Source organism: Gobio gobio (genome assembly GCF_949357685.1).
Source record: "Gobio gobio genome assembly, chromosome: 16".
NCBI lineage: Eukaryota > Metazoa > Chordata > Actinopteri > Cypriniformes > Gobionidae > Gobio > Gobio gobio.
In genome coordinates, this window is record NC_137109.1 from 30,178,077 (window position 1) to 30,322,255 (window position 144,179).

General features: G+C 39.3%; 1 protein-coding gene across 5 annotated transcripts; it reads right to left on the reverse strand.

Moving 5' to 3' along the window:
• Nucleotides 1-5,835: 5,835 nt before the first annotated feature.
• On the reverse strand, nt 5,836-81,472 carry atp11c (ATPase phospholipid transporting 11C (ATP11C blood group)). 5 transcript variants are annotated; one of them, XM_079839176.1, is made up of 31 exons: nt 80,933-81,472; nt 42,643-42,762; nt 36,688-36,777; nt 28,436-28,516; nt 27,672-27,779; nt 26,216-26,344; nt 25,808-25,896; nt 24,975-25,025; nt 24,545-24,609; nt 24,372-24,453; nt 23,850-24,000; nt 23,367-23,564; nt 22,825-22,986; nt 21,670-21,854; nt 21,507-21,578; nt 21,254-21,327; nt 20,950-21,053; nt 20,573-20,754; nt 20,218-20,484; nt 19,223-19,400; nt 19,016-19,118; nt 18,270-18,415; nt 18,117-18,176; nt 17,535-17,662; nt 17,317-17,452; nt 16,803-16,868; nt 16,602-16,705; nt 15,016-15,172; nt 10,929-11,037; nt 9,566-9,597; nt 5,837-8,175 (listed from the first exon to the last, which is right to left on the reverse strand). In XM_079839176.1, exons 1-29 carry the CDS (start codon nt 80,957-80,959, stop codon nt 10,933-10,935), a joined length of 3,420 nt encoding a protein of 1,139 aa, XP_079695302.1. In that variant the 5' UTR covers nt 80,960-81,472; the 3' UTR covers nt 5,837-8,175; nt 9,566-9,597; nt 10,929-10,932. The 5 variants fall into 5 exon arrangements, with proteins under 5 accessions (XP_079695304.1, XP_079695302.1, XP_079695305.1 ...); XM_079839178.1 differs by lacking the exon at nt 10,929-11,037 and having other exon boundaries at nt 5,836-8,175; XM_079839179.1 differs by lacking the exons at nt 9,566-9,597; nt 10,929-11,037.
• Between the last annotated feature and the right edge of the window lie 62,707 nt (nt 81,473-144,179).

The following is a 144,179-nucleotide window of genomic DNA, read 5'->3' on the forward strand; positions in this document are numbered from 1 at the left end:
TTAGACTCCGCCCCCTGCTGATCTCCACCCTCCTCATTGGTCGGTTTTCCCTCATAGGCAGTGGCTTCCTCACTGCTGTAAAGGACCTCTGCATGCTGTATTACACCCATTCTCAGCCTTACAAGCACACACACAAACAGGCAGGCTGTTCTGAATATCACTATTGACAGCAAAACTATTTTTTCTTCTAAGAATAAGGAGTTTCATTGTTCAGAATACAGAAAAGTATGACGTGTGGGAAAATTGCGCAAAGACAAACAGCTACGTGAATAAGAGGCATTGTTGTCAAAGAACACACTATTTATGCTTCTACAACCACATCTTATGTCCATGAGAGACTGCTGGTTTGAAATAGCGTATGACATTACAATATTTATATCTCACATCCTCTGCAATTGCTGGAGAGTAGGAGAGATAACATCTGAAGACAAATAAAGGACAATACCACAAAAATAGCATGGACAATAACTTTATCAAGATTTTACTTAAGTTATCATTATTAATAAAGTTCTTATCATTCAGTATTATAAAGTTATATCATTGTTAAAGTTTTTTATTATGAACTTCAACTTTTATTCAAGTATTTTTTTAGGATTTTAGGTAGAAATGTTTAAATATATAAAGTTAGTTGTGAAGTTCACAACAAAAAAAGTAACCCTATTATTATAATTTATTAAGATATACTTTATATTTATATAAAAAAACAAAAACAAAAAAACATCACATCAGGTCCTGTAATTGGATACCGTTTATTTTATTTAAAAACGCTTTTCTCCAAGACACGTTGGCCATAATTATTGGCACACCTAGGCCTGGTTTCACAAACAGGGCTTAGATTAAGCCAGGATTAGGCCTTAGTTAATTTAGGGCATTTAAGTAGCTTTTTTTGCCTTAAAAAAACATTACTGGTGTGCATTATGAGATAAACAATGGCACAGACATATTTTAAGATATATCCGTGCAAGTTGCTTTCAGTTAAAACAGCTCAAAAATGCATTTTAGTCTGGGACTAGCTTAAAGGATTAGTTCACCCAAAAATGAAAATAATGTAATTTATTACTCACCCTCATGCCGTTCCACACCCGTAAGACCTTCGTTCATCTTCGGAACACAAATGAAGATATGTTTGTTGAAATCCAAAGGCTCAGTGAGGCAAGAAAATTTTTGGTGTGCCAAAAAATAAAAAAATAACGACTTATATAGTGATAACCGATTTCAAAACAATGCTTCATGAAGCTTCGGAGCGTATCGAATCAGCGAGTTGAATCAGTGGTTCGGAGTGCCAAAGTCACATGATTTCAGCAGTTTTGCGGTTTGACACGCTCCGAAGCTTCTTGAAGCATTGTTTTGAAATCGGTTATCACGACATAAGTCGTTATTTGGTTTTTTTTGGCGCACCAAAAATATTCTTGTTGCTTTATAATATTAATATTGAACCACTGTACTCACATGGACTGCTTTAAATATGTTTTTAGTATACATTAATGGATCTTGAGAGTGGAAATTGCTTTGCTCTCTATGGAGGCCTCACTGAGCCTTCGGATTTCAACAAACATATCTTAATTTGTGTTCCGAAGATGAACGAAGGTCTTACGGGTGTGGAACGGCATAAGGGTGAGTAATAAATTACAGAATTTTCCTTTTTGGGTGAACTAACCCTTTAAGCCTCGTCTGTGAAACCTTCAAATATCTCTGAAGTATATTCCCTTTCATATTTTAAAAAATGTGCATTAGGGTGACTAGGAACATGACATTGTCCAGCTATGACTTCTTGTTCCACAGGAGGATAAATATGAGGAGAAGCAAAGGCCAAATTCCCTTAATCATTCATCACAAGGAGTAAAACCAAAGAATATAGTTCTGATGTGCACAATTTCACAAAATAGAAAGCTTTAAGAAAGGCTTTAAGAAAATAGCTAAAACATTGAAAACTACTATTTTCACCATCAGGGCAATCAACTAAAGATGTTAAAGATGTTATGAATCTGCCTGGAAGAGGACATGTGTCAATATCGTCCTAATGCATGGCGAGGAGGAGAGTTTGAGTGGACAAAGACTCTCCAAAGATCACAGATGGAGAATTGCAGAGATTAGTTGAGTCTTGGGGTCAGAAAGACCCCCTCCCCCCAAAAAACATACATCACCACATGTTGTTTGGGAGGTCTTCAAGAAAAATCCTCATTGCTTATCTGTAAGGTGGAAAATAATCAAAGATATTTGAAATAGAACAAAATCATCTGCTTTGCTGTTACAGCCATCGTCGTGATCAAGATATTGAAATAGACTCAACCCCCTCCCCCTTAACGCCATCAGAAGGGCCAGTTTGAGTTAGAAAGACAAAAGAATGACTGGCCGGCTGGCCAAAAGGTTTTCGCACCTTTGATACAATGGGGGAAGTTTTGTCTGATTGGTTACTTTCGTCTCACGGTTTGGTCTGATTGGTCAGTTTTACAAGAGTTAGATTTGAATTTGGTGACATCAGGGAAGAGGATAAAAGAGGATTTCATCTGTAGCTCGCTCTCTTTTGATTCTCTGCTTTCTCTGGAGAGAGCTATTCTTTAGCTCTCTCTCTTTTTCTCTCTCTCTCTCTCTCTCTCTCTCTCACAGGTAACATTCTAGGCAGAGGCTAACGGTTTCTGTTTACATTTATTTGAAACTATTTTAAGTGTAACCATAACTAGAATTTGTGTTTCCTTTTAGAAGAGATTTATGTCTATTATGTAATTGACATTTTACATTTACTTGATTGTTAATAAATTGTTACATTTTTGATCCTTTCTGAATTAATCTGTAATTATTAACTATCTCCAATGTGGAACGGTATAATTACAACAAAGGGTTAAAACGGAACGATTAAATGTATGATTAACTATCAAATATAGATGACCAAACAACCGGTTGGCATTCTCTAAATGTGACAAATATGATAAATGGAGTCAGATTAAGAATATTATAATCAAATCCATTCTTCCAGCTGAGACACTGAACGCGTGCGGCCTTCACAGCGGTTCGCTACCGATCCTTGGAGCGAATTCATGCGGTCTTACATATCCAAAAACCAACTCCAGCATATTCAGTTGTCAGACACAACTGGAATTTAAAAAGGGACCTGGTTCTATGGTCAGATGAAAAAAATAAGAAGAAAAAAACCCACCAGGTGGATTTGGTGCAAACAGGGATAAAAAAAAAGTACCCCATGCCCATGGTTAAATACTGCTGGATCATTTCTGTTGCGGGCCTATTTTTTTGCTGGAGGTCCTGGACATCTTGCTCAGATACATGGTATCATGGATTCTAACAACAGATTTAAAAAAATCTAAACCGGAGCGCTTCTGCTAGAAATCTCATAATGGACCATGATTGGATCTTCCATCAGGACAATGATCCAAAACAAACATCAAAATCAACAAAAAAAAATATGTCACTGACAAAGGTGTAAAAAGTACTCAAAAATGTTACTCAAGTGAAAGTAAAAGTATCTGGCCAGAATCATACTTGAGTAAAAGTAAAATAGTACCACATTAAAATTGTACTTGAGTATTAAAAAAGTAAAAGTAGCGTAAAAGTAACAACAAAAATGAAAACTAGAGATTCTTCTTTAAGCTTTTAATCTCTAAAAACATGAAGTGAATGAACCACATACAAGGTTTTATCCTGCTTTAGAACTGTTTGAATTTAATGGTATTTAATTATCAAACTATAAGACTACTACCTAATGCCAGTATGCAACATAATACTCAAAGTTGTTAACTTAAAGGGATAGTTCACCCAAAAATGGAAATTTGATGTTTATCTGCTTATCTCCAGGGCATCCAAGATGTAGGTGTCTTTGTTTCTTCAATAGAACACAAATGAAGATTTTAAACTCCAACAGTTGCCGTCTGTCAGTCGTATAATGCATGTGAATGGAAACATAATCTATGAGAGTAAAAAAACATGCACAGACAAATCCATATCCATTCCGGTAAGTGAGCTCAATGTACACAATCTGGCGTAGAGATACGTGCGAGAGATCACTTCGGGCACTCTTTCTGATCATTTGCCAGCAGCCAGATCACCCTTTTGCCCAAGACTGGTTTCCCACTGAAGCAAAGCAGGGCTGAGCATGGTCAGTAGACCTCCTGGAAAAACCAGGTGTCTGCTGGTAGATGTGTTAGTGAGGCCAGCAGGGGGCGCTCACCCTGGGGTCTGTATGGGTCCTAACACCCCATAGGGGACACTATACTGTCAAAGAGCACCGTCCTTCAGATGAGACGTTAAACCGAGGTCCTGACTCTCTGTGGTCTTAAAAAAAATCCTAGGCTGTCCTTCGGAAAAAGAGTATGGGTGTAAACCCGGCATCCTGGCCAAATTGGCCTCTGTCCTTTATGGCCTCCTAATCATCCCCATATACTGATTGGCTTCATCACTCCGTCTCCTCGCCACCATAAGCTGGTGTGTGGTGGGCGTTCTGGCACAATACGGCTGCCGTCGCATCATCCAGGTGGTGCTGCACATTGGTGGTGGTTGAGGAGATTTCCCCCTTCTATATGTAAAGTGATTTGAGTACCCAAAAAAGCGCTATATAAATATAACAAATTATTATTATTATTATTATTATGTACATTGACCACACTTACCGGAAGTGATGGCGCTGAACGGGTGTCGGATTTAGATCGTTTTTGAGGTAAAAATATTATATAAATACTGTTCAGTTTCTCGCACAAACCGATCGTTTCATGTCTTAGGACATCAATGTGTTGTCACAAGCTGCGGAGTTTAATATGGATTTGTCTGTGCAGGTTTTTTTTACTCTCATAGATGATGCTAGTAGTCATGTACCATTCACATGCATTATATGACTGATAAACTTCAACGGTTGGAGTTAAAAATCTTAATTTGTGTTCTTCTGAAGAAACAAAGACACCTACATGTAAGCAGATAAACATCACATTTTCATTTTTGGGTGAACTATCCCTTTAAGCAGAAGCTGATTTTCAAAATTGTGAGTGTCAAGCGTCTTTTGGGGCTGAAAAGCTATCTTGCAGTGCTGAATACTTAAGTACAGTAATCAAGTAAAATTACTCAAGTACTTTACAACTCTGGTCACTGAGCACAAAATGAAGCTTCTGCCACGGCCGTCCCAGTCCACTGACCTGAACCCTATATAAAAGAGTGGGGCGAACTGAAGAGAAGAAGCACCGACATGGAGCTGGGAATCTGAAGGATCTGGAGAGATTATGGAGGAGTGGTCTATGATCTCTGGTCAGGTGCTCTCCAAACTCACCAGGCATTAAAGGAGAAGGCTCAAGAGCTGTTATCTTGGGAAAAGGAGGTTGCAAAAAGTATTTAATAAAAAGATGGCAATAATTATGGCCAATGTGTCTTGGAGAAAAGCATTTATTTCATAATGTGATTTACCCCCCACTTTAAATTCTTTTACATCAATGAAATGTTAGATTTTTGAGATTTTTTTAATGAAAAAATCAAAAGGATAGATATTTTTACAGCCATCTTTGATCATTTTTGACACGCAACGTGATAATTATACAAGCATGGGGGGTTGGAGAACAAGAACAACAATTGAACTCAACATTTAAGAGACAAAAAGGTAAAGCGTCAGACAAATATATTCTTTCAAAACAGCTTTTATTAAAGAAAAGTTTGAAACAGACTGGTCTTGAGAGGTACATTCAGATCAGCTGGAGCCTGAGGGACATGATGGAGGGAGCAGGGCTGACCGAATTAGTGCCTGATTCATTTCACAGCAACACATCTCAGCCCTGCCTCACACTCCACAATCAGGCTGCCTTTCTCTGCTTTTTTTTTTTTTTTTTTTTTACATTTTCTTTTTCTTACAAAAAGTGGCTCAAAAAGTTTCATTAAAAATACAATCAAATAATTTCATATATTTTTATATGTATTCAGGCAACATGAGAATCCAAGAATTATCATAAGCTTTGAAAATAGCATCTCTGAAGTAATTTAAAGGTCTGTTTGGAAATTTCAAACATTGCAGGCAAGTTCCATTTACCCCTCTTAAACTGAGCTGAGCAAACACATAAATGTCTTCATCTTGGTGAGTGTGTATGTGCTCACCAGGGTTCAGTCCAGTGGTGGCATTAGTGGTCACACATGCACAGAGAGAAAAAAAGAAGGGGTCACGCTGGATTAATGTTCACACTGAAACATCACCCCAACCGCCCTTACCTGTCTTGTTCTAAAGCGAATGTAAATAGAGCTCTGATATATTTTCTCTGAAAAAGCTGATTCATGATGTAATCAGAAATGAAAAGAAGGCCTGGTGGTTACGCAGGGCTGTGATACAGCTTTATTAAGCCTGGCCCAAGATTGGGAGCTGAGCTTAAGATGCTTAGCATCATGGCACAGTCAGAGGTCTAACACACACCACTTTCCCTTGGATAATCCACACCCACACACACACACACACACACACACACACACAAACACACATACTTGAAGATAGTTGAAGCTGGAATGGGGGCATTTTTATATTACATTTTTTTTAAAGAGAAATATAATCAAGAAAGACAGTGGATCTTTTAACACCCATTTTGGGCTACAAGCAGAAAGAAGAACGGAATAGATCGTTCATATTAAAGGGACACAAGGATCTTTTGGACCTATTGGACTGATCTCTGATCAGAGAAAGTGCCCAGAACTGCTGGTCTACAGGTTCTGCTCAGGCTTACAGGATACAGAAACCCAATCTGTTTAACAGCGGATTGCACAGGCAAAAAATAATAATAATAATAATAATAATCAGAAATGGCACAAGCTGATAATGATTAATTTAAGAAGAGAAGGAAATTCCTCTGACAAAAATATAACATTTGCGAGTATAATTACAAGATACAATAAATATGTCAAAAAGAATCACATAGTCAAGAACAAAATAATTCTAATCTAAAAGGTGATTTAAATCATGGCACGTAGAAATGGAATGTATTCAGAAGTGAAAAAAGTAGAATGAAGATCCATTCCCTCCTAACCACTAGAGGGCAAACATAGGTTTCAATAGGCATTAGACCTACAGCTCATATTCCACTGACCTAAGCTCCACCCCTTTAAAGTGATTCGTTCAGTTACCTCAAAAAAAGTGAAATGCGTGCATGTGGACGTGAAAGTGCGTTTTGGAGCACTGGCCTGATATATAGAGCTGACACATTGCTCAACAGTGAAGCTCACTCCGAAATAGGAAATTAACTTTGCATTGAGGATTAAATCTTAGCATGTGCCGTTACCATGGATAATTCACCTTCAAGGAAAAACTGAAGAGAGACGGTCTCCTGCTTCTTTTTTTTGGCATCAAGCAACAATTTCCACACTTTTTCACTAGTACATTTCTTACATTTATAATCCAACTGTAAACTGATCCCCATTTCAACAAAGAGTAACATTGAAAACTGTGACAGTACGTTATCAGAAAATCTGCAAGTAATTTTCAATTTCTCACACACACACACGTACATGTACAGAGTTGTTGGGTAATCCCAGAACTCCATGTGGTCGAACAAACAGCAAGTTGTTGAAAGGCAGCTTTTATACCCATAGGGTCAGGGCCCTCAGTGCAGCATCTTAGAGAGAGCTCACATTTAGGGATCTCGAACAGCTACATATCACAAAACTCTAAACTACGATTTGGGATTGTGATCACACCCGCTAACCGATCACAAAAGGGGCCAACTGTCTGCCAACAAAGTAAAGTAAACCAGAGAGCATGTTGACGGTGGAAAGTGGTATTTATAGGACTCTTTGGGGTGGGCATCATGCAAGAGAACCAATAAGGAAGGAACCGGGTGGAGCAGGGATGTAGTTACATTCTGCAGCAAGTGAGCGCTACGGACAACTTATCCAGCGACATTTATCCCGGCAGGGTTGAATATGAGAGTATGGGAGCAGGGCAGGGCAGAAAATGTAGTGAAAACGTAGTTCCAGTGGAATCTTCTGGGATGAGAGGCTTTGAGAGAAGAGAAAGAGGACTGCTGGATCAAGGCCTGGTCTGAGCAATTTAAGGTGGTTCCATTGTCATGTTTAATTTAAACAGGCAGGAGGAAGGGCAGTGACCCCGGAAGATGCAAGGGTCCCACATCAGTAGTCTTAACCCATCGCAGTCCATGCCCATCAGTAGCGCTCCTTTAGATGTTTATAGGAGAGGGGTGTGACAGCAGCCATCTGTGGTGTACAAAAATAAAAAAAATTCACCACACACAACTGTTTAGCACACATGTAAAAACGTATTTAACAGGTGACGAGGATATATTTGATTAAAGTCTGAATAGCAACAATGTGTTGATCTCTTATTTGATTGATTCATCAAATATAACCAAAGCAAACACATAAACCCAGACAATTCTAATAATGTACACAATACCAACGTTAAATCAAATCAAACTGATCTGCACCAAAAAACCATCCTAATCACAGGAGGATCTGGTTGTCAGGAATGATTTTCTCATATTAATAGTCCAAATAAAACACGGATGTGAATCCTGGTTTATGGAATGTCCTGGGTTTAAAACAAGTACTCTAGATGCTGTCAATTACCACATACGTTAAAACAGGCAATTCACCGCTGGCAAAATTGGCTTGGCTGTCTATGCGGTAGAAAAGCAAAACATTTTCTGAAATCGGTGCTTCATGACTAAAGAAAATAGAGAAAAAGGGCTGTGGCGTTCCCTTTAGCCAAATCACTATTGATTTTGCATTTACAAATGCATTAGAGATAGGGCTACACGATTAATAGAAATTAAACTGCACGCGATTATTTTATAAATCGCAAATGCTGCTCCATATTAAAGCCAGAGGGTGCTCTCTCAAATATGCCTCGCATAAGTACGATAATGCACATCATTCCAGGAATTCCCTATGGGCATCATACGATTGCTGTATCTGAATAAACAGAAGATTGAAAACGATTTTGATTGATTTAAAATGACTAATAAACACACGACTATGATAAAATATGGTTTATCTGAGTTCTTCAAGCTTTCTCAGATATTTTCATGATAATAAAGTATATTTTTATTTCAAGGCTAATCAACATAGCCTTTAACCCAGTATAGAATACTATGAAGAATACTATGAATACTATGAAGTACTAAGTTGTGTAGCTTATTCTGCGTAAGAAGAATCATCTCACAGAAGGATGCTCAACTGTTGTTATAAAGTGAGTTTGGAGTAAAAAAAAAAAAATTGTCTTTTGTTGGACAAGAGGTTCATATATGCTTATGTTTTGACGCATTACTTTTTCAAATGCATGTTATAAGTGACTCAAACTTGCGGTGCTTTCAGATGGAGCAGTATTTATAATCGCACTAATCCAAGTGTGATTTCGGGTTAATTGCGATTAATCATGCAGCCCTAATTAGCAACTACCAATGGAAGTCTATAATTTAACATTCATATCTTCTCCTATCAAGTGGACAAAATTGTTCAATGAATTGGCCAATGACGCATTACTGGCGTAATTCCTTTGGATGGGTTTGTCGGTAAACACAGATGCTATCCAAGATCAAATTGTTTTGAACCCAGAACATTCCTTAGATCATATTGACCACTTTACCTGTCTGTGTAAGTTGAGGATTCCTGTGACAGCTGAGAAGAACAGAAGAGCAAGTTTAATGCTGGTGAGCACTTCCTACCTACAGCCTCACCAATAACTTATTACAACCATCACAAATTGACCCCAAAAGCGTCAGGCACAGGCAAACATGCAAAACACCCATATCAGCATGCAAAATGCAAAGCATTAATGCGGGGGGACAGGTCACTGGAACCAAAATGATGCCCTACAAAGGTTAGACAGCCAACTTCAATAGTCACAAAAGAAAATCGAAATAAAAAGATTCCAAATTACAAACTAACACACCACACAAAATACCCAACACAGCAAAAGACACAAGACCAACATGACACTGTGGTTTCATTTCAATGTATTAAATTATTACACAAAACAACCACACTCATGTTGTCATTCACACACATATAAATGGGATTAACCAGAACAACACTACAGATAACAGGTTTAGTCAGTTAATAAGGACCCAATCACAGGTTACTTGAGGAGCACATGCAAGGAATAACAAGGGGCGGAGCTTCCCCTGGCAGGCTGAAAGGATCATTTAATATTCATTCATCGTTTCATTAATTTTTTTTCCTTCGGCTTGTTTTTGTGATTCCTTACAGCCAACAGTACTGCACTGTGGTTATTTTAAAGTTAATTAGGTATATAAAAATACCTAAAATACCAGGTCAAATGACCTGTAACTCTTGATCCTTTTTTATATAAAGTGCAATAGCAGAATTCTCGAAAGTAAAAATTCCATTAAAAATTTCCATAGAGAAAATATTATGATAACTTGTTTCATTGCAAAATGGTAAAGTAAGACACTATACACAGTCCTGAAGCAGAGTTAGCAAAGTAATGCAATCTATCTACCTAGCTTTTTAATACTAGTTGGTATTGGATTTGTGTCGCATAAAAGACAGTAGTGATTTTTATTATAAGAAAACATTGTGTCTTTCACATTTTTAAATACTTTTTGCTTCAAATTAAATGATGTAATTGGTTTGGTTCAAGAAATTTTAAATCTCTAAAGGTGCAGAATTATTAAATCTCTATGGAGAAAATCAATGGGATAATGCAAGACAAAAAGTGGGCAGTCACTGTTGAGCTGTAGAGTGTTCTTTTTCTTAAATACGTCAAAGACTAAATGTCTTTTCAGCCAACCGATGTGAGTTCATCCTGAGGCTGATGTAGGGAGAATTTCCACAGCAGAATTCAGAGGAAATTAAAAGCATCCCACAGAGGGGGCCTGACTGAACCCAAGGGGAGGAACTGCACCGACTACAAGGCAAATCCCTTGTGGATGACTAGGGTCAGGCACTCAATTGGGGCTCAGATTGGAAAGTCTGGGGTCTTGTACCTGTTCACTTGACAGAATTGGACTCGTCTGAAAAGGTTCTCATGAGCAGGGGTCTGGCTGAAGACTGAGAGGAATGGCTGCCCCCAACATTCGACTGACCCGGCTTTTTCTGAAAGGGGGTGGTGAAAGACACTTAAACACGATGGATCAGACACACACACACACCCACTAAAATTCGCAACTGCTGTACAGTTAATCCTCCTTTAAAAAACACGGGAAAGGACGTTTATAATAATGAGATTTCATATTTGAGGACACAATAACGTGTTTAGAGATTCCATACAGATTAACTTTCATAATGGCCCTTTTTCTAACATAATCTTTCTCTCAGTTGTACTAGATTTTGAATATAACCCACACAAAAGTCAGCCAACACTCAAACAAACTCTCAATATAAACCAACAAAGACCAGGTTGGGTTCCGATTCCACTTACAGATTCCAGTTCCGTAATGATTCAGGAAACAATTTTTACTACATTTAAAGTAGTGCCAAATAATTGATCCTAACTACACTACTGTTTAAGATTTTGTTTTTCAAAGAAATGAACATGTCATAAAAGATTTGCATTTAAAATAAATGATGTTCATTTGAACTTTGTATTCAAAAGAATCCTGAAAAAAAATTATATCACAGTTTCCACCAAAATATTAGGCTGTGAAAGTCTTTTCAACATTAATAATAATAAATGTTTCTTGAGTAGTAAATATTAGAATGATTTCTGAAGCATCATGTGACTGAAGACTGGAGCCAAAAGGAATATATTACTAACAGTTATTTTATTTTAAATTGTAATATTTTTATTAACAATATTTAGTATTAATGTTTTGACTGTATTTTTCAATAAATGCAGCCTTTGTATGCATAAAAAAAACATAAAAAAATTCTTACAGACCCCAAACTTTTGAATGGGAGTGTATATTAAACCATACATTATATTTAATTCAATATTTGGGTAACATTCTAATTGGAACTCAGAGAGGCAATATAGACCAATGAGACTCATTTGAGCACCACTCTGACGAATTTAAGAACCAGTGTCGTGCAAGACCCTATCGCCCTTGGACCCCAAAGTCATTCTATTATACTGTATTTAGCTCCTAATTTGAAAAAAGAATGAATAAACGCATTATGGTGTATATATGCTTAATCATAAAAATACTCTAACTACTGTATTGCCTTTTAAATTGCATGTCACATTATATATACATATCACATTCTTAATTTAAAAATGCTCTTTTTTTGTCTTTTATTTTTGCGATCCCTAACACTAACAAGACAAACACTCTCACACACATACACACAAAAGCTCACTCTGAACCAACCAGCACAAATGCACCAATAAAGTCACAGTGGTTTGGGTGGGGAGTGGTGTAGACTGGGCCGAGCATGCATGCAGGATACCCTGTATGTTTGTGTGCTGCATTCTCCTGGCTGGACATGCAGAGACAGCAGGCACCAGGAACAGGCAGCAGAAGGAATCCCCACCATACCCTGCAGCCCTTACAGATACCAACTGAGGACCACCCACCATCACCACAGCTCAGCTTTTGGGGACAATTCTTGCGCAACGCCTCAAGACAAACACCCACTCAAAAAAAAAAAGCCACTGAATGTTTGACTGACAATCCAAACCCAGAACCCATAACAAACAAATTTGAGCTAGCAAAGAACACTGCCTCACAAAGAGGGAGCAGAGACAAACGGGTGGAGAGACAGCAGGCAGGACACTGAAGATACAGACAGGCAACCCAAAGGAGGAGGGACAGTGAGACAAAAAGCAGAAGAGGAGCAGGCAGAGAGACCTCAGTCACTCCAGGAAAAGCTGTGAGTGCTAGCAGTCTGCGACAGCATGAAGATAGTGGATGTCCCAGAGGAAGGAAGACGTCGTTTCATCTACGGCACAGCACATAGGTGGGCAAGAGACCAAAGAGGACAGGAAAATTAAAAGATCAAGGGTAAGAAAGGGTGGGAATAAAGTTATGGGGGTAGAGATAGAGAAACAAGATAAATGTGGTAGAAATGCCATTAAATATTCAAGAGAAAAGCTCCAGTAACTAGAACCCTGACTTTGTGCTGTTTGATTCAGCAGAAAGTTTACCAGTTTTCCACTCTCCTGGTGGAAATTGGTTGCCACATAAATCACATAAGACATGTATGGTCTGCAGAATAGATTATTAAACTATCAGGAATATTAATAAATGTTTAAAAACTCAAACTACCATTCAAAAGTCTGGGGATGATACATTTCTTTTTATGTTTTCGAAAGTGTCTTATGCTCAGCAAGGCATTTATTTGATCAAAAATACAGTAGAAACAGTAATGTTAAATGTTATTGCAATTTCAAATAATTGTTTTTATTTTAATATATTTTATGAAGCTGAATATTATATAATGAATATTATAAGCTGAATTTTCAGCATCACTACTCCAGTCTTCAGTGTCATATGATCTTTCAGAAATCATTCAAAACATTTGTTATTATTATCAATATTGAAAACAGGTGTGCTGCTTAATATGTTTGTGTAAAACAGTGAAACGTTTTTTTCAGGATTATTTGATGAAAAGAAAGTTCGAAAGAACAGCTTTTATTGAAAATAGAAATCTTTTGTAACATTATAAATGTCATTACTGTCACTTTTGATCAATTTATATTAACTTTTAACTATTAACCCAAATTTTTGAATGGTAGTGTAGATTCTGAATTAATGAGCTGCAATTTTATCTGTAGTAAAATGCAAATAAACACATCTGAGACGGCATGTTCTATATTAATGATCATAGAAATAGCACAACTGATGTGACTAAGTTCAGCAGAGCTTGACTTTAAGCAAATGAGCAGTGATGCTAGCTTAAAGTCTGTACTGAAAATACTTTTTACAGCAAGCTGCTGTCAATATTAATAATTTTTTTAAGCAGTTTTTTATTAGTGTGTAGCATAACTGTATTTTTTTTCTTTCTAGGACCTGTAATACAAATTAGCTTGTGATATAACATCTACACACAATGTATCGTTTTACAATTTACATTGGTCAATGAAGACTATGTTTCTCATCTAATGGAGTTCATTAGGCTATAATTATATAACCATTATTAAAGTTGAAAATTGAATAAACGACATCATCATTACGTCAAGTACTTAAGACGAGACCATACATTCAATTTTCATCCCATTGGCTGTTTTAATTGACGTGGCATTCTTGGAAGGGAAGCGACACCTACCTGTGAGGAAGCAGGGGGCAGATTAGCGCCGTATGCTCATCTCTGGCCTGAAAGGCTGCTTAACTGGTGTCACAAACATTAGCGACTGCCTACAGCGTGTGCTCACCACTTCTTTTAAATAATTCAAATGATTGGAGGGGTCTAATTATTGTTTATTGGTTCTAACTGTGATACGTTAGCTGGTTGGGTAGCCACTGACAGCAGTACAGAGTGATGGGAGTATTTATGCTTTACTAATGGAATAGAAGTAATTTAAATAAGAGTGATAGTAACAATTAGACTGATTGACTTCCTGTCCGTTTGACCAAACTCAACAATCCAAACTGTTCAAAGCCTTGAAACAAGGCAAGACTTCTGTTAGGAAAAATGTCAATGGTGTAATTCATGACAGTCGGGGAAGTAAGGAAAAGAGACACTGGAGAAGTGGCAGAGTTTAAGAATAAAAAATGTAAGGTCCTAAAGGATAAAATAAGGTACAGATACACCAAAGGCAGGGGATTACTGCTGTGTTCAAAGAAAAATGTTACTCTGTGTCCTAACCAGGTGTGACAGGATAAAGTAACAAATGATAAAAAAAAGCATCTCTCTACAGTACAATGTAAATCAGTTTATGTGCTAACCAGCCATGACCACATGACCAAGCAACAGTGCATTTTGCCTGCCTAAACTGTTCCTAAAATCCTGCTCAACATAACTGTGAATTGAATATCAAATATCTTCTAACTGGCCCTGACTGCGGCATTTCTTGTCTGGTTAGGACACAGTGTAAGATGAAAGAACAACAGAAGAGTAGGTAAAACAGGGAGAATAGGATGGATATAGTAGAATTGAAAAATCGAGGAGAAAATATGGGAGAGAGAAGTATACCTGTCGTGAATGGGGGCCTCTGGGCTTGCGGAGGACCACCAAAAGGATCTCTGGCAGCAAACTGAGAAGAATGAGGATGATGATAACCAGCCAGGCAGACACTGAACTCAGCATGTTAGCAAACACAAAGTACAAACGCTGCTGCTTCAAAAACGGCCTAGAAAATAAGGGAGAGAGAGGAAAAAAACTTAACTTAAAGATAGGTTCACTCAGGCATTTAAACATAGGGTTAATTTATTTAATTTATCTTTACTGCTATTTTTTTATTTGTTTCTTTCTATAATCAGAGCTGTACAGTGGAGCCCCAGAACGAAAATCCCTAGTGGACTGCATGTTAATCTGTATTCTGAATTATCAGTAAAGAAATACACTCTTTAATGATACAAAAATTAGTTATTGTTATTTATTATATTGTCCGTTAAAACCATTTAAAACGAAGAATGGTTTGTTTAAATCAGACAAAAAAACACCTGTTTGAAGTCGATAGAGTCAACAAAGTTAATTTTGAGAAAATTCGAGTTAAAGTTTTCTGGTTCCAATACAAAATCACCTAGCAACCATACCTTAAAATCCCTGGTAATAACACAAGAATTGGTACACATCAAGTCAAAAAACAAATATTCTGTAAATATAATATACTTTTTTCCCCTAACCATTAATGAAACGGAAAACCTATATATTAAGACTTTTTGTACCTCAAAAATGAACGTTTGGTTATCTGTTGTTGAAAAACCACTGATGTGAAACATAAAACATCTAAGACATACACTGCCTGGCCAAAAAAATTGACAGTCAATGATTGGATTATTATTTCAGTGATTTTTATGTTTCTAGCATGTTATGTTTGGCAACAGTTCTTCCAACCCTAATTGATGGAGTGTGTAGCCTTTCATATCTTAAACAACCATGTAGCAAGACACAGCATGGCCATATTCCAGGATAACAATGTCAAGATTGATCTGTGAAAGAATGGTTAAGAGGAAGCATGAAGGATAATTTTCACAAATGAATTGGCACCTCTGAGTCCAGACCTTAAATTCATTGAAAGTGTTTGGAATGTTCTGGAGGAGACTTTACAGAGTGCTGGACTCTTGCAGTGTCAACACAAGATCTTGACCAAACATTAATGCACCTCTTGATGAAAATAAATGCTGTGATGTTTTATATCCACTTATTAGTTCCAAATTTTCACTTGTTTTGCCTGTAGCTCAAAATTGTCCCATGCGCATTCCGACTCCTTTTGCCAGCACAGGTCACATTTAATAATCAAACTAGGATGGAATGTTGAAGTTATTTGCATCCTTTTAAACTACAAATATAATATCAGCCTAAAACATGAAAAATGTAATATCTTTAAGCTATAGAAATTTCCTGTGTGCTTTTGTACAGTTTGAGAACTATAAAATTGCTTTTATTATTATTGTAGTACTAAAGTATGTTTGTGCAATATTAACATGTTAACTTTAAAAATAGAGATTAATAGTAAATACATATTTTAATAGACACCCATATCAACATTTTAAATTCTTATTTATGGAATATTTCAGTTTATTATAAATGATTTAACGACTTTAACGTTTCCTCACCATATGATGCCTCCCCAGAAGAAACTGAAGAAAACATAGAAGGCCAATGAGCCCCAGATCACAAAATGGTTGATCCACGTCCAGTGGTGTGTGTCTAAAGCCAGCTGGGAGAGGGAAAACAGTCAGTCGCTGACAAATGAAGATCTGAGATACATTTTTTTATATTTTAGAAGTTTGAGACAAACTAATCAAGCCACCAACCTTCAATGTCACAGTGAAAACAAGGACTGTAAAGACAATTGTTCCATAAGACCAGTTTCCGAAAACCTGTAAAAGGAAGGAGTAAATCAAATGCAGTTTCCACTTTTTAATTCAGACAGTTTTTAAAGTCACCATGAAATCAAAATGTACAATACTTTTTTGTGAAATATTGCAGTATTTATTATAAATGATTTATCTGTGAACATAATTTTATTTTAATTCAGGTGCCCTCGTAACCTTTAATCAAAATAACTTCTCCCCTCTTGTAACATTTCATCTCTGATGAGGTGTTTACTGGCACAAGGGCGGGACAACCTGTCACTTACATGACATCACAGCAATAGCAAACCACAATAATCCAACAAGCCAATCAATTCCCGATAGACAAAATCAAGTCCCACCCAAGTTTTATTTGTAAGAGAAGCCATTCACCCGGATATATATCACAATATGGAAGAAAAGACTATTGGAACTTCCATTTAATGCCGACTTTAAAAAGCAAAACAGCTCTAACCTGCCCGTTATCCTGCAGTGCTGGATTGCTGAACAGGAAACGGACACCAAAGAAGAACAGGAGTCCCTGAAAAATTCCTAATACGGTCCAGTAGAGGAAGGGTCGCCAGCGTAACGTGGCATTTTTGGCTATTTCTCTGCAAGAAGGATAAAAACAGTACATTAGCACCAGCATGGTACAAATTAAATAAGTAGAAGAGTTGCAGTGCAGACTGGTACCTGTAGAGGGTGGCATTGTCCAGCAGAATCTCAATGGATATGTGCTGTTCCAGCAGGCTGTAGGCCAGAATGGGCATGGAGGTGAAGCAGATGTTGTACATCGTCAGATAGGCTGCGTCGTACAGGGGCTGGGAAGGGGAGCGAGGGAAAGGACGGGGCACCGGGGAGGTTAATACCACGTTAAGGACATCACACATATGCACACAAACTGACGGTGTGGTCACATGCAATGGTCGCTATATATATACACATACACACACACATGCTGGAAAATGTGATGTCGAAATCCTTTAGACCAATTACAGGAAATCACAGCTGAGATTTTTGAGCGATTAAGTTAACAACAAAGCGATTTCTATTATTTTTTAATTTTATTTTTTTATTGATGGCAGTGACAGGACACTACTAGAGGAGAAAGAAGGAAAGAAATGGGACACAACTGATAGATAGATAGATATATATATATCAGTTCAAAGAAGGGCAGAGAGAATTGCAGAGGAAAGATGCAAAGTAAAGAGCAAAGGCAGAGGAGAAGGACCTGCTGCGACGTTGTCTTCTAACGGGCCCTTTATTTGCACATACCTGCTGAGAGTATCCACAGAAAAACTGGTAAAGGAACTGAGGTAATATGAAGCAAAGATTCTAAGGGAGAGAAGAAAAAAGTATTAAAAGAGTCACTAAAATAACTCCCTTTATATTTACAGACTGAAACGGGCCACTGGATGCCAGACGTACCTTATAAAAGAAGTACTGGACAAGATGAGCAATGCGCACATAGTAGAGATGCCCGTGAGCCAGCAGAAGCTTCTTTAAGTGCTTGAGTTTAGGGATGGCATAATCACTGTTCCTCACAGCTTGACGACCCTCCTTACCTTTAATACCTGAACACACAATAGTAACAACACCATCACATTCCATCACAGAAAAAAAAAGCTGTTCACTTTAATCATGTACACTACCATTCAAAAGATTAGAGTCAGTAAGATTTTTAATTTTTTTGGAAGAAGTCTCATACTAATTAAGGCTGCATTTATTTGATTAAAAATACAGTAACACAGTATTTCAATTTAAAATAGTTTTCTACTTGAATATATTTTAAAATGTAATTTATTCCTGAATTTTCAGCAGCCTTTACTCCAGTCTTCAGTGTCACATGATTCTTCAGAAATCATTATAATATGCTGATTTAGAGCTCAAGAAACATGTCCTATTATTTTCTCAGTTGTGCTGCTTTATATTTTTGTGGAAATCGTGATACATTTTTTAGTTCAAAATTATCTTTATAAGATAATATAAAGTTATAAATTAGTTATAAATTATTATGACATACAAATCTTTTGTAACATAATAAATGTCTCTTTTGATCAATGTGTCTTGCTGAACAAAAGTATTCTTTCAAAGTATTTAAAAAAAAAATAAAACCTTACTGAGCCCAAACGTTTTAACAGTAGTTTACATGTGGACACATGATAAGTTCTCACCAATGCCCACGTGTGCCTCGAGAATCATGCTAACATCATTGGCCCCATCGCCAATGGAGAGGGTGATTGGGGAACCTTTGGAGCACTTCACCATCTTCACTATCTAAAGTGAGTAAAAGAGAACTTTAGCCAAATAATTCATAAAGTATAAGTGCATTTTATTATAGGCACCAAAGAGATGGCAAAGTGGCAGCCTGCAGGTGTGACCTGAGCTTTCTGCAGGGGGGCCATGCGGCAGCAGAGCACGGCAGTGCTATTCTGGCAGATCTGCAGAAAGAGGCTCCTGTACAGGCTGGCATCTGTATCACGGGGTGGGTTCATCAACAACGACAGTGTAGCACCATCTATGATGAAGCCGTACTCCTGATTTGCTGTAGACCAACTCCTGTAGTACAAAAATGTCACTAAATTAGAGGTCATTAAATATACTTCACATTTCCACTATGGTTGCACCCACATTGAAATTCAATAAGCGAATACAATAAGCCTACATTTATTTTTATGTTATGACTGATAGCTGATAAATGGCAGATCCTAAAACTCTTTTGGCCTAAAGTTTTTTGACAAGTGCTCTAAGGGCCTGAAGTTTAAATAAAATCAACTCGAATGAATGGAGAGGTGGTGAGCCTTCCATTGTAGTGACAAAAGTTTGCAGTCTTCGGACGTTCAAAGCAACTGTAATGATGGGGGAGAAACTTATGGTGACTGTTGCAGGTTACCTGGAACTGTATGACTTGTCCATTTATTTTTTACGTTTCTGCTAATATGACAGTTTACCTAACAGCAAACCAACACCTAACCCATCCTTGATTAGACTGACAGGACAGCTGAATCGGTGGTTGCCTAGCAACATAAAAAAACCCGCAGCGCACTGCTCTTTTTTAAATTAAAAAAAGTAAACCAAAAAAAGGCAGTGCGTTTTTCAGGTTTAAAAACCTGAAGGCCTTAGTTCAATACCATATTTGTTATTACATTTAAAAAAAAAATTAATTAACAAATGAGCATTAGGTGACATGTAGGTCAAAAACATAAAATGTAAAATTAGGGGAAAGGAGTATACACAATAAAACATTCAATATTTGACAGATATTAACTGATTTTAATATTGATAAAATAAAATAACTATGTGGTACTATTATATTGTCAATTCCTAAACAGTATCAAACTTCACTAAAAAGCCAGTAAGAGGTCAAGGGTCTGACCTGGTGACCCCTGCTTTGATAGGTGGGGCGTCTAGCACTGCTCTTCTATGGTAGTCCCGTAACAACTCAAGAAGTTTGTCCTCGCGCTTTAACCTTGCATCTTCCAGTGTCCGCACAGTCAGTTCCAGTAGCTCCGTACCCCGCTGGAACAGACGACAGGCATAGCAGGTGGACTTGGCCGTCTCCATTTTGTCCCCCGTCAGCACCCAAACCTTTATCCCTGCTCCCTGCAAGGCCTCCATGGTCTCCGCTGCCTCTTCCTGAAGTCTGGAACACAAGATGTTAAGATGTTAAGCTATCCTGGGCTTCTCTTAGAGACATCAACGTGGCATAAATAGCAATTTGGGTAACCAACCGGTCCTCCACAGCGGTCGCTCCAATCAAACTCATGCTCGTCTCCACTTGGTTATACATGGCCATGAGTTTCTCCTCCCTGTCCTGAAGAGCCAGTCTAGCCTCTTTCAGTCCAGCGTCTGCCATGGCATACTCCTCAGCACTCAACTGCTTATAGGCCACACACAGTGTACGGTAACCCTCCTGGTGAGAAAAAACAATTAGGCCAGAATTTACTGACTTTTTTAATATTTAAAGTCTCTACAGGACATCTATTTCAAGAGAGATTAAATGAATGAGGTTTATGCTTTATTCCAGTATAATAGACAAAATGGTCATAACATCCTTGGAAATGAAAAACGCTGCAATACATTAACATTCTGTAATCTATTGTAGTACCGTTGCATTTCGCTCAACATGCAACCGAATTCTGTCCACCTCTTCTGGTTTGACTCTTGGGAAGATGGAGGAATCGGCTCCCTTACAGAAAAGCAGCGTCTCCCCTAAATAAACAGTAGAAGACAGGTGAGAGACATTCAGAGTTACAGATTAAAATCATCTGCAAAACTCACAACCACAATGCTAAATAAGTTCTGTGTTTGAGTAAGAAATAAAAAAGATTCTGAGAAAATAAGTCAGAATAGTGATAGATACAAGCAATAGAAAAAGCCTTAGCAAGCATCACTAATGATCTCTAGCTCACCTGATTTGGTCTGCACAATGACGCTCATTCTCCGTCGGACTGGGTCAAAGTTTAGGACATGGAGCAATTTATACCTGAAAAGTTAGATAAATAATTTGTAGAAATCCACAAAACTACTAATAATACATAGCCACACAAACATTCCATACAGCCAATTATATATCCCACCAGGTTTATAAACATCCAGGGGTGTAGTACTAAAGAAGGATATTAGCAATAATATTGTGATGAGGCGTCAATGATCATAACTTACTCCTCAACATCATTTTGCCTGTTCCTTATCTTCATGTTCTTACTCTCCAAACCAAGAAAGGTGAAGCCATATCTAAACAGATTAAAATTCGTGTCAGTAAGTGCCAGTGTTTCCACCATTATCAGACACAAGAAGAAATAAGAAACGCATATCATGGTCCCACCTCATGGCTCCTTCGACCAGCGCGATCTCATCAGGAGAAGATGCGATGAAGCATCTTTCCTCCTCTGGCTGGGAAAACATTCCATCAATACCATCAACTTGGTCCCTCAGAGTTTCCGCTCCATCCTCCTTGACCTGCACCGTGTGGCACAGACACAGGGCCCGCAGAAACAACTCCTCTTTCTCCTAACAAACAGAAATGAAAAGGGGGAAAAAATAATACATGCTGCTTAAGAACATGCATATTTGGGCATATTAGTGCCTGTTTACAAAAGTAAAAAAAAAAAAAAACGTCTCCTATTCACCAAGGTTGATCCTAAGTTTTTGAACCATATAATGACATTATAATAATATATTGAAATATAGTGAACTTATAACTATCTTCACATAATCTTTTGTAATAAATGACACATTTACCTGTGCCCTTCAATATATCAGGGCTAAAAAAAAAATTCTATTGGCCCAGTTAGTTCAGATTTTAACTTGCCCTGTCAAAATGCACAAAATGTTATTGTTTTTGACCCACATATCCTAGTAAATTAAATATAGATGAATCCTTATTAATGCTACAAAGGCAATTTAGTCAAGATAAATGGGTCTCATTTACTAATAATTGCGTACACTATTCGTATTTATTTACTATACACACAATTGAACTTCTCACAAAGACTCTACACCTAATTCGCAACACGTGCTTGCGCACATGAATAATGTAAGGTAATGTAGTGTAATATAATATATACTTTTTAAATCAAGGTAGTTCAATTGGTAGAGAACAGTTAAATTTCACTAGTATTGTTACTGAATGCTAAAATTTTGGTATTGTAACAACCCTAGTATACATATCATGTGCACTACACACTGACAAGGGCGCTCAGAATAAGGAAATGCTCTCAAAAGACCATGCTTTAATGGTGCATATTAGTGTATTATAAAAAAGGAGCTAATACACATAACTTAAGTCCTTTAAAGCCTGCCAACACAAACATTAGACGTTTACTGCTTTTGTGTTTACATCTCAGCCTCAGAGGATTTATAATTCAAAAGGTCTGCAGACAGTTTACATATTGAGGGGAACACATCCAACAACACAATCCGTAAATGTAAAATCAATCCCAACTGAGGTCCTTTGGGTCTCAGAATGAGTGTAACTCACCAGTCCAGCCTTCTGCTGCAGTTTATTCACAGGCCCGTCCGTCACAGTGAAGCCGTCCACCTCGTCTCTGGGTCTGTACTGGAAGCCGTCTATACAGCACTCGATGAACTCCATGTTGTTCTGGGTCAGTGTGCCCGTCTTGTCTGTGAAAACATACTCCACCTGCAGGGTTCAGACAAAGGTTGACCTTACCAACTATAAACCCAGGCAATAAAGCACTCCTTCCCAAATTAACAGAGTCCAACGATAAGGACGGACAATTAATTTGTGACAAAACCAGTCTGCTTGCATAAATCAGTTAAATGAAGCATGGCCTGTAATTTAGAGTAATCATCTGCATTACCAGCCAAGGGTGATCTATGACCTCATTGCCCATGGAAGGAAGCCTGGGACAGCTCAGATTATGTTCATGTCATGATTTACTTTCATTTGACCGTTCAGACTAAAACACATTTCCCCCCAAAAAATATGAATAACATCTGAACATATGAATGATTGGAGTAAAAAACTCAGATTTGAGCCAAAGTAATCCTGTGTCTAACCTGGCCAAGTTCCTCATTGAGGTCTGAAGTGTTGACGAGCGCGCCCTCTTGGATCTCCGGGTCAAAGAAGTCTTTATCCCAAGTGATAAAGAAAGAGCCCAGGAATTTCTGCATCTCCACAGTGACGTACATGGACACGGGGATTATGAAGTTGAAAAGGACCATGAAGGAGAGGAAGTCTGTAAACATCTTCAAATACTGAAATAAAGACAGAAAACCTGCATTCAGTCTCTTCAGAGCCCCTTGGACACAATATCATGGCTGGAACAGCAAAGAAACATGAAGGTTAAACAAAGCTAATCCTTAATTATGATTTATTAAGTATGATCTGTGTAAGAGCTGACCACAGCCACCAGAGACCAGATTAGCTTTTAATTTATATTAATTGCATTAAGAATGACTGATGATACAGAGGGAGTTGCTCTAATTGATTCATGCAATCGAGTTCAAATCAGTCAGATGAGAAGTCCACAGACTGCTCACCATATTAGTGTCTTTCTCCTTCTGCGTTTTCTGGTTATACCAGGGCTCATCCTGACCTTCTTTGCTCTGCCACACGTACTTTAGTGTAGTACACACCACAGCTTTACTGATGAGGATACATAGATACACCAACAGAAAGGCATTGATGGATCTGAAAAAAAGAAGAAGAGGAAAACACTTATCATATGTCCTTAATCATGTAACCAAAATAAGATGCTAAGAAAAAAATATTATTTTACTATTTATTTTATTTGTTATTATGTATAGGTGCTGTCAATATTATTATTATTATTATTGGGGATGCATACATATATGAACTCAGGAAAACATGATTTATTAAATTAAATTCTGACTCATACCTTGATTCACTCGATTTGAAAATGATCCAATAATTTTTAACTAATTGTACAACTAATGTTTAAGATTGGAGACACTATTTTCACACAAACCAAAAACGGACACCGATCTATTTTAGGATTTGCAATCAATATCGGTTCGTTGAATACTGCTCTCGTCACTCACTTTTCAACAGCTGATCGTTTCTGAGATTTGCCCTGGTAGTTGAGCGCCATCTTCGTCTCCATGCCTGTGTATACTGCGACACCTTTAAAAGGAAAGGCAATAAAGAGTGATTTGGGTGAATATAATTCCTCAACATCAAAACATTCCTCCAATTAAAAGGTGCCAGGACCTACCATTAATCTTCTTGGTGTTTTTCAACGTAGCACCTTTTAGGAGAAGGTTCTCTGGGCCCAAAGATCTAAATTAAACCATAAAAACAAACAATTGTCAATAAAGACACATTCTGGCATTCAATCCCACGTTAAAGTGGCTCCTAATGAGCAGCATTGCTGAAAGTATGTAGGCTGGTTTGGACTGGCCCGCTCTCGTGAAGGACACGGCGTAGAGACACATAAAAACATTTCAAACGGACCAGTGACAAATGGAAGAGCGTGCAGGGCTTGAAAATCTGCCAGGCCGGCTTTACTTTAATGCTGCTATGGCGTTACGGGTCGATGGAATAATGATCAGAGGCTAATGCAAAGGGAAAAGACAGAGCTGGAGTGACTAGGAGGCACAGTGGAATTTAGTGGGCCCATGGGATCGGACCAAAGACGGTCTCACCTTACTGCTGGCTCCTGCTCCGCCTTGTAAATGTGCATTCGGCCCACAAACCTGCAAAAGAGCAAACAAGCTCCAGTCAAGCAGGCTCATACATGTTCTCTCAACCACAAACAACATGGATAAAGGTCGAACGAATGTGCAGACGTCCCATGAATGTAATCAGGGTACTTGATGAGGTCAACCTGAAAACATTCATCAGCCACAGAGGCAAAGTCAGACACCATCATGCACATGCATTAGCGTTTTGTTTGTAGACTCCTTCCCCATTAAAGAGGACTGATGATAATATCTGTATTCAAGTACAGTACCCTATGCAAATGAGCCTTGTACGAAATGAACCAATTACAAGGAAGATGCTCATTGGTGGTGACCCAACAGTCTGGCATATTGGCAACAGCCCTTTGAAGTTTTTTTTAGAGACTGAATTTTAGCAGTCGACATCTGGTGCTCTAGAAATCAGAAATGCAAATGTTCTTCCACCTAAAAGAGCTTTAAAGAAACGTGCTTAGTGGTAGGGGGCGCTGGAGTCAAAAAACTGCTATTACAGTTGGACTGAGTCTCTAAACTTGCAGATTGTGTTTGTTTCAAGGTCTGTTTGTTCTTATTACTCAAGCGGAGAGGCCAGAGAGAGTTTGACTCTCCCATGAACTACACTGTTAGCTGCTGATCGGAAATCACACAACCACCAGAGACAATGTTAACTGAGCTCAAAGTGGATCCAACATTGTTACAAAAGACGTTTTCTTCCAGTACGCTCACAATGCCACATGTTTTGATGCACTATCAGGTGTCAGTGAAAGGGATTTCTGTTTGTGCTATCAAGGAGTTCGTACTTGTAGAGGTCGGGCTGGGGTTGTTCACACTCAATGGTGGCAGAGAGAGCCTGCAGGTCCTTTTCTGTGTCTGGCACCGTGTAGTGTGTCTGCGGGAAAGACAGGCGGATTATTATTCCAGGTCGCATTGAACACACAAATGCACATGGATGGAAGAGGGAGAAAGATGAATAGCAAAAGGATGATGATGATGATGAGATCTGGGCCACCTATTTAAAGAGTTTGACTAAAGCAAAGTAAGGAATCCATATTTCATATTCTGTTTACACTTTAACATAATTCACACCAGGTGATTCTTATTTAAAAGAGCAAGTAAAGCAAAAAGACACTATAATAACATCTATGATCATATCAAGAGAATCATATTTTTGCCCAAGTGGTTACTGGGAGAGAGGTGCAAAAGCTCACTTTATGGTTGGATTCTCCATCCAGGCTGGCTGTGGTGACAAAGCAAGTGTCGTCTTCTCGACTGGACTGCAAAAGAATCAGGTCACAGGGAAAGATCTCGTCCTCCACCACTTCAACCACATCACCCACCTGAGCAAAAACACTTCAACATTTACCACACACACACACAATACTCAGTCTTACACACAACCACAGATTCTGCTTCTTAACTGGTGGATTACAGGTCTGTTCGGATCCAAAAAGCAATGATAAATGCAATTAACTAAATAAAAATATATAGATTTAGAATAGTGCTGGGGAAAAATTAAAATAAAAGTTTGTGTTTACATAATATATGTGTATGTACTGCGTATAATTATTATGTTTACATAAAAATACACACACACATGCATGTATATATTTAAGAAAAAATATTTATATATATATATATATAAGATAAATTATATATACACATGCAAATATTTTGGATGCGGTTAATCACGATTCATTTTTCCCCAGCACTAAATAAAACACAACTACATCCACAAGTGTCCCTTGATTTGTACAGGGTAGTGTTAGCTTCTTTTCTTTCTTTCTTTCTTTCTTTCTTTCTTTCTTTCTTTCTTTCTTTCTTTCTTTCTTTTCGTGTCATTTTCCGTATGACATGTTAATACGTTTGTATCATATTCCAGAGCCATAACGTTATTAGTAATATTATTGCATTTCAATATTTGCTTAGAAAAACATTTACTTATGAATAACAATTTTAGTACCATACTGGGTTGCCAGTTGATGTCTAATCAGTGCTAAAGACCATATAGGTAATATTAGGAACATAAAAAAAAGAAACATTTAATGAATATTTGTGTTCTTAATATGTAGGAGTATTAATACAGTATGTGAGGTTGTTTGGGTATGTAATTGTTAATAGTAAAAACAACATTTACTTTTGTTGAAAGAAGTATCTTTTGCTCATCAGGGTAGTATTTATTTGATCAAAAATAACAAGTATCAAAAATTTCACAATTTAAAATAAGTGTTTCCGATTTGAATATAATTTAAAATGTAATTTATAGCAGCCATTACTCCAGTCTTTGGTCACATGATCCTTCAGAAATCATTCTAATATGCTGATTTGGTGCTTAAGAAGCATTTCTTATTATTATAAATGTTTCTGACTTTTGAACGTTAATGTATGGTTACAAAAAGGGTTAAAAAAATTGGCTTTAACATACAAATAACTAATAGCTAGCTAGCTGTATTGGCAAACACTTCCAAATGTCTGTGACCCTAACGGTTTCATAGTATACAGCGCATTTGTTCCATTCCATATACAGCAAGGAAACAATCCCAGCTGTGAACGCCCCTAGTGGGCACACTTCTTTTCCACAAGTGAAGTATGGCAGCTTGCCATATCCTGCTCCCACGGTGCCTGTTATAAGAGATATTTGGCAAGGGTGCAGCAAAAGAAAGGTACCTTGATCCTCTCGCTCTCCTTCTTCACTGGCCGCCCGTCCTCTAACACCGTCACCGGGTACTTATTCACCTCGTAGTCTGCTTTGTGCCGCAGCCAGTCCTCATAACCCTTAGGAGAGATAGAGAATGTGAGAACCGTATGCTGGTGTGTGTGAAAACAGAAGGTTAAATAAGGACTGAGGAAGTCTAATCCATTTCTCACATACAAAAATAAAACAATTCTCTGTAAAATTCACACATAATGGATCTGGTTTTCACTGCATACAACAAGCCTTTATTAATTATGGAAACGAATGAGCTGAGGGAGTCGAATCATTTGAAGTCAAAGTTGGCTGGGGTCACAAAGGCCCCCTGGGCTCTTATTTCAAAGCTCAATTAAGGCCTAGGCCCCTCTCAGTGTGAGGCCACAGAGATCTGGAAGGAAGTACACCTTCCATTGTGCTGTTCTAAAAAGCTTGCGGCAGACCAGTGGAAAAAGTTGATCCTAAAACAATACACCTAAAGCTGTGAGAGGACCACTGTGTTGTGACAAGCCCCCGGATCATTTGTTGTGTGCGTGAGAGATGGACTCCGGGGTCAGCCGGACTCTCAGCTGGGGTCGGTATTATTTAAGCAGTGACACGGCTATAAAACATCAAGTGCTTTAGCGATAGCCAGAGAAACTAAAGGTGGCAGGTGAATAAAAAGAGAGAAAGAAATGAGAAAAGAGTAAGAGAAGAATGAAAAGAGCAGACAGGGGCATAAACAGCACATAATTCAACTAACCTGTTTGATGGCCGTCACTGTGATGACAAAAAACAAAGGTAAACCACTGGTCACGGGGCTGGTCGGGGTATCAACAATCACCTTTAAGGAAGGACACATAACATTATTTACAGAATGCCTATTATTTAAGGTTTAAACATCCACTCAGCAGTAGGGCAACCATTCAAGATGGATGAACGTTTAGTTTTTGGTTCCCTACTATTGTCTCTAGATCAACAACATTTTGTGGATAGTTGGATCATGTCTCTTTCATGTCACTCAGAACAGGTTTAGAGAAATGTAAAAAATTTAGAAACAGCATTAATAAATTACAAAATTAAAGGCCTAGTGTTTTGAAAAGGCAGGTAGAGATGTGACAGAGCGGCTAGATGTTGCGTTAACATTTGTATTTAAAAAATGTAGCTGGACAGGAAAAGCATGAGTCACATCATAACCATGATAGTGCGAGTTTGAACATCTAAGATCCAGTTGCTGAAAACAGTAAACACCAGTCTATCCTTAACATGAGCAGTTTGTCACACAGTAGGAAGTACAAACAACTCATGCAGGGGAAAAAAAACCATGAGATTACAACCACTTGCTCTATGTTTGTGTATATATGGAAGAGAAAAAAGGGTAGGTTATGAAGTCAAACTCACAGAGGTGTGAACATTTTGTTCGTCCAATGAGCTACGGTCGACATAAAACACACTGCGTCTCCCTCTCTCACACACAGGAACCCTGCAGGGCCTGGCTGAAAGAGGCCAGTGCAAAAACCACATGCCACAGTGAGGAACGGCATTTTTACTGCTGAAAACAGCTCAAACACAAAGATGCCGTGTGTGCCATATCTGTGCCAAAATTCCTGTAGGGAGAGAGTGTAAAGCCGGCAGGACTTCAGAAGGTGAAAGCCCATCTCAGACCAGCAGCACTCCAGCTCAGAGCTAATAATCCCCATCATCCTGATCACACACTCTCAACACACAAACACCATAAAGTATTTTCAGCTATTACCCAGTCTAAGACCAAATAATCCCAAACAACCCATCTGAAACATCCACACACACACACACACACACACACTTTACTTTTGGACTTGGCTATTAAACGTCATCTAAACTGCTTTGCGATCCAGCCAATCATGTAACATCCCCCTCCTCATTCCACACGCAAGCCGTTGCCTAACAGCCACAAGTCAGAGCTCGCAGGCTAACCCAAATACACTCAGGCATCTTTAAATCCTGCCCTGCGACTTATGCTAAAATATCACGCAACACCGTGAGAAACGAGCGCCATATGTGTGCACGCATGTTCATAAGAGCACAGATCTTTCACCAGTGGCCTATTAAGTGTTAAACATCTCTCAGTTGCCAGGTGTCTGCTGACAGCTGTTTAGTGGCACCGCCATCAGGAACAGAAAGAAGAGGAAGAGAAAGGGGGCTTTTCCTGCTAACCCACCACACCTGCAGGAGAAAGCAACATTAAAGGGATAGTTCACTCAATTTTAATTCAGCCATCATTTACTCATCCTTGTATCATTCAAAAACATGTATGACTTTCTTTCTAATGCAGAACACAAAACAATATGGAAGAAACATTAAACATTTTACAGATTGAACTTGAAATTTTTGAAAAGTAAAAAAGTACAAAGTACCAAAATGTAACTATATAACTATATAAATGTACTGACAACCATAAAAACACAAGTAGAGAAGAGAAAGTCACATGATGGATCAAAGTTCATCATAAGTAGCTTTCGCACAAGCTGAGGTAAATACTAATAAAAGGTTCATGATGTAGAAGGTACACACAAATACAAAACACTATTATGGCAACACACAACACTAAAATAAATCAAAAACCCTATTATGGGACAAAAAACAACATCAACTATTGTTTAAATGTAGAACCATCACTGTAAAAAAAAAAATCCTTTTCACTTTCAAAAACTGCCATTTTAAAGTGTATTTTACTGTAAAATTACATTATATGTCACATTTGATCTATAAAAGTTTTTCACCGTATATAGTCATTAATTTTATATAGTCATTAATTTATATATATATATATATATATATATATATATATATATATATATATATATATATATATATATATATATATATATATATATACACGTGTGTGTGTGTGTGTGTGTGTGTGTGTGTGTGTGTGTGTGTGTGTGTGTGTGTGTGTGTGTGTGTGTGTGTGTGTGTGTGTGTATGTGTATACATATAAATGTATATACATAGTTATTCATTATTTTTTTTTGTTTTGTAGCACTTTGGGTTTTAGAAAAGCACACTATAAATAAAATGCATTATTATTAATAATAGGTTTTTACCATAGAATTTTCATACAGTTTTGGAACAACATGAGGGTTAGTAAATGATGACAGCATTTACATTTTGAGGCAAACTATCCCTTTAAATTCAGCAGTTCAGGAAGGTACTTTAGAAACAAAAGCATGAAAAACACCAAAGGAAGCACTTGACCCCTGTGAATACCACCCCTGGTTTCCCTTGTGGCACATGTGTTTCTCCTCTCTTTCTTCTTTCTCTCTGAGACTAACCTTTCGAGGGCTGAGTCTGGGAATCAGTCAGCAGAAAGCACTCTAATGCACTTGTGGTTCCTACAAGTGATGGATGTTGTGAGGGCCAGCGGTCCCGCACATCGTATTTTTTTTTTCTTTTTTTCTTTTAATAAATTGATAAAGGCCCATCTGGATGGAGCCCACTGCAGCTTCCCACTCGATTAAAAATATTAAGAGAGATGCGGCACAATTTGCTGAGGACAGTCTGTCTTGTGCTTTCATTTGGTTACTGTTTTTAATACACACACACACACACACACACAAATGCATGCGTACTGGGAGTTTATTCCCCTGGATCGCTCAGTTACAGACAGCGCCACTGATACAGTTCATCAGCGACTGTAATGAAATACAGTCACTTCTCTGATGAAGTGCTGCCCCTTCGTCGTTTATACGCTCACACAAAACACCCCCACCCATCACTGCCAGACCCACCTCGCTAGCTCCACCGTGTAGACGCAAATACCATTCATTTAACCGCCGCCTCGAGGGAGCCAATTCCCAAAGCTAACGCTGAAGACATCAGTTACCACCGAAACACCTTACGGAGGTAGACGTACAACGTGTGAGTTACTAAATACCAACACAGACCTTAGTGAGAGTAGACACTGCAACTTAATTGGTTGCAAATTAAAATGAGCCTGTGAGAAACCACAATACAATCTGTTCAATATGTCCTACTGTCATAAAGAGGAAGTATTTGCATACCGCACACAAAATATCTCTTACATGTGACAAATATCCCTAAAATGAATGATAATTTCCCCAGCATATGCTATGGGGATATTTTATTTAACAGAAGTTCCCTTTCAAAGCCTACAGCGAACGGACGGTTTGTACTACATCCCTGTTCTCCCTGCTTTAATGACGTCAGTAGAACAGTTTGTTGACTAACCTCCGCCCACAAGAATACGCAAAAAAGGGGGTGTGGTCTTGTTGCTCTCCCACGTGGAGAAGAGGAAGTGTTGCGTTTGTAGAGTGTGTTTGTCGCCATGTCGTCGAGACGCTGTTATTTTCATCCCGGGTCTGATTCCGGCTCAAATTGCTACGGTAATATAGACATGTTTACAATAACATTGAGCGCATGCATCTCCCCATTATGGTAAGAGGCGTGACCTTTCCGGGCAACGTGCGCGAAGCTGCTGTCGAATCACAACACGGGAACCGCTGGCACAATCAGAACTCGTTACGTATTTCTGAAGGAGGGACTTCATAGAATAAGGAAATCATCAAGTCGTTTTTAGGACAGTGAAAACAGCGGTATACAGATAAGTAAATTGTGTGAAAAATACTGTGTTTTTTTACACGTGAAACATGAACACATGTTATATTGCACACTGTAAACACAATCAAAGCTTCAAAAACACAGGAAAAACGGGACCTTTAAAAACATAATAAATTAAATGTAATCAGCACTACCAGTTTCCCTGCCAGTGAAAATGAGCCCCATTGTCATAATTACAGCAGAAATGCCAGAGAAAATAACTTAGCCAATACGTGGGGCCTATATTTCCAAAGGCCAAGAAGCGCTGAACTTTGATTTAAAAAAAATATTCTTAAAGGGGTACTTCAGCGCTGGGAAGATGAATGTGTAATTAAACTGGGTCATTTATGTAGTAAAAATGTGAAATTTGAATTTGAATTTGGTGCCTTCTAGACTGAGAAAAAAAAAAAAATTGTCTCATGTGGATGAAAGACAACAACTCCCAGAATGCACTTGCTTCGCTGCCCTACAAGGGCACTCCCAAAGTCACGGCCACTGGTTATCACTTGCCCACCATTACACCGCCCCCACTGTCGTTTTGATTTTCATAGTAATACAATCATTTAATTCAGTTAGAGAACAGACACTACAATTAAAAACTGAACGTGTCTTTTCAATAAAGTGAGTGAGCCGAACGAAAGTCACGTCACAGATGCAGCAGGAGTCAGATTTAATTCATCACGAGAGCGAAGAGCTGAGCAGAGCTGAGATAAGCGCGGCAGTCATTCACGACGTGTCCAGTCTGGCGCATTTTCAGATCGCATATGCAAGCTTAACTTTCATAGGAATTCATTGAAAAGTAGAAACACTCACTTTGCTCCACACCGCTCCGTTATGAATGCCCGTTGCCCGAGCCGAATGGCCGTGCGCATTTACATTCTGTGAGTGAGATCCCTCCCCTGTTGGCGGGTTGAAAACATGCAGAACTAGCTCCTGTAGTCTATAGCCTCTGGCCAAAAAAATCCTGAGATGATGCAAAATGACGATATTTGCGTCAACGGAGGATTTTTTTCCAGAAATAAAATGTCTCAGGGGGATATGAGGGAGGAAAGTACCATAATTTGAATATACTACCAGGTTTCTACTGATACAAAGCTTAATGCTAAATCGCTGAAGTAACCCTTTAAGGCATCTTAATTTTTAAAGGATTAGTTCACTTTTAATAAAACTTTTGCTGATAATTTACTCACCCCCATGTCGTCCAATATGTCCATGTCTTTCTTTCTGCAGTCGAAAAGAAATGAAGGTTTTGGATGAAAACAGTCCAGGGTTTTTCTCCATATAATGCACTTCAGTGGGACCCAAACGGTTCAAGGTCCAAATGACAGTTTCAGTGCAGCTTCAAAGGGCTTTAAACGATACCAGACGATGAATAAGGGTCTATCTAGTGAAACGACCAGTTTCTGCGAGAAACCGAGCAGTATTTATGCTATTATTTTACCTCTTAACAGAGGAACGCGATCGTCTCTGAGCTCCGCCATTACTTCCGGAGTGAGGTCAAATTTGATCGTGGTCATAGATGTATACGTAGATGCCTCATTAGCGACTGCACGGATCAGTAGAATGAGGCATCTACTATCGATATATCTATAACCACGATCTAATTTGACCTCACTCTCCGGAAGTAATGGCGGAGCTCAGAGACGATCGCGTTCCGCTGTTAAGAGGTAAAATAATAGCATGAATACTGCTCGGTTTCTCGCAGAAACTGATCGTTTCGCTAGATAAGACCCTTATTCATTGTCTGGTATCGTTTAAAGCCCTTTGAAGCTACACTGAAACTGTCATTTGGACCTTGAACCATTTGGGTCCCACTGAAGTGCATTATATGGAGAAAAACCCTGGACTGTTTTCATCCAAAACCTTCATTTCTTTTCGACTGCAGAAAGAAAGACATGGACATCTTGGATGACATGGGGGTGAGTAAATTATCAGCAAAAGTTTATTTAAAAGTTAACTAATCCTTTAACAACAGCATTTTTCACAAGTTAAAGTGACCTGTTGCCAAATTCAGTGTAAATGGTCTGGATAAAAGCTGTACTAAAATATGTAAGTCTATGCCAATGAAATGCTGCATCAGAGCAAAATTAAACTCTGCTGCTGTAAATCAGTGTGGGACTTGTTTTCTGAGCCTGTGCATAAAAATGAAAGACTTTCAAGGTTGATACAATAAGACAATGTAAAATAGCGTTTATTCAGGCTTTTTGTCCTTGGCTGTAAAATGTATCTGCAGGCTCCCACCTGTGTGCGTTTGAACAGGTGTAAACCAATGTTTCCCAACGGGTGGGTCACAGATCTGTTCTCTGTTGCCCTATTCTGGTCTCAGCATGGAAAAACATGCTAAATGCAAAAAAAAAAAAAAAAATTAATAATAATTATTATTATTATTATTATTCAATGAGGGTATTTTTTAATAATAAAAGTCAATGATGCTTTAAGGACATTTTGGGTTACTTGCGCATGGTAAAAGATTTTAAAATCGTGTCTGCTTGCCTCAGTGTGTACGTCTAATGTATAATCAGTTTTGTGGCATAGATGTCACTGCAGATGCGCCCCCGTTCCATTTTTGAAGCACTGCAGCCTGGCATGGCACTTATGTGCATCATGTTTTCTGCTGCATACACTATGCTTTTAAATAAGAATTAATAAAGTAGGGCTATTTAAGTAAAATTCTGAATTTTTGTGGATCAACCCAGAATAGTTTGATAAAGAATCTGTGAATCATACTGTACACACTATACTTCAATGCTCACATCAATCTACTATGACTAAGATTTCACCCTTTCTCTCTTTAACGTTTACTCAAGATTATGTGCCAATTTCCTCTTTGCGGTTATGCACACATCCACTCAGCTGAACACTGTCTGCTTGTTAGCGCAACCCCTCATCTACACACACACACACAGGTATTTAGAACATTCCAGCAGAATGTGTGTCAAAATGTGCGTGTGAAAGACAGATCCCCCTCGACTCCTCCCCTCCTTCTGTTCTCCTCTCCTCCCTCCTCCCATCGCTCTTTTCCCATCAGGACCCCGGCGAAGGCACGCAGTGCTATTTTTAGCATACTGGTGCTTTTTTATCAGTCAGTGTCTATTTGTGGCTCAAAAGAACTACAGAGGGCTTCCTAGCTGCTGACGTCAGCAGTGCTGTGCTGCAGAGGCGTACGGGAGCGGGAGAGAAAGAGAGAGAAAGGGGGAGAACAAAGAAATGAGGAAAAGAGAAGGGGTGTGGAACAGAAAAATGGCAGGATGAAGAGACATGGAAGAATGGGGAGATAGAAATGAGCATAAGACGGTGAGATTGCAATGGTGCGTTTATGTGCCTCAGGAGAATTGAGCGGTTCTATTTGGAGACTGGTGATTTAAGAGCAGGTCTTGTGTGACAGGCACGCGTGTGTGTCTCCCTCGTGCTGTTATAATAGTGGGCTGCATGGGGAGAGGTAGTCAGAGAGGATAAGGAGCCCCTCAAGAGAAAAGCAGGATTAGTAGAGGCATGCCAGACACATGCCAGAAGCAGGCAAACACCTGGGGATCTCGCTCTCACACACGCACACAGATCACATCACAACATGGATGTACATAAGACATACTGAGGCGTGCACATTTATTATAGACTGTGTCTGAAACCAAATTAAACTCCCTTTGTTTAGAATGATTTCTGATGGATCATGTGACACTGAAGACTGGAGTAACGATGCAGAAAATTCAGCTTTGCCAACACAGGAATAAATGATATCTCAAAATATATTCAAATAGAAAACAGTTATTCTAAATTTACATAATATTTCACAATCTAACATTTTTTACTGTATTTATGATCAAATAAATGCAGCCTTGGTGAGCATAAGATGCTTCTTTCAAAAAGTATTAAAAAAAAAATCGTACTGAGCCCAAACCATTGAACGGTAGTGTACACGTCTAGATGCCGCCTTACCTCCATATCACTGCCTGAGAATGAAGCATTTGCAGGTTTTGGATATATTCCTTACCAGATATATCATTAGCCTCAATCTCACACACAAAATCAACTGCCAAATCAGGTGTCAAATCGTAAGTTTCATTTCTCACTCCTCATGCACCTGACAGCAACAAGACCTTATGCTCTTCATCAATCCACCATTACCCTTTATTAAATACACACACTTCACTAAACGGCATCAGCTGTTTACACGGTTCCACTCTCTGGTTTAACTAAGGTCATCTTCATGTGCTTCTATGGAGTGTAGCAGAGGCTTCCCCGTCTCTCTGTCTCTCTGCCATTATCGCAAGTCCAGTGACATCAGATCAGCATGGAGCAGAACCAGCCAGGCTATGAGTCACACATTAAACACACTCGTATCCTCACACACACACACACACACAGTTTGTTTCTCTAGGGATGGCAAATGCTTATGACTGATCAAATGCGATCACTTACCTGCACCAAGAATATGATGAGGAAGTAAAAATTTGCAATTCTTCTAAACTGCTCGAATAGGTTCTTTGGCAGGAAGTTCCACACGGTGTACTGAGGAAGTAAGAAAACAAAAGAAAAAAATTAAACAGTGACAAGTTAAAAACATTATGTAAAGTTGAAAAAAAAAATGTTTTAAAGGGTTATTTTCCCAAATTTTTTTAATTGTGCCATCGTTTAATCATCTTCACACAAAGCTATTGTATGGCTTCAGAAGACTTTTAATATAGTGCACAAGGTGTATAAACTACATTTATGGTGTTTTTTGTCTTTTTTTAGCTTATCATTCACAATACGCATTTACTTTCATTATATGGAAATGCAGCATGGACTGCAAATCATTTTTTTGCAAAGATTTTTTTTTTTAGGTGAATTATTCCTTTACAGCAATGTGATCGTAAACCTACATCCTGATGAAAACCTGGAGAAAGGATTAAATGCATTCAATATTCATCAGCTCCTGTGTTTGTGCTTTTCTGGGAGAGGGAGCTAAGACGACTTCAATAGCTCCAAAGCTCTCTGATGTGTGTGACCGGGCAGCAGTTCTCTGGGCCAGCAGGTATTACATTGATTTGGATTAGCGACTCATCACCTTCTTTCGGCGAACCCTGGAGAACCTGCCACCTGATCCGTTGATGGCAATTTCTCCATTTCTCATTTTGAAATACAACAGCAGAAATGCACTAGCTCATTAATAGTAAACATTAAAATGTAAAGCTGAATCTTATACGAACATATAAAGGAAAGTTTTTTATATTTTGATTCTTTGACTGTTTATTTCAAATAAATCTTTCGATCGTAATTTTTTTTTAAAAAGATTGCAAGAAAATGTTAAGAAATGCAAATTAATAAGAATCATATATGTATGTATGTATGTATGTATGTATATATATATACACACACACACACATATACATATACATATACATATACATATACATATACATATACATATATATATATATATATATATATATATATATATATATATATGTATATATATATATATATATACACACACACACATATATATATATATATATATATATATATATATACACACACACATATATATATATATATATACATATATACATATATACATATATATATATATACACATATATATACACACACACACACACACACACACATATATAAGGGCTGCAGCTATCGATTCTTTTTGTAATCGATTAATCTAGCACTTAATCGGTCGATTAATCGATTAATCGGATAAAAAAATCTGAGTTTTTAAACAACCAAAACAAATAATGCATAACGAAAATGAAGAGGAAAAGCAATTTAATTTATTAATATGCACAACAGGTTTCATGCTGTAATCTAACCCTGACATCAAAGTAAATATCTTTTATGTAGATTTCTACACCTGCAGCATTTACCATTAGGCTACTAACAAATAATATATAATTTCTGGGGTGAGCCTATTTGCTATGGTAACCTAGAAACCTGTGTGTGTGTGTGTGTGTGTGTGTGTGTGCGTGTGTGTGTGTGCGTGTGTGTGAGGCTTCATTGCAATTTGGTACTGAATACATACATCCAATTTCAATAGAGCGCTGCATTTGCCTTGCATCACTTGCATAGCGGTGCATTTTAGGTGAAGCATCCGTTCGAAAAATCGCGTCACAACATCACGTCCCGGTGTATACAGTGAATGCATGCTGAAATTATTGTTGCGTGGCTACATAAAAGTTTACGCATATGTGATGCATTGCCACGATTGGTCTGACTGGCGCGAGAGAGAGGAGGGTGCGTGTGTGTGTGTGTGTGTGTTACTGATTTTCTACTATTAAAGTTGGAATTTTTCCAACAAATGCAAAAAGTGCATTTCTTGGTGATTTTAAAATACTTGAAGGAAACGGTTCACTTTCAGCAGTTATTGATGTCTGTGGGGCAGATTTATGTTTGTTGTACATCAGATACAGATACATTAACACAGTAGTAGGCCTACATTACATTTATTTGGATGCATCAATGAGAGAGTGAATGTGTGTGTGAATTACTCATTCCGTCTCTATTCATTATGAAGCTGTGATTTGTAATTACTTCAAAGGTATTCAAATATATGCCTTTAACGGTTGAGTTTCTAAGCTACTTTAGTGACTTTACTTTCGTCACAGGACGGCGTTGACACTGCGTTTCTGCGCAGCTCTCCGCGCGCGATCTTCACGCGAAAAGAGGTCTGCCTTCGGGGCGCGCTCGTTGTCAAAGACGCGACACGGCTCGGCTCTGTGTCACAGAAAAAAGCTGAGCACTGAACGGAGAAGTTTTCCGTATTGTTGTTTTTGAATAGTGCACAATCGCTTCAATGTTCAAACTGGAAAGGCTTTAAAAGCATTTACTTGACAAACTTTATGAGGACGAAAGTGAAAGCGATCTGGGTTTGGGGCTTGCGCGCGCGCCGTGTGTGTGTGTGGCAGCTATAAGAACGGTAATCAACTTACATAAACTGTGTAAAACATGCAGTTACTATAGTGATTCTGGGCATCTAGAATCTAAACTAAATTCAAAATGTATCACGCGCTATGGTGAGCTTCCTGAACATTGAACAGCGGTCCGTGTGAATCAGATCCCTGCGCGTATAGTGCGCGTCATAGTAATTTAACGAGGCTTCGAGGCAGAATTTTTGCCTCGAGGAATTTTTGTAATCGAGTAACTCGATGAATCGTTTCAGCCCTAATATATATATATATATATATATATATATATATATATATATATATATATATATATATATATATATATATATATATATATATATATATATATATATATATATATATATATATATATATATATATATATATATATATATATATATATATATATATATATATATATATATATATATATATATATATATATATATATATATATATATATATATATATATATATATATATATATATATATATATATATATATATATATATATAGGCCTATATATATATACATATATACACACACACACACACACACACACATGTAGTGTTTTCATCTTTTATGGGGACTTTTCATAGGCGTAATGGTTTTTATACCGTACATACCGTATATTCTATCCCCCTACACTGCCCCTGCCCCTAAACCTAACCCTCACAGGAGACATTCTGCAATTTTACATTTTCAAAAAACATCACTTAGTCTGATTTATAAGATGTTTTCCTCATGGGGACCTAAAAATGTCCCCACAAGGATGAGGATTTCGGATATTGCTATCTTTGTGGGGACATTTTGTCCCCATAACGTGATGATTACCAGTCCACACACACACTCTTGACTGAATAACTTTTGTAGCTTTAATGAGGAGAAATCTATGTTTCATTTATAATTTATGACGTGAAGACTGTGAAGTGTTTACACTTATTGATTACTTTATTCAACCTGTCGGACCAGCCGGAAAATCTCAAAGCACTGTTTACAAGGTTACATGGGTCTAAAACAACAAAAGCAATAATTTTTGTGCATTTTGACAGGGCAAGTAAAAATCTGAACTTGTCTAACTGGGCCAACAGGGAGAGAAAATGCTTCAATGAAAAGAACTTCAATGATATATTGAAGTTCACTTAAATTAAAAGTCGTTATCTTTTTTAAAGCCTAATAAACGTTAAAATTGATAGCTTTCATTTATACTGTAGTGTTGAATGGCTATAATTAATGGCTAAAATTGTGTGTGTGTGTGGGGGGGGGGGTCTATTTCATAGAGAGTCTTTATGTTGTTTCTACATTCATTTGGAGATTCAATGTGAAATTATTTAAATATCAAAAAAATATCAAAAACTTGGATTCCGAAAAATGTGGTTTATCATCACAGTTTTACAGTCACGGTTTCAGTACGGTTCCGTATGTGCTATGGTCAGGGGAAAAAAGGACTACCGTAAAATAAAATTAAAGAAAATAAAGAACAAACAACATTAAAAAAAATACAATAGAGCAAAGATACAAATAAAATAAACAGTGCTTTTCAGGTTATTTAGGTATCTAACAGTAGTTTTCAAGTACAGAAATTGAATAAAGTAATCAAAAATGTAAAACAACAGAACATATCATCTTAACTGTATAAATTAAATAAAGATGAATCATTATTAAAGTTCAGACTCAGTCAAGAGCAGTGATTGATTTCCTTGTCTTTTGTTTGATTAACATTAAAAACACAGACAGCAGGAATTTTAGGCTGCTGTCACTTTAAAGACAATGCATGGATCCAATTTACTGATACTGTACAAATGCGTTGTCTTTTTCGACTGTTTACATTAACTTAAAACATAACCTATTATGTTTACTAGGCTGACATCATTTTTGTGTGAATTTGTCCGATCATGCGTAAGAGAACTTAATATTTGTGCACTGTCTGACATGCGGCTTTCCATGTGCACGCTTTGGATGTGTGCGCACACAAATCTCTTTCATATCTCGCATTCAAATGTTAAACAGATAGCAACATGTGCTGTTCAGGTCTCACCTGTGCTTGTGCGCCATCAACACCCAGGTGATGACGGCGTAAATGACTGGTCATATTAGAGCATACGGCACTCGCATTGAACAAAGTTTAGGGGAAGCCAGAATGCAGATCCATCAACAGAAACATTATTATTAATTTTCAACAAACCATATTACAGATGCATATGCGTCAGATTCGTCAGATTTGTGATGAACCGCAGTGCAAGTGCGTGCCGAACCGTGGATGGAGAACGTTATGGTTAAATTTTTTACAGAGAACCATAACAAAAATGATAGCTATACTAAATTTTTACTCAATTTAAAAAAATTCTGCATCCCAAAAAAAGTATATCACTGCTTGAGTTTCAACTACCCAATAAGCCAAATACTTGGCAATACAACTGAGAATAAATGCAAATGCTGACTAGATCATGTGAAAGGGGAGACAGAAAAATAACTGGAATGTGGACAGCTATTTCCACCTAATATAACCATCACTGCCAAATAATGGATCACGAAGGGAGAGGAAAGTGAGGGAGGGCAGATTGAGACACCTGCAATAAGATAAAAGGGAATGCATCATCATTTATAACAGCAGATGTTATTCTGAGGTAAACTTGAGAAGATGTGGCAAGTCTGGTTCTCTTTTAGAGGAAAAACTGGATCCAAGAGATACCATGGAGAAAAGGTTACGGCGAGTTTGAGTGGGAAGATGCAAAGCAGATGCATAGAGAAGTGTAAACATTGCAGTGCAGGTAATTAAAGTGTGTTTAGAGTCTCATGCCAGAGAAAAATTGATCACCGTACACCACAGCATGGCCACAGGTCTGATAAATCTATTACTTCTTACTCCCTCGATTCTTCCTTTCGTCTCTTAAAACACTCCTCATCTATCGACTAAATGAGGAGATTCAGGAAGTCCCACAAGATTAAGGGGGGCAGAGTCAACCAACACTTGAACGTTAATTGCAACTATGTATTTATCAGCCGGATCTCAAGCACTGCTCTGACAGGCAAATTAGGGTGTTTCGTTGGGTGGAAGTGGATGGTAAGATTTACTCCAGTTTGCCAGTAGCAAATGATGAAAGAATAGAGGGGGGAAAAAGAGAAAATGGAAAGAATTTTTTCTGGACCCAGACGCAGTAGGGGGTCCCGACAGTCTCTTCACACCTGGAGGAACAGGTGGCTGAACACCAGGGCTTGAGAGAAGCATGCTGCAGACATACTCTCCACATGATGCTGCTAACACACATCTCTTATGCGTTAACGCTGCAGTTGCCATGGCATTAAACAACACTTGCTAATTACGAGCTAAAGAAAATTACAAACAGGCTCTTGTAGGGAGCTAAACCCCTAATGCTGTTATCCTGTAAAATCTGATTACACTGCGGCGAGCTTAAGTACACCCCAGTTCATGCTTTCAGATACGTGACAAGGTGTGGTATAACAAATACCACAAGTTACCTTGGAGGACACAATCCTGTTGTCACAGAATTTGGAGGGGATGAAGGCCTCTGTGTCCGGACATGGCCGACGTCCTACATAGATTGTCCTGCTGTCCACTCGCTTCTCATCTCCTCCACACTACAGAGACATGTGGGGAAACAGGAAGAAAGAGAGAAAGAGGTAATTTACATGAACAGTTAAAAGTGTCAAGTCTTACACAGCAACATCAGCTGAAGAGCAATGTCAAACCGGAAGCGCATTCAGGATAACATGTTTGAAAACAGTCATTATTTTTGCTATTCAGCACGGTGACAGTAGCGTTGTTGTGAAACCTTCCGATTTAAAATGTCACCAATGTAATATTCTGTAGTGGTTATACTGCATGCACCAGATGCCACAGTCAAAAAAAGTGTTTGCATGAATTAATAGCTTTCCTCATGTTACAATTTGAATTATTAGTTCTAAATAATTGTTTATTTAGTACAAAAAATATTTCATGTATAATATTTTTCTGATGCAAAAATATGTTTTTGTGGCAGGGCCGATTATAAAACTAGCATAATTATTGAGATGAAAATTGAGGAAAAAATAAAAACAACCCAATCAAAAAGCAAACAAAAGGTCTGAGATGTTTAAAAAAAACTTTGCAGAGTGTGCTTTAGCACAGCTCCAAATTTACAGAGACACAGCCAAGTATAACAAAAGGTCAGGTGGGTCAATCCCACAAGCTGAAACGTGATAAAGCTCCTGAGACTGGAAAAGTTTGTTATATGACGGTTGCAAGATCTCACGCTTCAAGATGAAAGCAATCACATTATTTATAGTTGAGCTTTTTTTACTACATAGCAACTAGGTGTGGGAGAAAAGGTTGATGCATCGATGCATCACGATTCGTTATCTAACGATTCAGAATCGATTCTCAAAAATTCAGAATCGATTCTGTGTTCAATTCAAACGGCCACTTCACCACTGTGCGCGCGCGGTCACTGGCCAAACAGAAAAACCCGTTGATAGGCGAACGTTCGTATGCTGGTGAATTGGCTTTGTTTAAGATAAAATGGACAAACTACGACCTGCTCAGGGGCGTCGCACCCGTGGGGACACTTTTCCCGGTGAGAGGGTTCAACACCCGCACTTTTTATGCAGTTTTCCCGCAGTTTTGCACAAACGCCTTACAGCAGTCGCTCCTCCGTTTCTCTGGCCGCTCTGTGTCTGCGCTCGCTGCGGCTGCCTCCCCATTTCAAAAGTGTATTTTGCTTATTAAATGCAAAGTTTTTAATTTCAAAAGCATTTCTAAATTAAGTTCATATTTCCAACAAACGAAATTCTGAGCCAAAATAACGAAGTGGTGCTCAAGTAGGCTATACGGCGCTTTCCTTGTCATTAATGCTAAAAGGGTTAGTTCACCCAAAAATGAAAATGATGTCTTTAATTACTTACCCTCATGTCGTTCGACACCCGTAAGACCTCCGTTCATCTTCGGAACACAAATGAAGATATTTTAGTTGAAATCCGATCGCTCAGAAAGGCCTCCATTGGCACAATGCACTTTACACTCTCAAGACCCATAAAAGGTACTAAAGACGTCGTTACAAAGTCCATCTCACTACAGTGGTTCTACAATAACTTTATAAAGTGACGAGAATAGTTTTTGTGCGCAAAAAAACCCCTAAATAATGACTTCTCATGATGACCGATTTCAAAACAAGGCATCATGAAGCTTCGAAGCGTTATGAATCAGTGAGTCGATTCAGCGGTTTGAATCGCCAAAGTCACTTGATTTCAGCAGTTTGGCGGTTTGACACGCGATCCGAATCATGATTCGACTCGCTGATTCATAACGCTTTGAAGCTTCATGATGCATTATTTTGAAATCGGTCATCACTATACAAGTCGTTATTAAGGTTTTTTTTGCGCACAAAAACTATTTTCGTTGCTTTATAAAGTTATTGTAGAACCACTGTAGTGAGATGGACTTTATAACGACGTCTTTAGTACTTTTTATGGGTCTTGAGAGTGTAAAGTGCATTGTGCCAATGGAGGCCTTTCTGAGCGATCGGATTTCAACTAAAATATCTTCCTTTGTGTTCCGAAGATGAACAGAGCTCTTACGGGTGTCGAACGACATGAGGGTAAGTAATTAAATGACAATTTTCATTTTTGGGTGAACTAACCCTTTAATAACACTCCTATCCCGGTGGCCGGGACATAAACTTACCAACATCCGTGGCATAATTTTTGGAATGACTTATCGAATATTGCTGAACTACTGCAAAATGTTTCAAAAGAATGGAAAATTCTGAACAAAGACTTCGTTTTGGTGAGTGATTCGTTAAATGTCTCTAACACGACTGTTGCAGCTCGGCAAATTCTCATGCGAGATGTTATGCACACACACTGAATTTGGCTTCTCAGCGAGTGCTAAAGTTGTTTTTCTTCTGCATTAGCCTATGTTTTAAATATTTTTTTTGTGGCTCTAACCAAAGTAAACTTTTTTTTGCTTTAAAGACATTTTTTGTTAAAATGTTCTAAAGAAACTAAAAAATTGTCACACTTGGTTGCAAATTGAGAACGGTTTATTCTTAATGATTGTTCTTTGCAATTGTATGGCTTAATATGTTTAATTAGAGCTTGTTAATCTTGAATATAACTTTGTTAATAAAATAAAAGTATTGAAAGAAATCTTCATAACCATTTTTAATATGGCAATACTATCAAACAGATATTCTAACTATAAACAAAAAACATATTAGCTTCAATTTTGGTTAAAATGTAAAGTTCATGTATTTGCACAGCAGGATAATTAGTTACCAAAAATGTATGTTAAGAATCGTTTTGGGAATCGGATCGTTACTCCCAGAATCGGAATCGGATCGAATCGTTAAGTGCCTTAAGATTCCCACCCCTAATAGCAACATGAGGGTCAGAGGATGTGTGGTCATTCTCACAGAGCACTGAGAGTGTTTGGGTATTGTTGTGTGAAAAACAGGAAGGAAGTAGCTGGGGTGAGTATTCAGTTAATGAACAGAACACAGTTTTTCCCGCACTGCTATTCAGCAGAGACAATTCTGAATGCTGAATCTACAGCATCACAGCAAAAGAAATCATATTTTTCACCTGAGCTGGGAGTTTGAAGTCTGAGCTGAATGTAATGAGACAAAAAGAGTGGGTACTACAAAATAATATGACGATAATAAACAGACAGCATGCATTTCTTTTGCATTGCCCTGAAAAAAACACAAACAAACGTACAAGTTTCTTATAACACATTAGTTATCAGAACAAATCTGAAACAAACAATCAAACAAAATTTTACTAAATTATCATTTGAATCACATACTGGCAGGAAGTATGCGTGAGAGAACACGGTTAAAGATGAATATTTATTGTTTTATACAATATCCCATCTATTTCTATTCAAAACAAAACATCAAAATGTTTATACAACATCGCACAGTGGCTCTCAAACTTTTTTGGCCACGCCCCCTTTTAAACCTTTAAAAAAAATCTGCTCATCTTCTCAACGGAACACATACAGCAGCGGAGCGGCATGTTCACAATAGAGTGCCGAAGTAATGACGTCACTTTGTAGACCAACCCGGAAGTTAGTGGCGCATGGGTTCCCTCGATCAAAAAGCCATTCATTTTCCCCATAGACTTTTGGAAAATCGCAAAAAATAAGATCTGTGTTCAACAAAGAGTTATGACCCTTACACGTTTTGTCTACCAAGATAATCTTTACAAGTTAATCCAAAATGTATACATTTTGAAGCCCAAATAAAGCCGTCAGATATAAAATGCTAACGGTAGGCTATAAACGGACTACAGCACACCATGGTCGCGGATCAACGTCATCATCAAGCTTCCTCAAACTTTATTTAAAAGCACGCTCGCTCATTATGATCTGCGCTGTGTATGAACACTTATCCACTTTTTCATGAGAAATATTGCCCATTCGTTTTTTCCAAAAATGTTAGAAACTAATTTTGTTTATGCGTGCCTCTCTGAGATTTATCTTTTGTTAATGTTTTTTCAGACAATATGATTATCACTGTGATAACATTAAATGACATGAAACACAACCCAGTCTCTTTTTGTTAAATGCAAGTTTATGTATGATCAATAATACAAAACGTATAATAAGCTACACATGAAATAAAGCAAACAATTCAGTCAAACATTCAAAGTCAGTGCTAGTCGGCTAACTTACAACGGTAACGTACAGTTATAGCCTAAAAATAAACAAGTAATGAAACTTTTCTTTGCACTCAGCCTAAACGATTTGCCAGGGAACAAATTATAGATCCATGAGAGCAAATATGGGCTGTTAAATCTCCACAAGACGAATTACAGCTGGAGACGCCACAGAGACATCAGAGCCAGCGGCAGACGGCAGAAGGACTAGCCGAGGAAAGTCAACTCTCGCCGGCTAAACCAGCGCTGAACGCCGCTGACTCACTGGAGCTCACAACTCCGATAACACCAGATAAAATGTTTAAATAGGCACTCTTCTTATAAATAAACCACAGATTTGAGCTTTAAACAACTACATTATCGACTGAAAAAGTCTTAAAATTAAGTTGTCACACATTAACAGTAGATTTTAACACAAAAGACGTGTAAACACAGCCCATGTCAGCCATTTCTCAACGAGACAAACATGTGAAGAGAGTAAACTCCAAATGTTCAAGCATCCAACTTTGCGCGAATAGCGCGATTTATTCACGCCACATAAGTTCTTCATTCTAAGGCTGAAACGCGGCGGGCTAGTGAGAGATTGCCTGTTTGTCACGATGACGTCTAAAGTCCCCGCCAAAGGATGTAGTCCCTTTTAGCAACTTGTTAGCAACCATCGTTTTTAAGACACAATAAAGTCTTAAAAAATCACAAGCAGGTTATAACTAGTGTGTTTTATGTCATAGATTAAAACGTGAAAATATATAGAGGCTTTGTTAACCACAGACCTTATTTCAGGCGATTTAGCAAAAACCCATTCAAAAAACCCATAGACTTTAGGGCGAGGGAACCCATAGGGCTAAAATGCTAACTCACTTCCGCGTTTTGGCCTACAAAGTGACGTCATTACTTCGGCACTCTATAGCAGCTTGTGATTCCGTCCGCTGAAGAGGGGCTTTCTATGGTGAGCAAATTCTATGTTGGCCTTGTTCAGATGGAGCAGTCAACGGTCTGAAGAACGGTCTGAACCCGTGCACCCAACACTAGGGGTGTAAAGATGCATCGTTATAACGGATATAAAAAATGTGACCGTATGTATTGTTGATGTAAACGATATGATTCGCAATATAGTTTGTTTTATCAAAAGACTCAGCTTACTGCATTTATACGGTATAATTCACCCAAACATTGGCAAAAAAACTGTGCATAGTACTGTAGTAAACACAGACTTGGGTGACACGCTAAAATAACATGAGAGTGAGTAAATTAATAAAAAATTTTGGATTAACTAACCATTTACAGTTTGGAAATAGTCGTTTTCACATGCCTTCCTGCGATTAGAACTGTGATTGATTGCATTGACACTCCGAAGCACATTATGCGCTGGAACGGCACTCCTCAAAGTGAAACCACAAACATCATTTAAATGATCATATCACATTTAGTTTTAGTATTATGATTATTCAAAGCATTTTAGATGATTTATTCTTATATGTATAGTGCATTAATAGTGGGAGAGGAGGGACATAGCGAGCACAGTGTGCGTGTGCGGCTTGTCTGTGTAAGGATCCAAAGAATGCCCACATCGACGTTTCAGTGACATTACTACATTAAGCTACTATATAATGTTGAATATAACGTATAATAATGCCATGTTGGAATATTTGTGGGTCCTGATAAGAACCACTGATATAGCATGTTTAGTAAGTACTTAGGACCAATTGTGTTGTGTGGGGAAGAGGGTTTGCGGTTTGGGCCTTCCCACTGAAAAATTCCAAAGGAAACAGGTCTGTGTGTTTCCCCTATGGTCAAGTTCGTGACCCGGGACATTCTTTTAGCATGAAAAGGGCAACAAGTTGACTTGGAGCAGTGTAAGCATTGGATTGCCGGAGGAAACGTTGGCACAAAGCACACACTGTGATGGACAGCCAGGAAACCAGGTCTCTGCTAGCTTTTCCTTTTGTGGCCTACAAGTCAATATTGGCTTGATTATGGTTTGTCACAGGAGCGGGGGTTGCTGCGTGCATGCATTTCATGTCTCCCTCAAGAGCAAGAGATAAAACAGTGGCAGTTGCGATTACTCCCCACCAGAGCTGAGGACGCTACTCAAACTCTACACTGCTAAGCTACAAGCTACTGAAAAAAGTAGCTAACTGCATTGAAGGTACTTAAATGTCAATATCTTTTTAAATATATATATAACCCATCAGATGATGTTATTTAATTTAAAGAGGCTAATCTTTCTGGCACAAAAACAATGAGGGGTTTTTTAATGAAAGAACAAAGGGGGGGGGGGGGACAACAATCTCAATAAGGGTGACATTCAATTAAATTACTCATACAGGGCTCCAGAGTGCGACTAAATGGTCGCATTTTGCGACTAAAATTTGAGAGTGTGCGACTGAATTTTACATCCAGTCGCACATGTGCGACCAGTAAATTTGCCTGCTGTCGGTACTGGAGAAATTAAGAAAATACACTTACTAATTATAATTGATAGACGTTATGTCTGGCAAATTCTATCTTTGCCAGCCGTTTCTATATGAGATAATATTAAACCATTTGTCCGTGATGCATTTTTGCCATTCGCAATCCAGAAGAGCGAGAAAGCGAGCTCTCTCACGTGGAGCTACAGCGAACACAACACCACAGTCAGCTTAATGAGTGACGATGGCCAAGAGAACTACACATAAGTTTTTCTGCTTAAACTTTAGGGATGTGCTGTGATATTAATCTAATTTTATTTTCGATTTTGGCTTCCAAGAATTATAAAAAGATGGTATGAGGTAAAACTATTCCATGTTCAGTGTTCAGTGCCGTGTTCAGTCGAGCGCGACATCCTTCCCTTCACAGCCTTGCGCTGTCATTTCTCCTTAAACCTAAACTAAACGTCAGATTCAGTGATTGTTGTAAACTGCAGTCTCTACTGTTGCTAAACTGCGGGATGTGTTTGATAATAAAGAGCTATTAAATGCACAATAATCTGCGCAAGAGACGCTGTTTCCAACTTCAAGGCGGCTTATGTGTGTGTGCTGCGAAATGGACCGACTTGCACTTAATATTTTAGGTTTCGTGTGCGAAGCCTAAACCATCAAATAAACAACAAATAGCCGGTGTCAAAATGACCGGATTGGAGAGTAGTTATTTTAACAGTTTATATCTTAAATGGGCGTAAATAGTTTGGAGAAATAGGAGAATATGGTATTATTAGTTCTACACTCGATCGGTCTTAAAGGGGCAGGGTCTGATAAACCTGCTGACGATTGAGCCATTAATTCGAATCGAACAAAAGACAAATAGAAAATATTCACATCTCTTGAATTAACAACTTTAGCTTTTATAAGCATCGATCTATCAATTTATTCAGTGAAAACTATGCAGTGTTATTTTACATTTCATTACTTTATTAGATTTCTTTGTAGGTTTGTTCTTTACTGTAATATTAATGTTAGCAGACCTTCCAAATACCTGCACACTGGTCCATTTACAAATAGATGTTTTATATTTGTGTTCAAACTTTGGGTTTCTTTTGCTATAGATAATTTACTTTTCTTACTTTTCTTACTTTTATTATAAAAAAAATAAAATAAAGTAAGCTATAATAAAAAGAACCGGTAAGAATACTGTTAAAGTACCGGATCGATAAGCAGTATCGGTAAGAGTAGTAATACCATTAAAACCTTAACGATACCGATCCCTATTAGTAATACAGTGGAAATTAGTAGATTTGGTTAGCATGTTGATTTACGGTGTGCGCCCCTAAAATTTCTGGTTGTGCCCCTAAAATTTTCAGTTGGGGGCCACTGTGCTCCTAGTGACAAAAGTTAGCCTGGAGCCCTGTCATAACTTGAAATTATTAATATAAAATGCAGATATAAATTAGAATATGCCCTAATTTATATAACTGATTGGAAAACGTTTTTATTTACCATAAAAAAAAACAAATTCACTTAAATTGAACTTTCTAAAGCTACATAGAAAGCGAAACAATTTAGAACTCAATTTACTGCAATGAATCAAAAATGAATCGAGACTTTCCAGTTCTACAAATAAAGATGACAAAATGATTCACTAGAATAAACCAGTGCCATACATGAGAGAGAACAGTTTAGGACAAATTGATTCACTAGTTTGAATCAGGGTTTTCCAGTGCTATGCATTAGAACAAAACGATTCACTAGTTTGAATCAGGGTTTTCCAGTGCTATGCATTAGGACAAAAAGATTCACTAGAATGAATCAGGGTTTTCCAGTGCTATGCATTAGGACAAAAAGAATCACTAGAATGAATCAGGGTTTTCCAGTTCTATGCATTAGGACAAAAAGAATCACTAGAATGAATCAGGGTTTTCCAGTGCTATGCATTAGGACAAAAAGATTCACTAGAATGAATCAGGATTTTCCAGTGCTATGCATTAGGACAAAAAGATTCACTAGAATGAATCAGGGTTTTCCAATGCTATGCATTAGGACAAAAAGATTCACTAGAATGAATCAGGATTTTCCAGTGCTATGCATTAGGACAAAAAGATTCACTAGAATGAATCAGGGTTTTCCAGTGCTATGCATTAGGACAAAAAGATTCACTAGAATGAATCAGGGTTTTCCAGTGCTATGCATTAGGACAAAAAGATTCACTAGAATGAATCAGGGTTTTCCAATGCTATGCATTAGGACAAAAAGATTCACTAGAATGAATCAGGATTTTCCAGTGCTATGCATTAGGACAAAAAGATTCACTAGAATGAATCAGGGTTTTCCAGTGCTATGCATTAGGACAAAAAGATTCACTAGAATGAATCAGGGTTTTCCAGTGCTATGCATTAGGACAAAAAGATTCACTAGAATGAATCAGGGTTTTCCAGTGCTATGCATTAGGACAAAAATAATCACTAGAATGAATCAGGGTTTTCCAGTGCTATGCATTAGGACAAAAATATTCACTAGAATGAATCAGGGTTTTCCAGTGCTATGCATTAGGACAAAAAGATTCACTAGAATGAATCAGGGTTTTCCAGTGCTATGTATTAGGACAAAAAGATTCACTAGAATGAATCAGGGTTTTCCAGTGCTATGTATTAGGACAAAAAGATTCACTAGAATGAATCAGGGTTTTCCAGTGCTATGCATTAGGACAAAAAGAATCACTAGAATGAATCAGGGTTTTCCAGTGCTATGCATTAGGACAAAAAGAATCACTAGAATGAATCAGGGTTTTCCAGTGCTATGCATTAGGACAAAAAGAATCACTAGAATGAATCAGGGTTTTCCAGTGCTATGCATTAGGACAAAAAGATTCACTAGAATGAATCTAGACTTTGCAATGTAACAAATGAGAGAGAGGTCAGTTTCACCAAACAATTTACTAGAATGATTCTAGAATTTCCAGTGCTAAACATGAAGGAGAGGACAGTTTAGGGAAAAATTATTCACTAGAATTAATCTGGAAGTTTCAGTGCAACAAGCATGAACCGATTAACAAAAATGAATCAGACAGATTGAATCAGGACATCCGGGCCAATATGTGAGAGAGAGACGTTGCTATTTAAAAATCTACATTTAGTTGGTCACACCCCAACGCTGCCATTTCTCGGTCTCTAAGGGTTTTTGATGAAGACAACACACTGTCATCACATCTCAGCAGGCTTTCAGCATCACACTTCAACTCCACCCACCGCCCACTCTTTCTCACCCCCCTCCCAGTGTTCCCCGGGACAATGCGAGCAGCAGCACTATAACTGTTGGTGTGAATAATTCAGAACGCATTGAGTGAAAGAATGTGAGTGTTTAATGCAAGCCACAGGCTGAGAATATGTGCGTGTGTGGAGCTCCCCTCCATCGTGGAGGTCCGGTCATCTGTCCCACACCTCTGCCCTGTCAGGTAGAGGGATGGTAGGCATCAGGCCACAGGCTAAGTGCTGTCACAACCAGTCCGGACATGTTCAGCTACTCGGCGACAGGACTTACGCCATGTATCAGATAACATGCTGATCTAGTGCTCTAGCATATCTGTCTGAATTGCTCACATCACTGTATTCATCACCTGAGAACTCAAACACAGCGCATCAGTATGCGTCAATGGTGAGCGATAACTCACGTCCCTCACTCAGGGCCTCGAGGAACAAGAGGCTTGTGCGTCTCTACTGCAAACTAGATGCAAATCTTCGGCATACAATTCGCTCACATCCGTGCTCTGAGTCAGAGGAGACAGCTATTTAAAACAGTCAACGACTGTTTCTCCCCCTTTCATCTGCATCATCTTCTTCATCGTCTACCACTGGATCTGCCCTCGATTCGGCTTCTTCGGAAAACGTACGTGGCGGAGCAATGTGTGTATTCTGGCTCTCCGGTCAGGAAGAGCCTGGGATTACATAAGTTTGTGAAGCGTGACTGCTCTTCACACATCAGCGTGGCATGCGGTGCGTTACCGGTCCCGGATGAAGCAGGCTGGTCTAAACGGAGAGGGGAGGGGCAGGTGTGAGGAGAGAGGAAATGGCACAGGTTCCAGAGCTCAGGGGATTGAATCCACCTCCAAATGCCACCCAGTGTAAAGGAACACAGCCCAGGGCCTCGGAAAAGAAAGCAAACGGACGCGGACCTGTGTAACATCTAAACGGAATTATAAGGTTATCAGAGCTGTGACGATGCTTGTGTGTGAGGGCTGCCGTTTCAGCGTTTCACAGAAAGGTCAAAATGCTACGTAAAAGTGAATGATTCAGTGAGTCACTTTAGGTTAGATGCTTGCTCAGATACAGTCTCTTCATTTCATTAGTTATACATCAACCACAGTCTGGCAAATGGTTAGGAAGAGGGGCAAAAAGACCTTTGCGAGGGAATCCACCTTGAACGACTCCACTGATGATGACTATTTTCATGCTGTCTGTGTTGTTTAGCACTTTTTTGTGCCATTACCATCTGCAAAATTCCTTTACATTTTGCAGATGGTAGTAATGACACAAAAAAAGGCTATTTCAGGGAAATAAAAACATGGCCAGGCAATGGCTGCAAGACAGCATGTGGAAAGATTGAGAAAAATGTTTTCCTAACTACAACTAGGCATGATCCCTAGAAAATGTACACAAACATCCCTTTTCAATAAGCCTTCCATTTAATAGAAATTATCTGTTTCTATATAATGATTCCACTTCCTACATGATTCAATTAAATTTGTGATTTATTTTGGGAAAAAACATCCCACTCTCAGCCTCGCTTTCATGACTCTCATGACCTTCATATTTCAGAAACGGATAACTTATGAGTTCAAGACAGATACATACATTTATTAACATAAAACACTAAAAAGAATCAGTTCACTCGAAAGAATGGTCTGGCTAATGGGAAGACGACAATATATGCTTTTTATTCTTATTTCAAGTCCTTCTCGCTCATGCACATTCAGCAAATATAACAGCCTTTATCCAAGCAAATGGTGACAAACGCTGACACAAATCTGTACTTCTACATTCTATATATTCATGATTAGAATTGTATTATTTTATTTTACATTATCCTCTGTAATAACATTCAACGAAAGAAACTTCATGAAATCCATTCATTTCACCCAAGCAAACAGTGACAAATGCTGACATTATGAATCTGCACTTCTATCCAACTCTATAATGAGCATCATTGGCACTCATAGGCTATGTGTTTCCCAGGAAAGAATGACAATAACTTTTTAAAAATTCATGGTGTAGCACTTCACCAGCACATACGGTATGTGAATAAGACAAAGACAACTGTTGAGTGAACTGGCTCCTCAGAGTCTCTACCGCTGACACAAAAGTAACAAGGCCTTTTAAGGCATCTTTACACAACTGATTTAAGGCTGCTTTGTGCCTGCTCAAAATTTCACATAAAGATGTAATGCTGCTCTGACCCACTGGTTTAATCAGTCTTTACAGTGTAAATTTGGCATTAGTTAATTATTCCCACACTAGTTCTCGAGAAACCAACATAAAATGAATCTCAAACCTAATCACAACACTAAAGAAATAACTTGTTTTTCTGAAAACTGTTTTCGGGAAACTGAATACTGAGGAAAAAGTGTAAAAGTTCAGTTCTAATAGTGATCAATTTCTGTGCGGGGTTAAGAGTGCAGGTCAGCGAACCTGTGTTTTAAACTAATCTTGCTCATCTTCTCGCTTGTCTCTCTCATTGGGAGTCATTAACCACAAGATCAACGTTACAGCACTAACTCAAGGTTACCCCCTAAGCAAACACTAACAGGCCTTAGTATAAATCTTAGTTACTCAACAACTGACAGAACGCTAAGGCAACATCATTCTGGAACATTGTCAAAACAGACATAGATAGTTAAGAGAATAAAAATGACAGGCAGGCAAAAAGAAACAGAACAGTGCACACAGAAATACAGTATAAGAGGGAAAAAGCCAGGGGACAGCAGAGATAAGAACAGTGCCATTGAACTGGCATTGATTTTGAAGGGAGTTCAGTGTTAGACATAATGAAGGTCAGAATACAGGGCCCCATTTCATTTTCGAAATGCTACGTGCTAGCGATACTCCTTTCACAACCGCGCACTCAAGGCCAAACAATGTAGGAGCTTAAGTAAGGAAAGCGAGAAATGATAGAATTATCTTTACCACAGGGTCTGCAGTGTGACCTCGGGCAGACCTCAAAAAGCCACTACAATTGCTGAGCAAAAGAAACAAATGCATAGTTTGAGCACACAAGTTTAGTAAACTCTTGCTTCCAAGAACGCATTAGCTTAAAAGAGAGAGTGGGGTAAAAGGTATCAGTGGGTAAACCATGTTACTCCTTTAATCTACTGTAGCATAATGTGTGTTTGAAGCAATTTTAACCAGGACACGAACCATGTCCGTGCGTCGCCTATCTATGACATGATACCCACGATTTCCAATTTTATTTTATAGAAACCAGGGAAACACTAAAAGACACTATAATATATTATTGGTTTTATTAGACAGGTGAGCAACTGTTTGGATACACTCATCAAAAGAAAACTCATTGTTATATAGCTCAACACACTTATTATTTGAATCACGTTTTCATGATTTTCCAAGAGTACCACGTTTTCGCATGCCTAATATCGATCTAGCTTACTGCAGTGTGCAACAAGTGGAAAGGTCACGCTAGACGTAGGCAGAAGTACCGCCCCGTGTTCAAAAAGCACTCGTGCGAAGACCAATACAAATATCCTCTAGCAAAAAAAGGTTAAACAATGTTGTCTGATGATTTTGAAGTTGGAGATTGAGTTTTTTTTGTAAAGGGTGTTTGTATTAGTCTTCGCACGTTCGCTTGGGGCGGTACTTCCGCCCTACGTCTAGCGTGACCTTTCCGGCATGATTGCGCAATCTGCGCCACGTCGCAGAGCAGCGCAAGATGAGGAATTTAGGTTAAAAAGTATACACTTTTTGTTTGTTTTTTTAAAATGACAGATGGTTTCGCTAGATAAGACCCTATTCCTCAGCTGGGATTGTGCAGAGCCTTCGATGCCCTTTGAAACTGCATTGATTTGGACCGTCAACATTTTGGTTGCCATCGAAGTCCATTGTGTGAAGAAAAATCCTGGAATGTTTTCCTCAAAAACGTAATTTCTCTTTCACTGTAGAAAGAACGACAAGCTGCGGCCCGGCTGCGTTGATTTCGTGGTCTAAAAACAAAAATGACAGACAGTGCTGCTGACGGCTCCCGTAACCCGGACGAAGCTCGTTGTTGACGCTCTGGGTGATGTGCGCAAGTGCAAAACTGGAAGATACAAGGAATTGCGCCCTTTATGACTTCATAAAAGGCCATACTCGAAAAAAACTTTACGAAAGCTGAAGGAGTGTATTTGGCACAGAATTACTTCAATTTTTATTTTTTAATTTTGGCCATGTTTAGCATGTGAATCCAACTCTTTAACATTTAGTTCCAAAATGGTAGCTGTGAGGTAAAGTGTGCCAATGGCTCAGCTAACAGTGAGCTTTGCATCAAAAAGCAGAAAATATATTTACATTGGTCTCATCAACAACAATTTTCATTAGAGAATCTGAGGCACTCTTTTCTCCTTGACTAGAGGTCAAATCAATAAAGTGTGGCACAACTTACCCCACTCTTCCCTACTGTCTGAAGGAACGCAGGATCAATAACACAAACAGTCTTTGTTCAATTGAGACCCAACACAGCCGCCATTGAATAAACATGACGTTGGGGAATTGAGTAAACCGTATCATTACTATATCAAATTAGACTTAAAAGACATCATGTTTACACGGTTTCAAATAAATGCTCACGCACAGCAGTTGTCCAAGGTTTTTGAGGACTGTGATTCAATGGAAACATAAAGCAGCATTCAGTCTGTGCCAGCGTTACAGCTGCCGACCACTTACTCAGATGCAGACAGCTCACTACGTGTTTTTAGACAGACACTCAAATAAGAAGAAAGCAGAAGTGTGCCACGACTGCGGGCAAATGCTTAGTCCACCTTAGATAAGTTCCAAAGATAAGTTGAAATAAAAAAATTCAATTTTAAACTAATTTATTGTTAATTCTCCTTTGAACACACAACTTTTAAAGAAGCGTTTTTTTATTATTATTATTTTAACATATAACACTGTTTATCGTGACCACGGGATGTCAAGCTTCAAAAAGGAAAAAAGGGGTCCATATGTTTGCCCAATCGTTTCTGGAGATTTACCTTCCTGCAAAGCTCAACTCTGATAAAACACACACCTGAAGCAGTTTATTAAAGGGTTAGTTCACCCAAAAATGAAAAATCTGTCACGTTCCACACTCGCAAGACATTCGTTCATCTTCAGAGCACAAATTAAGATATTTTTGATGAAATCCGATTCTGACCTAGCCTGGCTCCGCCCTCCTACGTACGTCTGCTCAATTTTCATTTTCCCACTCTGTCTGGGATTGCGGTATATTCTCTGGTTTTCTCCAGTCAAATTTTAACCGGTCCAATCAGCGAACAGAGGGAGTGGCTAAGAACGATGACGTTGATGTTGTGCGCTAGTTTGAGATGACATACGTCACGACCAAACGTTAGCGATTGGTTATGGCAGATCCAGAGTGGCTCTGGGCAGATCCAATAGTTTTAAACTTCAACAGAGAACCCGCCTTCAAGGAAGTTAACGCTTGTCAATGCAGAGTGGCTAGACTCTCTGTACAAATGAAATATACGTGAGTCTGGTAGGACCAGGCTAATTCTGACCCCTCCACAGACAGCTATTTAATTAACACTTTAATGGTAAAAACCTTAATTTTATGAAACAACGAGAATACTTTTTGTGGGCAAAAAAATCCCCAAAAAATAACAACTTTATTCAACAATCTCTTCTCGTCTGTGCCAGTCTGTTGACGTAGTAAATACAGTGCAGCGCTTTCAAATCGCTATGTCAAAATGCCGTCCTACCATCGGCCGATACTGTTCACGTGAACACCACAACAAGTATTGGTTTGGAAAGAAATGAGGGCAAGTAATTAATGATAGAATTTTCATTTTTGGGTGAACTAACCCTTAAAGATCTTCAGAAACACTTGATAAATTCAGACGTGTGTTGGAGCAGGGTTGCAGCTGAAGCTTTAAGTAAACAATTTTTAACATTTAAAAGCTAACTTTCTGGGAAAAGTTTAACGCATGAGAATTTGTAAAAAGAGGTGTCTGATATGCCCACATTTGACCACTTTGTCACACTAAAATTTAACAGAACATCCTGTGCTTGTTTTTTTTTTAAATAGCTACCTTTGATAAATGAACAAAACACAGATTGCACAGTCATGGCTCATGATTCCCATGCCTATTTTTGCTTTTAAGGCTTTATATTTTATTTCCAGGTAAAATAAATGAGGCTTCCTGACAAAATTGCCAAGCTGAGCTGCTCCTGCTGCCCAGGCACCTGGAACTGTAATGAATATTCTGATGAAACGTTTTAAAGTTGCAGAAAAACACAGAGTCAGCTTCTGATGGAGTAACTCTCTCAGTAAATGATTGATTGCATCGCTGTTGAGCAATGGGATGGGAAATGGTCTATGATATATCACTTATAAATACACATCCTGAACCCTAAGCTGTTGCACCTCACGTTCAGAGTTTCTCAGCAGCAGTAAATAAAGAGTGGAATGAAAGACGAAAGAGAGTGACCACACTGATGTGCATGCAATAACTGCTGAATTAACAATTGATTGCTGTAAATCATATCATTTCTCTATGTGTTTGGCAGGAAGGCATGTTACATTTATAATAAGGCAAGCATCACTATTACGACTGCTAATACTTCGGGATTTTAACTCCTAAGTATTAATCTACAGCAAAAAAATACAGACATAAATGATACCTCAGACTGTATGGCTGTTCTATTACTTTTCCAAGTGACTGGATTTATGATTTTTGACTGGCGAATTAAAAAATTAAATAAAAATTCCACATATTTAAACAGAAGGAGTAAGGAGGTAGGCTCTACTAGACCATCATTGGAAATGCATAGCAACATGCTAATTAGCAACCACCCAATACACCGCATCATTGTGACAGACAGTTCTTTATAGGCAAGCAACACGCACATGAAGTTTTGTATCCTTTGTATTTGAGCAAGTAGACATACACCAACGTTAGATCTCTCTGTAATATACACTATACTATTCAGAAGTTGAGTCAGTAATATTTATTTTGGGAAAGAAATAAAACTTAGCAAGGACGCAATAAATTGGTGAACTGTACAGTTCAACTTTACAGTTGAAGAACTGTCAAGTAACATTACAGACAGTTATAATTTTACAAAATATTTTCTTCAAATAAATGCTATTCTTTTTAATTTCCTATTCATCAGAGACGTCTGAAAAAAAAAATGGTTTTCCCACAAAAATATTAAGAAATGTTTCTTGAACATCAGATTTCTGAAGGATCATGTGACACTGAAGACTGAAGTAATGGCTGCTAAAAATTCAGCTTTGCATCACAGGAATAAATAGAAAATTTAAATAATATTATAAATATTTCACAATATTATTGAAAGCAAAATCACTTGAGCAAAACATTCTAAAAAATCTTACTGAACCCAAACTTTAGCATAAGTAAGGGTGCTTTTCACATTCAGTTCGACTGCAACCCCGATGGATTGTGTTCACAATCACATTATATTATATTGGTCCGAACCGCAGTGCATTTGCATCATTAAAGCAGCAGCAGTTTACCCCTTTTGTTTGCGACAATGCAGGAGTGTTGCACTCTTATATTTTGGATTTTGAACCTTTGGTTTTGTTTTCCCAAGCGTCAGCATATAACACCACTTGCATCTATCTGCCACAAATGTACTGCAAATGTTCTAAAGAACGCAGGAGTCCATTTCTGCTGAAGACAGGCAGAAATGAGATATACATTCTCTCCGTTTGCAGTGCGTGTCCGTTACGCTTGTCAGGAAAGTGAGTGAGAGAGAACACAGTTTTATCAAACACATATGTCATCAATAGCGGTTCACTTCCGCAATTAATTATGACTGCCTTCATATCAGCAGCAAACCATACCGGAGTTCACAAGAACCGTACCCGGTTCGCTGGTGTGCACACGAGTTTGGAAAACAGCGTTCAAATCATCCAAACAAATCGAACTCTAACGTCATAGGATCCCATGTGCGCAAAACAAGTGCTAGTCTAAAAGCAGCCTAAAACTGTTTTCAATCATTACAGTGCACACTGTATATAAACTATTCATCACCGTTGACATGTTTTGAGGAACAACAGGGTGAAGTTGCTGAAGTCTAAAAGGGCACATCTCAGTTTGTCTAAAACCAACAATATCAATCACATGGATCAATAACAGGTTCACATTTCCAGGTTCAATTGCATAACACTAAAAATCTATTTCTATAGTGCTTTTAATAATACACATTCACATACACAGAACAGAAACACAGTGGGCTCAGAAAGCAACCAGTGGATGAACCCGATGGCACCTGCAAAGAGAAAGTACTAGTGGAGGAAAGCGTTATGATTTGGCTGTAAGAGACAGATAAACTCAGTGTTCAGAATTTCATATAATTTCACAATAATAGGCCAAATTCTGTTCTATTTTTAAAACATCCCCTAGGCCGCATCAGAACAGGCGGCGTGCCGCATTTTGGACACCCTCTGAGTTAAATTAATAATTAAGTAATGGAAGGAGTACAGCACAGCTGTAAATCTACAGAGAGCAGACTGTCCTTGAAAAGAGTTACAAGTTTCAGATTGGAGAGAAAACTGCTTCACCAGTCACATCATATGTTATATTACATCTCACCGACAGTGTGCCAGAAGGCATGCGGGATACCTGAAACTAGCTGGAAGAAGTGTCTACGGTTTGAGAAGACCACAGTTGAGCATTTTGGATAAACACTGCGCTTTTTGGTGTAAAATGCATAATCATAACACATAACATCCCTCCCTTAAAGGGATAGTTCACCCTGAAATTTATATGAAGTCATCTCTTACTCACCCTGCTGTTGTTCCAATGCCCAATCTTTTTCGGACCTCAAAAGGAGAAATTTTGAAAAACGTCCTGCACGGCTGCAGCTATCGAGTCTTTTTGTAATCGATTAATCTAGCACTTAATCGATCGATTAATCGATTAATCGGATAAAAAAATCCGTGTTTTTAAACAACCAAAACAAATAATGCATAACGAAAATGAAGAGGAAAAGCAATTTAATTTATTAATATGCACAACAGGTTTCATGCTGTAATCTAACCCTGACATCAAAGTAAATATCTTTTATGTAGATTTCTACACCTGCAGCATTTACCATTAGGCTACTAACAAATAATATATCATTTCTGGGGGAGCCTATTTGCTATGGTAACCTAGAAACCTGTGTGTGTGTGTGTGTGTGTGTGTGTGTGTGTGTGTGTGTGTGTGTGTGTGTGTGTGTGTGTGTGTGTGTGTGTGTGTGTGTGTGTGTGTGTGTGTGTGTGTGTGTGTGTGTGTGTGTGTGTGTGTGTGTGTGTGTGTGTGTGTGAGGCTTCATTGCAATTTGGTACTGAATACATACATTCAATTTCAATAGAGCGCTGCATTTGCCTTGCATCACTTGCATAGCGGTGTATTTTAGGTGAAGCATCCGTTCGAAAAATCGCGTCACAACATCACGTCCCGGTGTATACAGTGAATGCATGCTGAAATTATTGTTGTGTGGCTACATAAAAGTTTAAGCATATGTGATGCATTGCCACGATTGGTCTGACTGGCGCAAGAGAGAGGAGGATGCGTGTGTGTGTGTGTGTGTGTGTGTGTTACTGATTTTCTACTATTAAAGTTGGAATTTTTCCAACAAATGCAAAAAGTGCATTTCTTTGTGATTTTAAAATACTTGAAGGAAACGGTTAACTTTCAGCAGTTATTGATGTCTGTGGGGCAGATTTATGTTTGTTGTACATCAGATACAGATACATTAACACAGTAGTAGGCCTACATTACATTTATTTGGATGCATTAGGCCTAATGAGAGAGTGATTGTGTGTGTGAATTACTCATTCCGTTTCTATTCATTATGAAGCTGTGATTTGTAATTACTTATAATTACTGTAATTATATTACAAATATATGCCTTTAACGGTTGAGTTTCTAAGCTACTGTAGTGACTTTACTTTAGTCACAGGACGGCGTTGACACTGCGTTTCTGCGCAGCTCTCCGCGCGCGATCTTCACGCGAAAAGAGGTCTGCCTTCGGGGCGCGCTCGTTGTCAAAGATGCGACACGGCTCGGCTCTGTGTCACAGAAAAAAGCTGAGCACTGAACGGAGAAGTTTTCCGTATTGTTGTTTTTGAATAGTGCACAATCGCTTCAAAGTTCAAACTGACAAGGCTTTAAAAGCATTTACTTGACAAACTTTATGAGGACGAAAGTGAAAGCGATCTGGCTTTGGGGCTTGCGCGCGTGCCGTGTGTGTGTGTGTGGCAGCTATAAGAACGGTAATCAACTTACATAAACTGTGTAAAACATGCAGTTACTATAGTGATTCTGGGCATCTAGAATCTAAACTAAATTCAAACTGTATCACGCGCTATGGTGAGCTTCCTGAACATTGAACAGCGGTCCGTGTTAATCAGATCCCTGCGCGTATCGTGCGCGTCATAGTAATTTAACGAGGCTTCGAGGCAGAATTTTTGCCTCGAGGAATTTTTGTAATCGAGTAACTCGATGAATCGTTTCAGCCCTACTGCACGCGCTCCTCCACATAATGGCAGTGAATGGAGACCAGGCTAAAACTTTACTAAAAGCATACAAAAGTATCATGTAATGATAAAATAAGACTCGCGCCATATATGGAAAGTGCATACTATAAGGATTTGCGCATTCCTGGGAGTGTGTGAGAGCCGTTAGCAGCCGCTCACACTTACTCGCTAATTTTGTCATGATAACCAGTACACAACATTCACTTCAGGAGGTTTATCTTATTATTAGTATTATTTCTTATTATTTACCTAATAGAAGAGTAGGCTCAATAGAGTCACGTTTGTTTCTATTGAGCCTGATTTCTCAAAATGGTGTGCGTCTGCTTATCATGGGTACCACAACAACAGCGCGAGTTATAGTAAGCGTGAGCGGCAGCTGGCGGCTCACACGCCTCCCAGGAACGGACAAAACCTAGTATGCCTCCTGAACACTTTCCATATATGGCGCACGTCTCATTGTATCATTACGTGATACTTTTGTATCCTTTGTGTAAAGTTTTAGCCTGGTCTCCATTCACTGCCATTATATGGAGGAGCGGGTGCAGAACGTTTTTCAAAATTTCTCCTTTTGAGGTCTGAAAAAGATGAAAGGACATATGGCATTGGAACAACAGCAGGGTGAGTAAAACCTGTGTTTATTTTCATTTCAGGGTGAACTATCCCTTTAAGGCTTCTCGTCAGAAGGTCCTGAAGGGCTTGTGAATACTTTTTGTAGGCAGAGTAAACAATAAAAAAAAAAAGATGTCTAATTGTGTGTCCTACAGATGTTGACAAGGCAATTTGGTTCAACTAAAAGGGGATTTCCATACAATGCACTTCCTCATTCTTATTATTGAGTGAATGCATGTTTTGCATTTCAAATAGGCTCAGCAGCTATGTAGAAAGGCACAGCCCTTGATCGTCCATCAATGCTCAGGCTTGTCACCCTTCCGGAAACCTATATGAACCAGATTCACTGCATTACACAACAACACAAGTCAAGCAGATGAAAACGGCAACAAATAAAGTAGTTTATATCCACAGTGATACTGCACCACTGACATTCAGAGCAGCAATCTATAGTAAGAAAATAGGGCAAGGAGACAGGGCATCAAAGTGACAGTGACAGACTGAGAGCAGATGAACAGGCTCAAGTCGTGTGTGAATGACTGAGTCAACAATGAGCTTCTAAATACTACTGAAAGTGGATGTCAGAGGAGATCTCGTGGCCCAGTGCTGATGAGACACTGCATGTGACCGGCCCACTTCTGTAGTTACAACCGCAAACAAATGGCAAAACAAATGGTCTACTACTGACTTTGCATATTAATTTGCATACTCGAATATGCAAGGATGCTTCGTCTGAGCAGCCAAACATTGAGGTTTGCTAGGGAGGTTGCCAGAAGAACAAGACTGTTGCAACACTGAAAAAGGACCTAGTAATTAAAAGAAAAGTAAAGGACTGAGCGATTAAAATAACTGCTAGGATTTAGAGACTTAGTAAAGTGTAAGGGGCTTTTTAAATGCTGTATTAAAGCATACAACACCCACTCACTGCTCTCAGCTCATAACCTTATGCTAACAGCAGGGCAAAGTTGAGCAAGTCCAAAAGGGAATGTTTTTAGAGACCCAAACATGGTTCTCATCAGCTCTCATCGGGCACATCTAAGTTTATCAACTCCTAAAATCAACAAAATCATTCATAAGGATCAATACCGGCTTCACAATTCCAATTTCAAATGTATAACGCTCTTAATAATACATGGTTTAAAATCAGATTTACAAAAAATTTGCCATTTTATATCTATAATTTCATTTGAGAAATCAACTTTCCCTTGAGCTTTTGATATATCATCGTAATATAAGTATATCTTGTAAGTTTCAGAGCTGAAAACTTCCTTGTTAGTCAAAGAAAAGCTTTTATTGACAGCTGGCTTAGCAAACGATCAATGTGCAAATTTGCTTCCCTGTGACGTCAGGGAGCAGTGAAACGCCATGACATGCAATACATAAATAACATAGGCCTACGTGGAGCTAAACCAGATCGAACTTCCAAGCAATAAACATGTCATTGCAGATTACAAAATAGTGTGAAGTGCCTGGTTGTGGAAGAACACAGTCGCTGCATAAGCTTCCTTCTGTTCCAATATTAGGAAGGAGGTTGAACTTTATTTTTAATGAAGATCCAGCTCACGTGGGTAAGACATTACGCGTTTGCTCGCTTCATTTCACTGTGGATTCGTTTGTAAACAAGAGACTAGATTTGCAGACAGAATAAAATAAAAAACAAAATGCAGCGCATTCTATACTGGATCCAACAGGAATGATGCAACACACTTATGTGAGTAAAACATGTTTTTTATATATGATAGTATTGCATTGTAACAGATCATTTGATATCTACAGATTATGTGTACGTGTCTAACTAAAAATAATTAACGATAACTTACCATGCTGTCACAGGCTGGGGTATCCTTTGTATTTGAGGTGTATTTGGTTCATTGTCCTGCGATTCAGGATCAGACTCGAACATGTATGGGCCAGGGCTCGCTAAGCCCCGACGTCCCAGGCAAGGCTCTAGACTGCGATCCTTTTTTGATAATGTGCAAGTTACATGGTCGCATTGGTGTGGCTTGCTGCGATAGTCTGCAACACTGGTTACACTTGCCCACCACGGCACTTCCCCCACCGTCGTTAAGATTTTTTTTATAGTAATAAAATAATTTATTTCAGTTAGAGAACAGACGCTACAATTAAAACATAATGTGTCTGCTTAATACAGCGTGAGCTGAACGGGAGTCGCACCACACACTAGCAGTAGGAGTTAGATTTCATTCATAACGACTTATGACGGCAGAAGATTTGGTTTCAAAGCTAAATGTAAAAGCGCCTATTTAAGTGTGTTTTTCATTGTACTGTTTTGTTTTTCATTCAGAATAATAGGCTAATGAAACCACCGTTCAAGCAACCTGCCCCAGAACTGGAGCTAATTCTAAACAGAAAGTAAAATGCCCACAGCCGCATTCACGGTGCATGTCCACTGGCACGTTTTCAGTTAATTCCTTTGGAAGCTAAACTTTGCTTTGCTCCGCTCCGTTATGAATGCCCGAGCGGCTGTGGGCATTTTACTTCCGGTTTATAATTAGTGTTTTAAAAGCCCACGCCAGTGATCCCGGTATTACCGGTGTTGTCACACGTCGATTAACCGGTGGGAAGATTTCATCACCGTCACATCCCTAGTGCAAGTGCACAATGCTTTCGTACTTTGGCTGGCGCTGAGCTAGAGACACATTTAAATACACAAGTACTAGCAAAACAATACATTTACAGTTTGTGAAATACACAGTGATGTCTATGGAAGTGGCAATAACAATCCATTAATGTGATATATTCATATCAGACATTGTGTAAGTAACTACGTTTACTCTATTTAATATCTCCCACTTTAACGGCCACTTATTTTCATGCATTTCAGGAGAAGTGGATGAATTGACGTGTTGTGAATCTGACAGATCTGAACTACGGCTCAAACTAACATGGCGACGCCCATCATGCATTAGGCCTATAGATCAACTAACATGATGATTATATTTTTCAACAATAAAACACGTTTACTCACATGTATTTGAGAATCGGAATATCAGGTAGTTGATGACATAGCCAGCAAGTTTGTGAATATTTTGAATAAAAAAGTCACGTCAATCTTTACATAAATGCAAAACCAGCATGTATAAATCAAGAGAACGATTCATCAACATGCAAGGTCATTATGATTAATATAAAAAAGGGTGCGACCAAATTGTAAGTCTTGCGACCAACTGAGAAAGTTAGTAGCACCAGAGCAACTAGTGGGATGAATGAGTCTAGAGCCCTGCCAGGGCTAATATGTTTTCCAGTCAGGTTACCAAAATTCATCACCGGCCTGCCCAACCAGCCATCTTAAAAAGTGAAATAACACTTCCTTTCTTGATGTGCGTTGTTTACTCTCTTAACTTGTTATTTGAAGGAAAAATACAAATCGCGGAAGTTTTGAACATGCTGATTTGTGTGTGTGTTAGTGATGCACGGTTTGCGGTTATATCCACCGATCAGACAGGGCAAGTAATAAAAATAACATTCCAAATAATTGCGAGTAGAGCTAAATAGTGAGCTAGTGAGATAAATCATTGTTTGTGTTTGATAAAGAAATTGAGAGCCCTGAGGGCGAATCATTCCATTGCCATTTTTCCACAGGTTTTTAAAACAATTCCCCACGTGTACTGACCAGGGAGTCGAAGCTCATTATAATATGCAAAACTGTTATCCAATCATAGCAGTGGGCGTTTACTTCCAAGTCTTCAAAACGGCACGCCCATAAAAACCGAGCGTTCCAGGAGCTAGGCTCAAAACAAGGGTAGAAAATAGCCTATTACTTATTCATTATGGATGTTTCTGAATGTAAAAACCACACAAACGTCATAAGTTGACCTCAGGCAACAGTATTAAATAATAAAACATTTGAATCCACTCTCACTGACACTACTAAGGCTATCGAAAGTCATTCTTAATTTTGATAAAATCTAATTTATGTTTGCCAGTTGCCAAGCTGACAAGTTTAAAATATCGACAGCCTGCCTTTACCAGTGCACAATAAGAAATTCACACACTTCTTTGAAAGAAAAAAAAGTAAACGTATCAAAAGGTGTATAGAAACATGTTAAATTATGATCCCTCCGTCTCTGAACTGTCATGAATGTTGTGGACAGCACTCACTGTGCCAGCTCTGTGCTTTATAATAGTAGCGCGGCAAAACATTCAACAATCAAGCTATCTGGCTACAGTTTTGCCATAGTTATGCAAGGGAGTGCCGAGGTTCCCACAAAAATCGAAACAAAACCCACATTATTTCGACATCAAGACTACATTTACACAGCTAGATTCAATTATCAATTTGTCAGCACTTCAGCTGCTGCTTCTGTACGTTCTGCACATTACCTGATAATAAACCTGAATAAAAGGCTTAACCACCATCATTAATCATATTTTATAACGATAGACACCACGAGTATAGTAGATCCCACAATGCTTTGTGGTACTGACTCCTAAGTCTTTTATTCTCCATCACATGCAGAATACAGGGTGGCACCAGGGGGATATTAATAGCACCACGACACAGTGAAGTGAAGACTGGTAGTGAGAGAAGTCTGAGCAGCGGTGCAGCGGTAGACACACTGTGTTGTGGCCTGGCCTATATTAACATTGTCTCACTGACAGAGAGATGAAAAAGGACAGAAGTTGAAAAAAGAAAGTACCTAAACTGCATCTGGAAATTTTTGGTGATGCACGTTTAAATGATGTGTAAGATCAGTTTTCACTGGTGGCTTTCGGCAAGTGATGTCAATGCTGATTGCTTTTGCTTGAGAACTTTTTACCCTTTCCCTTTTCCAAACTGAAATGATGTCTGTTCCCAAAAACTTGCTGAAGACAAGCCTGTTCTTGCTCTGAACTGCAATTGAAAATGCAACTGGTCTGCGCTTGCTTGGCTCAAGCCCAGTTCTCAGACGGAGTCTGCAGAGACATGTGAGATTACAGAGGGATGTGAGAGAGGTGAAAGTTTAAGGAAAAGCTGAGGGAGAGAAAACAAAAGGAAGCCAGTGCGCTGTTGTCTGCACAAAGAGAAAGAGACATGTGATGACAGCTTGCTGTCAGTGAGTCTAGGAACTTGTTTATGAACATTACAGGCATCATTACATTCATTAATCATGATTAAAGACATTATGACACTCCAAGACAACACTTTCATACTGTCCCTTACTCTACAAAATTCATCAGGTCCCACATGGGGAAAATGTTATTAAAATTATTTCTATTCTTCTCCCTTCTAATGTGTGAATCTGCTTGGTCAATCGTGTCACTACAATCAAATAATTTGTATAATGACTGCTTCAATCCATTGTCTCAGACAACTCATTTGCTGTATAGCTGTGCTAGTGTCATTCTCGTCTCATCCATCTTCACATTCTCTCTTCTCACGTAACATATAAATTTGAACAAATCAATCTTAAGTCGATTCACTAATCTACTTTTGAAGTCATGTAATAAGCAGTAAAAATTTACAGACAGCAAATAATTAAAACACAAAATAAACCCTGACAGTGTGTATTATTCCATACATGTATCCGGATATCCATATTGATCCAATCAAAAGTCCTGTTCCAACACTATTTCCCTCTGAAAATCCTCGTTCCGAGCAGTACGAAAGCTATGATTGTTTTTCAACTTGATCTGCAAGATCAACCATGGATGCTGCTTAGCATTTGACAAAATAACAGACAAGTAGGCCTATTTCTTGACAAATGTTTCTGATTTTGTAAACAACAATGAAGATAAACAACAACAGAATGTATTAAACTATATTCTTTTTAATTTTGACGAAAATATGAGAAGAAAAAAACAATAAATAGATTAACGGAATTTGCTCTTCTTTATTCTCCTGTGGAACAGGAAGTTATGGCTGGACAACTTCATGCTCCTAGTCACGTGTGCTTAGTGTGCTAAAAAAAACATAAATATGAAGGGGAATACACTTTAGAGTAGGGATGTCAATTTACACAAATTGACCCCACAGCAAATCCTGCTCAGAACACAATGTTTCTCACCAAATGAATGAGAGGGGTTTTTAGTCTAAATAAAGGGCTAGAAGGATTGTAAAAAGTCGACGTGACTGATCATTTATTAAATTACTTATTTAATAATCAAATATAACGACCAATACAACACATCACCAACGCCGCCTCAGGTGTGTGCTAATCAGAATGTGTGGATGTGCTCTTCCTGAACAAGTGCTGAAAATAGCAACTAAACCCGATGAAATCACAACGATTTATTAAAATAGTGTTCTCATTAATGTTATGTAATATGACAGTCCCAATAATAGTTATTATTAGTCCTGCATTGCTGTTTGAGCTGCGCGCGCTTAATCGCTGGATGAACACACTGAAGCTCTTTGCTAGCGCGTTATTTAACTCAATGAAACGCATCCTATATAAGATTAAAAAGATTTATACATTTTAAATAAGAATATAATTAAAGATATATAAAAGCACACTACAAAATGACTATGGTGCAAGAGATTGCATACAAGCAATAGAGCATGTAAGAGGGACATTAGCACCATGGTGTTAATTTAGGTACTACCATGTCTCCATCTTTGCATGGGAGGAGGAAGGAGGGGGAGGGACAGAGAAAGGAGTGATGGAAAAGGGGGAGTCGTTCTAGCTACCATTCCACATCGGATATTTGCATCTAAATGCTGACATGCAAAAAAAATCTGCATCTCAGCTCTTGTGGCTCTGATGCCATTATCTTTTACTACACATTGAGCATCATGGGCTGTAATTACCATTCAATTAATTACAGCAAATTGCGTTTAAAGGGACAGAGAAAAAGCTAGATCTGTCAGAAAAGTGTAACATCAAAAAGAAACTAATGTGTGCTACGGAGCATCCAGGTATCCGGTTCTCATTGCAGCCTGTTATTTAACCAGGAACTCTGTGTGTGCGAGTGTGCAACTGTGCATCAAGGCTGTGTAATGGGTCCTTTTGCTTTAGCTGGTATTAGAAAGTGTCTTTTTTTTTTTTTTGAACGTAGAAGCAGAAGTACCAAGAAACACCAACACGCATTTTCTGTTACCCTTTCACACAAACACTTTTCATTATTCTCTTCACACAGTGGCGCGAGATCTCTTGGGGTATTGCCGGTAGCTAGGGCACAACACAGGGAGTCTCAGGATGAGGCTTTATAAATATATCATGACAGGAATGCATTTCAAGTCCACAAGCCTGGTGACGATATACAGCTGAAAAGGGAGGAACGCTATGAGGAGAATTTTAAAAACGAGGCACGTAAATTATTTAAAATGACAAACTGAGAATTCAGCCTTGCTTTTAGAGATAGAGATAGATCCAACGCTCTCGCTGTGGCAATCAGCCTCTGAAAGCCTGTCTATTATACATTGAAGGTAACGGAGGGATACAACAGGTAGATCTGCACATGGACTTGCATCGCCTTGTCTGCTTTCTGCACCGTTTTCTCTCACCCACCCTGACGCTGATGGGATGTGCAGTTCAGCCTTGTGCGGCTGGCTGCGTTTTCATTATGGGGTGCCGAATTGCAATGAGAGAGAGAGAGAGAGAGAGAGAGAGAGAGAGAGAGAGAGAGAGAGAGAGAGAGAGAGAGAGAGAGAGAGAGAGAGAGAGAGAGAGAGAGAGAGAGAGAGAGAGAGAACGAATGAATGAGGGAGAGGGAAAGAAGAAGTAGTCAGCATAAGCATTTCTGTCTGCCAGCCAGTACGGGAGGGACAAGACAAATGGCAGCAAAACGGAGCAGGACTCTAATCAATACGTGGCTCTCCTGATGAAACAAGGCCAATAAATCACTGGTCCAGGCAGGCCAATGTGGGCCCCTCACCCTCCGCCACTTATCCCCAAAAGCCCGTCACACCATCAACATGGTTATCATCAGTTTAACTACCCCTGCAACAGGTGGACGTGATGATTAGGGGCTGTTTGTGATGGTCAGGCGACGGAGGTCTGAGACAGAGCTTTAGAATCTAGCTCAGGAACATTTCTAGGCGATTAAGTGGCTGGTTTTGACTGGTTTTGATAAATTTAGGACACAGAAGAACCACCTCTCGCCGAGGAGCATTCAAGTGGGACTTTAACATGCCATGGAGGGATATATAAAAGATTTTTAAATAAATATGGGGAACAAGATTCATTTGGAACCGAGGGTTAACAGATCACAATGCGAGAGAAGCCTCATGTTACAGTCGTCACGATCGCAGATGACAACATCCAGGATCAACACTGTTCATGTACCACAGGGTAAGATTAAATTAATTTATATTTAACCAGTTTAATATGAAGAAGCACCGAAATGTAGACCTTCGATTATGTGTTTTTGACCTACACTGTACATGACATGAGAACAGTTAGCTATTTAGGTTTGTACGTTAGCATGGATTTACTAACTTTAATTGTAACTTAATGGGAGGATGACAACCAGGATATACATATATGTACCCCAGGCACCATTTTACCATTATTGTAGCATAAACACCATCAAACTATGGCGCTGAAACCTAAAGTCTGAGTTCCGGTCCGTGCAACAGATACGCTACTGCAATTGGCTCATCTGCATTCGAGGGGAGGGGCTTACCGCTAGGTCAATTAGCATGGTTTCGATGCGTAAGCTTCACTGGTTACTGGTTGTCATGATACTGATTTCAGTAGTTGGTGCCAATTCCATCTTAAATTCACAATTCAAACGGGGTGCCGTCTGACGAGAGCAGGGGGGCCATGTTAAAGTCCTTCAAATATATATATAAAAGAGAACTCTGGATTTTTGCAGCCGATACCGATTACCAATTTTTGTCATCATGATCGGCCAATACCGATTAGATTTTTCCAGATAAGTAATACCACAGACTTCATTTAAAGGAATGCTATATATTGTTGTTTTAATTGAGAATCAAATAAGCACAACAAATATTAATTTTACAATTAACATTTTAATAGGTGTTTAAAAACAGGGCTTATGCAAAACACTATCCATGTTAGGATACTCTGGCTTATTTAAGAGCCTACAAGACTTAATGTCAAATTGAACATAATTACAACCCATAAGGTGTAATTAAACATTATCCAATATGTGACTGAGGACTAAAACAAATAGAAACACTGCAACTCCTACATGAACTAAATGAGGAGTCTGATACAAAAATTATCAGGAATCCGGATCATTTTTGTGTCAGGAATATTATTCAGCAATTGCTGAGTATTTGCATCCTTCCTTCCCATCCATGTCCTAGTTAAGCAGGTAAGCCAGGATTCTCTCTTTTTTTTTTTTAAGCATTTTGGGAAGATAGTATATTCCTCTTTGAATCCAAAAAACATCTACGGAATAGTCGCTCACCATCAACACTCGAGCGCTAAACATCAAGCACTAGAAATAGAAATACAACATAAATGTATGAGAGTATAAATGTTCTTGACACATAACTGTGACGCTAAAGTCTGACGTCATCAATTTGTGATCGGTTGGTGAGATCGGCCTAATTTAGTGACGGAGCATCCCTAGTGCGCAGTTCTTTCGCATCTTCTTGTGCTTGAATAGTTTCAAATCACAAACACAAATCAATAAACGGTGTCGAAATACACATGTCCTATTGAATCCACAATTCTTTGGAACTGGTTCTAAAATGGAACCGGTTCTCGATTCCCAACCCTAATTTGAAACTGCAAGACTTTATGCACAGATTGACGATCAGCACACACCTGATTTTCCACTCGTTTACATTCACTAGAGACATAATAGACTGGGATTACGGTAACACCTCATCAAGATGGGCATTTGACACTTCACACACAGAGCCGCATCTCCTCACAGAGCACTTGCATGAGTGTTGGGAGAGCCGCCTGACAGCAGCTGCTTTCCAACAAACCTGCACACCAGGTTCCCTGAGGCTGGTGACTTCTGTTTATGATGCACTCCTGCACCATCCGGACACCCAAAAAACCGCCTTTGCAGGCACAGCCAGACGGCACGACTGATTAGCAGCTAGGACACACCACAGTGGAGGCAGAGGAGTGGAGCAGGACTGAGCAGTCCTTGCGTGACAGTAAGCCTGGCTACTCGGACAAAGCACAGACAAGACAGCCAATCACAAGGCAAACAGAAAGCCCCTGCTGGGTTCAAAACCATACAAATTCATGCAAATCATCTCCGCAGTTCTTAATAGTGATGGGACGCCCTTTCATTTTAAGGTACTCTACATTACCTTTATACAGAGGGGAAAAAATCTAGACAGCACGTTGTGCTTATGATGCACATGCATCAAGTTTTCAGTATGCCAGAATTCTGTGGGACTTGCATGGGAAACTGGTTGGTTTTTAAGTGAAATGAAATGCATGAAATAAAAATTCAACTTATTTATTTTGTGAATGTGTGTAATAGATCTATTGTGAACAATTCATCCACACATAGGTTGTTGTTGTTTTTTACCTTTAAAATCTCAGTCATACTTTAGATTAGAGTCCAAATCTCACTTTTAACCAACTATGAACTATTACTTCTGCCTCAGTAAACTCCTAATTACTGCTTATTAATAGTTAGTAGGGCAGTTGTTAAGTTTAGGCATTGGCGGGATATAGAATATGGTCATATTGCAGAATAAGGCATTGATATGTACTGCAAGAATTGGACCCTAAACTAAAGCGTTACTAAAATCTCATAACTTGATCTTCTAATGACAACAATTTGGTTTGCTTAAACCCCACCCCTCATCTTACATTTTTTCTTACTTTTTCGATAATCTATTTCACTTGTATGTACGTCACATCCCAGTAGAAAATATCTGTTGCTACTTCTATTTCATCACAACTTTAATCTGGAGGAAAAACAGCACAAAAAAGAAAAAAAAGATAACTGGAAAATGCAGCCAATTGAAAGTACAAGTCACCAGAGTTTGAATCCGGGTTCAGGTTATTTCCCTGTAGCTCACATTCTCCCACACACATTTTTCATGTGGTTTCCAAAACAAAAAAAGCCCAAGAATAAAATGAAAAATATAGTATAAAGAGAAAACGAAACATCTCACAGATGTTTCACAATATTGCAAAAATGATTACATAAATGATTGCAGATGGTGAAAACCTACAGAGAGTAGAGAAAAAGGACCCTCACACAAGCATTAGCAGTGTTCTTTGGCTAAGCCACGGTTAATAACATCTACACAGCTCCATCTTCAGATCTCCTCAGGGGTTTGCTTCAAAGAGGCAAAGTCTTTCCTAAGAGAGCATCATATGCACCAAAGGAAGCTCTCCGACTTCACCTTTAACTACTGAAGAGGAAGGACCTGCTATAAATGCTCCGAGAGAAAAGTGACAGCACATAACATAACGAAATCCTGTCAGACAGGGCCTGATGTGCAGTAGATGTGTCAATAGCTACTCTAAAGTCTAACTGAAACAAATAAACTCAGATTGCTCAATCATTTATGCTATCTTGCATTGGTAACAAACTAGGGCTGCACAATATATGCAAATAAAATCGATCTCATGATATGGCTTAGTGCGATTGTCAAGCCAGGCATACTGCGATTTATTTAAATAAATATATGTGCTATCAGCTCCAGAAAAGCACTGCTAATCCACACACATGCAGCCTGTGATACAGTGCTTCACCGAACCATAAACTGCATGCATGCAAAGTGCCGAGTTTCAGCGCATACATCTATTTGCCGGCCGGCAACTCATCAAAATCAGGAAATTAAGGAGGAAATATTAGTATTATAATTTTACAGTTGTACTATACGATTACATTATTTTTATAAAAAATATGGCTGCCAAAACAACAACAATGGCTTTTTTGTGCTAGAAGAAGCGCCTTAGTTTTTTTTCTTTCTAATTTTTATTGAGCCCTAAACAAAAAAACTTATTTGGGATTATTTTTATGAGGTCCTTCCAGAAAGCAGCGTTCCAAGATGTTTCCCTCTGATCTATTTTCAAATACTTGAATTTCTTATACAGAACAACAGTTACAATGTTATATTTCTTATTTTGTGTAATATATTGTAATAATCAGAATAAAAAAAATATTATTTTACACTAAATTGGTCAAAAAAGTGGGAATGTGGAGAACTCTTCAATTTATGGTTACTGAAAAAGGTCTGTGTTAGTTCTTGTAAAGAGTAAATGCAAAAGTGATCACCGAAATTTAAGTGTACTTATTTTTCACTCCACAACAAAATCACCCCACTCATTCTAGAATGATTATTTCCAAATATAGCTATTCAAGTCATCTGGTGAACATTCCTGACGTAGTGTCCGTGACGTCACCAATAGGATTCTGAAGAGCAGTTTTGAAGCGTAAAGTAGGGACGAGCTGGTCGTTGCCATCTTGGCACCGCATGTCACTCCCAGATAACAGAAAATGGGCAAAGATGCAGGACGTGGGTGGAGCTGAGGTGACGCGATGACTAACAGACAGCAGACAAATGGCTATCCACCTGTCACTCAAAGTGGCCACTCCCTTAATTATGCAGAACTTTAAGGCTTTATATAATGTATAGATATGAGTAAAAAAAAATAATCACTCCCCCCTCCCTCCTCACAGTTGTCATGAAGGGCAAACGTAGCCGTATAGACCAAAACCACAGTTTTACCAAGCTGTAACCGTCTTTTTTTCTGCTGTAAAGTTGGGCATTTTAACATTCTGGAGCCTGTCTCTAGCGGCCAGTCGATGAATTGCAGTTTAAGTGATTTGTGCTCACGTGAAAGAATTCTGATGAAATGTAAAGAAATTTCTCAAGTGAGAATAATTGTGATTAATAATCGCAATTATAATTTGAGCAAAATAATCGTTTTATCAGTTTAACCAATATTGTGCAGCCCTATCATGCTGCAAAAAATGCACCAGTACTCAACAAGTGAACAATGCAACTGTCTGAATGTGTTTACATTGTATTCATATTTTTGCAAAAAAAGATTCGAACTTGAATGCTATCACATTTCCTCCAGACCACCAGCCAGGACACAACAGGCCACTATCAGAAAACATCATAAGGACCAAGATTTTGCATTCCTGTCAGAGAACTAGAACCAACAGGATTTTCCCAAAACAGGTCTCAACACCACCCTCCAAACACTATTTTTAATGACTTTCCCAAGAATGCAGAGTTAGAAGATTCCCACCAATACAGCTCATGAAAACTTTGATTTCCAAATTGAAGACGCCCTTCCCAGATAACATGGACAGCTATTGAATAACTGCAATAACAATACTGTTGACTACAGGCCACGCAAACGTTATTTATGAGCCATACAAAAAGATACTTGAAGCAAACACTATAGCAGGGCCAGGGAATATGCTGACTTCAGTAATATTACAAGACCTGTGGGAATATCAGAGCATGCTATCATTATATCAGTCTATTACTGCTGGTATCTATAGCCCTCATGCTGCCAGCAGCACAATTTAGCCTAAATGGCACCAACAAGTTATTGGAGAGTAACACTATAAAAAGAGACGAGATAGTAAAGCAGCTCATCATAAAAGAAAAATCTAGTGTCAGTGCCAGAGCTATGTTACTGACCCGTACGGATGTGCAAAAATGCTTAAAATGCACAATGCGCAAATTGCTTGTGGTGGGATGCTAAAGAAAATTTGAACCCACCAAAAACATACATGTGAATGTGCTTGTTGTAGCTGCTCACTTAAGTAGCAATGAAAGGGAAGTAGCAGCAACAGATCAATAAATGAATAAAATAGGCCAAGTTATTGTCTTCATTGTTTTTGACCCAATAACTTAAAGGGTTAGTTCACTCAAAAATTAAAATTCTGTCATTAATTACTTACCCTCATGTCGTTTGACACCCGTAAGACCTCCGTTCATCTTCGGAACACAAATGAAGATACCGTATTTTAGTTGAAATCCGATGGCTCAGAAAGGCCTCGATTGTCATGATTCGGATCCGTTCGGATCGCGTGTCAAACCGCCAAACTGCTGAAATGACGTGACTTTGGCGATTCAAACCGCTGAATCGACTCACTGATTCATAACGCTTCGAAGCTTCATGATGCATTGTTTTGAAATCGGTCATCACTATAAAGACGTTATTTAGGTTTTTTTGCGCACAAAAACTATTCTCGTCGCTTTATAAAGCTATTGTAGAACCACTGTAGTGAGATGGACTTTGTAACGACGTCTTTAGTACATTTTATGGGTTTTGAGAGTGTAAAGTGCATTGTGCCAATGGAAGCCTTTCTGAGCCATCGGATTTCAACTAAAATATCTTAATTTGTGTTCCGAAGATGAACGGAGGTCTTACGGGTGTCGAAAGACATGAGGGTAAGTAATCAATGACAGAATTATCATTTTTGGGTGAACTAACCCTTTAATAAATAGGCAGCGGCTATTTACACCAAGTAAAAATAGCGATATATTCTATTTACACAATGTAAAAGTAGCAGTTCTTTGCAATATGTGTAAATAGTAATCAGATACTATTTATACTTTATTTTGGTAGATACATAGTATTTGCACCTCAGTATTGTTGTACATTAACAGGATGCAATAATAATAGAGTAAATAATTATATGCATTAAAATTATTAAATGGATTGCCAACAAGGCCCGCTATTTGCACTTAGTGTAAATAGACACTCCGTAACAACTAAGGTTATGACACCAAAAACTACTAGCCTAACTCAAATTTCAAATATTGCTAAAGACAAGAAAATGGTCAGTAATAAAATAATAATAAAATAAAGACCAAATAATCAAATTACGAGCAATAGCACATTTACAATAGAACAAACATACAAATAAAATAAACATTGTTTATGATGTTTTTCAGGTAAGTCTTACACTCATTTCCAGGTAGAGAAAATTAATAATCAAATGTAAAACAGCACTGCATTTCTCAACTGTTTATGTTCACTTAATCGGGGTGTAACGGTACACGTATTCGTACCGAACCGTTTCAGTACAGGTCTTTCGGTTCGGTGCACTCGTGTACCGAACGTTTTCCGAAAGCAATCTTTAACAGTTAACAGTCAGCTTGTTTTAAGCGTGGAACACACTTCAATCTGAGTTCCCACATGAACATATTAAGTATTCAGTCCATTTTATCACGAAATTCAAACGATACATGCCGTTTTGACGCTCTTTAATGTGGCGTGAGTGATCAGTGATCACAGTTCAAGCGGCTGCGCGACGCATGCACGTCAACACGATCATCTGTGAACGGGATCGATCATCTCTTCCTAAAGAATAAACATGAATGAACATCTGAAGGTATGATGAGGATACATTACAACTTACTGTCACATATCATATGTGGTGTAATCGCTCAGTGTTTCAACCGCGGATGGACCTCATTATAACTGCTTGTAAACTAAACAATGTCATGCAGCATCACATTTACCTCATGCATACTGTTTTATTTGAGTGTTGACTATACCTAAAAATACATAGCAAATGAATTTAGGCTAATAGTTTGGGCTCTGTTGTTAACCTTTAATATTAATGTGCAAGTAAGGGCTCCTTATATAGTTTACAGCAATATCTCCAATAAACGTTTAGTTATAATTTGATTAATTTAAGGACAGACGCTTTTTCTTCAGTAAACCACTGTTTAATAAAAATAAATTAAAACTTTTAAAGCAATTTTGTAAAAATGCTGTACCGAACCCATCCCGAACCGTGACTTCAAAACCGAGGTACGTACCGAATCGTCAGTTTTATGTACCGTTACACCCCTATCACTTAAGATATAACAGACTATGTTACTATTACTAGGATACTCACAGAGACCTGCATTTTTGGATGTAATTTTGTGTGAATAAATATGTCCGTTCAAGCGCAAAAAGACGCGAAGGAGAGATCAATTCAGCATTCGCACGCTGTCTGAAAAGTGGCTATTTATGTAAATAGAAAAAGACTAAGCAAGCAAGGATGTGGATTGTTCACACTGACCCAGAAATTATCCCAATTGAGAGAATATAATTGAAACATTACAATAATAAATAAATAATAAATTACAATACCAAATTAAAGGGACAGTGCATCCAAAATGAAAACAGTGCAATCATTTAATCATCCTCATGTTGTTCCAAACCTAGATGAATTTCTTTCTTCAATGGAAACTTTCACTGCATATTTTTATCTTCATAAAATGAAATGACAACTTTATTTCATAGAAGAAAAAGTCATATAGTTTTGGACTGACATGATTGAGTGAGTGAATAAATGTTTAGTTTGGGTGGCCCCATTAAAGTCGGCCTGAAACAGAATTTGCGATAGTCTTCTCTTCCCTATTGTGACGTATACCTGAATGAAACCTCAGGTATGAATGTATACCTTCTCGAACAAGACAAAATGTAGGGTGGGACTTGATTATGTACATGGGGAATTGATTGGATCATTGTGACAGGTTGTCCTGTCCTTGTGCAAGTGAACAGCATCAGAGAAAAAGAAGAGGGATGGGAAGCTGGTTTGATTAAAGATTATTTGGGCACATCAATTTTAACAAAATAGTAATGCGCACAGATAAATCAATTATAATAAATACTGCAATGTTTCATTATAAAAAAAACACAAGAATTGTCCATTTTGATTACTTTAAGGATATGGAATGCACAGTGATGGTGAATTACAACAATAATTGAGGCACAAAAAGAGAGAAATTTGCAAGAACTCCCACCACAGCCTAAAACAGCTTTGACTAAAAAGGCTTCATCTTAAACCCAGCATTAAACTTCAAGAGCTCCTCCAGCACTGCCCTGATGCTCTGCAATTATGTGGTAAGAGCAGAATTACTGCATCACGTGCCCAAATAAAGTTACCATCTAAAAGGTTGCGACAGCAACGAAGGGCATTAGGAAATTAATTATTGGATTCAAGTACAACACGTAAAGGGCTTAGCTTGCAAGACTGAGCAGTATTATTTGATTAACACTATCAGGAATGCAGCTCAACTTAAAAAAAAAAAAAAAAAAAAAATATTGGCAGGACACATTTATACGCGCTGTCTAAAACGATTATCTTCACCACAGCAGAGGCGACGCCAGTCTCTCAAACCTAGATGCATGTCCTAACCCTATAGCCAAACCAAAAGCCTTTGAAAGAACCGTCAACTTCACAAAAAAAATGTTTTGAATCGATGTTAAAAACGCTTCACTTAGCAACAGCTGGTCCATGTTACCAGGAAGTTGCCTGCATACCTCAAGTAATTACAGCTTTGGTGGTGTTGAAAAACTCTTTGAGGTTAGCCAGACCAGCGCTTTCAGCTGGGTGGCTCCATAGCTAGTTTTTAAATAAATGCACCATTTGAGATGTTTCATTGACATGCGCCCTGTTGTCAGACTCGGATTGATCATTAGTTACATCTTCGTTAGCTGCCTGCGTTTAAAGTAACACTACAGTGCCATACATACCAATTGGTTGAGCCTCCTCCGTAACATCTTTAATTCTTCTGTCTTCTTTGGTATCTGAAGACACTGTCGAGCAGCTGTTCCTTTTGTTGCAGCCAACTACAGGCTAGTTGAGCTTGATGATGAGTAAGTTTGCATGTATGACGGCGAAATGCGCCCTATTTAGCTATCTACTTTCTAACCTGTTTCCCCGAGATATATGCAATGCGGCGGTGAAGTTACATCGTTTCCATATTCGCATTCTCCTTTTGGATACTTTGCGCGGCGCTAGTCGCGGGAGCTCCCCGCGCGCGGGGTTGATAGAGTCAGCGGCATCCTGTACTCTGTGTGCCCTGTTGCTGAGCCTCCAAATAATTCACCGCATTTGCCTCCCCGCGATTAACGGACTGCACGCGCCTGGAGATTGACGAGGGGGGAAAAGTGATGGCGATCTCTTGAAGGTGCGGATTTCCACTCGTGTGCTACCGCCCCCTCCTCTCGTTCAGATTCCTGTCAAACACATTTTACTCTCATAACGCAAGTGCCGCTACGACAACAGGCCCCGCCCCTCGGTGCCGTCATGACGCAAGGTTTCTGGGAAATGTGTTTTTTTTAGGCAAGTAGCCTACTATTCTTTTTTTATTCAATCTTCAAAAAGCGTATCACTTTTGAGAAACTTGTTCATTTGAAATTAACGTTGGTAGTAGTAGTCGTGAAAATGCTTTACTTAAAATGTTGACCTTTAGTGATTGACATAGTATGGTTATAAGGAAGGAAACAGCTATTAATTATTTCATTTCCTGCAGCGATATTTTTGGTCTTCTTTATTTGACAGTATATATTTGGATAAAGCAAGGAAATTCCAGCATAGAATCAAGGTCAAAGTCAAATGAGTCATGAAATACAAATACATGTAGTCTAATATATATATATATATATATATATATATATATATATATATATATATATATATATATATATATATATATATATATACACATTCAACTAAAGGATTATTAGGAACACCATACTAATACTGTGTTTGACCCCCTTTCGCCTTCAGAACTGCCTTAATTCTACGTGGCATTTATTCAACAAGGTGCTGAAAGCATTCTTTAGAAATGTTGGCCCATATTGATAGGATAGCATCTTGCAGTAGATGGAGATTTGTGGGATGCACATCCAGGGCACGAAGCTCTCGTTCCACCACATCCCAAATATGCTCTATTGGGTTGAGATCTGGTGACTGTGGGGGCCATTTTAGTACAGTGAACTCATTGTCATGTTCAAGAAACCAATTTGAATTGATTGGAGCTTTGTGACATGGTGCATTATCCTGCTGGAAGTAGCCATCAGAGGATGGGTACATGGTGGTCATAACGGGATGGACATGGTCAGAAATAATGCTCAGGTAGGCCGTGGCATTTTAAGGGGCCTAAAGTGAGTCAAGAAAACATCCCCCACACCATTACACCACCAGCAGCAGCCTGCACAGTGGTAACAAGGCATGATGGATCCATGTTCTCATTCTGTTTACGCCAAATTCTGACTCTACCATCTGAATGTCTCAACAGAAATCGAGACTCATCAGACCAGGCAACATTTTTCCAGTCTTCAACTGTCCAATTTTGGTGAGCTCGTGTAAATTGTAGCCTCTTTTTCCTATTTGTAGTGGAGATGAGTGGTACCCGGTGGGGTCTTCTGCTGTTGTAGCCCATCCGCCTCAAGGTTGTGCGTGTTGTGGCATCACAAATGCTTTGCTGCATACTTCGGTTGTAACGAGTGGTTATTTCAGTCAAAGTTGCTCTTCTATCAGCTTGAATCAGTCGGCCCATTCTCCTCTGACCTCTAGCATCAACAAGGCGTTTTCGCCCACAGGACTGCCGCATACTGGATTTTTTTCCCTTTTCACACCATTCTTTGTAAACCCTAGAAATTATTGTGCGTGAAAATCCCAGTAACTGAGCAGATTGTGAAATACTCAGACCGGCCCGTCTGGCACCAACAACCATGCCACGCTCAAAATTGCTTAAATCACCTTTCTTTCCCATTCTGACATTCAGTTTGGAGTTCAGAAGATTGTCTTGACCAGGACCACACCCCTAAATGCATTGAAGTAACTGCCATGTGATTGGTTGATTAGATAATTGCATTAATGAGAAATTGAACAGGTGTTCCTAATAATCCTTTAGGTGAGTGTATATATATGGTGAATTCAGGGTGATTGGGACAATTTTCCCAAGTCATCTCAATGACAAAAAGTGTCCCAACTCCCAATCACCCTGAATTCAACCCTAATATATATTTTGTTATTATTGATTATTATGTATTATTTAATCGCATTGGTACATGCATTAAAAACACCTAACATATTTCATGTCGATGTTGTGAATCACTGTGTCAGTGGTATTGCAAATACATAGACTTCTTGAATCATTAATAATACTATGTGTTTATTTCTGGACTGGGATAAAATGCATTTTACCAAAAGTACTGAATAACCCCTTTACTCACAGAGTAAAGCTTGTTGATAGATTTTGTTATAGCACCACCACGTGGTTCCTGTTTAGATTGCAAGCACGTTATATATTTGCCCAACAATGAGATGGGCAAGTGCAAAGTAAATTCTTATGTGTCTATCATCTGTCTGTCTGTCTGTCCAGGGCTTGACATTATTATCATTTTTTCACCAGCCACTTTGCCAAAATGCTTTTTCACTCAGCATTTTCACTGGTCACAATTTTGTTGGAAAATGATGGGGTTATTAGGGATGTGACAAAATCAATGATAAAATATATGCCTGGACAATTTGTAAACAAAATGTAAAACAATGCAGGTGCATTTTGAAATTATTTAACTAATCTAGGGCTGTAACTAATGTTTATTTTGGTAATCGGTTGATTGTTTTGAAGATTCATCGATTAATTAGATGTTTTGGTGGTAATAAAATTAAACCTTAGTGAAAAATAGCCTTTAAAATGACTTGTGGGTCAAAGTCAAAGCATTTGGGGTTTTTTCTCAACTATAGTTAATTATTCAGTCAGAAGCTATAGGTCAACTTTTAAAAGCAACCTATTTACTTCTCTTCCTTTGAAACCAAGTGCCCAACTCAATTCAATTAATCTTAACTTGGTTTTTCTGTGTTAACAAGGAATAGTATGGCAATAGCCAATGGTGTCCGAGCACTCTGGAGAGCCCCTTCAGTGAGACTTTCACCTTTAAGTGAAAGTGTTCTCGAACTGGTGTGCTGCCGAAATGAGAACCTGCTTTGACCCTAAATCCATTAATAAGGTCTTTAAGCAAATAAATGTCAATAAGGCCACAGGTGGGGACGGGGGGGATCGGGTGTCTAATGCTATTTCTTCATGCATTCTGACTTATTTACACTGTTGAAGAGTTGGATTCTCATGCTAAACATGACCAAAATGCACAAAAAATTAAGTATTTCTGTGTCAAATACACTCCTTCGAATACGTTTCGGAAGGTTTTTTTCAAGTATGGCCCTGTATGACTTCATAAAGGGCGGAATTGGTTGTATGAGCGCTTCTCCCGGATGAGCGCATGCGCACATCAACCAGAGCGAGAGCAAGAGCATGCCCATCAACGAGCTTTGTTCGGGTTACGGGAGCCGTCGGCATCGCTGTCATTTTGTTTTAGACCACAAAATCAACAATGTCACTTAAGAAGTGTGTTTCTGCTTGTAAGGGAAAGATAACCTTGTTCAGCTTCCCAAATAGCGTTAAGCAAACGGTGGATGGAGTTTGTTTTTCCGGAGCCGCAAGAGTGTTTGTTTGTTCCCGGTCATGAGTCGAAACTGCATCAAATGTCGGTTTTGTTGGCAATTGCCGCATAAGTGCATATAATGAAAACAACACAAACATATTGTTGTGATGAAGTGCATGGAAAAGCTCATTATGAGCAAACTACAACTGGGGGCCAACAGCTATATCCCTACCATACAAACACTAGTCTAGAGAGGAACTGATGATGCAACCAACAGTATAATGCACTTAGTGACTAAACATCTTGTGAATCCTAGGGCCTATGCCAGACCATAGACTGTAAAAAGACATGTATCTCATGCCATGCAGTGTAGATACGTGCCCAGAAGAAGCACCTGTCGTACCCCCACATATTTTTGATGTAGGCTAACTTCCAAAAACAATGTTGACAGCAAAAGAAGCAAACTTTTCTATTAAGAGTTGATATTTCCCCCCTATAAACTGATTTCCGTAGCAATTTTTTCAAACCTTATTAAAATGCACATCATCATATTTCAAGTTCTTAATTTGAATCGATAAATTCAGAGGAGATAAATGCAGAGGATTACACTGTAATTACAATTGCATAAAAACTGTTATGATATTAATGTTTTAAATATAAAAAAATGTAAATATAGAAATATGAAATTATGGAATCAATGAAAGTATACGTTTAAAAATGGAGCTAAAGCAGCCAGTAGGTGGCGGCAAGTCTTAACGAGTGAGTTTGATAGGTTCAATCATTAATTCAGCCGATTCGTTCATGGGCTGCGTTGGGTTCAGCCCAGACAAATGCAAAACGTTTTTTAAACGGAAATGGTGGTGCGTTAAACACCCTGTTCTGATGACGCAAGAGTTGCAATTAATTGTTACTATGTATGGCAGCTGAGAAGGCCATTCGTTGTGTTCTTTTTGAAGAATTTTCTTAGCCTTATAAAATCGTTAATAGCATACGGCAAAATAGGCTACGCTTGATATCACAGTCAGAATAAAAGAGAACATCCCAATCGAGTAAGGGATTTGTGGAAACTGTGGTTCCTAATTATTGTGATCCAACATTTGCCTCGCATTTCGGGATGAAAAGACAAACATTTCAGGTAAAGGATAATCCACTTCTTACCGCCGACTGTTATGATGTAGCCTATATGACCTTGTTATTTTGAGTATTAGGCTTATCATTATTGCTGATCACTGTTGATGTGCTATATTTTTACTAAACTCTATTACGAGATGGTCTTCTTGTAGTCCAGGCAAAGTAGCGTTTTACGACAGACTAATTGTAAAATATTTTTTTCAGCTTAGATCATTTCTATAAGATGTCCAGAACAACATACTAAAAGTCCTAAGAAATCCTAATTGAGGAAATATGTTACATTCTCATCAATCCGAGATGTGTGCCAATAAGGCCAGACAACAATACACCCCCAATGGGGCTATTTTTTTTCCCTTTACTCCTATCAAAATGAAACTTTTTACTTTACACAATGAAAGTACCCATGAAAAGTAATTTTTTTTGTTTTACAAGTTTCTTTGAAAATTAATTTTACTATGCAAATGAGCTATACACTAATCGGATATGCACAAAATACACCTTTACTCCTATATATTCCTTTACTCCTACCACAATAAAACTTTACATAGTAAAAGTATACATGAAAAGTAACTTTTTTTGTATTACAAGTTTCTTTTTAAATGAATTTGAATATGCACATGAGCTCCACACTTATTGAATATGTCCTAATTTGCATAGTAGGCCCAATCTTCATCCAATCATCCTACTGCCAATGGGTGATGGCAATGCTGCTTTTAGACAGGCCTCTAACCTGAAAACTGCCTAGCTTGGTAGTACCTGCCAGGGGTATACCCCCGCCAGTATAGTCTTCAGGGTCACGGAGGCACACAAGCCTCCCCACCTCGACAAGGTAGCAACAGCAGGGGAGAGTTTTTTATTTAATTTTTTATTTAATATATATATATATATATATATATATGTAATCCAGCCTGGATCCTCAAACCCTTCTCTGTGGCTCTTGGTTCTGGCTGTTACAAACAGAGTTTATTAACAGAACCAGGAAGTGAGCAGATGAGGTGAGTATCAGAGGTGTGAGTCCAGTGGAATGTCAATGTTAATGGGTGATACTGTTCTTCTTGATTGCAGGTAGAGTTGGAGAACAAGACGATGGAGCGATGGAGCGATGGAGACAAGAGCACTTCCGGAGCCAGGAGACGAGACGAGGAAACACTCAGGAGACTTGGGGAACAGGTAGGTAACGCAGGTGAGTCCGTGGAAGCAAACAGTAGCGTGAGCATGTGCAAACGAGACCGGACAGTGACTGAGTGAATGCGTGGGGCTTAAGTGCAGGCAGTGATTGCAGTGATGATGACGTGAAGGTGCGTGTAATCAGTATTCCGGTGAAGGTGCACGTTGTGTCTGGGAGAGGGTGGAGCCTGGTGTGCTTGTGACATTACCCCCTCTCTATGGCCCGCTCCTGAGGGCCGAGGACCCAGACGCCATGGTGGTCGACCTCTACCCCGCGGCACCGGTCTGTCAGGATGAGAAGAGTGGAAGGTTTCAAGCAGGTTCGGGTCAAGGATGTCATGTCTGGGTACCCACGATCGTTCCTTTGGGCCGTAACCTTCCCAGTCCACGAGGTACTGTAGCTGACCACCACGATGCCGGGAGTCCAAGATATCCTGGACCTAGTAGGCTGCGCCATCTTCAAGGAGAAGTGGAGGAGGGGCTCCGGGGTAACACCAGGCTCTGGGGAAACAGAAACAGACGGATGAGGCTTAAGGAGAGACACATGGAAAGTTGGGTTAATTCGATACTGTGGTGGGAGTTGGAGCTTATAGGTGACAGGGTTGATATGCTGCAGGATGGTGAAGGGGCCAACGAATCTGGGACTCAACTTCCTGCACTGCAGACGCAGTCTGATTTCCCGGGTTGACAGCCAGACCTTCTGTCCTACCTGGAAAGGGGGAATCTCTGAGCAGCGAAGGTCGGCTGCCATCCTGTGTCTGCGGAGGGCCCGTTGGAGTTGGTGATGTGCAGAGTCCCAGACCCTCTCACTCTCCCGGAACCAGTAGTCGACTGCAGGGACGTCGGAGGGATCCCCTGACCACGGGAATAGGGGAGGTTGATAGCCAAGTACGCACTGGAACGGAGTGAGGCCGGTGGTAGGCTGACATAGTGAATTCTGTGCGTACTCGGCCCATCCAAGGAACTGGTTCCAGGAGTCCTGGTGGCCGTGACAGAAGGGACGGAGGAAACGGCCAATCTCCTGAATCTTGCGTTCTGTCTGCCTGTTCGATTGGGGATGGTACCCTGAGGAGAGGCTGACGGTCACATCTAGGAGGGAGAAAAAGGCCTTCCATACTTCCATACATACCCCATAATCTGGGGACCTCTGTCCGATACAATGTCTTCAGGGATGCCATAATACCGGAAGATGTGATTGAACATTAACTCTGCGGTTTCCATGGCAGTGGGCAATCCTCGTAGCGGGAGTAGGCGGCAGGATTTCGAGAAGCGGTCAACCACTACAAGGACACAGGTACAGTTGTCCGAGACAGGGAGATCGGTGATGAAATCCACTCCTAGGTGTGACCAAGGGCGGTTGGGAACGGGCAGAGGATGGAGTTTTCCAGCAGGCAGATGACGTGGACTCTTGGACATGGCACATTCCCTAAATCCCTGCACGTACCTTCTGACATCCGATGTCATGTGTGGCCACCAGAAGCGTTGTCATAGCAGTGAGAGGGTTTCATTGACCCCGGGGTGGCCAGTGCCCAGTAACATGTGGGAAGAGTGAATGAGAGGAGTGTGTCGTGATCGGGTGACATACTGCAAGCCTGGGGGACAACCCGGCGGAATGCTGGCGGAGGCATTGGCAGAGGGCAGGGTTTCTTCAGACCAGGCAATGGGATTGACGAACAGCTGGGTTGGTAGAATGGGCTCAGTCTCTTCGGTCTCTCTTCAGGGCTATGGATGCGGGAAAGGGCGCCGCCTTGATATTCTTGGAACCTGGTCGGTAGGAGATGGAATCGGGTGAAGAATAGCGCCCACCTAGCTTGGCGGGGATTCAGGCGTTTGGCTTCTCGGAGGTAACTCAGGTTCTTATGGTCAGTCAGTACAAGGAATGGATGTTTTGCACCCTCTAGCCAGTGCCTCCACTCCTCTAGGGCTAACTTGATGGCGAGGAGTTTGCGGTTGCCGATGTCGTAATTAATCTCCGCCGGGTTGAGCTTGCGAAAGAAGGAGGCACATGGGTTGTGACGACTGGGGTTCCCCTGCTGCTGAGATAGGAACGCTCCCACTCAGGTGGTCGAGGCATCCACCTCCACGACGAAGGGCAGCTCTGGGTCAGGGTGGACGAGGAGGGGAGTGGTGGTGAAGGCGGTCTTGAGTGTCTGGAAGGCTTCAGTGGCAGATGGGGTCCAGGACAGAGACTTGTGCTTACTTCGAAGGAGACTGGTGAGAGGACTGGAGATGGAACTGTAGTGTTGGATGAAACGACGATAGAAATTGGCGAAGCCAAGGAATCTTTAGAGCTTTTTGATTGTGGAGGGAATTGGCCAGGACCGGATGGCTTCCACCTTCCCCTCATCCATCCGAATGCCACTGCGGTCGATGTTGTATCCGAGGAACTGCACTGAGGGCTGATGGAATGAGCATTTTTCGGATTTAAGGAACAACTGAAAGCTCCTCAGGCGTTGAAGGACCTCCGCAACATGGTGGCAATGTTCGGCCAGGCTCCGGGAGTAGATCAGGATATCGTCGATGTAAACCAGCACAAACTTATGGAGAAACTCCCAGAGCACCTCATGGATAAAATCCTGGAATACAGAGTTGGCGAGTCCATAAGGCATCACGAGGTACTCGTAGTGGCCGGTGGGCATGACGAAGTCGGTCTTCCACTCGTCCCCCTCACATATTCGGATGAGGTTATACGCGCTGCGGAGGTCCAACTTCGTGAACAAAGTGGCACCACGGAGATGTTCCAGGGCAGCTGGGACGAGAGGAAGGAGATAACGGAACTTGATGGTGATGTTGAGAGCCCAGTAATCTATGCAGGGCCGCAAGCCTCCGTCCTTTTTTGCCACGAAGAAGAAACTCGAAGCTGCAGGGGAAGTAGATAGACGGATGTAACCTTGCTCCAGCGCCTCCTTGATGTAATCCTCCATGGCCTTCTCCTCTGGGAGTGAGAGAGAGTAGATCTCTCTAGTAGAGAGGGCTCACCTGGCAACAGATCGATGGCACAGTCCCATGGCCGATGGGGAGGCAGCTTGGAAGCCCGTTGGGGGCAGAAGACGTCGCTGAAGGGGGCCATAGCAGGAAGGAACATCCACCGAACGTCTCTCTACCGGACTCTCGCTGGACGTGGCGCAGACTGGGAGATCTTGGGGATGAGGAGATTGACGTACCAGGTGGAGAGGGGAAACAGTCCGGGAAACAGCTATCGCCCCACTTCTGGACCTCTCCTGTTTTCCAGAGGGTGCCCGAGATGAAGTTGCCGGCTGACCCAGAGTCGAGGAGGGCAGTAACTGGAAGGGATACACCGGCAGCAGTAAGGTTTACAGTAGTGGTGAGGGGTTGCATTTTACGTAGGGATGGAATGATAGCACTCACCATGGGATGTAGAGGACAGACGGGGCATTCGGAGATGTAATGCCCGGGAGTACTGCAATACAGCCTTCTCTGCCGCTCAGCCGCTGTCAGTCGGGAATTCTCCAGCTGCATAGCCTCGTTGGCTGGTTCTGGAGGGCTGACAAACTCTGGTCGGCGGAGGAAGGGAGAAAATGACGGCTGGCCCTGGTGTACTTCGATACACAACTGCATACGAGTGGCGAAGCAGATGTAGAGTTGGATGAATCGTTCAAGCCTGATGGTATCCTTGTATGCAGCGAGATGCAGCCGCACCCGAGGATCCAGACCCTGTCGGTAGGTCGTTATCAGGGATTGTTTGTTCCAACCACTGGCAGCAGCGAGGGTTCTAAACTGGAGGGCATACTCATTTACAGACAGAGATCCTTGTTTTAAATGATAGAGCTGCTCACCGATAGACGAGTCCCAGGAGGGTTTTCCAAACACCTCTTTGAAATGTGCGATGAAACTGGAGAGGGTTTGAATCACAGGATTGATATTGGACCACAGAGTTTCCTCCCAACGGAGCGCTTTACCAGATAGCTGCGAAGTGATGAACGCCACCTTGGCGCGATCTTGTGAGTACAGGTACGGCTGCATCTCCAGGACCAGCGAACATTGTAGTAGGAATCCATTGCATTCCTCCGCCGAACCAGAGAAGGGCGCCGGTCTAGCCATGGGACTCGGAGGGCGAAGAAGCAGTGGTGTTGTTTAAGGAAGTGCTCACTGGTGAAGGTGCAGGTGGGGTGGAGGGAAGAGCTCGCTGAACGACATCGACAAGCTCCTTGAAGGGATCCGGGGTGCTCATCCTGGTGCTGTGCGGTGTGGGTCCGGTCTTCTGTTACAAACAGAGGTGACACAGAGAACAGATGGCAGGGGAAACAGAGTTTATTAACAGAACCAGGAAGTGAGCAGATGAGGTGAGTATCAGAGGTGTGAGTCCAGTGGAATGTCAATGGGTGATACTATACTTCTTGATTGCAGGTAGAGTTGGAGAACAGGACGATGGAACGATGGAGACAAGGAGCCAGGAGACGAGACGAGGAAACACTCAGGAGACTTGGGGATCAGGTAGGTAACGCAGGTGAGTCTGTGGAAGCAAGCAGTAGCGTGAGCATGTGCAAACGAGACCGGACAGTGACTGAGTGAATGCGTGGGGCTTAATTGCAGGCAGTGATTGCAGTGATGATGACGTGCAGGTGCGTGTAACCAGTATTCCGGTGAAGGTGCACGTTGTGTCTGGGAGAGGGTGGAGCCTGGCGTGCTTGTGACACTGGCACCCCCCTATATCAGTTTCTGATTTGTTCTTTGCTTAGTTCTTCCCCTCTGAGTCATATTCATCTGATAAATCAGGCAACTGTGAGTTTGTGCAGCTAGTACCACGACATTCTCCGCAAATGTTAGTGCAAGGGTGTCCATGTTTTTTGCATTTGCATCTTTGTGCTGCAGTCTTTCTTGCAACTACAGCGGACTACATCTAGTATTTATGGTGGTGCCGCAGGCTGATCGTCATTATTGGCATAAATCTCCCATCCAAAACATGCCACCCCCCTTTTTTTGTGTCCGTACGTTCACTTCCCCCTTTCCACTCCGTTCTGAGTTACTTTATCACAGAATCGCCTGTATCTCAGCATATCCAGTGATTCATCTTTTTCGCCCCCATACAGTGATACTAGAGCTTTTTTACCTGCTGCAATGATGATGCCTTTCCCCATATTTTCCAGTGACTGGCTGAACACCTTAGCTTGTTAGAGAAAGCTAGTGTCATTCTTTACTTTTTTCAGTGCCATTTTTCTAGTTAGAAAGGAGTTGGTTAAAATGTTCTGATTGGGTTTATAGCCTAGATATTGCTGTTGCTAGCTTCTCATAACACTGCAAAGCTACTTTACACACGGTGGAAGTCTGATGTGTGGCCCGCCTGGTCTGAAATCCAGTGTTTATGCATAGGTTAACTTACTGAATGGACATGAATGTGTTAGATATTTGGCCCCTGTTTTTTCTACTTGTGACTTTATGGCTTCTTGGAGTGTTGAGCTCATTTGCATATTTAAAATAGATTTTTCCAAGAAACTTGTAAAACAAAAATTTTACTTTTCATGTATACTTTCACTGTGTGAGGTTTCATTGTGATAGGAGTAAAGGAAAAAATAATATCTTCAATTGTTGCGTATACCGAGCTGCAGCAGACACATTTGACCCATTGTGCGAGCTGTCTCTTTAATACCTAGTGGAATATACATGTTGCTGCTGATTGGGCTGGCATTTTTGACACACCCACCAAACAAGAGAAAACGTATCTCAAAACCCGTTGCACACGTTTCCAGAAAACATGTTGTTCAACCCGGAAACCATAGCAAAACCGTGCGCACAGGTTTGAACCGGTTTTGAAGTTGAACCTGCCCCTGATAAATTCAGTAAGAAAACACTAACACATGTTTCTTAGAGGCATAGTGGTTCTGTGATAATTCCTATAATATTGATTCCATCATTTTATATTTCTATATACAAAATGTTATATTTAAAACATTAAACTCATAACAATTTTTATTTTAGGCTAGGGCCTACTGGAAACAGGCATATGTGCCTTATTCTTATAACAGAATTGATCAATTAAAATTAAATTTTATTTACATTAAATGTGATTAAAGGGTTAGTTCACCTAAAAATGAAAATTAGCCCATGATTTACTCACCCTCAAGTCATCCAAGGTGTATATGACATTCTTCTTTCAGACGAATAAAATTGGAGTTATATTAAAAAAGTCCTGGCTAATCCAAGCATTAAAATGGCAGTGAATTGTTGCCTCGTTTTTGAAGTCCATAAAAGTGCATCTATCCATCATATAACTGCTCCACACGGCTCCGTGGGTTAATAAAGGCCTTCTGAAGCGAAGTGGCATGTTTGTGTAATAAAAAATATCCATATTTAAAACTTTATAGACTTAAATATCTAACTTCCGGTGTTGTTGCCGCTAATTGCCGTACGAATTGATTTACGGCAAATTAGTAACCCTTAACCCTTGAACAATTGACCCACATACATATTGACGAACACGGAAGCGCAAAGGAGAGAGCAAAATAAAAGTAGAATTGTGTAACGCTTTCTGTGCAGCGTGCTATTTCATCAGATTTTTATGATGAAGGAAGCACTTATTGAAGGTAAGACTAAGGCCGGTATTGCAGAGTTTCGTTCACTATTCAGGGAACCATGTTCACATATGTAACCAAGACGTTCCGTTTTTAAAAGTCCATTCAACACTGTGAAGCCTTTGGGAACGATATCAATAACACATAATCATAAAACTTTTCTGACACCGCTAGGCCCTGCTAGGATGATAGATAAATCCCACGAGGGAATTTGTAAAGGGCGGAAAGGCCTAGGCCGTCTCGTCCACTGCAGGAAAAAGGAAGCCAAGGGGTGATTTCCAACAGAAACACCTCCCATGGGTACATGCTCAGCAGGTATAGCTGCTACATAAACCTTAAGAGTGGCTGGGGCTGCCCCCGCTGAAAAACTCTGCAGGAACTCCAATATTGAACCTATAGGACAATGAACTGGGTCCAGGTTGCACTGCATGCACCAAGAGGCAAAAAGCTTCCACTTACAGGCGCCTCATAGAGGGGGCCATAGGGTTAAGAATAGTGTCTATAATCTCAGCCGAAAGAACACATTAACGCACCCCACTCAGGGGCAACACCTACAGCTTCCATAAATTCGGACAGGGATGCCAAATTATACCCCGGGCCTGAGGGGAACCTCCCAAGGAGGGCTGACTAACAGACTGGCCAGGTCTGAAAACCATATCTGAGGGGGCCGGAACAGGGCCACCAGCAACAGATGTCTCATCGTGGGCAGTGCATAGTCATGCTCGAAGCACTTGAGGGTGAAGCCTCCACTCTCCAGGTACCAAGCCCTGTCTCGAGAGTAGGTCAGGTTCAGATGACCTTGAATGTGATCGGCTCTGACTGACAGAAACCTGGTCTGCACCCAAATAAGTGAACACTTCGCCAGCCTGCACGGAGGCGAGCACGTACTCCTCCTTGGCGATTCAGGTACGAGACCACAGTCATGTTGTCCGTCCTGACCAGTATGTGACCCCTCAGATAGGGTAAGAATCATTTGAGTGCCACAAACACTGCCAGCATCTGCAAGCAATTTGTGTTTTCCAGAGTCTGTCATCCCTGATAGACTGCCCCACAGCCCGTGAGGAATGCGTCTGTCAGTTTTGCGACGACAAAAGCTGCCCCTAGCTGCGCGTATTCATGACTCTGTGGAAAGGGTGGCAATGAGGTGAGATCCCTTGGCTTTTGATCCACCGGAATAATCTCATGTGGAGCAGGCCCAACTGAACCACAGGCGACGCTGATGCCATAAGAACCATCAGTCTGAGGCATAAACCTACGTGGACTAGACGTCCTGCCCTGAACAGACTCAGACAGAATACGTGCGGGAGATAGCCATCTGGGGGAGACAGCCCACATTGTGCAGAATTTAAGTCCATGCCCAGAAAAGTCCTTTGCTCAAAACTGAGTACCAAGTCTTGATGAACTACTGTCTATTCCTGTGATTGAGCTTATATCAGCCCATCGTCCAGATGAGAGCCGCAACAGGATCAGAGTGCATACATTTTATTAATGTTCAAGGAGCCAGAGCCAGTCCGAACCAAAGAAAGCTTTATTGGCTTTGCCCTCGAAAGCGAACCTGAGGAACTTCCTGTGTCTCTTGACGGTCTGGATGTGAAAGTACGCATCCTTTAGATCGATGGTCACAAACCAATCTCCTGTTCGGATATGAGACAAAAATTGACTTTAAAGTCAGCATCTTGAATTTGCTTACTCTGAGTGCAAGATTTAGGTGACGTAAGTCCAAATCCGGTTGCAAACCACCGCCCTTTTTGGCTGTTATTGTTATCTGAGCTCTTCTATTGCCCCTTCTCTAAGAGTGACAAAACCTCCTGACTCAAAGCCGATATCTCCCAAGGACACAACATTGTGGGAAGAATCCCGCTGAAAGGAGGTGGGCCTTTCCAGAATTGGATGATGTAGCCTTGCTGAACGGTACGTAACACCCACTGCGAGATCTCGGGCAGGGCATTGGCCATGCGGCAAAGTACTCTGCCAGGGGCATTAACCGTTCTATTTTTGGAACCTGCTGGACTGCAGGTGTCAATACATACTCTGACTGCAGAGAGCCTCTGGCGTCTGCGAAAACAGGAAGCACATGTAGAATGACCACAGCTAATGAACTTATTGTTATAGACTGATCTCTCTTCATAGGGCCCAGAGGCACCTGAGTGGGAACCTCTAAAACAGGAAGTTGTCCAATCGCCTGATCGGGCTGGTCCACCACATCGACAGTGGAGGCTTTCAACGGCATCATATGCGCGCATGATCCTAGGGCTTTTCCCAAAACTCAGAAGGCTTGAAAGTGCGGAGTATCCGATACGTTGCTTGTTGAAATGGCTCAGCCTAAAACTACCTGAGGCTCAGTTTGCAGCGGGGACGGTTAAGACTGGAGCCAGGACGGCACAAAGAGAGCTGCAAATACGTTTGCGCAGTTCATACAAACTCTCCAACTGAGGTCCTGGCCCCGAAGACAAGCGGAGGAATCAGGACCTGAGACCTAACTCAAGTCTATCAGTCTCTGCGAGGGGGTTACTCTATGGCCATGCTCCAAGCTTATCAAGCATATTGCTTTGAGCTGGATGAGGGAGAGGGTCTGACTCTGAAGTCTTGGAAAACTGAAATGTTATTATGCAGCTTTAAATTGAAAAGCTTTTTATAAATAAAAATAAATGTATGCTTTGTCAAGCTAGCATTCAAAGTTTGTCTTTGAAATTTTCTAGCTGTTAATAATTTCTTATGTATATGACAGTGATGTCATATATATTTAATATTTTAATTCGTTTTAGTAATCTTGCTGTGTTTTTATCAAGTTTTATTTATTTATGAATTTTTTCCAGTTTCGTTTTTTAGTATTTTTAGTAGCCTAGGCTACATCAAATTAAACTCAATGAAAATGAGAAATGTTGTAGCTGAATTTAAACATGTATTTATGTAATTATTTATTTATTGTGGTTTTAACTAACCGTGGCATGAAAATATTTTTCAAAGTTTTTCTGGTGACATTTTAAGAAAAGTTGCTCGTGCTTACAAAATTAATCTGCAATTGGCAATAATTCCACAAGGTGGCGTACTAATGCAGTAAGTGGCGGCTCAGCTGATTATACAAGTTCTGTGATTGTAGGTTCAGACACTTCACATCCTAGAGGCTTTTACACTAGAGTTGGCTATGGTAGAAAATATAAATATTTAGGGCTACAAAATAGCACAAGGAATATGGTGAGTAATATTTTGTAGGCAATATGAAATGTGTAATTCAAGCATTTATAAAGCAATTCAATGTGTTTTTGTACTTAAAAACCTGTTTTGATTGTAATCTTAAATAGGGTAATTGTCCAAAGACATGCACACTTTATTCATTTGTTAATGACAGCTGATAATGCTTTCGTTTCATTACTTTATATTTCATTACTCATTACCATGATTGCTCACTGTTTCATTACGATGGCTCACGATAGTCTGTTAGTTGAGAGACACACATATATATTATACATATACAATGAACAACACATGATATGTATATATTATTTATTTATTGGGATATATATTTTATATATTACTTTTTGGGATATATTGTTGGTATAAAAAATATAATTCATACATTTTTGCAGTCTTTTTGAGCATTTACGTACATTTCATGATGGCTCAGTGTTTTGTGTGTAGTTTTTAGTTTATTACTAGTAGCATCTGTTAGTTAAGTCATTAAAGAATGTATATATTTTACTTATTTGAATAACTTGTTACAAGTCACTTGTAAGTTTAATTTATACAGACTTTCTGGTCTTTGGACTATTTAAGAAAAATTGGCATTTATATTTGGCATTCCATCACTAAATCTTCTCAAAGTCACACTGAGCTCTAGTCACTCTAACAAGTTACTGTCTGTTTACAGGACTTCCTAAAAGTTGCAAGACCTCCCCAGACATCAATTTTAAGGGAGCCCCCTCAATTTCTCTCCCTGTACTCATCCCTCATTCCCACACTGGGTCTTTGTCAGCAGTTCCTGTCCCTGGATGAGGCGTGGCGAGCCGTGGGTCTAGGGCAACCGTAGCTGCTTTCATAGACACCTGCAGATTGGACAAAGGGCCGAGGGTGCCAACACCGAAGACAGATTGATGCTTTGTGCACGGCAGAGGCAACCGAGGGAGAGAGAGCACAACTTGCTCGCACACGTGTGTGTGCGCATTGGTGGAAGGGGTGGGATTAGGGGGTTTATTGGGAAGAGTGAGGGTGGGAAGGGGGCCGGGGGGGAGTCGCAGAGATTGTCACTCCAGTCTGTGTGAGTCCAGGCTTTAGAGGCCTCGGAGAGATGGACAGCTTTTGTGAGTTGCGTCGATGCACAATAGTGGCACTTTAATGTGCGGTGAAGCTGGAGCAGGCTTTGGCCCGGGATTGAGGGGAGCTCGGTGGCTAGAGGGGGAGATCTAGGGCCGGGGGGCAGGGGGGCTGTTTTACTGCTTCTCTTAGAAGGGACTAATTCATGGGCATTGAGTCCGTCACTCGTTATTCATTGAATGCGCCCAGTGCAGGAATGCAGCGGCATCAATTAGAATGTGTTAGCAGATAGCAAGGCAAAGAAGAAAAAGCCTGCTCTCCCTTTTGCTCGCGGGACAACACAGGCCCACTATAGGAGGTGTCAGAACCACAAAGCCTTTTTGTGATTCTCTCTCCATTACATTACCAGTGCAATATGTAAGGTGGGGATTCTTTTGATTCAAATTAAGTGGAAAAAACACTAAATCCTATTTTTATTCAGCAAGGATAATGGTGTTATACTCTATAAAGGTCTTTAACTACTTATCTGTGGCTTAAAATCTCCCTGGCTCCCATTCTCTCGTTCGGTCTCTCGCTCTTTGCATTATATTTATTCAGTGGCAGTGGGTCAAAGACAGACTGTTAAACAGAGTTGCTTGTAGCATTAACTGCCGCATCACTCTTAATTGTATATCAGTGGGTCAACGGTTTGTTGTGCTGTCCCCCTTTTTTTAAAAAGAGGGTATGAATTAAAACAGACTCTTGTAAGCCATTGTCGGCGGTGTGCTTGCGCTGCCACTTCAGATACTTTGGGTCTTTTGAATAACAAGACCCTCTCTAACTTGCGGCATTCGAAACAAAAGAGAGGAAAGGCTAGAGTATACTTTGATGATGGGACGTCTGGGTGATATAATTCCATTTCGTTTTACGACCAAAGGGGAAACAGAACGTCTGCGTTTGGACTAATTGGGACTCTGTGTCATCCGTGATGGCAAAATACAATCGCTTTTGATTCACTTTTTCGGAATGAAATCTAAATGAAACCAACTTGATGGATAAATTCAGTTTTTACTTCTTTAATTGGCATTTAGGAACATACAGGGAAGTTTGGAGACGGCGGTTGCTGAATCAAAAGTGCTAGCAGGATGTTTAATGTTCAATGTGCTCAATTGCATCATCCATTTCCTCATCATTCCCCCAAACAGAATGATCCAGCTGGCACGTGTGCGCAAATGGATTTTGGGATTTTTTTCATTCTCCTCAGATTTAATATGAACTAACTAGGAAGAACCTCTCATAGCAAGGTGTTTGCTTGAATATGAGCAATTATGCTTCATTTGGAGCCAAATGAGGGGAATTTGCATCCACTGAAAGGAGCGCTAGTCTTAACTGTGCAGAAAGTGCAGTAAATTGGTGCAAACTGAGCAACATGCAGACATGCATCTTCAGTATAATTGTATAATTGTGGAATGACTTTAAATGCAGCCTTCCAATTAAACTTGCTTCTTCGGTGAGGCGAAAGGCAAAGGCACTGAGACTTGATGGAAATCTAAGAATTGCCACATTGTAAAAATTGCTTCCTTCAAGGAGGATCATTTGCACCAAAATGGGAGATTTGGAATATGGACAGATGTCTTCACACATGCGGCGGAGTGAATTGGTGAAGCTGGCATTGGGTAAGAAGGAGGGAGAGAAACACGTACAGAGAGAACTTCCTGCCTTTTCTGGCCCTGCGAACCAGCGCGGATGACTTCCGACTGGAAAATGAGACTGATACTTGTGTCTGAGTGTAATCTGTCACATAAATGTAATCTAATTACATTCAGCTCGCTTTAGGTTCACCTTTACATCGGCGCAAGAAAGAATATAGCTGTCATTGCTAGAAAGTTGAGAGCGTTGTCGTCGATGACAAATGAGCAAATGAGAGTGTGAGGGAATGAGAATTTGTGCAGTGCCAGTGGATGAGAGCGTACAATGGTCCGACTGCTGCTGTCTGCAGGGATCCAAACAGCCAGGCCTCTGTCTGGATTAAACCCCGCTTCAAACAAAAGGGGGCTCAAGTAAACGGTTCATGAATGCTGATTAATTGATGCCATTTTTCTGCAGTGTGCCATGGAGATTTAGTTGGTGCCTCATCTGGGGGTGGTAAGGGGGGCAAAGAAGTGGGTCAACTTCTAAAATGATAACCCATTTCTTCATTCGGCGTGATTTCTGCCAATTAATAATCACCTGAAATTGTTTAGAAAAGTGCTGAAACTCAAACCTTCGTTGAGAGTCGGTTTGTCATTTCGTGTCTGCACCACAACACAGGATTAAAAATAATGTGTCGAAATTGGGCTCTGGTTTCAGCCCCCAGCTGATTTAGGTAACAAGGTTCACTGCCGAGGGTTCCCACGATGGGGGTAGGTGGGCACAGGTGTCCTGGAACAACGTGAGGGTGGCCCAGGGCCCGAGGGGCGAAGCGCTGGCCCGTGGCCTGCCTCAATGTGGGGCTCCCAGGGGCCGACTCAAAAGGCTGGGTTCCACTTGATGGCGAGAGAAAGGGCCGTTTCAGCCACTGCCCAGCAGGAAGGATCTGCTTGTGGAAGACCTCTTTCAGGAGCCTCTGTTTGTCTGAAGGCTGTCACAGCAGATGAGTACTCAGCAAACAGCGTGAACAAGGATTTGAACCAGAAAACCAACAGAGCCTTGACAATATTGTGATTGGGGCTTGTCTCCTTAGAGGGGGCTGAATGGCCAATCGAGAGTAGGAACAAGTGTGCATTCAGAACGGGACGTGGATTCCTCATAGTCGCTTTTCAGGACAGGGCGAGAAATCATGGCAGGAAACAGAGGACTGTGTGTGCTTAGGAGAGTCAAAATCCAACAACATGTCTAATCGACAAAGAATCAAGCTAAGCCTAGATGATCCTCTGGGCGCTTCTATGGAGTGTCTGTGTGTGTGTGTGTTTCAAAGCTACGGTTTAAACATATGGCCATAAATTAACAGAACAGAACAGAGATGATTTTGATGAACTGCAGGGCAACCGTTCACTTTCATTATAAGATTCCATCTTCCAAATGAAGAAACCCTTGTTGTTAAAGGAATTCCATGTTCAATACAAGTTCAACCGACAGCATTTGTGGCATGCTTATTATCACAAAGAACGAAAATGGAAGTTAAAGTCAGCATGAAACAGAAGTTGTGATAGTCTTTTAGACTGTATACATGTGATGTATATCCGAGTGAAAAGGCTTCTGGAATGAGAAAAATGTAGGACAGGATTTGATTTCATCCTTTCGGGAATTGACTGGATCGTAGGAAGTCGGGCGTTGCTAACTATGGATGCGGATCTGAATGCCAGTGCCCTGTCCTAAATGGCACACTTTATGTGCACTTGTGGTCTTGTGTCCACAAAACTGTAGGGTGTCCCATGATACGCATGGATAAATAATTTATTATTGTTTGAACTGTAAAGCTGTTTAAATCATAACTTTTACAGTCATGTTTTACACTCATGTTAATACAAATATTGTTTATGGCTGTAGCCTGCTATTGAAACAGTGAGAACTTTACTGTTTCTGAATTAGTCACTTTCTGTGATGTAAATTGCATGAATATTTAATGAATCAAGCGCATTTCGATTAATGATTGTTTTTTGTTGTTGTTGCTAACACAGCTCCGAGGCATTTCATAGCATTAAAAGAGAGGTTTAAAAAGATGATACCCTGGGTTCAAAGGAGTGCGAAAAGGGTTTATTATTTTTAGGGAAAATGTCAAATTCACCAATCAAAGTCCGGTTTTACTTTTACTTATTACTTATCTAGTAGACTAATAGCGGAGCTACTTCTCTTATTAACCAACTTAACCTAAACCGGATGCCAGGAGTTCACAGCTAACAGGTCGTGGGAAGCTTAGTCTCACTCCACAGCACTTCCTTACACAAGCCTGAGCCCAGTAGCATGACCTTTCTCCAGCCAGGTTAATTCTGATACCTTAATCCCCTGTGAACAAGCCCGCCGCTGGTTTTCTGGATCCAGCCTGCTCTCACACCTGTGTGCTGTCACCTGGCTGCTGTACAGCCAAGCAGAGGAATTCCAGGGGATTGGCCTCTTGTCATTACATGCAGCTTAAAGGATGCTGTTTTGCACAAGCGAGATGGAGGGTTAGGGTTTCTCTTAATGAATCCAAGGTATTAGATTGTCAAAGGAATGATATCGTATTTCTTCAGAGGCTGTGTAATTTCTGTTTGGGAAATGCTGATTTACAATGGATTGAAAGGATTTGTTTAAGCACGCAATTTGCCGTTTTAAAAAGCCAAATGTATATTCCAACAGAAACTGTCCTGAGAGATTTTCAAAGCATCGTCAGCTGTTGCAGACAGGCCCGGCAAATCAGCTGATGGTTGTCATCTATTTAGTTGTCTTTTTAAAAATTCATCATGCGCTTATTGACAAATTCATCTGCTTAATGGCCGGGTGGAGAGGTTGACAGAGAGGAATGTTGTCTGCTGGAAGAGCTGTGCTAAGTTTGAGGGGTGCTGAAGAGAGATGGTTGTGATGGAATGGGCAGGGAAGGGCTGTGACTCCTCCATTGAGTGTGTAGGGGCACGCTGAATTGGGCTGATTTGCCTGTGAATGGAGCCTTTCCATTATTCTTGTTAGGGAGCTGTCACATCCAATAGAGAAAGTGAAAACCTCCTTTTATCAACCTTTTCTAAGTGAAACAGAACAGGCAATCAATAACCAAATTCAAAACCGGGGGAAAGTCAAGCAGAATGATATGGGGATGTTAAAAAAGGGGGCATTTGTCAAATCCCTAATGAAGAAAAAAAGCTAATAAGTGATAAAAAATTTCAGCTCAAGTAAGATGATTAGAATAACAGGAAAGTTATTCATATAAAATATACATTTAATATAAAGCATTGGGATAAAAAGGAATAATGCCATCTTTGAAAAAAAAGAAAAAAGCTATGTTTGTGAGCATAGGAAATACTAGAATGACAGAGGATGTTTTTATTCTGTTTTTTATTCTGTTCCCAACACAAAATTGTAAGGAAATCAAGTGAATTATGTCAGCTTGTGTGATTCAACAAACACTCATTTATATTGCATTTATAATCACATTAAATTACCATGTTTGTTATACAAAAAATCTTCAGAATCATAAACTCTAAATTTGTTGGTATATAAAATAGAAACACTTCAAATGTTCTTACAACAATTTGCTATATCATCTAAATAACTTTAGATACAATACTCATAGTAACAAAAGGAATGCACTGGTACATAATACGCTTTTGTCGCCTAACCATTTCCTTTTGAATGCAGTGTGCTAGATATATTGTACTGCAAGTAACTGCTAAAGAGAAAAGGTATTTTTTATTTTAGATCTTCAAGCATATTGAGTTGGATATTTATATAGGAATAACAGCACAATGTATGATCTATATTTCAGTCTTGTTACAATATTTGAATTTTATTTTTTTTTAAAGCACAAATAATCTGATGGTCCCATCACAGCTATATCCTAAAAAAAAGAATAATTTTAAAGCTATTAGAAACGTGAAATTTGAGTTTTGTTTCTATGGAATTATATGACAAATACATAAAAAATGTGTTCATGAATCTATTTTAAACTTGTATTTTAATATTTTAAATGTGGAGTAATTTCATAATATTTTGTAGTGTAATTTATGCAATTAAAAGTGACAAATAAAAAAAATATAAAAAAAATATATCATGACTTTGTCTTATCGGGCCAAAATGGAATGAATATAACATTCATCAACTTATTTTCATATATTGCGGCTAATCGGCTTCCAGTGTTTTTCCGCTGGATGGAGAAAATGAATCGCATCATTTAGCCCCATCAATCAACCTGGTAATTGATGTCTTAATTGATGGCTGGGTTATACAGTTAATTGAGCACCTTCATTGTGGACTGTCATTGTTCCCTCTTTTCAAACACACTGCCCAGCAAACGGGCAGGATAGAGCAACTCGACAAAGAGATACTAAACCAATACATGTGTTGCTTATTTATTCCAGAGGAGACAATTAGACCAGATCTCATTTTGGGATCCGAATAGAAGAGATGGATATCAGATTAATTAGCATTTTCCAAAAATAAGGTACAAAATAAGAAACACTTAAAAATGTTTCAATGTTCAACAGATGGTCAGAGAAAGGAGTTTAGCCTTCAGAAAATGTTGTTTGTCCACTTAATGGTGTCAAAATATATTTTACATGAGATGTTTAATTTGCTATTAATTTTAAGTGAGATTTGCAGTTTTGCATCACTGTTCCCAAAACAAAAGGCATGTCTAAATACAGTTTAAAACCTGATTTAAAACCTAGTTTCAACATAATAATAAACATTCAATATGTAGAATGTAAAAAAACAAAACAAAAGGATAACAGTGTTGCCCATTTTGTCGTGCAATTTAATGGAGGACAGCCATCAAGTGATGTGTTTAAAACCTACTTTTCATTTATTTGAGCTGAAAATGATCTAAAATATATTTTCTCACAGCACAAAAGCATGAGATTTGTGCCTGTAATGCTAAAAAAACAAAAAACAAAACACGAATAGGACCCTAGAGTAATGGGACCCGATTCATGGGAAGTGGAAACTGTATTTATCAGTTTGTGATTTCTAAAACTTACTTTCTCTTCTATATTTTTCTCAGGTTGTGGGCTTTCAACATTCCCGGTTTCACTGCTTGTCTCCGCGGTGACTGAGTGCTGAATCGCTGTGACCGATGGAACTGTCACCCATCCATCTTCACTGGCCTGGCTGCAGATTAAAGCAGAAGGATGTATAAATCAGAGCGCTAATGAATAGCTCTACTCAACGGAGGAGAGAGACTTACCTAATTTTCCATGCCCACTCAGTGGGTCCCACTGATCTTTTCCAGCAATCCTTCCTCCTGAAACTCTCTAGCCAAAGCAGGATGGCTGTCAAACACTGTCTTTGCTTGACAAGTTAGTTGTTAAACACCGCCCTAACTAAACTAGTCTTTAAACTCTGTGGGGGTGGCAGCAGGTATCAGTGGGAGAAAGGCTGGGTGAAGCGATGGCCTCTCTGAGTGTGTAATCCTGGCCTGCTGATGGTGCTGGGGGGCATTTTGCTTAATTGGGTTACAGAATACTTTAATTACTTCACTTTCCCACATTCTTGCTCTGCGCACAGACACAATGATGGCACGGTGAGAAACTGCAGCCCAGGGCCCTGGAGTGCAGCTGCAGGGTAATTATCATTACGAGCTCCATGCATCTGTATACAAACAAGCCCACAGCTGCTAACTCTCTTAGACTGACGATACATGGCACATGAAAGTGCCATTGATGCCACTGAATTCATATATGAATATATAAGAATATATAAGGTTAGTTGACAAAATACTTATGGAAAGTTTACATGTTCGACGGCTTGATGTGATCTCAACTCAACTCATAATATTATGGATGCAGCTTCAATGTGCTCATATTAAGCTTGTAGTAAAGACCAAAAAAGTTTACAATAAGAAATTAATTTGCATTATGATGTATAAAATCAGTTATGCAACATGATGCCGCAATTGTTAGACATTGTCACAATTACAAAAAAAATACTATTTCTTTATTTTTATTATATTCTTTTACTCGGCGCCAGAAGCAAGTAAAAACATTAATAAAAATGGTAAAAAGGATACAAAAATTATATATATTTAAATGTATTAATTCTTATGAGATATATATATCTCATTCAAAAGTTTTGGGTCCGTAAGAATTAATACATTTATTCAGCAAGCATTGATCAAAAGTGACATTAAAGACATGTATAATGTTACATAAGATTTCTATTTCAAATAAATGCAATTTTTTTTTCTTTCTGTTTATCATAGAATCTTGGAAAAATGTCACTGTTTTCATAAAAAAAATATAAACAGTTCAACATTGATAAGAAATGATTCTTGAGCACCAGATCAGCATATTAGAATGATTTCTGAACGATCATGCGACACATTACATTTTAAAATATAAAAACACTATATTACAGTTTTCAGTTTTTGATCAAATAAATGCAGACTTGAGACTTGTTTTAAAAACATTATACTAACCTTAAACGTTTGAATGGTAAAAATGTCCATACGTATGCATATATGAAAATGTATAGGACCCAGATAGACACATATAACTAAATAAAATAAATTGGGTGGACAGCAGGACTTTATGGACACTGGGGTGTGAAGTAAACACTTTAAACAGCCCACAGGGAATTAGCTCATCTAAGGGTGAACTGTAAAAGGAGCATTTTTAGACATTTTGCCCATGAATTAGCCCATAAAAGGTGGTGTGGGAAAGGGCAAGATGGCAGAGGAACAGAGTGTGTGTGTGTGGAGGAAGCAGGAGGTGTGAAGAATAGTGTGTGATTAGTAGTGTGGATGCAGTGTGGGAGAGGGGGCTGCCCTGGCTGTCAGAACTCAGGCCCACAGTGGCCCAGCGGGAGCCCTGGCTGTGCTCCCATGATGCCCTGTTGCCGTGGCTGAGCCCTGGAATGCGACAGCACACAATGGAAGAGCAGGCCTGAGAAGGCCCTTCATCCTGATAACCACATTAAAGGCCCACCAACATCTGTTGAGGCACAGGAGAAAGGCCCTATCTCTGGGCTTTAACCCCCAACAGCACTAATCATTAACCCCCAGCCCTGAGAAGGAGCCCAATAACAGCACCTTATTTGTCAGGCACCCTGCAGAGGGACCGAGGGGACTATTCAGCAAACAGCGTGAGAAGAGCTGGATGATTACTCCTAAAGCCCCAATATCATGGCAGAGTTCTTTTTTATTCTTTGCTAGTAGTTTGAAATACCTGATAACACCAGTAAACTGTTAGCAAACATTCCAACGTCACCAATGGTGCTGGGAGTGGCATGTAGGTGACAGGTGAATATTCCTCTCGACAACAAATTACAACAAAAATGACAATGAGAAAACAGCGGTTAAGAAAGCATCTGATCATAGTCGTGTGGAAAAGTTTGCACAAGCTCTGCAACTTGACACACCTCCACCCACATTGGTTCATTGATTTCCCTTGAAGTATGTTGGGGAATTTAGAACAGTAATGCACATTGTGGGCTCCAAAATATTCCAACCTGATCTCAAAAGAAAATGTAGCTATTTTGCGAGTTGGTGATTTTGTGTTAATTCGTACATTGTGATTAGAATGAAAACGTACGGCTTTTGGAAAAAAAGGAAGCATGAAGGCCCACCCCTGAACATAACCGTCTGTGGTGCATAAGCAGACTGTACAAAAACGTACTAATAAAATCGGACGCATTCATACAAATTAGCTATGAATAAAAATATAAGATCGTTACAAACTGCCATTAGATTGTGTCGAGTATTCAGAACATATTTCATGATTTGATGTTTTATAGACACAAAAAAAGAGAGAGAGATAGATTGCAATGTGCCAGTTATTATAGTAGTGCAGATTTTCAATGGCATGTGATGTTTGATCCGGATGATTTTTGCAGCAAACGAGCACATTATTGTCTGTGTGCAGGTGTTCTGCATCCTGAAGCACAGAAAGACAAGATATGAGCCAGAAACAGGTGTCCTGTCACAAGAAAACTTCTCACACTCCAGGATCTTCATCTGCCTTGAAGGGCCTTTAAGGTTGCCTCGCTTCCACAGGTTTCAAAGCCTTGCCAATTTCACCAGCATGAAACTGACAAAGCAGAGGGGCTGGAGGTGGGGGCGAACGCAAACAAGAGTGATGCAGAGGAGAGGTGAGTGTCTTTCTCTCTGGCGTTTCATACGCGGCACTCTCTGTATACGGGCTCCGAGATTAGGAGCTGCAGGAGGTACCCCTAATGCACGGACTCCTCAAGTACCTCCACACAAGTAAGCCCATTCACCAGTAGCTCATTACACGGGCAATTAAGTGTCGTGGGGGGAGGGGGGCTGAGGGGCCCGAATGAGGGCCGCCAACCATCGTGAGGAGCCCCTTCCCCCCGGCCCACTCCTCCCGGCGTCTTCACCTGGGCAGGCCAGTGGACACCTGCCTCTTCTAATGAAGATCCATGGCCTCATTTCCATTTCTGGAGTCGTATCAGAGACGGCGGCACACAAAACCGCGCCTGTGTCCTCCGGTCCAGAGAAGCGGATAGAATGACATGGCTAAGTGCTCTTGCAGAGCTGGGGCAGCTGTAGGGCCTGAAAATTGGGTTTTGGGAGGTTTGAAGTGGGGTGCTGCGTTGCCTACGATGCTGCTCTCCTGCTTATTGGAGGGTGCTTCAGGTTCCGATCAGCCACAATGGCTGCTGCAAGCTTCCTCTGCTCAACGTTTATAATGAGCGGATCTGCAGAAGGCAGGAGAGCCTGAGGAGGAAAAAGTGCTCGCAAACAATTCTCACCTCTGTCCAATTCAGGTCATCTTATTCATAACTTCTGAAAGCATCTGTAAATATATGATGAAGCATTTTCACTACAGAGCCAATATTCCCATTAGTGACCTGTACTGCTCATAAAAGTAAAAGTCTCTTAAAAGTCATTCCTAGCACCTTCCTTCCATGTATCTGGAAGTCAATATAGGATTGAAATGTTCAATGTTAATTCAAATGAATTATAAGGAAGGACAACTCTTTTGTGTGCCCATGGTAATGTAGTAGCCTACTGTGGTGAATTATGGTATATACTGTAGAACTATGGTATTATATTTAGTCATCAGTTCACACCATACCAACTTTTTTTAGTAGCTTGTGACATCCTTGTTTCCACAGAGTATATGCTGAACATGATTTTAATGACAATAACCTGAATCTGCTGAGTGCTAACAGTTATGATGCTAAATTGTTATGATGCTAAATTGACTGTACTGAACAGAAAACATCCAAAATACACAATCATTTATTTGAGAGTATAAATTTCAATCACAATACATATCTTTAAACACAGGGTTTTTTTGTTCTTTGTTTTCTAATTTATTGAGCTAGAAATCTCCACTTCAGTACCTCTTACAAACCTATTATTTTTATTTATCTCTATTCTGGGTTTTTTTACAGAGAGGTTTGTTCATATATAATTCACATATATATTAGTAATTTTCCAAAACCTTTTTTTTTCTCTGGCTGTTGACATTACTTTTTGATTTATCGAGTGATAAAGTGCAGTCCCCTTTGTAAGAACCTTTAACTCTAATGTCACTTGTTTGGATTTACTTTCTGTACGTTTATGCAAATTAGTACATATTAAATTAGATAGTGCCTCGTTTGCATATGTAAACATACTACTTTAGAAAACTTACTGTCATACTGTCTAAAGGCACAGTATGTAAGTTTTGCGGCTAGAGGTCAAAACAATAACAGCGTGGAATCATGGGAGATATAGTCTTCACCTCAACAGCCGATGGAAAGCAATCTGACAGGCAGAAATCGTGTATTAAAGTTTATTAAAAATGTATTAAAATGTATTAGAAAACGTTACTGTTGTATGAAGCAGGGCAGGAAGAGAGCCTGGGATATTTAACATTTCTGTTTATCTTTTGTAGCGTTCACACCGGACGCGAATGACGCGAATAAATCGCGCTATTTGCGCGAAGTTGGACGCTTGAACATTTTGAGTTTACTCGCTTCATTCGCACGTGAAATTCGCTTTATTCGCGCGTGACATTCACTTCACAACAGACGCAAATTCGCGTCATGGGAAGGGGCTTTTGCCAGGCGGTTCGTCTCGTTGAGAAATGGCTGACATGGGCTGCATGTGTGTACTCGTCTTTTTTGTTAAAATTCTACTGTTAATGTGTGACAAAACGTAGTTTTAAGACTTTTTCAGGCGTTTTCGGAGTTGTGAGCTCCAGTGGATCAGCGGCGCTCCGCGCTCGTTAACCCCGGAGAGAGCAGCCTTTCCTCGACTAGTCCTTCAGACATTTGCAGCTGGCTCTGATGTGTCTGTGGTGTCTCGAGCTATAATTCGTCTTGTGTATATGTAACGGGCAATCTTTGATCTCATGGATCTATAATTTGTTCCCTGGTAAATCGTTTAGGCTGAGGGCAAAGTGAAGTTCCATTACTTTTTTAGTTTTAGGCTATTTAACTTTACGTTACCGTTGTAGCCTTCTAGCACTCACTTTGAATGTTTGACTGAATTGTTTGCTTTATTATAGCTTATTATACCTTTTAAGTTACTTATACTTTTGTATTATTGATCATACATAAACTTGCATTTAACAAAAAGAGACTGGGTTGTGTTTCATGTCATTTAATGTTATCACAGTGATAATCATACACTCTAAAAAAAAAAGGCTCTACATGGCCAAAAATTGTTCTTTTTAAGTGCTATATAGCACCAATTTTGGTGCTTTAGTGGTTCTTCAGCGGTTCTTCAGAGGTTCTTCACCGGTTCTTTGACTAAATATACAGGTTCGCCGGTTCGCTATACAGTACATGTTAAGATATGGTGCTATATCACCAAAAGTGGTTCCTCTATGATTACGATGAAGAACCATTTTTGGTGCCATATAGAACCTTTTTTTTTAGAGTGTAGGCACACTTGTCTGAACCAGATATTAATATATGATTAATATAAACCAGATTTTCTCCTCATTGTTGTCACTACTAGAGCAAGCTCCTGATTGGTTAACGTGACGCGAATATCCGCCAAAGTTCCGATTTTTCAACTCGGGCGATTCTCACCTTTTGCGCAAATCACGCGTCAACCGCTCAATTTGCGCCGTGTCATTCGCGCCGCCTTATTTTGTGCGAATCGCACCGCAGAAGGTCTATTTGCATCTTTTCATTGAGTTAACATGTAAATCGAATCGCGAATCGCACCATTCGCTTCCAGTGTGAACGCACCATTATGCTTATATTCTGCAGTCGGCCCGCTCTAGTGCCTTTCGTTTTATTGTATATGCATATTTAAGGTGCATTGTGTAAATTTTAGTGGCATCTAGCAGTGAGGGTGCGAATTACATAGAGAAGCAACGGTGGCTGACACAGGAAAAAGATGTCATCGTCTGAGACAGCAGAGAGTTGCTAGTGCTCTGTAGAGCAGTTTGTCCGTTTAGGGCTACTGTAGAAAAATGGCGCCGCAAAATGGTGACTTCTCTGTAAGGGACCCGTGGTGAATGTAGATAGAAATGGCTCATTATGTAAGGTTTTTATACACCACTGAAAACATAGTTATGTATATTATATTGCATTTCTGTCAATAGATTCTCATAAATATTACACACTGCACCTTTAAAGTTACATTCGCCTCCTTCTCTCCATTCGGCATTGCAGAACACAGGAGAAGAAATTTCAACACTCTTACTTCAGCAATAAAAAACAAAAAGATCAACACGAATGTGATTTTTATCTAAAGTCATTTTTGCTTATTAGTATGGTTGAATTGGTAAGCAGAAAATATATTGCTTAATAAATTGAGACATAAATATAATAAAATGCATAAAGTATATTTGTGTAATTTAACATTTAATTATTGTGGGTTTGCGTAATTTTGTGAGTTTGCATTCACTGTTTTTATTCATTATGAGGAATACTGAACCTGTTTGTGTGCTAGTGAGATGAGTAAACGCCTGTTCACATTTAGTCTAGAACTACAATAACCGCTATTTTGGCCTCTGCACTTACTCCTGATTTCTCTCAACATAGGGACAGGAGAGGTGTCAGTCTATACAATGGGAATTAGTAACTTCTTATTTGAAAAAGTAACTTAGATATTTTTGTTGTAAATGTACAAGTAATGTGTCACTTACTGGTTTCTTGAATAAAAGTAATCTGATAACATAACTTGTGTTACTTGAAATGCGTTACCCCAACACTGTTAATAAAAGCTGGATGACTTGTGTGGCTACATGGCATGCAATTAAAAATATATATATATTATATGGTGGAGAAAATGCTGTTTTACTGTTATTACAAATAAAGCTCTTTCTGATATGCTAGTATGTAAAAGTTTTGTCTGATTTTTTATTTTTTTGCCAGGGTACAAATAACTCGCTGTCAAATCAAGAAAATCAAGAAAACAAGAGATTCAAACAATAAGAATAACCGTGTTGATTAGTTTTCTGTCGATAAGTATCCAAACAGTTGCTCACCTGTCTAATAAAACTGGACATCGGAGGTAACGCGGAAATGATGTAATTGACAGGCGACGTTACACTGATTAAAATGGCTGATTTCTCTGGACTTCTGGAAATTGTGGGACGTCTGGTCACAAACTAACTAAGGGCTCATTGCCTGTTTGTTTTTTATGATCTGCATAAAACAGTAGGATAAATAAGTTCTTTCAGTCCAGTCACATAATATCATAAATAGGTATTTAATTATGTATAGGTTCATTAAGTTTTATTTAGATCATTCATTACCAATTAAAGCAGTGAAATGGACCATGACCTGATAGGGATGTACAGCAAACATATAAAAACTGCACTGGCTAATCATTTGCTGCTCATTAATGCCACTCTTTATTTTCAGGACAGTAAAATAGAGTTAGTCTTGTATTCTGTTCCACACTTCTCGCTGAAAGCTCCATTCAGGAGTGCAGCGTGTCTCTCAATACGATTGTGGGATCCTCCCTTGTTAACATGTTCAGGCTCACCGCCTCCTCTCAGCACCTGAGGGCAAGCGTAGCACCCAGAGCTCGGGTAATGGAGGAAGAGGAAGGGCAGAGTGAAAATAAACAAGCACAGTCTCCATCCGTTGTGCCTCACCTGCTCTGCTCTGTTTCAAACTCTGACACGGGCCGCATCAGAGGTCTGTGGATGATGACCTCGCAGTGCTGTGCTGTGCATTTCAATAATTATACTAGTCAACCTGCATTTTTGTGGGAGTTTTATGACTTGTGTATGGACATAAAATCCGGTTGTTTTACATATTACACAATTCCAGCCCTCAAAGCATATTTTTTAAAAACCGTTTACTATAAATTACACTACAAACAACAAACAAAAAGGAGCTAAGACAGCAATATATTTGTATACATAAAAATAGGCCTATCTGTTCAATAATTGATCATTTAATCCAGGCCAAATTAGCACACACAAAATGAATGAACAGTATCAAACTTGAACATGTTCATTTATTTTAAATACTACAAAAACAAAAATTTACATAACCGAGTCGAAAGCATAGTAGGCTAGCTAGAGTAGGCCTACAGGGAATCGAAATGGTGAATCATTTTTGTGAATCTGTTCATTTACATGAGCCATACGAATCGATTCAATATAATGAATTGGGCATTCCAATCCTTGATCAGGACGAAGCGATTCAACAGAATGAATCAGACGTTCTAACGCTACATATGAAAGCTAGAGGACCGATTAAGAATACACTGATTTACTATAATAAATCAGACTCCCCAACGCTGCAAATGAAAGGGAGATGACCGTTTAGCATTAACCGATTTACTAAAATGAATCGGAATTTAAAACGCTAGAGAGGCCCGTTAAGGTGAGTGCATTTAGCTTAGAAGTTGCTTGATACTGTCACGCTATGGAAAACGTAGTTGTTAGTAGCGTTGCAACTTTAAGTTAGTTACTCCCAAACAGTTGTAAGTTAGTTACTCCCAAACAGTTGTGAGCATATGTGTGTTTAGGTGTACTTTGTGCCCCAGGCAGGTTACACAATGAGTTTGTGTGTCAGAGTTTGCGCTTCTAAGCAGCAGATCTGGCTTCCCCAGCTCTCTTTCCACTCACCTGTGACGGAGCACTTCCCCTGGTCGGCTCTTATCAGCCCATAGAGGAAATACCTGCCACAGGTAAACAGGACCTCGTGACCCCCAGGCTTTGCACTCATGCTCAAGCAGACAAGATGTTGTTCTTTCTGCCCTGCCATGAGCATCCCTGCCCCCACCTGCCCTCTCCCACCCCCTCTTAAAATTTAATCTTATCTAAATATCAGCAGGTGTAAGACAAGAGCCTGCTTATCATGATAGATTCAGTATGCTCAAAAGTGATCAACAGTGCCTCAGCACAAATGCATTTCTGACTGCCTGTAATGATGCTGGTAGCACTTTAAAATGACATGTCCTCTTTCTCAGAGATTATTGAGAAACCCGCATAACAAATCCACGCTTAAGAACTAGTTTACTGCATAAACCTATCTAAAGTATTTTTTATTGAGACCATGTAATTTTACAAAATTGTAAATTCATGTTAGACTTTGTTTAATTCTATTGGACACCATCCAATATAAATATTTTTAAATGTATATATTTTGTCCCTCCAATCCTGTGGTTACATATTCATTGGATTCAGTTATGGCATTGGAATTTTTTTATTTTTATTAACATATTTATCCATTTGATTATTTATCAATTACTAAACCCTTGTATTCATTATTTTAGTAAATCAATTTATATTTATTAGTATTAATACATCATTTACAAGAATGAGGTTGTATTTTTACAGAAATTTTTAAAAGTTGAAAGGGGTATTGTACAAAGTAGGCCTGTCATGATTATTGATTAATCAGACTATTATATTATATTATATTATATTATATTATAGTATAGTATAGTATAGTATAGTATAGTATAATATAGTATAGTATAGTATAGTATATTATTAATTTTCACACCATTGAAGTCTTTGGGTCTATTTTATTGTAATTTGTATTACTATGTACAATTTCAAGAAGAAAAACAGAATTAAATAATTAACTGTAATTATTTGCATGACAATTAATAATCAGCACAAAATTCTTGATTACGATAGGCCTAGTACAAAGTACTTTCGTTCAAATTAAAAATAACATGCATGTCAAATCACCAAATTTTCGTTTTAAATGACCAAATAAAATGTTCTCTCTAAGGGAAGGGATGTGACATTATTTACAGTCAAACAATAGTATACTAAAATAATAAATCATTGTAAGGGAATTCCTAAAGCATGCAGTATGTTCCCTTCTGCCTCTGGGACCATGTGTGAAGGTGGAAGGGTCCCTCCGGGACCAGTGACCCTGTTGAGGAGGCACATTCTCACAGGTCCAGAAAGCAATACGTCCCGCACAAACAGAGAGAGTGGGGGGAGACCTCCAGGACAGCAACTCACCTAAGACACCTCAGGGTCAGGGGTACTCTCTCTCTCTCTCTCTCTCTCTCTTACCTCTGGCCAGCATAGCTCTGCCCTTCCCTACCATGTTACCTGAGCCACATGCACCAATGCTGCCCTTTATTTGATGGATGTGGTTTCCCACACTGACATTGATGGGCGATGAGAGCCCCTCCAACCCCTTCCTGCTAAAACATTGTGATTGATAAAGGAAATGGGATACCCTGATTATGTTCAAAAATTATCACAAATTTCAAACTTCAAAATATCCAAATATACATAGATAACACGTTAAAAAAATAGTTCTCCCCAAAATGAAAATTCTGTCATCATTTTCTCATTCTTACGTCGTTCCAAAGCTGTATAAATGTTTTTATTGTGCTGAACACAAAATAAGATATTCTGATAAAAAATAAGATATTTTTTTCCTTACTATGGAAGTCAACTTGGTTACCATTTTTAATTCCCCAAAAAAACCTTTCAGTGAACAATTCTTGAAAGAACCATTTTTTCACTATAAGGAACCTTTTGTGGACTGTAAAGTTTAACACCTTTTTTCATGGAACCAAAGATGTCAATAAAGAACCTTTATTTTTAGGAGTACGATCTGCTCTGAGTTGAAATCTTGCGCACACTTAGTTATAATTCACCCAAAAACGAAATTTTTATCTGCTTACCCCCAGGACATCCATGAAAATTCTGTCATCATTTACTCACCCTCAAGTTGTTGCAAACCTTTATGAGTTTCTTTGTTCTGCTGAACACAAAATAACATATTTAGAAAAATGTTTGTAACCAAGCAGGTAGAGCAACTATTTACTACATAGGAGGGAACAAAATACTATAGTCAATGGTTGCTCTATCTGCTTTGTTACAAACATTCTTCTAAATATCTTCTTTTGTGTTCAGCAGAACAAAGAAACTCATACAGGTTTGAAACAACTTGAGGGTGAGTAAATGATGACAGAACTTTCATTTTTGGGTGAACTATCCCTTTAAGACACGAAACGATCGGTTTCTTCGAGAAACCGAACAGTATTTATTAGGGATGCAACAATACAGTTAGTCCACGGTTCAATACATACCTCGGTTTTTAACCACGGTTTTCGGTTCGGTTCAGTTCTGATGGCTTGTCACATCAGTTTTTTTCTATTCTATTTTAAGCGACAGGAACACCAAGAGGTTAAGGAGAAAAAATACTATTTTTTTAATTTCTTTATTTTCTTTCTTGTAAGAACCCTTGTACACATTCCTAGTGTATATATAAAGATTTACACCGGCAGCTCAGAGCAGTACAGCAGCATTTAAGTATGAAATCGAATGAATAAATGTAAAATTAAATCACTCCATAGACTTCACTATAAAATATACATGATTCTTATTAAAGCTACTGTATAAGTTTTTCAGTCAAGAGCATTGAGTGATTTTCTCTTTGTCTTTTGTTGTTGTATTAACATTAAAGGGATAGTTCACTCAAAAATGAAAATTCTGTCATCAAGAAATGAATATAGGTTTGGAACAATATTAGAGTGAGTAAATAATGAAAATTTTAGAGGTGAACTGTCCCTTTAAGGACAGCGTGTTCACGTGTTCAACTGTCCCTTTAAGGACAGCTGCGCTGTTGTCAATTTAAGACCTCTACACATCTAATCTACAGACACATGCCAATTTTACTTTCACTTTAGACATAACCTACTGTGTTTATGTAAACCTTGTGTGTTTAGTCCAGTAATCGCGTGTTTGACAGGCGTTTAGTGCACGCGCTCGGAAAAGCGCATGTTTAACCGGCAAGGCTGTAAAACGCATGCAAATAATGAGCTTTCGTGATTGTGAATAACTATAGTGTTCCTTGACTATAACTACCACTAACATGTGATGTGAAAGTGAATGTATGTTGCGTGGTTCAGTATATTGGGATGGAGTCAAATTATAGAATTTGTAGAAAAATAATTAATTAAATGCAAAACCGAAAAAACGTAATTCACAAGCGTGTATTGAACCGTGAAGGCCGTACCGAACGGTTCAATATTATATTAAAATTGTGGCATCCCTAGTATTTATGTTATTTTTTTACCTCTCATTCAGACGAATATCAGCTAGTTTTCCCAGCGCCATAACTTCCGGCGAATAAGGTCAAAATACTAGCGCGATCAAAGATATATATACATGGATGCCTCATTCGACCGATCCGCGCAGGCACTAATGAGGAATCTATGTATATATCAATGATCGAGTCTGTATTTTGCGTGTATTTTGACCTTATTCGCAGGAAGGGATGGCGCGGGGACGGCTGATGCAGAGCCAAAGAAAAAAATTCAATACATTTTTAAAAATGGATATTTTTCTTACACAAATGCATTGATTAGCTTCAGAAGGCCTGGAGCCGCGTGGAGCATGTTATTTGACGGACAGATGCATTTTTTTATGGACTTCAAAAAAAGAGCAACTATTACTGCTATTATAATGCTTGGATTAGCCAGAACATTTTTAAAGGTCCTGTTTTTCGTGTTTTTTTGAAGCTTTGATTGTGTTTACAGTGTGCAATATAACATGTGTTCATGTTTCGCGTGTAAAAAAACACAGTATTTTTCACACAATTAACTTATCTGTATACCGCTGTTTTCACTGTCCTCAAAACGGCTTGAAAGATTTCCCTGTTCTATGAAGTCCCTCCTTCAGAAACACGTAATGAGTTCTGATTGTGCCAGCGGTTCCCGTGTTGTGATTCGAGCAGTTTAGCACACGCAGAGCGCACGTTACCGGAAAGGTCACGCCTCTTACCATAACGGAGATGCATGCGCTCAATGATCTCTAAGTACAGCGTCCCTGGGAAAGCCAAACAAAGGTGACTTGACTCCGGGATGAAAATAACAGCGTCTCGACGACATGGCGACAAACAAACTCTACAAACGCAACCGAACGCAACACTTCCTCTACTCCACGCGGGAGCAACAAGACCACGCCCCCTTTTTCGCGTATTCTTGTGGGTGGAGGTTAGTCGACAAACTGCTCTACTGACGTAATTAAAGCAGGATGTACAGAGTTGTAGTCCCAACCGGCCGTTCGCTGTAGGCTTTGAAAGGGAACTTCTGTTAAATAAAATATCTCGCTTGGCATTGAACTTTGAGCTTTATAATTTTACAGGTATTATTTATGCTCTAACAGCAACATTACACACTAACTAAAGTTTGAAAAATGGGATCACGAAGAACAGGACCTTTAATATAACTCAGATTTTATTCGTCTGAAAGAAGAATGTCATATACACCTCGGATGACTTGAGGGTGAGTAAATCATGGGCTAATTTTCATTTTTGGGTGAACTATCCCTTTAAACTTTCTAGGATGTTTTACCAGGCTCCTATTTTCAAACAGCAGATTAAAAGTCCAAATCTTACACAATATGAAAATGACTTAAATTAGACCCCCCTCAGTATCTTCCAACAGGCAGGTTTACATCCCAGCCCGATCCAACCTAGACTAGGATAAGTGAGCATCAACACCAATATGTTGATTTACTAATTAGGGCCAATACTTCCCTGCAGTTTCTGAATGAGGCAGGAGCACTTGTCTTTGTCTTATTATCACTGGTCATCCATCCCCCTGCCCACTCCTCAATAGCCCCTGGCCCAGCAGATAGACCAGGACAGAGATAAGTAGAACAATGGGTCAGGCAGCAGACCAGGCCCTACTGCAGTCTTCTATCTCTGTCCCCATCTCACTGCCTGTCTGTGTGTCTGCACAGAGGATGTTGTTAAAGCAAGAGCAAACACTCAAACATCCTGCGCCAGCTCTATCACTTCCCCCTAATCTCTCTCTCTCTCTCTTTCAGTGCTATTTTCCATCTCTTGCAAGATGCTTGTGTGGATTTTTCACAAGGATTTTCGGGGGGGATACATCAAACGAATCTGATTCTATGGAGCAAAACATTTCTGCGAACATTTCTATAGAATCAGTTTCTTTTAGAGTTTCTATTTCATTATGTAAGGGATATTGTACAGTCATCCAGTCATTATTATTACAAGATTAAACCCCTTCAGGGTGATACAAGACCCCTCTGCTTCTTATATACTTCATAAACTTAAAAAAAAATAAAGTAATGCACAGTAGGAAATTGGTTGTCTGGGGCTACGATCATTACAGGGTAGCAGTCATACAAAAATATTTTAATACAGAATGCTGCAATTGACCAAAGATGTACTGTAATAGAGGAAAGTAAATAAAAAAAAGTTTGTTTTTGAATAAAGTTGCTTATGCTCCCCAAGGTTGCATTTATTTGATACAAAAATACAGTAAAACAGTACAGTGAACTATTAATACAATTTAAAATAACTGTAAAATGTAACTTATTCCTGTGACGGCAAAGCTGAATTTTCCAGTCTTCAGTGTCACATGATCCTTCAGAAATTATTCTAATATGCCGATTCTAACATTTCTTATTATTATCAAAGTTGAAAACCTTTTTCAGGGTATAAAACAAATTTATGTTGATCTCCTTCAATATTGTACTACCTCAGCATTGTTAGTCCGAAAGTGATTTACATACGTTCTGCATGTCGTCCTACAGCCCAGTGTTAAGTTGATGAGAGGAGAGAGAGTGGTGAAGAGAGAGATATGGCCCTCCTCCCCACTCTCTCTTTCACACTCTGTTCTCTCTGTAGACTTGACAATATGCACGTGCACTGTTTCAGGCCCGGGAAACCCTGGCAGAGGCAGGTTAATATTGGGAGCACTTGACAACAATGGAATGTTATAAAAAGGTGCAGCTGTAATAAGTTCTTTGTTGGGACCTTCCATTTCCACCACGTCATATCATTACTCATCCTGCTAACCAATTTACTGGTTGCCATGGCAACCACAGCAGGCCAAAGCCAAGAGGCAAGCGTGGAATCTCAATGGCTGAAGGGGAATAAAAAGTGGGGGACAGACAGAAGTGTACAAACTCCTCTATGTCCTAAATTAATCTAAAAATAAACACGTTTTACATTCATTTGCAAATGAATTTGTTTTGTCATGTAAAAAATATGGATCAAATGTATTCAGATTTAACTGGGGTTTAAAAATGACCCCCATTTCCTGCCGTTTACCCTCTCAATACTGTGAGGTAAATAATGAAAAACAGGGAAAACATTTTAAGTTGAGGTGGAAAATAAATGAAATACAGTACAGAATATACATTAAATCCTGAGTTTTTTTTTATTATTTAGTACATGTTTATTCTTCTCTTTAATTTTTTAATTTTCTAATTCAATCTCTTTTATTTTTTTATTTTTTTGGCACAGCAACAGTTTCATGTGTCCGTGCCCACGTGACTTCACCAGGCATGCTGGGATACACATAACCGTGTTCCGGCTGTGGAGGTATGCGGGGCCGGGCCGGTGGGCGTGTGGTGAAATCCAGTTCGCCTAAGCGCACAGGTCAGCGCTGGCCGGTCAGCAGCTGCTGCCTGGCCGCGGTCCCACGCTTCCCAGGCTGGGGGGAGGATTGACAGGTCAGTAATAAAATCAGGCGCCCTGGCTGAGCTCAGAGCTGCCCATTGTTCGAGGGCCAGGCCCGCTGCTGCTGTTTACTCTCTCCCATATGCATTATTCAACGGCCCAGGAGCTCCCAGAGAAAGGGGCCCCATTCAGGGAGCCTCTTGCCCATGTTTTGTTTTGCTAATTTTCAATTAAAATAAACCATGGTGCTAAGGGGGGAGTAAGAGGGCGCAAGGGAGAGATAGTCCCAGTACTATTTACCCTGTGACGTCTAAAGGGATTAGGCTGATCACATAAATGACAATAAAACACTACTTATTGAGTATTATGTCAGTGACATATCTGTTATTTTAAATAAGGGGTGGATTGTGGGACAATGAGGTGTGATGCTGTTTCAGTTTGGTTTAATTCTGCAGGGGATGTCTGAATCACTTTTGCACACTAATAAGCTTGAGAGTCCAAACTCTGTAGTTATTTGGTCGTTTTATAATAATTGTCGCTTTGTTCAGTGATATAGTTTCAATCTGTTGCTTGTAATTTTTATATAATGAGTTATATAAAATATAACTACAAATATTTTTTTATATAAGTAATTAAAACCAGTAACACTAATGTTCAAAAGTTTGGGGTCTGTAAGTTAAAAAAAAGATATATATATATATATATATATATATATATAGAAACTTTTATTCAGCAAGGACTCATTAAGTTGATCAAAGATGACAGTAAAGACCCCAAAGGGGATTTGAAATACATTTATTTTATGTTAAATATACTACAAATATATTTACATATGTGTGTACTTAATATAAATACCCTGCAATTGTACTTACTTAAGTATATTTGATTGTGCTCAAATGAAACTATTGCAAGTATACTTTAGGTACACTTTAAATATCTTGCATTTAAAGACTGATATTATACAGTGATCATACTGTCCTTACTAATAGTGATATTAAAACACATTTTAGGCTTAATATTAAGAAATGTGCAATAAAAGAAGTACTCCAAATAATGTTTAATTAGAATATTTAAGTCTCAAGCAATATGTCAGTAAAAATGTTAATGTTTTTTTAGTACACTAACTTGCATTTAAATGTAGGTTTTTTTCACTAGGGACATTATAATGTCACAAACGTTGCTGTTCTTTTGAACTTTGTATTCATAAAAGAATCCTGATAAATGTATCACTGTTTTCACAAAAATATTAAGCGGCATGAAATGAAAACACAAAGTTTTCAACACTGATAATAAGAAATGTTTCTTGAGCAGCAAATCAGCATAGAATGATTTCTGAAAGACCATGTGACACTGAAAACTGGAATAATGGCCATTATAGAAAAGTTATTTACCATTGTAATATTACAATATTGATGCTTTTACTATATTTTGGATCAATAAATGCAGCCTAATTTGAAAGTCATCACATTTAATGAGTTGAATAAAGATTTGATAACAGATTGTGTTGATACGCAGCATATTAACCTGCAGAAAGATACATGACCTGCAGATCATTAAATATCAGCATGCCCGACACCATGGGCTAATCAATAAGTGCACTGATAGGTTTTTGTTGTTGAGTTTTTTCACACAGGAGGGGGCTACACTAACCAAGAGGGTGTGCGGACAGATGCAGTGACAGTGGGGAGTGAAGAAAGTTAAAGATTCACCACACATCTGTTACTCTGCCACAGAGCGGACTCTCAGGCACCTACCCCCGCTGTCTGCCGGCTTGCCCGCCTGCCTGGGTATGTCTGTCTGTCTTCCTGCCTGCTCCCCTTAATATGTGACTGCGTGCTGTCCACCTGTCTCTCTGAATTTGATTCCTGCATCTGTCTTCTCTGCATGCTCACCACACTGTCAGCCCAACTGACCAACTGCTTCCTGTTGGGTACATGTCCGCTTCCCCCTTAATGAGCAAGCTCATCTTTAAATCGGTCAGCAACTTCAATCACCTGCCTAACGAACCCGCCATTTTTTGCAACCATCGCCTGTCAACAGTCAGCTGAACATTTATATTATATTAAGTTTTAATTATAGCTAAAAAAGACCAGTCTAGTTTAATCAGGAGTGCCGTATAATGAATTCTGCCAGTCATTTAGAGCTCTGCCCTGTAGTTTTCACAATTGTTTGGTCCAAAACCCGAATTTGATTCCACCTCATCTTTTCAAGTGGAATTGGGGAAGTTTTTCAAATCTGAAAAACTGTTTTTACAACAACTAAACAAACCAAACTCTGTCGTCTCATAATAATAAGAAAAAATCTCTTTACATGCATTGAGAAACTATAGAGGCAAAATGCTCAAATAAAATACACAGAAAAAAATGGGATGCTCAAAAAAGGGGCATTTTTGTGAAGCCTGTAAAGACACATGAAGTAATAGTTCAAAAAATCTTCTTTTTTTTTTTTTAAATGGAAGTTTATCCAACCTTTAGACAAATAAAAAAAAACAAAAAACTGTCTTTTATTGAGTATTATGTTACATCAGGCTTTTATGGCTCATACAGTATAATATAGGAGAATGTTTGAGCTCATACTTGCGGATGGAAACTGAGCAAAGCCCAAACTGAGCAAAAATGTAAAAAAAATAAAAAGGATATAAATTGGTGCAATTGCCAGATTTTTATATGCCAAAAAAGTATGATGAAATTCTGATAGCTTATGTTCATCAGTAAAATTTTTGTAACCGTACAGCATACTACTTACATAAAATGCATACTGTATAAATATCAGTTGTCACTCTTTATGTCCCAATAATATAAATGCTTAGTTTTATGATCAAAGCTCTGTAGTTTTTATTGTGGGGGACAAAACATATAATGCAATGCAATACAATGATGATTGAGAGGTGTAGAAATTAAGTTCTTCAAAAGCCTGATTTTAGCATGTTTTTTTGTTTGTTTGTTTTTTACAAATATGTATGGATAATCAAGGCAAGCCTAGCAGTAAGTGTTCATCTTGAAATACTATTAACAATATTTTATATTACATTTATTCACAGCAAAGTGACAGGTGTACCACCAACTGAAGGTGGGCAAGCTGCTGTACCCCTAAAAGTACAATATTGACAATGTAGCATTCTAGCTGATATGTGTTAAATTCCTCCTTTGCAATTGCTTATGTGGTTTAGGAGCTGATTTAGCTATTTTATTGATAGTGAAATTAGAGAGATGGCAGGAAATTCGTGAAATATTTAGAAACACGGAACCGAGTCAAAACTGTATCTTCTGCATGAGCGTAATTTGTGCTTACCACTAGGCCACAGTGTAACCTCCTAATGATTTTTGCTTTTTTTTAGTTTAGGTTATAAAGTGTTCCTGTGGATAAAACACCAACACCAAAGCCATAAGTTAGATTCCCAATGAATGCATAAGCATATAAAAGGACATTGAATGCAATGCAAAGTCTGACAAATGCATTAAAAAATTTAAGTAAAACTGTTTGTGAGCATTTAAGAGTTGTTCCACCTGTCAACCCTATACAACAGCATGAATCGTGTGTCTATCCTTCTCTTCAAACTGTAATCCCGAGCCCTCTCATCTCCTCAGGACTCATTGTGTGGCAGCGGTTTCATTGCAGATAAGATGTACATAACTGGAAAAAAATAAGGACCTTGGGATGGGGAACAGAGAAGTTCAGGAGACACGAGTGGAGTCAGGAGTGGAGAAGAGCGCATGTCCTCTTGGGTGAGCTGAATGGGCTTCATCCCCCGCTGGGTGCAGGTGAGCACTCGAGGCAGGCTCGCACCTGCCCTCTTTGTTCCTGACTGATGGGTTTACGGCGAGAGGGATCTGTCTGCCTCGTAAAGCCAGCGGGCCGAGGGGCAGTAAAGCCTAACTGCTGTCAGAGCTTTGTGTGAGGGTGTGAAAGTGTGTGTGAGGCCCTGAGAGACTGGACAGATCATCAGGGAGCATCACACAATGCAGACAGACTGACAAAAACAATTACGCTTCTGTAGAGGATCCCCAGACAAAACCGAGTCATTAAAGCAACATTTAACTGCTATTTATACAGAGAGGTTTAACGTTTAAAAAGTTAAACTCGCTTTTTACTTGAGTTGACCTCTAGGCGCCTAATTAGATTTCAGCATGTCTAATATTACAGAATAAAAAGGAAAATGGCTATAACATGCGGCCAGAGACTTGTCCTGTGGCACAACTTACCCCACTTTAGAGGTAATTCAGTGATATCAAAAGCTATATTTTGGGGGGAATACATAAACCATTCACATTTCAAAGAAAAATATGGATAAAAATGAGGAGGTGACACAATCCACTTTCAAGTTCATTTTTTTATTCGTAATTTCAAAGAAATATGTCAATGTAGTGACGCATTTTTCAACATTTTGTAATAGTGTTGATCAAATACTGAAAAGAAACTGGATGTTTCAAAGTTTACTATTACTAGTTACGCCTAAATGTATGGTTCATTTTTAAAATGATTATTGTAAATAACAGGGCCAATTAAGTTTATGTGATATATACACACACATACATAAATATAAAGCATAACACTTGGGGGAAGAAAAAATAAATAATTAAAATGGGAAAACAAGTTTAGTTGTATTACCCCGGCAATATCTCTGTTTTCATGTTTTAAGCAGTCATTTAATTAAATTTTCTAAAACAATACCTTATCATTTTTCAGTAAAGAATGCTGAGATATTTGTACTTGTAAACAAGACAAAAATATAGCATATAATATAAAAAAATATCTTAATCCCAGGAAGAGATATGAAATGAGCCCTTATATACATATATGGTCATGTGACAAAAACGATACAGCTTGCTAGATTAAGGGGGGTGACATATTTTATCCCACTCTCACCTACATGTGAAGAGACTGATAAAAAAACTTGTAACGGCTTATTTTTTGAGGTCTCGCTGACCAACACCCAGCCCAGTGTTCAGTACACAGAGAACTGTTCTTAGCGCTCTTCCTGCTACTGTCAGTGTCTGATTTCACACCGCTAATGACTATGCACTGTTTACAGTGCCTCCTTTATTCTTTGCAGGGTCACATTACTACTGCCTCAGAGAAAGGACACAGCACACACACCCACAGACTGGCCACTGATATAAAATAAGTTTTTTTCCTAATATGTCAGACCTCTGTAACTCAGTGGCAGTGTTTTAAAATGAAATGATATGAAGATTCTGATGCTCAGCGGTTTCTAAAACGGAGGCCCATGACAGACATCACACCTCTGAGCACTCTTGTGGACACAAAAATGACGGTACGAAAATAAGCACCCACACTAATGTTTAATTTATACGATTCTCTCAGGATATCATATCTCACTGATAAGAAGCAAATTACGTGACTGAAAGGAAGGCTAAGAGATTCAAAAATCTGTGCTTTTTTGGCAAGGGCATCTTAGAAACCAATTACCACACAAGAAATAGATCATTATTTCTTCTAAGCAGAGAGTCTTGGGGGGTGGGGGGCAAAGGTGCTTGCTAAAAGGATGGGTAGGTTTTTTTTTTTTTTTTTAGATTGAGAACAGCACAATAAAGACATAATCATCTCCTCCTCAACTTTTCCTATCCAACTTTCAGATTTTAATTTGCCGTCTGTGAAGTGGTACCTAATTTACTTTCGCCTCGTCCCTTCAATGCGCCATTGTTACGGCGGCAGAGACTCAGAGTTTCCTCTCTTAGCTCACTTCGGCGTGAAATTGGTTTAATGAAGCTGAAAGGTATGAAGCTCTCACAACACTGCGGATTCCAGCGACACTGCTTCATCACCCCCTCACGCCCCCCCAAACTCACATTACGCCCACAAGTTATAAAGCAGCGCATAAAAGATCGCTATCTCTCACATTACATCAGTGGATATTGCTGTCCCTTTCAGAGTGCCAGCGCTCAGACTAACCGCTGAGAGACAAGCCGAGGCCGTCGGTCTCAGGGACATGCTCTGGGTGCTTCAGATTCATTTGAAGAATCATATCGCTCCGAATCAAACCCAAGAATCAAACATTCTGAGTTTGGTGGAGGAGATATTGATCAGTGTGTTTTCCACCTCGGAGTATCCCGTCATTTCCACGCAGTGACCCTGCGTTCTCATGTTACCGTTGCGACTGGGTGTGACACTTGTGGGAACGCAACGGAAGTCCTAGGAGATTATTTTGAGTGTGTCAGTATGAGTTTGTTTGTGTGTGAATGCTTGTGTGTGTGTGTGTTATTAATATGATCTCCTTGTGGCATATCATTTACAGCTTCTTGCCCCCCTTTTGGACAATTGCATGAAAATGCATCCGTAACTGAATATTCAGGTCTGTTCTGGTTTCAGTCATGTTTCAGGATCTGCAGGGAAATGGACATGAGGAAAAATGATTAACAAATACCAGACTGCACAGATTTGTGTGTGTGGATATTTGCTGAGGACCAACTTTCTAAAGAGCAAACTTGTGTCCCCACAAAGAAATTAAATGTTTTCATTGGTATCTCGACACTCGACGTCAGGTGGAACCGGGGATTGAACCACCAACCTTCCGGTTTGTAGACAAACTACATGAGCCACTGCCGCCCTAGTATAATTTAAAGTATAATTAACTTAGAAAGTGGGAGTAGGAAGTACACACTTTATAAAACATCATAAAGAGAATCCCATATAGGGAGCATCATTACAAAAAGAATCATTGCAAAAAAAAAATCTTTCTTAATCAGTATTTTTTGTAATACTTTCCAGCAAAAAAATCGAAACATTTACTTAAGAGGCAAAATTGCATCACTTCATTTGTATAGATAAAAACAATAAGGCACTTGGTGAGGAGAGGTGATTTTTTTAAATATAGTTTTGTTTTTTTAAGAAGTCTTATTATTATCCAAGGCTGCGTTCGTTTATTATTATTATAATTTAAAATAATAGTTTTCTATTTCAGTATATTTTTCAAATTTAGTTTATTGCTGTGGCGATATTGAATTTATATTTATTTGTTTTTTGTTTTAAGCATAAATCTATCGAAACTAAATTTAGTGAGGTCAATGCTAAAAACAAACAAATTGCAAATGAAGTAGCCTAAACACGATCAAAATTGAAATCAATATTTAATGAAGATTATTATTTTTTTCTGAACAAGACAATCCTTAAGAAAATTATTTTTGTGTGATGATATTGACATTTCAAATAACATGCCCACTAAGGTCAATTACAAGTCACAGTTGATGTGACTGCCATCATCATCCAAAAAACCCACAAACTTTATCCTTGTTGCCAAATCATATGAACACGAACTGCTTTTTACATTCACTACTAAAAGAGTTTACATTTCCATGGACTTTACAACCACTTTGGTGACATTCCCAGCCTCGTCCATAGTAAAGAACTGAACAAAATAGATTCCCTAAATTGTCACCATTATCATCTTATCATCTGTAAGCGATTGCGCAAAACAGCCTCTAAGAAAAGGAAATTGTTCAAAACACTGTTCCCTGCGTCTACCTTCATTCGATGCAGGCAGAAATGAGAGCGATCATTCAAACGCACATGCACACACTAAATTGTGCAGTTAAACTGAGCATTTAGCCTCTAACTGAGCTAAATGCTGTTCTGTGGGGAAGGCCAGCCACTGAGATTAGCTGTGTTTCCCGGCAGGAGTGCTATCTTATACAGGTAATTACTCAATTATCAGCAAACATGCGGAGGTCTGACGATACAGACTGGAGAAATAAAGAGAATACAGCTGAAAATATGGTTTAAAAATATAAGACACGCTTGTATCAGCAAGAATAAAGACGAACGAGTCTTCTATTCCCAAAAATGCGCTTCCCTATATTGTAAATAACGGCTCGAGAACCAATCTGTTGTGAAGTGAAACATATTAATTTTAATAACTATTTGTCTGATTTCGCAGAAGAAGGAACAAAGTAGCCAATAAAAAGCTAGAAACACATTAGCTGCTCCTGCTGTCGAGAATTCAGTTGTGAAAAAAATCCCACTCATCTCCACTGGTTGGCGCTAAAGAGAGCAGAACTGATGGAGATGATCAACCTGCCTCGTGATTCAAACTTATAGTTGTAAACAAAAAGATCAAAACTATATTTTAATGGGAGCCATTTGCATTTGAAAACGAATTAAGTATATTTAACAGGAGGTCTGTGACCTCCTGGTGATGCTGCAGGAAAATCTGCCAATTTTTATTTGATCGTCCACTTTTATGTGTGGAAAAAAGTTAACCAAAGCTAAAGTTCAGGTAAATGTTTTGTTGTCTCTCCCACATTAAAATGTACAAATACATGACTCTGTACATCTATGATTATTTGTTTGACATCGACTGTATGATAAAGTTTCATTTGTCAACATATTAACTAAATTATAACTAACAATGAAAAATACGTCTAAACATTTATTAATCTTGGTAAATGTTTATTTTGCTGATTATAACATGATTCAAATCAAAAGTTGTATCTGTTAATATTATTTAATGGACCTGAGGTAACATGAACTAACTCATTTTTATGAACTAACAATGATAAATAAATACTGTAACAAATGTATTGCTCAATTGTTAATGTTAATGTTTTAACAAACATGAAATAATGGGACCTTACTGTAAAGTGTTACCCAATGTTTTTTCAATGTAAGCATCGCAAAAAAGCATCAAATCACATTAATATGGTACTAATATGCTATGCATATTATTCTAGGCCATGCTTAAAATAACCATTGCATTTTATACAATATATAACAGAAGGTTCTGAAGGCCCCTTGGTTAGTAGATTCATTTAAAAAATGAACGTTTAAGTACCTGTAACTTTTGAGTAAATTTCTCTGTGAATTGGGAGCAGTGGGCAGGACGCGGCTTGTTCACCAGGCAGACAGATGATCCCAGTAAGAGGGGGGCTCAGTGTTCCTGACAAAAGCAAACAGGAACAGAAACCCTTTACACACAATACAAACAGAATAATATCAAATGAACACTGAATATACAAATATGGCTCTTTTCACTTGTTCTGTTGAGCTTGATGCATTTACAGATAGAGATGCCAGATGAGGTGGACCAGAAACTGTGCCATCACAAGACACTGAAATCACTTAAAGTCAAACATTTGATTATATTAAAAGAACACTTTAGGAAAGATTTCAATGGTACGCCATTTATTACAAGATACATATATTGCAAAATATAAGATATTTTAGGATTACACATTATTTCAATGGTCCCCTTTAGACATTATACTAACTAACTTTGCAATAACATGTAAACTAGCTCTCATTTAGTGTATAGACTGTAGTTAGATTAGGTATTAGGGTTCGGGTTAGTAAAATAAATTGGCTTGTATAGGTCCAAAGTTACCTAGTAGAATGTCTAAGGTGGACCATCGAAATAAATACTACTCGAGAAGTTGATATGCTTTGTTTCAAATAATTTACAAAAAGTGCTAAAAAGTCCCCTGATACATGAATATAAGTATTATTCAGTACTATGGTACAATCTTGACTGTACCATAACTTTTTGTAAGTGTTAACGCCATGACAACAGCCCAGAGAAGTGTTTAAACAGGCTATAATAAACTGACATAGGAGAGCATCCCAAACTGTGATCTAGTTAATGTGCCGCTGTGCCGACCCACCCAACGAGCTCGTTTAAACACTTCCTCCCCCTCACACAAGCACCTGCCAGTGGACACACACCTGGCTCACAGCAGTCTCCCACAGAGAGGCCCTGTGGTTCTCCATGTTCAGACCGCATGCGCTCAAACTAACACACACCCGGACACACTCACACAGGCAGCACAAATCCCCCTGAGACAGCCTGCCGTGAGCTAATGAGGAATTAGAGAGGACTAGGACAGCTTTACTGGGGTTTACCTCATGAGAATTACTCACAGGAAGACCCAGAGGCCACAAAATGCATACACACTCAAACACACACACACACACGCACAGATGCATGCTCAGGCAAAAAATACAGATAAACACTCTCACCCACCCATGGATTCAAATCTTATTGCTTATAGACACAACTTTGTTCGTACCGCAGCTATGCACACCAAAACAAACATGCAAAACTACATGCACGTACGTGCAGTTATATCCAGAAATTAGTTTTGAAGCAAATGCAAACAGATTCATCTGACTCACATTGGGCGTACACGCCATTTTACTAAAATATGTGTTGAGGAATCAAAACATCTTTAATCAGAATAATCACTCCTAAATATAAAAATGAGGATACCTGTTCTGTGGTTTATAGGTGGACCACAGGAGGTTTCATCATGTGTGGGAAAATGTAGTATTGTTATTTTTACTGTTATAACTGTATTTAAATAATAATAAATATGCATATATGTTTTTGAAACATTAAACATTTGATCAAAAGCAGAGTAAGAACAGTAATATTGCAAAATAGTATTACAATTGAACTGTTTTCCATTTCAATAATGGTTCTTATTATCAAGGTTGAAAACAGTTGTGCTGCTTAATATTTATGTGGATATTGTGATCATTTTTCTCAGGATTCTTTGATGAACAGAAAGTTAAAAAGAACAGCATTTATTTGAAATATAAATATTTTGTATCATTATAAATGTCTTTAGTGTTATTTTTGATCAATTTGATGTGTTCTTGTCCTTTTTTATCTTTTAAAGTTTTGAATGGTGGTGGATCACGGTTACCACAAAAATATAAAAAAATATTTTCAACATTGATATTAATTATAAATGTTTCATAGGCACCAAATCATCATTTTAGAATGATTTCTGAAGAATAATGGAGTAATGATGCTGCTATCACAGGAATAAATTACATTAATATATATATATAAATGTATATTCAAATAGGAAATATATATTCAAATAGGAAATATTTTTAATTGTAACCATATTTCACAATATTACTGTATTTATTTTTTCAGCAACAAAAAAAATCTTAATTTATTCACTAAACTTTTGATTGGTAGTGTATATATAGCCTATTATTAGTTTGTATGCCAATATACCCCAATACATATTATTAGTATAAACATAAAATGTACATAAAAAAATGTAAAGTCAGCTTCAATAAAAAGAGGAATAACACTCAGCATTTTTAGCAATAGACTTCCCCTTACACTCTCTCTGTCGTCTTCAGTGTGAGAACACCCTGAACAGGTTTGTAACATGTAATTACCACATCGGCTCTCCTCACGCACTGCTCATTACGTGCTGTGACGTACAGTATGAGGGAGGCTCAGATATGTTGAAAGAGTAATTTCTAAAATCAGGATTCTGACAGGAACATGCAAGCTCTCATTTATTTTTCAAACATTACCAGAGTGCGGCGGGAAAGCGTGCTTAGAGAGAGAGAGAGATAGTAAGAGTTTAAACATGGTTACACTACATATTACTTTTGGGTATCTGCATTCTTGTCTGATGTCCTTAGAAACAGGTCTGTGTGAAATGTGTGACAGCCTGGGAATCAAGGGAGGTAGTTGAAATATGATGTGATTGACAGGCTGGCAATCGTGTGCTTTCAGGAGCCTTTTGTAGGTGGTGAGTATTTGCATTTATGGCATGGGTGCATGATTGAGTAGTTTAGTTTTAAAGATGAGCGCGCACGCCTTTATCTACTCCTATGGTGGAAAGATGCGTTTGGGGCATGTGCTGTGCACTATCTAGTGGACTTTGTTTTCAAGTGCTCAAGTCACTCGCACATGCGCTGTTGTACGCGCACCGTCCGTGCAGTCACAAAAATTGGGCTATTAAGCCATGTCTGCAGGCTGAGGCGGAGGACAGTTGGCAGCAGGACTGGCACGTCTTTCAGGCCTCCACCTGCAGAAAGATCAGGAAATGACCCACACCCAAGCTAGGGTTAGCCTTTGAGCATCCAAACACAAAACTGCAGATTCACTAGCTACAAGGCTGGGGAAGCCTTCGTGTTCATACCGTATTGTTTTTGTTCGTTTTTTTTCTGTTAAATGTAGTACTGTGTACTGTGAATAAACTCAATGCTGACTAAATCTGATTTAAAGGGGTCATGAACTGGCTTTTTAAAATTGTTTATCCTGTTGTCTGAGGTCAACTAATGACATTCGCGTGTTTTTTACATTAAAAAACATCATAACGAATAAGTAATAGGCTATTTTCTGCCTTGGTTTTGAGACTCTCTGAAAAACGCTCGGTTTTGATGGGCGTTCTGCACTGAAGACTTGGAAGTAAACGCCCACGGCTTGGATTGGATAAGATTTGCATATTTAATGAGCTTCAGCTCCCCTCAGTACATGTGGGGATTGTTTTGAAAGCGTCTGGAGAAACGCTCACAGGACTCGCAAAATATCTTTATCAAACAAACACAATGATTCATCTCTCATCCACCTGCGATTGATTGGAATGTTATTTCTGTATTACTTGGCCGGCTTGATCATCTGTGAATATAACCACAAACCCTACACACACACGCACATACGCACGCACGCACGCACGCACGCACGCACGCGTGGAATGTTATTTCACTATAGCCCATCGCCAGGCCGGTGATAGCCCGTCTGAAAAGCACACAGCCCCGGGATGTTGGGCTTTGCGAGCACTGGCGTTAAAAGTCAGAGTCTGATCACGAATGAACCAATAACACTTTCTCCAGCCTGTGACAGCGTGCTGAGGTATGTAATCAATAGGCAAGGCAAGGCAAGGCAAGGCAAGTTTATTTGTATAGCACATTTCATACACAGTGGCAATTCAAAGTGCTTTACACAGAAATGAAATAAAAATATTACAGTTATAATAGGGATTAAAAGAAATAAAAAATAAAGAAAATATTGAAAGATAAAAATAAAGAGTATAATTAAAAATAAAAATAAAAACAGGGTTAAATTTAAGCATATAAATTAAAATGCAAGCAGTTCGGACAAAGCACATACAGTGGCACAGTGCTCATTCAGTAAATGCACAGCTGAACAGATGTGTTTTGAGTCTGGATTTGAATGTGGCTACTGTTGGAGCACATCTGATCTGTTCAGGAAGCTGGTTCCAGCTACGGCTGGCATAATAGCTAAAAGCAGACTCTCCTTGCTTTGAGTGAACCCTTGGTATTTCTAATTGACTTGATCCTGATGATCTGAGTGATCTGTTGGGTTTGTATTTAATCAGCATATCTGCAATGTATTGAGGTCCTAGGTCATTGAGTGATTTATATACAAGTAAAAGCACTTTAAAATCGATCCTAAATGTAACTGGAAGCCAGTGTAAAGATCTGAGGACTGGTGTGATATGGTCATATTTTCTGGTTCTGCTCAGGATCCTGGCAGCAGCGTTCTGTATGAGCTGCAGCTGTCTAATGGTCTTTTTGGGAAGGCCGGTGAGGAGACCATTACAATAGTCCACCCTACTGGTAATAAAAGCATGAACGAGTTTCTCTAAGTCTTGCCTGGAAACAAAGCATCTAATTCTTGATATATTTTTGAGATGATAGTAAGCGGATTTAGTTATTGCTTTGACATGACTATTGAAACTCAGGTCTGACTCCAAAATCACACCAAGATTCCTGACTTGATTTTTTGATTTCAGGCCTTTAGCCTCAAGATATGCATTCACCTTGAGAATTTCATCTTTGTTTCCAAATGTAGTAATTTCAGTTTTGTCTTTGTTTAACTGAAGAAAGTTTTGGCACATCCAACTGTTAACTTCATCAATGCATTTACATAGAGAGTCAATGGGGCTGTAGTCATTAGGTGATAGGGCTAAGTAGATCTGGGTGTCGTCAGCATAGCTGTGGTAAGCCATTTTGTTATTTTTCATTATTTGGCTGAGTGGCAGCATATACAGATTGAATAGGAGTGGTAAAAGAATTGACCCTTGTGGGACTCCGCATGTCATGGATGTCCACTCAGACTTATGGTCACCTATACTCACATAATAACCTCTCCCTTCTAAGTATGACCTGAACCATTTGAGGACCATTCCAGAGGTATCAATAGGTATCAAATGATCTGTAACAATGCAATACTAACACATATAAAAAAACTTGTTTTACTCACATAAGTGTGTTACACCATTCCTGTCCAACCTGGTCTCACAGAATTCCGTGAAATGAACACGGGCCCCTTAACTAAAATGAACACGGGCCCCTTAACTAAAAATTTGTGGCAGTTTCACGGAATCGCCGAAAATTCTGTGATGTGTCCACAGAAGTGATTCCTATGTAAGTCAATGACAGTAAAAAGTAGACATGATTTTATGAATATTTATAGGATACTTTTATATTTTGGAGCAACTAACTCCACTCCTACCCTAAACCTACCCACTCTCAACAATATAAAACACATAACAGGCAAATACAAGTACAGTCACAGGTATTTATTGCAAAAACTGACCAAAAACAGTATAAAAGTATTAACTCATGTTGCATTCCAAGTCTTCTGAAGTCACACAATGTCTTCATGTAAAGAACAGAGTTGATCTTAATGTTTTAATCGCTGAAATTATGATCCCGCCGCTCCGTGAACACACTCATTCATATCTCATTCAAATAATACACACGACTCTTTAGCATGATGCAATGTCACGAGACACACGAGAGCCAATGGCATTTTACAATCAAAGCCGACGTAATGACGCAATTGGTCACGAGACATACGACAGCCAATGCTGTCAAAGCTGACGTAACGTTTCTTCCGGCGGTAAAATTTGAAATGTGTTTATGATCTTTGGCGGATGGACTCGACGCTGCTGATCGCTTTTGAGGATTTTCTTCACACAAATCAGTCGTTTGGTCTCGGAACACTTGGAATATTTGTACTTTTTTAATAAATTGTGCCTGCAGTCGTATCTGCCTGTTATATCCTGTTTTTTATAATACACAAATGGGTAGGTTTAGGGAAGGGATTGGGTTACGTGTTCAAAACTAGTCTGAATACTGTAAATAATAAAAAGAAAATAATTGTAAATAAAATGATGCTGGCTGATTAAATCGAGAATCACACTACATGTCATAATGGCAAAATCATAGTTTCATGACAATAACCATGCCCAACGCGTCTGTATAATCACTTACATTGACTTACATAGGCATCACTTCCGTGGACCCATCACGGAATTTTCGGCGATTCCGTGAAACTGCCACAGATTTTGAGTTAAGGGGCCCGTGTTCATTTCACGGAATTCTGTGAGATCAGGTTGTTCCTGTCGGATCCAATATAGAAGGCACAGCATTGTGTTTTAATCTCAATATGTCTGCAAATCCAGTATCGACCTCCATCTTGTTTACAATCGATTCGGCGGTGAAATGAAGCGAACAAACGCAATGTCTTGTTTTACGCACGTGAGCTGGAACCGGCATTTTTATTGCTCGGTAGCGCCACCCGTTTAGCTCCACGAGTCGGTGGGCGGGCTTGAGGCGGTGCTTCTGCATTCTATGACGTCAGTGGTCGACATATTCTGAGATCTCTCATTTTCTGGGCCTGGTGTCTATAAAAGCTTTTCTTTGACTAACAATGACGTTTTCAGCTCTGAAACTCACAGGATATTCTTATATCACGGTGAACTTTTATACACTCACCTAAAGGATTATTAGGAACACCTGTTCAATTTCTCATTAATGCAATTATCTAATCAACCAATCACATGGCAGTTGCTTCAATGCATTTAGGAGTGTGGTCCTGGTCAAGACAATCTCCTGAACTCCAAACTGAATGTCACAACCATTTCTAGGATTTACAAAGAATGGTGTGAAAAGGGAAAAACATCCAGTATGCGGCAGTCCTGTGGGCGAAAACGCCTTGTTGATGCTAGAGGTCAGAGGAGAATGGGCCGACTGATTCAAGCTGATAGAAGAGCAACTTTGACTGAAATAACCACTCGTTACAACCGAGGTATGCAGCAAAGCATTTGTGAAGCCAGAACACGCACAACCTTGAGGCGGATGGGCTACAACAGCAGAAGACCCCACCGGGTATCACTCATCTCCACTACAAATAGGAAAAAGAGGCTACAATTTGCACAAGCTAACCAAAATTGGACAGTTGAAGACTGGAAAAATGTTGCCTGGTCTGATGAGTCTCGATTTCTGTTGAGATATTCAGATGGTAGAGTCAGAATTTGGCGTAAACAGAATGAGAACATGGATCCATCATGCCTTGTTACCACTGTGCAGGCTGGTGGTGGAGGTGTAATGGTGTGGGGGATGTTTTCTTGGCACACTTTAGGCCCCTTAGTGCCAATTGGGCATCATTTAAATGCCACGGCCTACCTGAGCATTGTTTCTGACCATGTCCATCCCTTTATGACCACCATGTACCCATCCTCTGATGGCTACTTCCAGCAGGATAATGCACCATGTCACAAAGCTCGAATCAATTCAAATTGGTTTCTTGAACATGACAATGAGTTCACTGTACTAAAATGGCCCCCAAAGTCACCAGATCTCAACCCAATAGAGCATCTTTGGGATGTGGTGGAACGGGAGCTTCGTGCCCTGGATGTACATCCCACAAATCTCCATCAACTGCAAGATGCTATCCTATCAATATGGGCCAACATTTCTAAAGAATGCTTTCAGCACCTTGTTGAATCAATGCCACGTAGAATTAAGGCAGTTCTGAAGGCGAAAGGGGGTCAAACACAGTATTAGTATGGTGTTTCTAATAATCCTTTAGGTGAATGTATATCAAAGGCTCAAAGGAAAGTTGATTTCTCAATTCATTACCCCTTTAACTCCCTGTAGCATTTATCTTGTATCATAATGGCCAACTCAGACTTGTTCCTATTGTCGGCTTGATATTGTATTTAAAATATGCATTGAAATATGCATTTCAAAATCCTGTCTTTAAGAAAGAACGTGGGCAACTTTGGACCTGGAGGGCTACTTTCCTGCAGAGTTTTGTTCCAACCCTAATCAAACACACCTGAACAAGTTATTCAATGTCTTCAGGATAAGTAGAAAGTTACAGGCCTGGAGCTAAACTATGCAGGACATTGGACCTCCAGCACCGAAGTTTCCCTAGATAGATAGATAGATAGATAGATAGATAGATAGATAGATAGATAGATAGATAGATAGATAGATAGATAGATAGATAGATAGATAGATAGATAGATAGATAGATAGATAGATAGATAGATAGATAGATAGATAGATAGATAGATAGATAGATAGATAGATAGATAGATAGATAGATTTCAAAATTCTGTCTTCTCTTAAAGAAAGAAAAAAGAAAGAAAGGTATTAATCTAATAAAGCAATACTCCTCCATGAATGGATGTTGATCCTAAACTTCCTAAACTTCCCAACTGCATACAACACTTCAAAGCAGAATGATGTCAATCGGGCCTTTCATTAATGGTGTTTACATCAGCCGTGCACAGGCCTTTCATGTGAACCAGATGCAGAACCTCTGTGTTTGTGATGTCTGCGCCCTGCTTCATGTATTCTAGGTGAAGACTAACAAAGGGAGAAAACCATCAGCATTCATGGTCTATTATTTTCCCATAATGGGTCTGGTACATTCCTCCTCCTACTCCTTCCTCAAACAGACAGCCGAGAGAAAGTGTGGATTAAAAAAGAAAACACAAGATGTTGTGGTGGCCCAGGTTTGCTCAGCTGTGTGGCATTTTTAACCCCACCCAAGAGCCCAAACCCAGTCCGACCTCTTCATCTGTCTGTCTCTCTCTCTCTCTCTCCAACACATTTACAGTTGATATTGCCCTTGAATGAGACCTGAAAGTCAGGTTTGTCCAGTGTGGGGTGAACGCAACAGTAAAGGATGGCAGTAAGCTGGGGAACTGCGTATTACGAAAAAGAGAGAGAGTGTGAGGTTCACTGACTCTGAGGAGGAAGAATACTGAGGGAAGTGGACAGAGGGACGGCCTAACAAAGAAACATGCAACAGAGAGGACGGTGAGAGAGAAGCCGAGGGAAAGAGAAGTGGCTGGGAAATAAAGGGGTGAATGGAGCAGGAGAATAGAGGGGTCAGAGGAGAGATGGGAGGGGAGAAACGGAGGGGGCGAGAGGAAGTGAAGGAGACGGGGTGTGGCCTGCAGTGGCAAGAGGCTGCAGGTTGTGCTCTCCGGGCCAAAAGTTCATGGAGGAGGTAGAGCAGGTGAGCAGGTAAGCCAAGCCTGCATGTGCCTGAGTCTCACGTGGATCTCCTTTGTCTCCAGAGCTTCACAGTGGCCTCAGGTTTCTGCCCCCCCTTTAACACACACTCCCTCACACAGCCAGCTTAATGCCCCCGGCCACCCGCCCCAAACATACAAACACACACACACACACACACACACACACACACACACACACACACACACACAGACCCTTCCACTCACTTTCATGGGCATATGAAAGACAGAAGAGCTACAAAGTTTCATAATGTATACATAATCCTAATAATAATCTACAGACCCTCTTTCTTTGAAGCATTTCTTTTTCCATTTTTCCTTTTGCGGAAACACCCTGTCCTGTGGCGTATCTACTTGCAAAAAAATGCAGATAATTACATTTCAGCATAATTATAAGACTCGTTTTGACTGTGTTGACTGAATATGAATCCATGTTACAGGAGGCTGTTCTTAAAGGTACATAAGGTTTATATAAATATATATATATATATATATATACAGTGAGGAAAATAAGTATTTGAACACCCTGCTATTTTGCAAGTTCTCCCACTTAGAAATCATGGAGGGGTCTGAAATTGTCATCGTAGGTGCATGTCCACTGTGAGAGACATAATCTAAAAAAAAAAAATCCAGAAATCACTATGTATGATTTTTTAACTATTTACTTGTATGATACAGCTGCAAATAAGTATTTGAACACCTGAGAAAATCAATGTTAATATTTGGTACAGTAGCCTTTGTTTGCAATTCCAGAGGTCAAACGTTTCCTGTAGTTTTTCACCAGGTTTGCACACACTGCAGGAGGGATTTTGGCCCACTCCTCCACACAGATCTTCTCTAGATCAGTCAGGTTTCTGGCTTGTCGCTGAGAAACACAGAGTTTGAGCTCCCTCCAAAGATTCTCTATTGGGTTTAGGTCTGGAGACTAGCTAGGCCACGCCAGAACCTTGATATGCTTCTTACAGAGCCACTCCTTGGTTATCCTGGCTGTGTGCTTCGGGTCATTGTCATGTTGGAAGACCCAGCCTCGACCCATTTTCAATGCTCTAACTGAGGGAAGGAGGTTGTTCCCCAAAATCTCGCAATACATGGCCCCGGTCATCCTCTCCTTAATACAGTGCAGTCGCCCTGTCCCATGTGCAGAAAAACACCCCCAAAGCATGATGCTACCACCCCCATGCTTCATAGTAGGGATGGTGTTCTTGGGATGGTACTCATCATTCTTCTTCCTCCAAACACGTTTAGTGGAATTATGACCAAAAAGTTCTATTTTGGTCTCATCTGACCACATGACTTTCTCCTCTGGATCATCCAAATGGTCATTGGCAAACTTAAGACGGGCCTGGACATGTGCTGGTTTAAGCAGGGGAACCTTCCGTGCCATGCATGATTTCAAACCATGACGTCTTAGTGTATTACCAACAGTAACCTTGGAAATGGTGGTCCCAGCTCTTTTCAGGTCATTGACCAGCTCCTCCCGTGTAGTTCTGGGCTGATTTCTCACCTTTCTTAGGATCATTGAGACCCCACGAGGTGAGATCTTGCATGGAGCCCCAGTCCGAGGGAGATTGACAGTCATGTTTAGCTCATAGCTGTCAACCCTCCTGTTTTTTCCAGGTTTCTCACGTATTTTAGCTCTTTTCCCGCTGTCTTCCCGTTTTAGTATTTTCCCGTAAAATATCCCGTATTTTTACGCACTGATTGTGTTAACTCAGAACACGCAACTATCTGTGTCTGTGAAGTGGCTTGCACTTGGGTTGCTAGACCTCCAGTCAAGCAGGTGGCAGTACAGACAGTAGCTTAGGCCAGTGTTTCCCAACCGGGGTGCCGTCTGACGAAGGCAGGGGTGCCGTGTAAAAGTCCTTTAAATATTTTTTTTTTGTTCAAATTTTTCAAATAATTCTCTCTTTGTAAACTTTGTTCATTGCGTGCCGTATGTTCGAATATGACCAGTCATTTTCGCCGTCATCACCAGTGTGTAGTGCCAGAAGACGCGAATGAGAAGTCGCGTGCGCTGTGAGAAAATTTGATTTCGCGCAAATATTGAGTTCTCTTTCAAGTCTCGCTCTTGAACGGACAAACTCACACAAAAAGTAACATCTTGAAGAGTATTCTAGCAGACATAGTCTGTATATGCCTTAAGTAAACTTTATTCAGTCGAGAAAGACGACGCATATCCGAGCATTAGGTCTTAAAGGGGCAGTAGCCTTTACTGCTGACATCACTCACTGCTCTTGATTGAATAGCTTTTGTAAGCTTAATAGGATTAAGCTTTAATTTATACGTCAAACATGCAATGTTATTTTACATTTGATCAATTTCTGTGCCTGAAAACTAATGTTAGACTGGACGTACCTGAAAAACCTGAAAAGCATAGTTTATTTTATTAGTATATTTGCTCAATAGTATTTATTTGTGCTGCTGCTCTTATTTAAATGATTTTCTTATTATTATTTTCTTTATTTTTATTTGACAGTAGTCTTTTTTCCCCTGAACATAGCGAATACTGAACCGTACCGAAACCGTGAACCTAAAACCGTGATACAAACCGAACCGTGAGCAATCTGTACCGTTATACCCCTAGCGTAACGTATGCGAGGGGGTGCCACAAAACGGAGAACATTTTCAAAGGGTGCCATGACTGAAAAAAGGTTGGGAAACACTGGCTTAGGCTACTATCGAAGTAGAAGAAGACAGTTGCAGTGGCGGGTGGGAGGAAGAGGGAAAAAGTAGCGGGAAGTGAACTTCAAGGAGAGTAGAGTAGATGAGTGTGATGTGCGATGATGGATCAGGACGCTGACGGCCAAAATCAAAATATATTGTGTAGTTATAAACTCTTTAGACTGTTAATGATTAGTGCTTTTTTTTAAAGTTTGTGGGTAAGAATTGTGTAAAAAAAAAAAAAAAACTTATTTTGTGGATGGATTCCGGGAAATCTCCCTTATTTTCAATGTTCAATGTTGACAGCTATGGTTTAGCTTCTTCCATTTTCTAATGATTGCTCCAACAGTGGACCTTTTTTCACCAAGCTGCTTGGCAATTTTCCCGTAGCCCTTTCCAGCCTTGTGGAGGTGTACAATTTTGTCTCTAGTGTCTTTGGACAGCTCTTTGGTCTTGGCCATGTTAGTAGTTGGATATTACTGATTGTATGGGGTGGACAGGTGTCTTTATGCAGCTAACGACCTCAAACAGGTGCATCTAATTTAGGATAATAAATGGAGTGGAGGTGGACATTTTAAAGGCAGACTAACAGGTCTTTGAGGGTCAGAATTCTAGCTGATAGACAGGTGTTCAAATACTTATTTGCAGCTATATCATACAAATAAATAGTTAAAAAATCATACATAGTGATTTATATATATATATATATACCTTGCAAGCCCCTTTTTCTTTCAGAACTGTCTTACTTCTTCATGGCATAGATTCAACAAGGTGCTGGAAACATTCCTCAGAAATTTTGGGACATGATAGCATGATAGCATCTCGCAGTTGCTACAGAATTGTCAGCAGCATGGCCATGATGTAAGTCTCCCATTCCACCACGTCCCAAAGGTTTTCTTTTGGATTGAGATCTGGTGACTGTGGAGGTGATTTGAGTATAGTGAACTCATTGCCATGTCCAAGAAACCACTTTGAGATTATTGGAGCTTTGTGACATGGCATGTTATCCGACTGGAAGTAGCCATCAGAAGATGGGTACACTATGGTCTTAAAAGGATTAATATGGTCAGCAATAATACTCAGGAAGGCTGTGGCGTTTAAACAATGCTCAATTGGTACTAAGTTGTCGAGTGTGCCAAGAAATATATCCATGGATCCATGCTTGTACTTACTTGTTTTGGTCATTTGGGGGGGGGGGGGGGGGGGGGGGAATATTTACTAAATATTTTTAGTAAAATACTAAAAATATTTAATATTTTAGTATTATTGTTCTTTTTTAACATGGTATCAACTTGGGTATTGAGTATTGTGTACTTTTTGTACCGACTACTAGATTTTTGGTATTGTGACATCCCTAATATTATATCTGTCATGACTGTTTGACATGGTTATTAGGGTTGGGTACTGTTCACATTTTAACTGGTATCGGTACCTGAAATTCGGTACTGGTACCCAAGGTTACCTTTTTTCTGTATTTTTGGGATGTTTTCATCAATAACTATAAAGAAAATGTAAGTCATTTATAGAAGTGTTATTGACATTATGCCAGAGCTGCCCTGTTCGCTGTTTGCCATTGTCTGTGATGTTTGTATACTGTAATATTTACAAGTAAATAGTTGGCTAGGTACTTAATTTACTTCATAAAAACAACCATATTATTATTTTTTCTTTTTAATTTAATTTCTATGAAAAGATTTCCCACAAATTATGTGTTGTGCATTTTCCGGTAATCAAATGAAGACAAAAGACATTAATTGAATTGATCTTTTAATTTAAATAAACTTTTTTTTTGTCAAACAAAATTATTTTATTTATTAATTTATAGGTTTTGATAATTTATTATTATTACATTAGTGTTAGTATTATTATTACACGAGACGTATCTAAATTATACTGTATAACAGTAATGTATTTGGCCTGTTAGCAAAACTTTTATTTTGACGGGTTGCCGTGAAGACCTTTGAGTTTCTGTGTTTATGACATGACGGTAGTTTTTCTCAAATGAAACGGTAAAATGCTCAATAAAAATGATAAAGTGGCTCTCAGTGGCTCTGGAGATGACGGTCAAGCATGGAAACATGCGACCGTCATGAGCGATTCTGAGTGAGTGTGTGTGTGTGAGGTAAACCGCGCGTCTACGGCATTCATTCGCACAGAGACACGCAGGATTCGTATTTAAAAAATTTTTTGCGGTTTAATATTCACAGACATTAGTCTATATCACCAAATGTGTTCTCAGGTGCCGAAATTTGGTACAGATTGATTTAATGTTAATCGGTACTCGGTAGTACTGACGTAATTCGGTCGGTGCCCTTAAAAGTACAGAGTTCAGTATCCAACCCTAATGGTAATGGATTTGCCCTTGTTGATATGTTTGGTATGGGACATACACAATATGCTGTACAGAAAAACCCATATTTGTTAGCCACTAACGTAAAGAGTCCCGCAATGTCTATATGCCAATTACAACCCTGTTGTTTTTTTTTATTAAAATTAACCTTACTTCTTGATATTTACAGCAACACTGTTGTGCTGATTGTAGATTGTTACACTGTAACATAACCTCAATACTGTGTGAATAATACCGTTGTCAGTCCAGGGGCGTAAATCACGGGGGGGACGGGGGGGACAGGACCCCCCCAATCTGAGGGCTGTCCCCCCCTAAAAACCATGCTGAGTATTGTAAATAATATAATGATATATACTTAAAATAAATGTGTAAGTAGTAAAACAATACAAAAGCAAACGGGACAAAAAATGCGTTTAAGTTTAGAAACATTTTGAGTCCCCCCTCCCCCTTGCCCAACAGTGGTTTGATCCACCGCGCACCTCAACTAACGATACCCATAGAACGTAAAAAACTACCACAAGATTGGGGAGAGAACAAAGCTCTTCAGACAGCAGTTGTGAAACTCCAGTAAGCTGTCAATGCTATTTTATTATCTTTAAACATCAGATGAAGTGACTCTTTTCTCTTTAATACAGATTAGGCAAAACACTGTTAACATCACTTGCCCACCGCACCGCCCCGGGCCACCGTTGTTTTCATTTTTATAGTAATAAAATAATTTTGTTTAGTTAGAAAACAGACACAACAATTAAAAACTAAACGTGTCTGCTCAATACAGCACGAGCCCAACGAGAGTCAGATTTCATTCATCACTAGAGCAAACAGCTGACAGACAAGATGATCGCGGAAGTTTTGGTTTCAAAGCGAAATGTAAAAGTGCCTATTTAAGGGAGTGTGTCATTGTACTGTTTTCTTGCTGTGTTTTTCATTAAGAATAATAGGCTAATGAACCC

What these genes read in the sequence shown, in the direction of transcription:
- atp11c (XM_079839175.1), bottom strand. Translation starts at nt 80,959, where the DNA reads ATGTTACGGAGGAGGCTCAACCAATTG. An exon ending in CCCCAGCCCGACCTCTACAA is followed by an intron (nt 25,026 to 25,807) that starts GTACGAACTCCT and finishes GCTCTTTTGCAG; the next exon opens with GTTTGTGGGCCGAATGCACA. An exon ending in TCCAGTACTTCTTTTATAAG is followed by an intron (nt 18,177 to 18,269) that starts GTACGTCTGGCA and finishes TCTCTCCCTTAG; the next exon opens with AATCTTTGCTTCATATTACC.